General features: G+C 51.2%; 38 protein-coding genes across 38 annotated transcripts; 20 read left to right on the forward strand and 18 right to left on the reverse strand.

The window, feature by feature from the left end:
* Nucleotides 1–1,233: 1,233 nt before the first annotated feature.
* On the reverse strand, nt 1,234–2,538 carry T310_2712 (uncharacterized protein; the record flags this gene model as incomplete). Its single annotated transcript, XM_013474377.1, has 5 exons — nt 1,234–1,298; nt 1,415–1,422; nt 1,485–1,841; nt 1,916–2,391; nt 2,428–2,538. The coding sequence occupies 5 exons, from the start codon at nt 2,536–2,538 to the stop codon at nt 1,234–1,236; spliced, it is 1,017 nt and encodes a 338-aa protein (XP_013329831.1).
* Nucleotides 2,539–2,877: 339 nt separating this feature from the next.
* T310_2713 (uncharacterized protein) lies at nt 2,878–3,254 on the forward strand (the record flags this gene model as incomplete). The annotated part of the gene is made up of 2 exons (XM_013474378.1): nt 2,878–2,969; nt 3,014–3,254. 2 exons carry the CDS (start codon nt 2,878–2,880, stop codon nt 3,252–3,254), a joined length of 333 nt encoding a protein of 110 aa, XP_013329832.1.
* A 531-nt stretch (nt 3,255–3,785) lies between these two features.
* On the forward strand, nt 3,786–5,173 carry T310_2714 (12-oxophytodienoate reductase; the record flags this gene model as incomplete). The annotated part of the gene is made up of 3 exons (XM_013474379.1): nt 3,786–4,037; nt 4,112–4,747; nt 4,811–5,173. 3 exons carry the CDS (start codon nt 3,786–3,788, stop codon nt 5,171–5,173), a joined length of 1,251 nt encoding a protein of 416 aa, XP_013329833.1.
* A 987-nt stretch (nt 5,174–6,160) lies between these two features.
* Nucleotides 6,161–7,959, forward strand: T310_2715 (uncharacterized protein; the record flags this gene model as incomplete). The annotated part of the gene is made up of 3 exons (XM_013474380.1): nt 6,161–7,404; nt 7,578–7,904; nt 7,956–7,959. 3 exons carry the CDS (start codon nt 6,161–6,163, stop codon nt 7,957–7,959), a joined length of 1,575 nt encoding a protein of 524 aa, XP_013329834.1.
* Nucleotides 7,960–8,235: 276 nt separating this feature from the next.
* On the reverse strand, nt 8,236–12,318 carry T310_2716 (MFS transporter; the record flags this gene model as incomplete). Its single annotated transcript, XM_013474381.1, has 9 exons — nt 8,236–8,804; nt 8,859–8,974; nt 9,034–9,387; nt 9,444–9,859; nt 9,912–10,145; nt 10,704–11,041; nt 11,102–11,683; nt 11,742–11,913; nt 11,971–12,318. 9 exons carry the CDS (start codon nt 12,316–12,318, stop codon nt 8,236–8,238), a joined length of 3,129 nt encoding a protein of 1,042 aa, XP_013329835.1.
* Nucleotides 12,319–12,760: 442 nt separating this feature from the next.
* On the reverse strand, nt 12,761–14,618 carry T310_2717 (uncharacterized protein; the record flags this gene model as incomplete). The annotated part of the gene is made up of 6 exons (XM_013474382.1): nt 12,761–12,964; nt 13,015–13,162; nt 13,219–13,315; nt 13,365–13,557; nt 13,606–13,650; nt 13,707–14,618. The coding sequence occupies 6 exons, from the start codon at nt 14,616–14,618 to the stop codon at nt 12,761–12,763; spliced, it is 1,599 nt and encodes a 532-aa protein (XP_013329836.1).
* Nucleotides 14,619–15,247: 629 nt separating this feature from the next.
* T310_2718 (Polyketide synthase) lies at nt 15,248–16,853 on the forward strand (the record flags this gene model as incomplete). Its single annotated transcript, XM_013474383.1, has 2 exons — nt 15,248–15,867; nt 15,914–16,853. 2 exons carry the CDS (start codon nt 15,248–15,250, stop codon nt 16,851–16,853), a joined length of 1,560 nt encoding a protein of 519 aa, XP_013329837.1.
* Nucleotides 16,854–19,104: 2,251 nt separating this feature from the next.
* On the reverse strand, nt 19,105–22,350 carry T310_2719 (uncharacterized protein; the record flags this gene model as incomplete). Its single annotated transcript, XM_013474384.1, has 4 exons — nt 19,105–20,709; nt 21,038–21,059; nt 21,211–21,306; nt 21,368–22,350. 4 exons carry the CDS (start codon nt 22,348–22,350, stop codon nt 19,105–19,107), a joined length of 2,706 nt encoding a protein of 901 aa, XP_013329838.1.
* A 755-nt stretch (nt 22,351–23,105) lies between these two features.
* Nucleotides 23,106–28,378, forward strand: T310_2720 (uncharacterized protein; the record flags this gene model as incomplete). Its single annotated transcript, XM_013474385.1, has 3 exons — nt 23,106–23,108; nt 23,160–27,835; nt 28,090–28,378. The coding sequence occupies 3 exons, from the start codon at nt 23,106–23,108 to the stop codon at nt 28,376–28,378; spliced, it is 4,968 nt and encodes a 1,655-aa protein (XP_013329839.1).
* A 1,902-nt stretch (nt 28,379–30,280) lies between these two features.
* T310_2721 (extracellular cell wall glucanase) lies at nt 30,281–31,633 on the forward strand (the record flags this gene model as incomplete). Its single annotated transcript, XM_013474386.1, has 3 exons — nt 30,281–30,374; nt 30,424–30,695; nt 30,749–31,633. 3 exons carry the CDS (start codon nt 30,281–30,283, stop codon nt 31,631–31,633), a joined length of 1,251 nt encoding a protein of 416 aa, XP_013329840.1.
* An 891-nt stretch (nt 31,634–32,524) lies between these two features.
* T310_2722 (uncharacterized protein) lies at nt 32,525–36,686 on the reverse strand (the record flags this gene model as incomplete). Its single annotated transcript, XM_013474387.1, has 9 exons — nt 32,525–32,947; nt 32,992–33,370; nt 33,417–34,411; nt 34,467–35,123; nt 35,379–35,424; nt 35,609–36,064; nt 36,125–36,376; nt 36,438–36,564; nt 36,629–36,686. 9 exons carry the CDS (start codon nt 36,684–36,686, stop codon nt 32,525–32,527), a joined length of 3,393 nt encoding a protein of 1,130 aa, XP_013329841.1.
* A 1,075-nt stretch (nt 36,687–37,761) lies between these two features.
* T310_2723 (uncharacterized protein) lies at nt 37,762–39,904 on the forward strand (the record flags this gene model as incomplete). Its single annotated transcript, XM_013474388.1, has 7 exons — nt 37,762–37,849; nt 38,016–38,055; nt 38,110–38,156; nt 38,199–38,530; nt 38,604–39,212; nt 39,291–39,673; nt 39,739–39,904. 7 exons carry the CDS (start codon nt 37,762–37,764, stop codon nt 39,902–39,904), a joined length of 1,665 nt encoding a protein of 554 aa, XP_013329842.1.
* Nucleotides 39,905–41,436: 1,532 nt separating this feature from the next.
* On the forward strand, nt 41,437–43,084 carry T310_2724 (uncharacterized protein; the record flags this gene model as incomplete). The annotated part of the gene is made up of 3 exons (XM_013474389.1): nt 41,437–41,494; nt 41,635–42,729; nt 42,789–43,084. The coding sequence occupies 3 exons, from the start codon at nt 41,437–41,439 to the stop codon at nt 43,082–43,084; spliced, it is 1,449 nt and encodes a 482-aa protein (XP_013329843.1).
* A 910-nt stretch (nt 43,085–43,994) lies between these two features.
* T310_2725 (uncharacterized protein) lies at nt 43,995–44,974 on the forward strand (the record flags this gene model as incomplete). Its single annotated transcript, XM_013474390.1, has 3 exons — nt 43,995–44,415; nt 44,482–44,663; nt 44,726–44,974. 3 exons carry the CDS (start codon nt 43,995–43,997, stop codon nt 44,972–44,974), a joined length of 852 nt encoding a protein of 283 aa, XP_013329844.1.
* Nucleotides 44,975–45,669: 695 nt separating this feature from the next.
* On the reverse strand, nt 45,670–52,384 carry T310_2726 (6-deoxyerythronolide-B synthase; the record flags this gene model as incomplete). Its single annotated transcript, XM_013474391.1, has 6 exons — nt 45,670–48,069; nt 48,135–50,371; nt 50,423–50,616; nt 50,675–51,663; nt 51,712–52,003; nt 52,050–52,384. The coding sequence occupies 6 exons, from the start codon at nt 52,382–52,384 to the stop codon at nt 45,670–45,672; spliced, it is 6,447 nt and encodes a 2,148-aa protein (XP_013329845.1).
* A 708-nt stretch (nt 52,385–53,092) lies between these two features.
* Nucleotides 53,093–53,603, reverse strand: T310_2727 (uncharacterized protein; the record flags this gene model as incomplete). The annotated part of the gene is made up of 2 exons (XM_013474392.1): nt 53,093–53,344; nt 53,427–53,603. The coding sequence occupies 2 exons, from the start codon at nt 53,601–53,603 to the stop codon at nt 53,093–53,095; spliced, it is 429 nt and encodes a 142-aa protein (XP_013329846.1).
* A 1,789-nt stretch (nt 53,604–55,392) lies between these two features.
* On the reverse strand, nt 55,393–57,093 carry T310_2728 (Monooxygenase; the record flags this gene model as incomplete). Its single annotated transcript, XM_013474393.1, has 7 exons — nt 55,393–55,724; nt 55,784–56,068; nt 56,119–56,416; nt 56,465–56,761; nt 56,811–56,848; nt 56,894–56,991; nt 57,086–57,093. The coding sequence occupies 7 exons, from the start codon at nt 57,091–57,093 to the stop codon at nt 55,393–55,395; spliced, it is 1,356 nt and encodes a 451-aa protein (XP_013329847.1).
* A 699-nt stretch (nt 57,094–57,792) lies between these two features.
* T310_2729 (Cytochrome P450) lies at nt 57,793–59,204 on the forward strand (the record flags this gene model as incomplete). Its single annotated transcript, XM_013474394.1, has 3 exons — nt 57,793–57,930; nt 57,964–58,165; nt 58,222–59,204. 3 exons carry the CDS (start codon nt 57,793–57,795, stop codon nt 59,202–59,204), a joined length of 1,323 nt encoding a protein of 440 aa, XP_013329848.1.
* A 483-nt stretch (nt 59,205–59,687) lies between these two features.
* On the reverse strand, nt 59,688–60,728 carry T310_2730 (uncharacterized protein; the record flags this gene model as incomplete). Its single annotated transcript, XM_013474395.1, has 2 exons — nt 59,688–60,069; nt 60,175–60,728. 2 exons carry the CDS (start codon nt 60,726–60,728, stop codon nt 59,688–59,690), a joined length of 936 nt encoding a protein of 311 aa, XP_013329849.1.
* A 485-nt stretch (nt 60,729–61,213) lies between these two features.
* Nucleotides 61,214–64,815, reverse strand: T310_2731 (O-methyltransferase; the record flags this gene model as incomplete). The annotated part of the gene is made up of 7 exons (XM_013474396.1): nt 61,214–61,983; nt 62,037–62,191; nt 62,819–63,023; nt 63,250–63,325; nt 63,381–63,937; nt 64,010–64,095; nt 64,304–64,815. The coding sequence occupies 7 exons, from the start codon at nt 64,813–64,815 to the stop codon at nt 61,214–61,216; spliced, it is 2,361 nt and encodes a 786-aa protein (XP_013329850.1).
* A 476-nt stretch (nt 64,816–65,291) lies between these two features.
* Nucleotides 65,292–67,953, reverse strand: T310_2732 (transcription factor Cys6; the record flags this gene model as incomplete). The annotated part of the gene is made up of 4 exons (XM_013474397.1): nt 65,292–66,674; nt 66,789–67,587; nt 67,668–67,825; nt 67,936–67,953. The coding sequence occupies 4 exons, from the start codon at nt 67,951–67,953 to the stop codon at nt 65,292–65,294; spliced, it is 2,358 nt and encodes a 785-aa protein (XP_013329851.1).
* A 4,088-nt stretch (nt 67,954–72,041) lies between these two features.
* Nucleotides 72,042–74,458, forward strand: T310_2733 (Maleylacetate reductase; the record flags this gene model as incomplete). Its single annotated transcript, XM_013474398.1, has 5 exons — nt 72,042–72,497; nt 72,832–72,917; nt 72,964–73,140; nt 73,225–74,081; nt 74,145–74,458. 5 exons carry the CDS (start codon nt 72,042–72,044, stop codon nt 74,456–74,458), a joined length of 1,890 nt encoding a protein of 629 aa, XP_013329852.1.
* A 370-nt stretch (nt 74,459–74,828) lies between these two features.
* T310_2734 (uncharacterized protein) lies at nt 74,829–76,259 on the reverse strand (the record flags this gene model as incomplete). The annotated part of the gene is made up of 1 exon (XM_013474399.1): nt 74,829–76,259. The coding sequence occupies one exon, from the start codon at nt 76,257–76,259 to the stop codon at nt 74,829–74,831; it is 1,431 nt and encodes a 476-aa protein (XP_013329853.1).
* Nucleotides 76,260–76,614: 355 nt separating this feature from the next.
* On the forward strand, nt 76,615–78,222 carry T310_2735 (Threonine--tRNA ligase; the record flags this gene model as incomplete). The annotated part of the gene is made up of 1 exon (XM_013474400.1): nt 76,615–78,222. One exon carries the CDS (start codon nt 76,615–76,617, stop codon nt 78,220–78,222), a length of 1,608 nt encoding a protein of 535 aa, XP_013329854.1.
* Nucleotides 78,223–79,623: 1,401 nt separating this feature from the next.
* Nucleotides 79,624–82,405, forward strand: T310_2736 (C6 transcription factor; the record flags this gene model as incomplete). The annotated part of the gene is made up of 5 exons (XM_013474401.1): nt 79,624–79,698; nt 79,785–79,839; nt 79,943–81,001; nt 81,054–81,366; nt 81,415–82,405. The coding sequence occupies 5 exons, from the start codon at nt 79,624–79,626 to the stop codon at nt 82,403–82,405; spliced, it is 2,493 nt and encodes an 830-aa protein (XP_013329855.1).
* A 1,000-nt stretch (nt 82,406–83,405) lies between these two features.
* On the reverse strand, nt 83,406–85,118 carry T310_2737 (MFS quinate transporter; the record flags this gene model as incomplete). Its single annotated transcript, XM_013474402.1, has 3 exons — nt 83,406–84,478; nt 84,541–84,963; nt 85,022–85,118. 3 exons carry the CDS (start codon nt 85,116–85,118, stop codon nt 83,406–83,408), a joined length of 1,593 nt encoding a protein of 530 aa, XP_013329856.1.
* A 1,215-nt stretch (nt 85,119–86,333) lies between these two features.
* Nucleotides 86,334–87,714, forward strand: T310_2738 (Amidohydrolase family protein; the record flags this gene model as incomplete). The annotated part of the gene is made up of 3 exons (XM_013474403.1): nt 86,334–87,145; nt 87,377–87,609; nt 87,653–87,714. 3 exons carry the CDS (start codon nt 86,334–86,336, stop codon nt 87,712–87,714), a joined length of 1,107 nt encoding a protein of 368 aa, XP_013329857.1.
* A 228-nt stretch (nt 87,715–87,942) lies between these two features.
* On the reverse strand, nt 87,943–88,539 carry T310_2739 (uncharacterized protein; the record flags this gene model as incomplete). Its single annotated transcript, XM_013474404.1, has 2 exons — nt 87,943–87,962; nt 88,038–88,539. 2 exons carry the CDS (start codon nt 88,537–88,539, stop codon nt 87,943–87,945), a joined length of 522 nt encoding a protein of 173 aa, XP_013329858.1.
* A 1,716-nt stretch (nt 88,540–90,255) lies between these two features.
* Nucleotides 90,256–90,747, reverse strand: T310_2740 (uncharacterized protein; the record flags this gene model as incomplete). Its single annotated transcript, XM_013474405.1, has 3 exons — nt 90,256–90,306; nt 90,395–90,462; nt 90,552–90,747. 3 exons carry the CDS (start codon nt 90,745–90,747, stop codon nt 90,256–90,258), a joined length of 315 nt encoding a protein of 104 aa, XP_013329859.1.
* A 965-nt stretch (nt 90,748–91,712) lies between these two features.
* On the reverse strand, nt 91,713–92,932 carry T310_2741 (L-arabinitol 4-dehydrogenase; the record flags this gene model as incomplete). Its single annotated transcript, XM_013474406.1, has 2 exons — nt 91,713–92,712; nt 92,766–92,932. The coding sequence occupies 2 exons, from the start codon at nt 92,930–92,932 to the stop codon at nt 91,713–91,715; spliced, it is 1,167 nt and encodes a 388-aa protein (XP_013329860.1).
* Nucleotides 92,933–98,667: 5,735 nt separating this feature from the next.
* T310_2742 (chitinase) lies at nt 98,668–99,678 on the forward strand (the record flags this gene model as incomplete). The annotated part of the gene is made up of 1 exon (XM_013474407.1): nt 98,668–99,678. The coding sequence occupies one exon, from the start codon at nt 98,668–98,670 to the stop codon at nt 99,676–99,678; it is 1,011 nt and encodes a 336-aa protein (XP_013329861.1).
* Nucleotides 99,679–100,280: 602 nt separating this feature from the next.
* T310_2743 (uncharacterized protein) lies at nt 100,281–101,630 on the forward strand (the record flags this gene model as incomplete). Its single annotated transcript, XM_013474408.1, has 4 exons — nt 100,281–100,283; nt 100,409–100,426; nt 100,552–100,783; nt 100,852–101,630. 4 exons carry the CDS (start codon nt 100,281–100,283, stop codon nt 101,628–101,630), a joined length of 1,032 nt encoding a protein of 343 aa, XP_013329862.1.
* A 453-nt stretch (nt 101,631–102,083) lies between these two features.
* T310_2744 (uncharacterized protein) lies at nt 102,084–106,542 on the forward strand (the record flags this gene model as incomplete). The annotated part of the gene is made up of 6 exons (XM_013474409.1): nt 102,084–102,508; nt 102,558–105,053; nt 105,211–105,334; nt 105,502–105,979; nt 106,148–106,232; nt 106,293–106,542. The coding sequence occupies 6 exons, from the start codon at nt 102,084–102,086 to the stop codon at nt 106,540–106,542; spliced, it is 3,858 nt and encodes a 1,285-aa protein (XP_013329863.1).
* A 773-nt stretch (nt 106,543–107,315) lies between these two features.
* Nucleotides 107,316–109,628, forward strand: T310_2745 (RNA helicase; the record flags this gene model as incomplete). The annotated part of the gene is made up of 1 exon (XM_013474410.1): nt 107,316–109,628. The coding sequence occupies one exon, from the start codon at nt 107,316–107,318 to the stop codon at nt 109,626–109,628; it is 2,313 nt and encodes a 770-aa protein (XP_013329864.1).
* A 727-nt stretch (nt 109,629–110,355) lies between these two features.
* Nucleotides 110,356–111,899, reverse strand: T310_2746 (uncharacterized protein; the record flags this gene model as incomplete). Its single annotated transcript, XM_013474411.1, has 3 exons — nt 110,356–110,676; nt 110,759–110,817; nt 111,230–111,899. The coding sequence occupies 3 exons, from the start codon at nt 111,897–111,899 to the stop codon at nt 110,356–110,358; spliced, it is 1,050 nt and encodes a 349-aa protein (XP_013329865.1).
* Nucleotides 111,900–112,807: 908 nt separating this feature from the next.
* On the reverse strand, nt 112,808–113,658 carry T310_2747 (Vacuolar protein sorting-associated protein Vps28; the record flags this gene model as incomplete). Its single annotated transcript, XM_013474412.1, has 3 exons — nt 112,808–113,215; nt 113,263–113,499; nt 113,569–113,658. 3 exons carry the CDS (start codon nt 113,656–113,658, stop codon nt 112,808–112,810), a joined length of 735 nt encoding a protein of 244 aa, XP_013329866.1.
* A 222-nt stretch (nt 113,659–113,880) lies between these two features.
* Nucleotides 113,881–116,172, forward strand: T310_2748 (Ribosome assembly protein Noc2; the record flags this gene model as incomplete). The annotated part of the gene is made up of 1 exon (XM_013474413.1): nt 113,881–116,172. The coding sequence occupies one exon, from the start codon at nt 113,881–113,883 to the stop codon at nt 116,170–116,172; it is 2,292 nt and encodes a 763-aa protein (XP_013329867.1).
* Nucleotides 116,173–117,201: 1,029 nt separating this feature from the next.
* On the forward strand, nt 117,202–119,660 carry T310_2749 (Potassium transporter; the record flags this gene model as incomplete). Its single annotated transcript, XM_013474414.1, has 8 exons — nt 117,202–117,321; nt 117,393–118,276; nt 118,330–118,495; nt 118,557–118,722; nt 118,777–118,845; nt 118,905–118,915; nt 118,970–119,013; nt 119,072–119,660. Coding segments are annotated over 8 exons (2,049 nt in total), but the record flags the coding sequence as incomplete, so codon positions are not given.

The raw sequence follows: 119,660 nt of genomic DNA on the forward strand, positions 1-119,660 counted from the left end.
AACTACATAAGCAGGCTTCGTCAGTCAAGAAGCTACTCAAAAAGGGTTCTCAAAGTCCTTCAACACCTTCAAAACGGGCGCTACAGCAGATAATAAAGGGTTGTGAGATAGCTCTATACAACGCTGCTATTCTAGCACAGGAAAACCACGATCTCCGTATGGCAAACGAGAAAGAGAAGCAGAAACGAGGGCGATCAAGGCGCCAGATGTCTCCTAATCAAGGCCTTTCTGTACAGGAAGCGAGAGATCTCATACACCAGAGAAACGAGCAAGGAGATGAGATACAGGAGATAGCTATGGGTTCTGCATCTCTACCTTCCAACGCGCCAAGACGTGCTCCACCAACATGTTCTAATTGCCATATTCAGGGACATATTAGAACTGGTTGTCCTACACGTCTAAATATATAGAACTCAATGAAATACACGTGTTTTGGTTGTTGTGTATAGCTTCAAGTTTTCGACCGCGGTCAGAATTCGATGTTGGTGTCCGGTTCGGTCGGGTGTCCGGTTCGGTTGGGAATTACGTTAGGTGCTTATAGGCTGACTAAGGCTCCAAGCGAGGGCGCCAGGCTAACCCGAAATGGTAACCTTCCAACATGTCTGTGTATATATTCTTGCCGAGTCTACCTCAACCACACTGCTTTTATAGAAGAGAGCTGATTAAATGGTCTTTTGGTCATTTCACAACTAGAGAATTTCCCCTGGTCATTGGTTTTACCTTTTCTTCATCAATTTAAACGGTGGTGTCTAAGTAAGCTAGGAATGGCGCGACCACGGTGAGAATTACCCGCGACTTAATCCTTGACTTAACTCATACAGATACCTAAACAGCAGGTGAGTGTCAGCTAGCACTGGTGGTTGACATAATCATACATAAGTAGTAATAATTTCCCTGGATATAATGTACGGATGAAAATGCATCTCCACTAAAAGTAGTAGAGAGGTTTAAAAAAAAATATTTAGTTTTCAATCGGTGCAATTCCCAGTTTATAAAATAGGAACATCGGATCCTACCTTAAGGCAATTGGCTCAATAAAGTACTGCCTTAGCTAGACTAAGGTGAAAGTACTAAGCACCTCTCATCCTATAGCCCTTGGAGCCGCTCTTTTTTTTTTTTTGAATACGGGTGATGGAATAATGAGTCGAGTGGTAGAAAACAGACACCACTATTCTTGGCTGTTTTGAAGTCATAGAAATGTTAATAGTCGAGAGATCTCTTGACTATAACCAATTACACCCTTCGAAGACTAGTAGCTCTTAAAATGAGATTCTTGCCCAGTTTAGGTTCAGTATGGTCTGAAACGTAATTTATCCAGCCAGCAGATGGAAATTAAGTCAGCCCACAACATGATATTGAAATCCAAAGAGCTCTTTGTATAATGTCTGCATATTAAGTGGTTAGACAGACGTACAGTTCTTTCTACATAAATAATAATTAATGGTGTGAACCCCCTAATAATACAGGTTGCCAACTGCCTTCACCTGTTTCCCACAATCTCTACCGACTGGGACATTGCAACCGTCTTCCGAATTCCATCCGTCTCCTCAAGGCCACGTAAGCTGGAAGAAGACCCTCCCTGAGCGGACAGACTATTTGGAAAACCCTGGGCATTGGAGATCAAACCGCTCTGGTCGGAACAAAAGTCGGGATGATTTGGCTGATTCCCCACAGCGCCGGGTTCATTCCATGTCTCATCAACGTTCCTCACTTTGCTGAGCTGATAACCGGAACCGTGGGATCGTTTCTTCGACGAGGGTCCGCTGTGGCCAACACGGCTGACCAGAACGTTCAAGGCAGGGAGGCAGGCGCAGATCAACCCGACGCCGCCTTCGGCATTGCTATGTTGATTTTGGAGTCAGTAAATGAGTTGTGCGAGGGAGCAAGGAGTTAGTTTCTGGAGAGCGTCACTTACCCCGTGAGCACGACTCGGGTGAAGACAATCGTCTGATCCGGAGAATCGCCATCTTTCACGATCATGACCAGTCGATAAAGACTGAATCCAGTCGCAAGACCTCCAGCACTCAAGAGATCAATAATCTTGAGCTTTCTCTCCATTGACATGTGGAGAGACCACGTCAAGGGCAGGGGCAGGATAAGAATCGCCAGATCGGTCACGACGCTCATCACCGAGTCTGCAGTAATAACGGCACCTTGATTGAGGCACGAGCCGCCGTGTTCAGTGCCCTCCCAGTAGGCCGAGATTGGCATACATATTCGGACCTTGATGATGAAAGCCGGAAGATAGTAACCCATCACGATCGCGAGAATGGCGTATACGACGATAACCACTTTGCGCGAGGGTGCAAAGATCCGAGCCAAGATCGCAAGTAAAGCAACTTTAACGAAGAAGGCCATGGGTGCGTAAAAAAGCGTCGCTACGTATGAGATCTGGAGGGGAAGCATCTTTGTTAATTAACTACTTACACGAAGTAGAAGAACTCGGGGGAAAGCAGCCAGAACATGATCGAATGCTAACCTTGAAAAATGTAACAAGCTCCGACTTGTAGACTTCCCATTGATGGTATCCTGCGCCATGGTGTCCCACTGTCCCCCAAAGACGTTAGAGTGAACTTCATCCAGGTTCCTCCATTAAGCAGTGAACACTCACAGAGGATTCCACAGATACAGTATCCCATAAAGAGCAGCTTACAGGCCTAAGTAAGCATCTGCCAGAAGCAACCATTCCAAGGGAAATCGGCTATACCCATCCAAAGAAACAGGCATCTGGGCAGGAATTAGCGATGAGATCGATGGTCAGAGGAAAGATTGTACTCACAATCATCAATCCCCAGTCTCTGCCGGAAATGGACCTTGACAAACAGGCGGAGAGCGGCAATAATGGAACATATCGGGATACACAGACACTGGGTCACAATGACCACTGTTCTCAAAACGTCCTTTGGATGGGCAAAATCTGGAGTCACCCCGGGAGGAGGGGGCATACCAGGTTCCGAGCCTGACATCTGGTGCTGTTGTTATATATTGACTATGGCAACAACAAAATTCACAGGATGGACCCTGAGGAAGAAATCCAAGCTCGACATCAAGGTCTGTTATCTGCATCAGAAGTCCTGCTCATGCTCACTCCCCTGAATGCGCATATCGTGCATGACGAAGCCTTCTGTGCCAACTTTTCTGACACCGGCATAGGTGCTCCCTGCCGTCGAGAAGAGATCAACACGGATACAGCCTTGTTCCAACCTTGTTCCAAAATTTTCGTAATCTTTTTGTCCACTGCTTCCGTCTCTTGACGCTTGCGTTTTCCACACTATGGAAAGCTAGCGAGTCTTCCACGCCGGCGAGGGTAAAATAAACTCGGACTAACTCGGCGACGACAGCCCTCTAGAGTTCGACGGAACGGTTAGCCTGAAGTCTCCATCTGTGTCATGACCGCCGTTGCATCGTATCAAACAGACTTGGCTTCACGAGAAGAATTTAGTTTGGCTAGTTCAGCCTGTATCTGATGATAATTGGCTCGGGTTGATACTTCCACACATCCTGAGCCGTTAGTCCGTGGGGGCTTTTCTGCTCACCCGATGCGGGTCTCAATAAATTTTACTTTGTACAGCACAACCGCGAACAACCGCGCAATCCGCGCTCTGGTCTTCCCCGACGAACAGGGTGAGACGCCATGGCGCTGGGTTGCAGGAATCAGGGATCTTGCGTGCTTGCTGCTGCATGTCCTCAGGAGTAGCACCATTCGAGCGGTATTTTCATCTATATCACGACACTCTCGTCTAGTACAGTCGCGCAACATCATCAGAGAAAAGAGCAAAAAAAAAATGGCTGCCCCGCGAGGACCCAGTTCCAAACTTTTCCAGCCCCTCGAAATTGCAAATGGGAAGATCAAACTCAAGCACCGGGTGGTTCATGCACCCTTGACCAGGAACAGAGGAGTCCCCTTGCACGCAACCAGCACGCCGGAAAATCCCAATCGTATCTGGTATCCAGGCGACCTGATCGTCGAGTATTACCGCCAGCGCGCGACTGATGGCGGTCTCATAATATCAGAGGGCATTCCGCCCTCACTGGAGGTAGGGTGCATACAAGCGCGAAGACACATTCAGCCTGCGTTAGCTTGTGCCTGACATTCATTTTCTGAACGCAGAGCAATGGAATGCCAGGAGTGCCCGGGCTCTTTACCGAAGAACAAGCTGCTGGCTGGAAGAAGGTGGTGGATGCTGTGCACGAGAAAGGCGGCTACATCTACTGCCAGCTGTGGCATGCTGGGCGAGCCACCATTCCCCAGATGACGGGTTCCCCTCCGGTGTCAGCGTCCGCCAGTGTCTGGGACTCGCCCGATGAATGTTACTCTCATATCCCCGTGGGCGCGACGGAACCTGTTCGCTACGCAGACCACCCTCCCATCGAGCTCTCGGTGCCACATATCAAACGAACCATCCAGGATTACTGCAACGCTGCAGAGACGGCGATGAAGATCGGCTTTGACGGCGTGGAGCTCCATGCAGGAAACGGCTATTTGCCCGAGCAGTTTCTGAGCTCCAATATCAACAAGAGAACCGACGACTATGGCGGTTCGCCCGAGAAGAGATGCCGGTTTGTCCTCGAGCTGATGGACGAACTGGCCAAGAGAATCGGCGAAGAGAATCTTGCTATTCGTTTGTCTCCATTTGGTCTCTTTAATCAGGCCCGCAGCGAGCAGCGAGTGGAAACGTGGACTCATCTTTGCAAATGTCTAAAGCAGCAGCATCCGTCTTTATCATATGTCAGTTTTATTGAACCGGTGAGTATGACGCTTGCTCGCACAACCAGTCAAAAGCCGAAAGGCAGCTAATGATTCTCTCAGCGCTATGAGCAAATCTTCAGCTACGAAGAGAAGGACCGTTTCCTCCAGAGCTGGGGCCTTGCCGACGTCACCCTCGACGGATTCCGCCAAATATTCGGCTCCACGCCATTCTTCTCAGCGGGAGGTTGGGACGACACGAACTCGTGGGGCGTGCTCGAGTCGGGCAAATACGATGCATTGCTCTATGGTCGGTATTTCATCAGCAACCCGGACCTGGTGGAGCGATTGAAAAACGGCCTGCCACTCGCGCCGTACGATCGCAGCCGGTTTTACGGTCCGTTCGAGGACAATGCCATTGGCTATACGGACTATCCGACTGCGAAAGAGCAGGGTCTTGATGATCGGAAAAGATGGCAAGACTGAGGAATCTTCGGCCTAGGTAGTCTCTGTCGACGGTCGCTGAATATAAGCTAGAGAACACATGCTGTGCTGCACTAAAAGAAATAGGACAAGCTATTCGTACCTTTCTGCCGAGAATCATCTCACTTGTCGAATTTGATATGCAGTGATTGGTTATACAGCTCTACAAGAAGCAACTCTAAACTAGCGTTAATGTCACTGCAATTACATTTCAAGCTAAAAAAAAATTGAAAAAAAAATTTATCCATCCCTACTTGGGCCAATCCTGCTGGATGGATCCAAGCAGCGCAGAGAAGAACAACACACACGGTCAGGCCTGAGAAGTCAAGATTTGGGGAAATGGGCAGCGGCGGGATAGACTATAGCCATTAGCAGCAAGTATAGCTGAAAACACAAAGAGGACATGTTATCCATTTAGAATATTGCAAGTATATAGGAAGATTAGGTGAATATCTAAGTATGCAGTACCGTCTCATTGACTCTCACCATAAATCCGCATGTGGCAGCGAAAATATATATATTTCTCTACTATTTTCACCACGCATATTAAATTAACATAAAAATATATAAATACTAGTAAACTAGATAATGTAACATACGAATAGTGAAATTTATAAAAAAAATTAGTTAAATTAGTATTTAGTTTGCCATCTTCTGCCTTAATCACAGCCTCGACGCGTTTTGGCATGCTGCAAATTAGTCGCTGAATAAATCATCTTCTAATGCCGCTTTAGGGTGACAGGGGTGAGGATTTCCCGCAGCAACACAACAGCCACCTCTTTGACTACTACACGTTCCCTCCATCACTAGTGACAAACCAGATGCCTGTCAGCCAGCACTGCTGGTTGACATAATTGTACATATCAGCTGGTATTTTGCCAGCAGAAGTGTACAATTGATTGACCAACCTCTTCTGTTTCTTATTGAACGCCTCTTCACAACACTCACAACCGGTGAAAAACTATGGCAGGAACTTGAATCCTAACAAGCATGTCCTTCCCCAAGCTGGCTGTAGGTACTCCAACACAAGCTCAGCTTCGCCCAGTGCAGCAAACTGACACTTCACAGTCGTCGCCAGCGCTCGATTCCATTGTCCGCGGCTACTTCTTCTGCCCCGGCTCTCGATGCTCACCAACGCGCACCCGCGTCTTTTCCACGCTTCCCCGCCGTAACCAGCACAGCCAGCACGCACAGTCGCCCTCCAGTTGGGAAAATGACCCTAATTCCAACATCACGACCTCCTCTCAAATCAATGAGGCCTTCGAGGAAGCCCTTCGTCAAATCGTCGGGCAGTTTCGGGCGCCCATCCGGTACGCCGTTGCTTATGGGAGTGGCGTCCTTGGGCAGAAAAACACCAGCAGAAAAGGTGGGCCCGGTCCGGACTGGAGTCCACACCCAGATCCCCCGAAAGCAGTAGTGGAATGGCAGAAGAGCGGCGCGAAAATGATCGACTTCATCTTTGGCGTCAGCCATACGCAGCAGTGGCATGACCTGAATCTAGCCCAACATCCGTGCCACTATAGCGGCCTGCGATACCTCCCCTACGCCAGTGCCGCCATAAGCCGCATCCAGGACTCCCTAGGCGCCGGCGTCTATTTCAACCCTTACATCACGGTCAACGGCACGATGATCAAGTACGGCGTCGTCAACTTGGACACCCTGGCCGCCGATCTGAGCGAATGGCGGACCCTCTACCTGGCCGGCCGTCTGCAGAAACCGGTTAAGATCTTGCGCGACGACCCGCGGGTGCGCCTCGCGAGTCAAGTGAACTTGGCTTCTGCCTTGCGCTTAGCGCTGCTGATGTTGCCGGAGCGTTTCACCGAACGGCAGCTGTACGAGCGCATCGCTGGACTGTCCTATATAGGCGACCCTCGAATGAATTCCTTTCTCTCGGGCGAAAACCCGAACAAGGTCTCCAACATTGTCCGGGGACAATTGCCTAGTTTCAGACAGCTCTATGCACCTCTGATGAACGAGCTGCCGAATCTGGACTTTAACGAGTCGTCCACGCAGCGCGACATCGACGGGGGGAATGAGGACGGCTTGAGTTTGCAGCAGGACATGGATCCCGTGAAGCGCGGGGATATGGTCCTGCGCCTGCCGCGCGCGTTCCGGAGGAAGCTATACGACCAGTACAAGAAGTTTGGCGTTCCTGCGAACTTGGATAATGGTGAGGCAGGCGAGTTCGAGCAGCGCATTGCCACGCACGAAGACCTCCCTGCCGTGATAGGCAAGTGTGTGCGGGCTACCGTGGCGTGGCCGAGTACGATTGAGGTCGTCAAAGGCGTGTTGACATCGGGGGTGGGGAGAAGTTGGAGGTATTTTACGGACAAGAGAAAACGGAGTCGGGAGAGATAACGGCTCTCTCACCCCGATGTTGTCTGTATAAAATCCAACGGCCTGGCAGCATTGGATGGCGTGCTTTATCTCAACCGAAGCGAGGATTGTCCAGGAGGAGGCGCTTCAGATCAAGTCTCCTCAATGTACCAGGAAGTGATGACAGAGATGACATGGCTTCAAGACAGTCGATGTTTCCATCTCATGCCATTCTCCAGACTTCCGGCTATGGCCATGGGGATCCGTCAAGAAACCACAAGCGTGAGACATGGATTTCTCGCCGGCCCGCAGATATCATTGCCTCTGCATTGATGTCCGAATCGTGTGTCTGCAGTAAAAGAGGTGTCCATGTTCCCAAACTGGCACTGCGACATCCAGAAACGGAATTTCTCGCCTTGTATGTACTCTCTTGGGCTCATATTTTGAAAACAAACCTTGCCCATGCTAGATAAAAGATCATTCTCAAGGCTCCTCCGTCGTTGTCTTTGTCCTCATGCAAATTAGTCTCGATTACGCACGCCGCAGGAGCTTTTCTGGTGCAAGGCTATTACTAAACTTGGGATTCTCAGGCAGTAACAGGTAGTCCTGTGAACCTCTATCCTCTCGCGAACCACAGATCGAATCGAGCAAGTCATGCCCTTCTGCCATACAGTATATACAAACGAGATATGAATGACTTTTTGGTCTGTTTTTTACCCCGACGAGCGAGTCTCAGCACGAATACTCTTCTACTCAGCCGCAAAGGCGACTAGGAACGACATGCCTCCCATCGCGATACTGAAAATCCACGCGTCCCTCAGACCAATCATGTACGCATTGAGGACGTCCTGGAGGATCTGCGGGTCCGGAAACGCCTCTCGAAGACCCGTAGCGCCAGCCTGAAGCACGCGTGCGCCGAGCTGTGGCGGTAGCTGCGCGACCATGCGGTTGTTCATGATGGCTTGGGATGATGAGACGCCGATGGTGCCACCGACAAATTGGGAGACTGACGTTGTCAGTAACAAAATATCTACCAAAGGGTGGTTAGGACTTGACTTGCATAGAACCGATGACACGGCGACGGCCGTATCAGCCCGTGAAGAAATCGCCTGTGCCACGATCAGCGGCACCTGCATGGCCGCGCCGACTCCTATGCCGGCAATGACCTGGTATCCGAGATAGTGCGCGGCCGGTGAGGAGATTTGCAGGGTGTAGATCATGGCCGAGCCAACGGTGGCCAGGACAGCACCGAAGAACAGGAAGGACGAATAATAGCCTACTTTGCCGATGGCTGTGGAGCTGATCAGACCTGAGATTGCTGGCATGCGCTTCTCGTTAGTAGGGTCCAAAGTCTACTGAAGACCACACGTACACATTGACAGCACTGTCGGCAGTGTGCGGAGACCGCTTTCCACCGGAGAAATCCCCTGCGATGCCTGGAAGTAAATTGGCAGATTGTACGTCCGAGCGAACTGACCGGCATTGGCACTACACCAACGTTCTGTCAGCAATGGCTACGTTCGAGAAACGGTTTCTATGCAACGTACAAGAAGCTGTACGCGGTGCAGAGAGCAATGCTTCTGCGTTTGACGATTCTCCCCACCAACAGAGCGCGTTCGCCCTGCCGCCACTCGAGAATCGCAAAGGCAATAGCCAGGACTCCAAAACCGACAAGCAAACCAATCGAAGTGCTTGAATTCCACGACGTAGTCAGACCGCTGTTCTGCAGCGTCAGACAGAAGCATATCAGTGCGCCGAGCAGCAGAACCATTCCAGGAAAATCGAACGCGAGCACACTGCGCTTGGCGGTTTCGCTGGGCGGGATGGCATGCTTCGGAGCGCGAAAGAAAGCAAGGATGATCAGGAATGTCGTGCCTCCGAGGGGGAGGTTGATCCAAAAGCTGTCAGAAGGATTAGCAATACAATATTTCTGCAGACGGGGGGCTATATAACCCACCACCACCGCCACGACACATCCTGCGTAAACGCACCACCAACAATCGGCCCCAGGACAGACGCACAGCACCAGATGAGTCCAAACGACCCCATAACAGCAGGCAACCACTTCGGTCGTATGATATACGCGCAGATCGTGTAGCAGCCAGCAGTCAGCCCCGCCCCTCCAGCACCCTGCACCGCGCGTCCCACGATGACAGTCGCGCTGTCCCTCGCGACGGCGATGATGACGCTCCCGACCTCGAACCAGAATATGCTCGCCAGGAAGACGGCCTTCAGGCTGAAAAGCTTGTACGCCTTGCCCCAGAAGGCCTGAAAGGCGGCTAGCGTCATGAAGAATGCGGAGCCGTACCACCCGACTTGGTCGACGCTGTGGAATTCGACTGTTATCGTTGGGATGGCTGTTGCGATGATGTTCTGTGGAAGTTAGTGTCTACTTATACACATGTAGCCAGAGGCGTTAACGTACCATATCGAGAGCCACAAGAAACATGGCCAAATATAACGCGAGGACCAGCAAGATCTGCAAAAATCCATTTGGATAGGATGTAGATGTCTCCGCGTTGTCACTAGGAGGTAGATTCTGGGCAGGTTCTGGTGTTTCTTTTGTTGCGTCGACTTCATGTCCAGATGATCGAACTGGTAATGATGGTTCTTCAAGCTGTGCCTTTGACTTGGAATGATCTGGAGCCATGGTCTTCATCTATTGATATGTTGTCTGGTCGGAGGATTCGTAAAAAAAAAGAATAGGATACGGAGAGTGAAATGGAGAAGGTAGTTGTGTTCAATACGTTGTCTGGTTTTTTTTATGGACATATAGTACTCTAGGTATCTGCTGCTAATTGTTCAGCTGTTAGATTAGCACCGGAGGATTTTGCGATCCGTATGCCGGCCGTCCATCTAGATATATAGGTACCCCTGTACTTCAACTCCAGGGACGTAACAGAGGGCAATTCGTCGATTCTGAGTGGATTTTGCTTATTATAAAAAGAAAGAAAAAAAAAAAGACACTTTCCCACTAGGTAAGATCATTTCACGAAACCGTGTCTATATAAGTACCGTTACTGTTTCATCTAACTGTTCCTGTGAATGCCGCACTCTCTTCCAATAAAATACTTTTCTACTCAAAACCCTCAGTTAATGATTCTATGTATGTACAGTACAGTACATAGGTACACTACAACACCACCTCCTCCCTCCTCCTCCGAATCTCCACCTTCATCACCGGATCCGCATCCAGAAACACTCCCATCCTGCGCACCTGCGGCCGCTGCCCTTGGGGAATCCTCCAGTCGTACTTGAGCAGGATATGACTCAGGGCAATCTTCAGCTCGTGCGCGGCAAAGAAGCGGCCAGGACAGGCGTGAAGGCCGTAGCCAAAGCCGAGATGGTCGGGACTGGTGCCGACGAGACTCGCGGCGGTTTCTTTAGTAGGATCTGATCGCATGCGCAGGAAGCGATATCCGTCGTACTGTTCTGGGTTTGCGTATACGGACGAGTCCCAGTGTCGGTCTGCTAGGACCATTATGGATGTCCCCTTGGGCAGTCTTGTCCCGTCTGATAGTTGGACGTGGTCGGTTGTGATGCGGCGCATACTTGCTTAAAAAAATGATCCTGTCAGTTTACCATTTATCTGGCAGATTGGGAAACATGACATACTGATGCCAATAGGCTTGAGCCGCTGCGTCTCCTTAATGACACTGTCCAGCAACTTCAGACTCTGCTGCGACGAGAAGCCCTTCCATCCTTTCTCGCCAATCTCGCTGATGACTTCCCTGCGCAACGGGTCGATCAATTCCGGGTGCTGGGCGAGTTCGAACAGGACCTGCGTCAGGAGATCGGTCGTGGTATGCGCGGAGACAAAGACCAAAACCATCTGCGCGATTGCAGGGTCGTATGGCCGGCCTTTGGCTTGATCCTCGAACCACTTGAGTGCGTCGTTGTGCTGGGCGGCTTGATGATCCGCGCGACGCTTTTCGAGAACGGCGTTCACGATTGCGCGCGCTTCTTTGACCGTCGAGCGAAGCTTGCGGCACGAGGGCAGAAACCAATGCACGATCGGTCGTGCGGCAGGACTCCAGGCGCGCATCTCGTGCACTGCTCGCATGGCGTGGACAGTGTACTCGGTGGAAATCTTCAGCCAGGAAGGATCACGGCACAGTTCAGGACCGGTGAACACGCGCGACGAAATGCGGGCGACGATTTCGAGAACCATCGCCTTCAGCGGGACGAGATGCCAGTCTGTCATCTCCTTTGGTTAGCTGATCATCTCCTGATCAAGAGAAACTTGGATCATCACCTTTTCTGTCAGTAAAAGTCTGCTCAAGCGCGAATGCAGTTTCCTCAGACAGAGGCTCGGTGACCTTCGCTAGATCCTTGTTCAAATGTAATCGAATCACTTCTTTGAGGATATCCGAGTCTTGGGCACCTTCGGAGAAGACCTCAAAACCGGGGTACCTCGACATGGTATGCTGCAACACATCAGTGTTTCAATATTAGTTCGGTGATTCTTTAGCCAGACCACAAACCTCCGCCATAAACCTCGCAAAGCTAAGACGAGGATCATTCCTAATCTCTGGAATAAACTTTGGCATGAGCACCGTCAGGCGCCCGAATTCCGAGTTGACTTGGAAATTCCTGCTTTTTCCGTTTCTCGAGTTCTGCAAAAAGTTGTCGATGATCCCTCTTGCATTGTGGACAAAGTCTTTTCTTGCGCTGGCGACGGACAGTCCGAACAGTTTCCCTGGGTTGGCGACTGAAAGATTGGGTTGGTTGGAGTGATGATTAAGGAAAAGCAACAAGGGAAGAAGGACTAGAAGAGCAGCTACGATATAGGATTGTGCTGGCAGCCAAGTGGCGTTGAAGATATTATCCATGACTGTAATGGCTTGGTGGACGGAAGATGGCTCAAGGAGAGGTAATCAGAACGAAATACGGAAGAGGGTGGAGGTCTGGCAGGTATATATACCTGTCACTGGCGGAGCTCAAATTCCAGGATATTGTGTCCAAAATATGCTGACGCATCGCATATAAAGCTTAAAGCCCATGTCAAGTGTCATGCCTAGTTCTTGACCTTCCCTTACTGGTGGGAGGAGACATGGTTCACTGTTTGCGAAACCAACCTCGATGTTCTACAGTTGCATGAGATCAAGATTTGCAGTCGTGAGCTTGCAATATATGGCTACAGACTTCTTGCCGTTTATCTACACCTACGGTGCCGCTGCATGCGTCCGGCATACAGACCTGCAATGGAAGCAACGCCTAGCCGAGCATATTCGTATTCTGCTGTCATTGGACCTGACCCAGACAGATTTGAATCTACGTCTCTCGCCTCTTGATCTCAATCATGGCGCCAAAATCCGGATTGACAAGCAGCTCATTGCTCCAGGTTTTCGGCTTCACGCCGTCCTTCAAGCGGATGTCGTAGTTGCGGAGAATCTCAATGATGATCGCCTTGATCTCGTAGACGGCGAAGAAGCGTCCGGGACAGGCTTGGTAGCCGTGGCCAAAGTTCAGGGATTCCTGGGGGTCAAGTTAGTAAGCGGTTCGCCCAGTCATGTTTTTGCTCATACCTCGTTGGTCAGGACAGCCTGGTGTTTCGCCTCGCGACCTGGAATCTCGCGTAGTCTGGCGAAGCGGAACCCGTCGAAGACTTCTGGGCCAGGATTCCCTGTTTCGGCGTTGTACTCTGGGCTCAAGAACTCCGTTGAGGTTGAGTTGCTGACGGTGGTTAATTGTATGCACAAGTACAGTACAATGGACCGGAGCAGACTCACTAGACCCCCCACAGCGGCCAGGCGACCAAAGTGCCCTTTGGCAAGGTGACGCCGTTAGAGAAAGTATAATCCGTCAGACAGGTTCGAGCGCCGGTCACTACACTGTCAGTGCAAGGCGGAACAAGGGCCTGCAGGTATCAGCCTACCAAGAATCAGCGGACTGCAGCGTTGACTCTCCTTGAGGAAACTATCAAGCTTCCTCAGCTTCTGGAAGGAGCTCTTCGTCAGGTAAGCGTGTCCTTTCGCGTCCTTCTTCAGGCCGTCTTCCTTGATGACCTGCTCCAACTCTTCTCGCAACGGCTCAATGTGCTCAGGGTATGTTGCCAGGTGGAAGAGTGCCTGCGGGACCAGTTAGACAAGCTATCAACTAAGCGCACCAGTACTCACAAATGTCACCGTCGTCGAGGTGCTGTGTATCGAAACAAAGGATAGCTGTTCCAGTCATGAGCAAGCAGCCTGTCCGCACGCCATCCACGGTCCCTACCTACCACCATCTGGTTGATACCCACGCGCTCGGCATTCTTCTGTTTTTCAGGCATATGATTCAACAACCACGAAACGAAGGCGCCTCTGCTTCCTGCTTTGATCGGTTCAGATTTCTCCGAATTATGCCTTTTCAAGACATCTGCCACTATGGGGGCCATCTTGTCGCGGGCAAATTTCAAGTCTCTCTGCGCCTTTCGCACTTCCGGCAGGAAGGGAACAACAAGCGGACGAATGAGAGCGTTCCATTTCTGAGAAGCGTAGGCTACGGCCATGCAGTCCCTCGTGTAGTTGATGGAGGCCTGGATCCACTCCTCCTCGCGAGACAGGGGCAGGCCGACAAAGATGCGCCCACTCAAGGTGGCGACGAAGCGTAGCATCTTGGCGTGGACCGGGATGGGCGTCCACTCTTTGGGCCTACCCAACTCCTTTTCGAAGGCATAGTCGCACTCATCCTGTAGTAGGGGGAGAATGTCGGCGATGCTCTTGGTCAATTCGTCCTTGATGGTAGCCACTACGGGTTCCTGGTGTACACCAAGATGGGTGTATCGCCCTTGGAACATCTCGTAGACGCTCGTCAAGAATGAGAGCTGGCTCGTTGGAGCAACCATGGCATCTTTGTACGTCGACATTGGCATTATCACGCGGGGTGGTTTGACAGGGATAATGAACGGAGTGTCAGGATACTTCACACAGCACAATCTGTCAGCGTGAAAGTCGTAGCACAGCTGCAATATCTTTACCTTCCGGTAGCCCTCGAGTATCGCATCTGAGTAGTCCGCTTTACCGGGTTCTCCCATGACGGGGAAGTCGAGCTTGGGTCTCGCTCTCCATGCGCGCAGCTTCTGGATGAGCCATGCCACGCCTAAGAGGATGGCGAGAAGCCAAGTGTGCTGCGGCAGTGTATTCAGCGACATGAGGTGTCTGTCGCTCGTCGTTCAACACCAGGTATGTACATTGAGCATGGAACGATTGAGAGGTTGGGGGCTCCAACCTCCCAAGAGACAAACATGCAAGCCATGATATATGAGTGCTACTCGAGCCATGACTCGCATCTGTCCCGCTTTTTGCGATGCCAACGTACTGGAAGTAAGCATTGCTATTGCTAATTGATAATTGATTGCGAAGTGTTGGTTGACGCCTTTCCATGTTAGGAGAGAAGGCACGGGACCCGCCAATCATGTGCTCAGATCACGCATTTCCTTGATGGATTTCATGGAAATCTAGCGTCCTGCAACTTCGTCCTTCTGCACCATTTGCCAGAAAGGGAACTGCTTCGAGAGAATGGAATGATGATATCGCTGGAGATTTCGCAACCTTTACCGATCTCACCAAAGGACTCAGGCGGGGAGTATGGATAAGACGATAGATGGAACTGATACAATTTGGATCGATGAAGATTATTCAGATTTTGGCCTCGATCGCAGGTTGTACACATGCACATAAATCTGCTGGGGCTGCCGTTCGTTTAAACAAGTCGTGCAGCTGTGCATTGTGCTGCGACCAAGCACACGATATCAACTAATTGCCTCTAAACTTCCCAAACATGGCCACGAACGGGGTTCATGTCAATGGCAGTGTGTACACAAACGGCGTCAATGGGCACTCGGGCAGCGTCAACGGCATTGGGGACGGTGGCACGAGAGCCTCAGATGCATCTCTCCTGCCTGAGCCCATGCCAGTTGCCATCTGTGGCATGGGCCTGAGACTGCCCGGCGGCATTCGCAATGACTCAGACCTCTACGATTTTCTGGTCAACAAGAAAGATGCGCGAAGGCTCGTGCCCAAGGACCGTTTTCACATTGACAGCTTCTACAGCCCACACGCAAAACCTGGAACGATCATCACCCAGTATGGATATTTCCTCGAGGATGTCGACTTTTCGAAATGTGACCTCTCCATGTTCAACATGACGCCTGCTGAGGTCGAACGCCTTGACCCGCATCAACGGATACTCTTGGAGGTCATCCGCGAGGCCTTCGAAAGTGCAGGGGAGGCAGATTTCAGAGGCAAGAAGATTGGCACATATGTGGGTAGTTTCACTGACGACTGGCTGGACCTTTTCGGCAAGGATGTTCTCGATTTCGCGCCGTATCAGCTCCACGGAAAGATGGACTTTGCGCTTGCGAATCGGGTCGCCTATGAGTATGACCTGCAAGGGCCAAGGTACGTTCAAATGCCGAAACCGGAGCAGAAGCTGACCTGTTGCAAGCATGACAATTAAAACGGCATGTTCTTCTTCTGCGCTGGCCATCCACGAGGCCGTGTATTCCATTCGTTCGGGGGAGTGCTCGGCGGCCATCGTCGCCGGATCCAATTTGAACCTGGTCCCCGGCTTGTGGGTTGGAATGAGTGCGCAGATGACGCTTGCGCCGGACGGTTCGTCCAAGACCTTCGATGCGTCTGCCGACGGATACGCAAGAGGAGACGGTGTCACGGCTCTCTATGTGAAGCGACTCGATGAGGCTATCCGAGATGGCAACCCCGTTCGGGCCATCATCAGATCCACATCCAGCAATGCCGACGGTAGGACGCCCGGCATGACCATGCCGAGCACCGATGCACAGGAAGCTCTTATTCGCCGTTGCTACGAGGCGGCATGTCTAGACTTTTCTGGGACCGCCATGGTCGAGTGTCACGGCACCGGCACTGCCGTTGGCGATCCTATGGAGGTTGCGGCCGTCGCAAGATGCTTCGGCGAAAAGGGCATTTACATTGGTTCGGTCAAGCCGAACCTGGGGCATGGTGAAGGTGCCTCTGCAATTACCAGTGTTGCAAAGGCCGTCTTGTCTCTCGAGAACAAGACGATTCTCCCAAACATCAAGTTCAACACGCCAAATCCCGCAAGTAAGTGTTATGACTGCTGGTCCAGGTCGCACGTCGATCTTGGACATGATTGGAGGGTAGCAAAGGAGAGAGATCTCAGTATCCTAGATATGTCTCAGAGTAGGAATGTAGCAGCCTGCATTCCAATACCCATCCATTGTGATCAAGACAGTCTCTATATGTGGACTTCTTGCCACATCTCGGGCGAAAGAGAAGCGGGGTCATTGCGAGTCATGCAGATGGCACAGTCTGTCCCACTACCCAATTCGGAAAACATAATTGTCACGATAGCCGAACAGCCACGAAGTGGCGTTCAGGATAAGTGACGTTCCTCAGTGAGTCAAGAAATATACAACTGGACAACTCCCACGTTTACCATCAATAAATCTTACAACCACGCCAACTAACCCATTGGTTCTCGACCACATTCTACAAGTCCTCTAATAGTTCTCAACATCCGCACTCTGTAAAAACCCCTCATTTCTCCGCATCCCCCCATAGTAACATCAATATACTATCCCACCACTTATATGCATCGCTGCCCATGACAGCCTGTCGGGGCGAATCCGCTATCTCGTGACGTGACACATGGTTCGGGCACCCTTGCTAGGGTTCCCCCCGTTGGGCTTCGTGCATTGTCGTCATGGCGGCGCTGATGTCGACGTGCGAATAATATAATAGATCGAGTTCTTCTGAGGGGGTGGACCATGGTGGAAAAGTCGGTTATGCGGATGTCGGTTAATAGGAGACCTTTGAGCAGGGAAGATATATATATCTCGCTGCGTTTAGCCGCCGGAATTCCCCCAGGCTCGATACAGGTGGACTTAATCTCCGTTTTGCAGACAATATTACAATTGATAGATCGATTGATTAATTGATTATTTCCGCATTATATAATAATAGAAAAAAAATAATAAAACAACAAAACTCCACACTCTTCGGAACTCCGAGTGTAAATGTGCTGAACTCCGACTAACGCCCTGCAGGGAATGCCGGCAACTCTCCGCATTTATTAATTAATTAATTCTAGGAAGTGAATGGGTTCCTTGTCTTGTGTCATTTCTTGAGTGTTGATCACCTGAATCGAAACCTGGGTGGATAGGAGAAAAGAAAACATATGGATAAAGGGGAGAGAGACATTGAAGAAATTAATATTAATCTAGCTGACTGCAAACAAAATATCTATATCTGCTGTTTTATATGTTCAACTAAGCTCAGAGCTGTAGCTAGATAACTTTTTGACCAGAACCTAAACAACTATCTTGTGGGAGTTAATTAATGCCAATATTACAATTTTCTACGCTAATTGCACTAATTAAGTTCCTAGATGCTAACAAGGGGCGACCATTTCAGCTCTTTGACTTTCCCCCACCTGTGGATCTTTGCGATATAGATTCTGACAATTACAGCTATAGAATTAAATGCAATGACGCCGATTTAGATCCAGATGTTGCGATACTTGTGGCGGTTGTTGTATCAGAAGGGTTGGTACTATCCTGTTACGAGGGATTAGTAGGACTCCTTTCATAGAGCACATGGCCTACGTATTCCTGGTCATTCCTAGACAAAGAGTATTGGTAGCTACCACTGCCCGCAGGAGCGACTGCGCATATGCGCCGCAGATGGTGCCCTCCAAAGCATCAGTTGGTCTGGAATGGCACGCCGGAGTCCAATGTGCAGTACCTACGAGAGTACTAGGTGTCACCACTATAAAATATGGAGTATATCACAGCCATACCGGAGTGCGCCGGGAATTTCCAAGAATGGAAACTGGCCAGGCTGGATTTAGGGCGCGGAGCGGAGCGGAAGCTAAACCCCAAGAGGCAGCGGAGTTGGCCAGAGCCTTCCCAATTGGGAGGGCGGAGAGGATTGATAGTTTTCTAGATAGGCGAGAATCCTATACCTGGATACTGCGTATCATATTGATGCCCCTAAACGGGACTTTTCTGCTCCTGACAGGGTTGATTCCCTTAATAAGATCTCTCACCATAAAAGTAATCTGTTTGAGTGGCGGATCGACAAATTGCCTGCTTCAGGGGCATCCGTTTCAACCTTTCAGGTTGGTATTGGACTGTTTGAGAAATGCCAGGGAGCGTAGTTAGTAACTAACTCGAGCCAAGAAAGGGAATTATCCATATATCCTTGTACAGATATACGGATACTAGGATCTGACTCTGCGAGGTGGGAAGTGTAGGCGCCTCGAGCTCATTCTCTAGGCCGTTCTTGCGCCGGTGATAGTGCCAAACCGAGGTCGCGTCGTCTTCGGAATGACTCTGATGTTTGCTTGAAGATCTAGAGCCAAGCAGGGCGCAAAGAGCGAGAATAATGTCCACCAAGGGGGGTGCTTGGCGGGACCACTCCATTGTTTGTTGGCGACGAGTCGGTCAATGAGCGTCAAAATGGGTCATAAGTTCACCCTCACAAAGCATCGGCAAAAGAGGGCGATATGACTGCCAGAAATAGCTGATATATTGTAACTTCTGGGCCATTGATAGCCTTATGCTGGAAGGATTCATCCCAGCTAGCATTCGACACGTCTGCAATGACTTTACACTTGACTCTCTTTAAAAGCGAAACCTAGGCAACTGCCGTGTTATCTCTCCTTGCGAGCCTCTCTGTCCTCCAATGCATTCCCTTCTTTCTGATGAGACAGACCGCAACAACTCCACAGCTACCACTCCAGATCCCTAACACTGTAAAGTACCAGCCTCTACCTGCTGCATTCAGCAGTGGCTGCAGGACAGCAACACTGACAGCAGCCATTGCACATCGAGTGATGCTTGCCGCAGCAGCCGCCGTACTCGGACTCTCCGGAAACAGATCAACAAGAAGCGTGTTGTAGGTCGTGTAGAAACACGTCCCCCAGAACCCTTGGACGAATTGCAGGATCAACGGAATCGAGACATGTGCGTGCTTGGTCACCGCCCATCCATATCCGATCAGCGTTGCGGTCGATATGGCAAGTAGTGTCAAGCTACCTCTGGATCGCGCACGCTCGATGGGGAAGCGCGAGAGATCATCGCCGGATACGCGGTCGACCGTCCAGCCTAGCTGTCTTGCGATAAAGCGGTAATTGTAGTCCATGAGTTTGCCGTTGCAGTAGCCTCCAACGATAATCCCTCCGCCGCGAGGCAGATACGATAGACCGATCTGGAGCTCGTTAAACCGGTAGATATCTTTGTAGATATCGGGGACCGCGGCAGCAAGCGAGTAGTCCACGGCATAAAAAGATCCGTGTATCCACAGACAGAGAAAGGTGTCCCAGTAGAAGATAATGCGTAAGCAAGCCAATGGATTTGGAATATGCCACCTGCGAGAGGCATCTTGTCTCCATGTTGCGCCCACCTCATCCATCCTCTGGGCTTTGAAAAACCTCATGACTAGCGTCCACCAGCTTTCTTCCCACCAGTTCTGCCTTTTGCCATTGCCCACAATACTTCTGGCTGTCTCAGGAAGCAGAGCGCCAACACTCAGTATCAAAATTCCCCCGACAATAACCAACGCCCAGAAGACCCACTGATAGCTTCCACTTTTGTACGCTACGAAACCCCCTACGATCGGTCCAACACATGTCCCCAGATTCAAGGCCATGCTGACTCTGCCAAGCATGATTCCTCTGTCACTTGGCACGCAGACGTCGGCCACAACGCCATAGCTGATCGCAAACGCGGCACTAGCCCCGAGACTCTGCAGCACTCGAAAGGCGAGTAAGACACCGTAGCTGTTCTTGTTAATTGCTAGCCCCAGGTTCCCCATCACGTAGATGGAGAGCGTCAAGAGATATAACGGCCGGCGGCCAAGGGAATCCGACAATGGCCCGAAGATCGCCGGTGACAAGGCCTGGAAGATGATATATATTGTCAAGGTGAGATTGATCGCCTGGCCGGAGACATGGAAATGCGTTCTGAGCAGAGGCAGCAATGGGAAATAGATGGTGGCCGTGAGGGGCGAGGTAATGGTGGCAAGACCAACAAGCAAAGTAAGAAGACGCTTCTCAGTGGCTGTGAAGGTGGTGTATGGAGTAGGAGGTGTCTCTGTCGGTGTCGCAGTTGCAGGTGAGCCAGCTTGACGATGTTCTTCTGCTTTCTGCGTAATTTCCTGTTTGGAAGGCTCGCTGTGAGCATTGTTTATTGGTCCCTTTTCGACAGCAGCCATGGCCGCTGTATCAGGAGTTTTCCAGTTCTAATTCCAGCGTATGAGTCAACAAGGGAAAAAAAAAGAGAGTGTGAGAGAGGAAAAGAAATTAAAACGGCAGCAAGCTATGACTCCAAGGCGTTACGGGTTAACAATGACACAGCTGGTGGCACGTGTTCACTGCGGGGGTCAAGGCGGGGGTTGAAATCCTAGACTGGAGTCCAGCTTTCTTTGTTTTCGCTGGCTCTGTTTTCCTCTCTATGCTGGGCTTTGCAGAGGGTAGATATGTTCCACACAAGTTGGTTCTTTCAAGACTTTGGCCATAATTATTTAATTGATTTATGGGAGGAGGCAGAATAGCAATGACTAGACTAACTGTTCTACCTCCGCTTGCTATACTAAACGCCATATATACTAGTGGATTCAGGTCTCACGATCTTGTCCTCGTAAATGCGTGTCTTTTGAGCCTCGCAATAGAATGTTCATACGACGGTCTCCAGCACATCGCTCTGCCATGTCTACAACTTTGTGTGATCGCGTTCTGCTGACAGAGAAGCTCTTTCAGACGGGCTCAGCCTTGCAGGTCCAGCACCTTCCGGGAAAGGAGCATATTTGTCAATCAGATAATACATATCATCATACGCCCTGCATCTCTTTAGCCACGAAGTTTCGACTTTTCCCAAAGACTTGGGGCAAGTGTACTTACGTCTGCCGAACTGCCGTCCCCTGACTTCGATGGTTGACAGAATAGATGACATTGTAGTAGATACAATACATGCGGTTCCTGTCATCCCATTCCTGGAGAGGTTCGCTGGGTGGAAGATACCGCAAGTAGGTCTTGGTATAGATCTTGTTGTGGATCTTGTTATAGTTGCATCGCCAGTCTCCAATTTCCATCTCATTGTGAGCGTAGAAGGCAGCCGCGTCGAATATGTATATGTCGCCAGTCTCATAAGAAGTCCCCGTGTTTCCCTCCCACAGATCGGTATGGATCAGACATGGTTTCACACTCCGCCCATCTCGTTCCAGGGCCCCGATTAGTCGTGGGATGACATGGGATATAATCCTCTTTGCGAGCATGTCAAATGCCTCCCAGTAGCCATTGGTCTCCGTGTCAAGATCCAAGACATGTTGCAAGAGCTTGGTAAAGAAAACAGTCCAGCTGCTCTCCCAAGACACCGCCTGAGGGATTCGGCCCTGGCATGTCGTGATATGGAAGCCAAATTTCCCTGTCGGTGACACACTATTCTGGTGCAGTTGGGCCAATTTCGAACACAGCTTGTTCGGATCCGGAACTCGGTCACTCATCTCGATAAACTGCGACAAGAAAAAGTAGGTTGGAGGATGGTCGATCTGGTATTTGCCCCACGAATGGGGCTTGGGGACGAAGTTGGGCATGGTCTTGTACAGCTCCGACATGGAATTGAACTCGCCTTCCATCATCACACGCCCTGCTTCTTCAGTTGCGCATTTCAGGAAATAGTGCGACTCAGTGCCATCAGGGAGCCTGACAACGAGATGGGCAGTGATTGTCCAGGCCGAAGTGCCAAATCGATTGGCAGAGATAATCCTTGTGCCCTCGGGGAACTTGGCTAGCACATTGGTGTCCACTGGGAAATCCCCACTAATATGGGGCCCATCTGGCACTACAACTAGGTTGTTGAGGAGGGTGTGCACTGAAGTACTCATGCTGAGATGGGTTCCAGCAGGAAACACGGTGACTCATTGACATTTATCGACACGGGAATAGATTCTGGTATCGCTCCTGGACATCAATATGCGCTCCATAGTCAAGGAGGCCATTGCTAATAAATAGATTGCCCAGCAGTCCTCCATCCATACTCAGTCATCCTGTGCGGGGCGATGCATCTCAGCCGCAGTGACAGGGTCTCCGAGATAAGCGCTTACCCGTCCCATGCCACGGGCCAAACAGAGCGTGAAGTCGTAGCTGGCGTGCACCGCGCCAATGCACATGGCCACATTTAGTTGTCCTTGCAAGGCCAGGCAGTTCCTCACGGGGCAGCTGCGCTCTCACTATGGTCTCTGTCCGCGAATAGCACTCGACGTCTGCTGCAAACGTCCGACTTGGCTCCCTCCTGTAGAACTGTCAGCTCTGGCGTCACTGGCTGTGTGAAGCATGGATTTCCAGCGACGCTTACCATACCATTGGCACATAAATAGAGGCACGTGGCCTACCTGGAGCTGCAGTCCGCCCTCCGCGCTGATGCTTTTTGGCCTTTTCTTGAGCATGGGAAACCGCCAGGCTGTCGCGGGAGGTTGCAGACACAGAAGCATTCTGGTTAGAAGGCTGCTACTGGCTCTCTGGTTTTTATTTGTCGCCCAGACTGCCATCTCACGACAGTCGTTGCTTTGCTTCGCTTTGCCCATGGGAACCCTACCCAAGGCTGGGGACTGTCGAGCTCGGTCGGCCACCCGCTTTGACGATGGTTTGTCCTCCGCTGTAGGCATCCTGGACTCGCACTGACGATGATTTCTAGTTCAAAAGGTTTCGTTCGAGTCGATCGCACAAGCATGCAACGCAAGCAGAGGGAAAAGGCCCCGCAGCCTTGGTGAACGATGATGGCAGAGCTCCTGCCTTGGGTGGTAGATCTCATAGCAGATCCCGTGGTCTGTTTCCGGGAAGTCACGCCTCGAGTCGCCGTCCGAGTCCTTCTCCGCAACCAAAAGCCACGACGCTGGGTCTCCATGTCATCCATCGACCCGCCGCTGCTGCTCCAGTCGACATTATATTCGTTCATGGTCTTGGAGGCGACAGCAGGAAGACGTGGTCGAGGAACCATGACCCGAATTTCTTCTGGCCTGAACTCTGGCTGCCTCTTGATCCCGACATAGGAAAGTGTCGGATCTTGACCTTCGGATACAATGCCAGTTTTGGCGTTGGTGCGTCGAGGAGCACCAACAATATTACTGATTTCGCCAAGGAACTGTTGTACGAAATGGGGTTTGGTAGGGATGACCGAGGAGAAGACCTCGGAATTGGGAAAGCTCCCATCGTCTTCGTTGCTCATTCCATGGGTGGCCTAGTGGTCAAAAAGGCATATCTTCAGGGTCAGAACGATCAGAGATATCAAAGCATCGTCCATGCAATATCTGGCATCGTCTTCCTTGCTACTCCTCATCGTGGAACAGACTTAGCGACGATCCTGAACAGGGTGCTTATGGCAACGTTTCAGTCACCCAAAAGCTTTATTGACGACCTCAAGAGAAGCTCGCCGATCCTGGAAGAGGTGAACGACCAATTTCGCCACGTCGCACCCAGACTATCGATTGTGTCATTTTATGAAACCCTTGCGACTCGCGTCGGTCTGACGAATCTAATGATTCTTACCAAGGACACGGCGACATTAGGATATCCACAGGAAGTCTCGAGGAATCTCAACGCAAACCACCATGATGTGTGCAAATATTCTGGTCCTGATGATCCAAATTATATTGCCGTGCTCAATATGATGAAGTCTCTTGTTGCTCAGTTTCGACTGAAAAGGGTGGACATTGTGAACGAGCTGACGCCCGACGATGCGACCGCAGTTGAGGAACTTTTGGCAATGCCTTTTGACCCGGAAGAGGATTTCAACTTTTTTCGACATCGATGGACGCCAGGTACCTGTGGCTGGATCCTCCAAGAGCCTATTATGCAAGATTGGCTGGACGAATCCCGAAGGTCGCACATTGTCTGGTTTAGTGCACCTCCTGCCAGCGGCAAGTCCATCCTGTCCTCGTATATTATTCATCACCTTCGCGAATTAGGCGTCTCATGCCAATACTTCTTCTTCCGCTTCGGGGACCAGAGGAAACGGTCCACAAGTAGTCTCTTGAGATCAATTGCGAGCCAGTTGGCAAAAGCCAACCCAGACTTTAGGCGAAGTTTGATTGACCTTTGGAAGGCAGGACTTAGGCTCGAGAAGGCCGACGTTACCCTCATATGGCAGAAATTATACGAGTCCGTCCTGTTTAAGATGCAGCTTTCGCATCCTCTCTACTGGGTTATTGACGCTTTGGATGAATCAGAATCACCAAAGCCGCTACTTGGTCTGTTTCGCTGTCTGGAAGGATCGTCCCCGACGGTGCGTCTACTTCTCACCAGCCGAAAAACAGAGGTTTTGACTCGTGCGTTTGATCAACTCTCTCGCGTTGTTGCGGTGAATTCGATCGAAAAGGGCATTCTGAACAACAGTTCAAATGACATCCGCGCATTCGTGGAACAAGAAATCACAGAGATGCGTGGCAGTGAGAAGCTGAAACGAAAAGTTGCTCAGAAAATTATGAACCGTGCAGATGGAAACTTTTTATGGGTTCGACTTGTTCTGGAGGAAATTCTCCACTGTCACACAGAGGAAGCCATCGAGGAGACTCTGGATGCAATCCCAAGTAACATGAACAGATTTTACGAGCGCATGGAATTGGCTATATTGAATAGTGGCAGAAAGAGCGACCAGCTTCTGGCAAAGGAGTTTCTTCTGTGGACAATCTGCGCACGTCGTGCATTGACGATAAAAGAGCTTGCTCAAGCACTAAAGCCTAAATTCCCAGAATTTCTCGATCTTAGAAGAACAATCCATGAGGTTTGTGGGCAGTTCGTCGTGGTTGACCAAACAGGGCAAATCGGAATGGTGCATCAGACTGCCCGTGATTATCTGATAAAAATATCCAAATCCGAGGTCTCGATAGACCCGATCAAGGCTCACAAGAGGCTTTTTATGAGCGCTATTTCAGCCCTGCTGGACCCGGGACTGCGTATGAAAGTTACACAAGGACAATCTGCACTCCGAACAACGGAGCCATTCTTGCTTTACGCTGCCACTTCGTGGGCGTATCACCTCCAGCATACTGACGCAACCTCGAACAGTGTTTTTGATATGCTCCTTCAATTTTTCAGAGGCCCCTCCGTGCTTGTATGGATCCACTTACTAGCGCTTGTCCATCAACTAGAAACGTTGGTGAAAGCGGCCAGAGCACTTTCATCTTTTGTGAACGCAAACCGCAAAATGAATGTCACCAAGAATCCCATGCTTCATAGACTTTCGGATCTGGAATTCCTTGATCAGTGGATTATCGATCTCGTCAAAGTGGTTGGCAAATTTAGCAGGCACCTGCTATCCAACCCAGAAGCACTCTACAAGCTTGTGCCCCCGTTTTGTCCGGAGAAGTCGATTCTCCACCGGCAATTCCACGAGGTCGGATCAGCAGAGGTGTTTGTTTCTGGAATTTCGAATGAGGACTGGCACGATAACTTGGTCAGGATCACTCTCCCGAATGGCGATCAAGGCTGGAAAATTGAATGCGCAGGCCAGTATGTGGCCGTCCTGGGTTCATCTGGGACCGTGTATATCTGGCGATCTGACAACTTCTCCGATGCGTGCACCTTGTGCCATCATGAAGCAGTAACAGCGATGTGCTTCAACAAAGGTGGCAGTAAACTTATTACCTACGGCTTGCGGAGTACCAAGCTTTGGTCGATTCCTTCAGGACAGCTGTTGTCTTGCACATCCAATCCAGTTGGCAGCAGAGCTATGACGATTACATTCTCAGAGAACGACAAAAAGGTCTTGATCGGATCGAATGATCGGGTGATAAGATATCTTCTCGTTGATGATTTCGACGCAGGATGGTATGTTCTAAATCCGAATTTACTCCGTGAAACCGCCCAGATTGAAGGCGCGTTCGTGAATTCCCCCGTCTGTATTGCTTTCAATGGAGACGCATCTCAAGTTGGTGTTTCCTATCGGGGATACCCTCTTTCAGTCTGGGCATTAAACGAGGCACGATGCATTGGCCGATGCAGGAGAGTCAAAGGGCCACGAATCGATGGCGTCAACGCTTCGTCTGGCTGGTTTGCGGTCGATCGGTTCACTTGGAATCCCATTTCTGGGCATATCATCGGTCTTTACAAGGACGGCAATATATTCAAGTGGCATCCAGTAACAGACGAGACTCAAGAGGTCCAGTCGGTTGCCGATGAAATCGCAGCCAGCTCTGATGGCAAGCTCTTCGTTACTAGCAGTAGCAACGGAACTGTCAGAGTCTGGAACTTTGCTTATTTTAGCGTCATTTATCAGCTCTCTTCCTCTGATCTGGTGACCGAGTTAGCATTCAGTCCTGACTGTCGGCGATTCTACGACCTGCGAGGCCGTTCCGTCAACGCCTGGGAGTCCAACAGCCTCATTCGCTTCTCCGAGTCCGACGAAGCATTCAGTGACACATCTAGTGAAGACCAAACGTTACACTCGGTATCGCAAGCCTCAGAAGCATACCTGACGCAATATGAAGCCGTTTCGGTGCTGGCTATCGCACCTAGCAGCTCACTGTATTGTGTCGGCAACGAGGAAGGTACAGTGGATCTGTTCGATGCTCGTGCAGGAAAGGTCACTGAGCTTGCAAGTTTCATGAATATGCTCAGTGTAAGCCACCTTGTTTGGAGCGAGGATGCCAAGAACATTGCTTGTGCCGATCTTGGGGGAGACATTATTGTCAAACGCTTGGTCAGTGAAGCTGGCACTCTGAGAAGTTCTACAAAAATAGAATCCATGCCCAGCCCCAAGATCGCCCTGGAAGGACGCAGTATACACCAGCTGCTCTTCAGTCAGGACGCAAGATTGCTGCTGATCATTACTGATGACCATGGGTATGTCTGGGCAATTTATGAAGGCGTGTTGAGAGTTTCTACGTCGCTCAAAAATGGAGCGTCTCGCAGATGGCTCCCGCATCCCTTACAGAAGCATCTCTTTCTGGGGTTTGGGGCACATGACGTGAAGGTTTATCAGTGGCGTGACTTTGTAGAGCAGCCCAGCCTTCGTTACCAAGTCGATGGCCTAGACAGATCTAGGTTGTCTGCAGAAGGCAATTCAGTTCCTGATTTGGCAACACTGTCAATCAACCGCACCAGCGAGAATGGATCAGCTTCGCTGGTTAATAGGGCGATGGCAACACAGGACGGCCGACACGTACTCATTCAGATCAAAGACGGCGGCTCGGGAAAGGGACAACTGACGAAACGCTTACTGATCCTCGACAACTCGACGCCGGATTCTGCGACCGCAGAGAAGTCGACAGGACTACTAACGTTCCGTCAGATTCCGCCAGATATCGTGGCACGAGTCGAAATTCCCCTTGGCATCCTAGCGGGATCAAGACTTGTTTTCTTGGACCAAGACCTGTGGGTTTGTACGTTCCAACTGGGATCTTACATCGCCGGAGCGATCAGACGCCACTACTTCATACCCCGAGACTGGGCCAACACAGAGGCGCTGGAGCAATGTTGTATGATGGAGGATGGCACCTTGCTCTGTCCTCGGGAGGACCGAGTTGCAGTCATTACGAGCAGTTTGGTTTCCGGATTTTGAGCGGGTTAAAGGTCGACAGTATTGGATTGTGTACCACTTAAAACTAATGTTACTGTCAAGAGGCTAGATTTGGGATATTTACGGAGATTGTTAGAGAACTATCTACCATCTCACCAATCCCTCAAGTCGGTGAACGCATGCACATACATGGTACTTCCACCACCTTGTTGGAAGGATCCGGGCTTGCCAAGCTCATGGCAGCATCGCATACTAAAACGACACTATCGATCGATCGATCGATCGAGATCGGTATCCTTGCAGGCCAGATATCCCTGGTCAACCTGAAGAATGCTATTATCGGAGCCGCCCTTGGCGATCTAAACTCTGACTCTGACTGTCAATGCTTAATGCCGTAATGCATTGCTCTAAAGGGCAAGCCATGAGATGATGGAGGAAAAATCCTCCAACTACGTGCAAGGAATGGTATAACCATACCCGAGTCACGGGCATCCCATGTGACTAGGGATGGAACGTCCATGCTTCCCGTCGAGGGTCCTTCCATCGCAGATGCCGCATCGTACCGCAACACTGACGGCCTGAACCAGGCCTGGACGATTCTTCGGAATGACAATAAGGTTATGTGCAGTAATGATCAATCCGTAGTCCAGTGGGAAATATATATTTAAACTACATCCCTAGGGTGTAAAGGGCCCTACGTCCTTGTGCAGCGCTTAGTAATGACATTCATTCAGCCAATCAGCATGGGCTGCCTATAGGCATTGTATAGGATTTGTATAGCCTCTCCTACAGGCTTCCGTATAGGCTCTTCATATGGGCTTCATATATAAAGGTAGGATTCATTTGTGTTCGGCGTAGGTAGAAAAAAGCTCCGGGTAGGTAGAACTGGTAGAACTATCACCTATTTTAGAATAGTTCAAAATTCTCGGAGTGGGTAGATGCATTTTTCCGGTTGGCGCTAAATTTCCATCTACCTACCCGGAGCTTTTTTTCTACCTACGCCGAACTGTAAGCCCGCTTCATATAGTTACGGAGTAGGCTCCCCTGATAATGTAAGCGAAATCATATGATTGCCAATTCCTCACGTGATTTATCAGTGAACCAATCAGATGATAGAAAGTTATGATCGATCACATGAAGAATTTCAACCAATAAGACGAGAGAGAGAATTAGAGTCACGTGATTGGTTTCTACCAGTCAGATCGATCTCTGGCGTCTATCGTCGGTTCGGTACGGCAATACCCGCTGAGTCAGCACGTGATGAGCTTGAGCAGCCAAGGTTCAATAGCTGCATGCCGATTGCAGCTAGCTGCAAGTTAGCTCAGCTAGCAGCAGAATATATTTCTCTATTTGTCTTGGTGTTGTGTTGTTTTTGTTGTTGTTGATGATGTTGTTGTCTGTAACTGGCAGTTGGTGCTGACTGGAACGCAGCCACAATTCACTCAGTGAGTCAGGCAGTCATCCTCTACTAATTAATTCTTTCCACAGGACTTGCTCCTCTGGTTCTCGACTTGGGGCCGTGGACTGGGCGTCGCATTAAGCAGCGTCCTTGGGTCGTATCGATCGCCCCATTGCGACCCCACCGGCGTCTCTGGGGGCGAAGTCAGGACACGCAACCATCCAGCCGCACAACGCCAGTCACCACGGGTCAGCTGCCTCGCTGCTTATGCAATGCGCAGAGACGGTGGAAAGGTAGTATTACGGAGTATACTCCGTAGTCCTGTTGCAATGACTCTTTAAGTCAGGTGCGTTTTTTTGTCTCAGCTGCATGCGGCAACCGATAAGCCTTACGAGGAATGTCTCCACGCACCAGATCGGCTGTTGCCATGCAATGCTCCACCGGCCCACGCCATTCACCATGCGCTTTTCGGCCACTGACCAGCTCTTGATTCCCCTGAATGGGCATCGAAACAACCCGATCGCTGGGTAAACAGACGCACCCGGCCATCGCCGCCCCACTGCAGCGATTCTCCGCCCATCGCGTTCAGGAAGACGCCTCATCACTGACGCAAGCGACGAACTGACCCAGCGCGCTGCAATAAGGCGATCCATTAACGTGCGGGGGAGCAGCTGACGGCCTCGAGGCACTCATAAGTCTGACTGGGCCCCGTTTCAGGACAATTCACCTCGCAATCCCACCACCCTACGTGCAATGTGTCCAGCGGGCTGTCGCTATTAGTTAGTACTGCGTTCGCTGAACGGGTCCTCCTTCGTTGTTCATATTCTTTCCTGGAGCGCTGAATCCCAGGTCAGCGACTTCGATATCCCTCGTTAGAAATTATTCTGTCCATTCGCTCAACATGCCGTCGTACATCAAGTCGGCTGCGCTGCTCGCGGCGGCCCTGCCGTTCGCGGTCGCCCAGACGTACACCTCCTGCAACCCCTTGAAGCAGAGTAAGTTAGTCGACGGACTACCATGCGCTTCTGAGCTAACGTCCTGCAGCATGCCCTCCCGATAATGGCCTCAACAGCGCCGAACTTACCACCGACTTCACCAAAGGCGAGTCGCCCGACTGGAACATCACCGCCGGATCCATCTCGTACGGCCCCAACGGCGCCGAGTTCGTCATCAACAAGCAGGGCGATGCCCCGACCATCGAGACCGGCTTCTACTTCTTCTTCGGCACGGCCGAGGTGAAGATGCAGGCGGCTCCGGGCACGGGCATTGTCAGCAGCATCGTGCTGGAGTCGGATGATCTGGATGAAGTGGACTGGGTAGGATGACAGCAAAGAGTGAAAATAAAGGGCTTGACTGACGTTTTCTGTAGGAAGCTCTGGGCGGCGACACGACCCAGATCGAGACCAACTACTTTGGCAAAGGATATACAGGCTCCTACGACCGCGCGACGTGGGTGTCCGTGTCGTCGCCGCAGACGACCTTCCACACGTACACGGTCAACTGGACGCCCGACAGCATCCAGTGGCTGATCGACGGTAACGTGGTGCGCACGCTCACCCCGGCGGAGGCCAGCAACGGCCAGTACTACCCGCAGACGCCGATGCGCCTGAAGCTGGGCATCTGGGCTGGCGGCGACCCCAGCAACCCTCCGGGCACGATCGAATGGGCTGGTGGCCAGACGGACTACTCACAGGCGCCGTTCAAGATGTACGTGCAGTCGGTGACCATCAAGAACGCCAACCCGGCGGCCGAGTATGAGTATGGCGACAACAGCGGCTCTGCCAACAGTATCAAGAAGATCGGCGGCTCCTCGTCTGCCTCGTCTGCGTCGGCTACGTCTGCCACGTCTGCCACGTCGGCTACATCGGCCTCTGGCAGCAGCAGCACTGCCAGCGCCAGCGCCAGCAGCAGCACCAGCACGACCGGTGCCAGCGGTAGCAGCAGCGCTGACCCCTCGGCGACTGCGACTGCGACTGCGACTTCGACGGCGACGGCGTCTGCGTCCGCATCTGGAAGTTCTACTTCTGCAGGCATCAACCCAGTGTCGGGCCTGGGCGCCGGCAACTCTTCCAGCACCGGCAACTCTACTTCTAGCTCCGGATCAGGATCTTCCACGGGCACCAGCTCTGGCTCGGCAAGCAGCCCGTCGAAGAGCGTGGTGACCAGCAACGACGCTGTGCCCAGCACCGGATTCCCTGGATCACTGCTGGCTCTGTACGCGTTTTTGGTTGCCGTTGTGGGGGTTGTTTTCTAAACAGACACGAAAACCGAACTTGTAATCAATAATCAAGTCAGGCCAGTCAGCAGACTAGCCTCAAGACAAGTACAGTACGTACATACATACGACGGACGGACATATGACATAGGTTTGGTTTATGATTCATTCTCTGGACATGGCTTGGTTGATTGTCACATAACAACATATGTATGGGTTGGTTTGATTGGTATTTATTTATTTATTCGGTCATTCAGTCAGTCAGTCAGTCATTCTTTTGATCATGGTCGCATCCAGGCTAGGTTGTTGTATGTACTGTGCAGATGAAATAAAATAAAAAGTTTAATTCTTTGATTAATTGCTTGATTGATCGTTCTGTGTAGTTCAATGGGATCGCTAGGACCGTGGGATAGGATAGGGGGAATGGGGTTACCATATCTCTTTAAAAAAAATTTAGAAAATTAGTATCCTATTTTTCTCTTTTAGTATGATACCTTATTTGATAAAGCTGAGTTGGCACTTTTATACAGCCATTTTAGGAAATTATATAGAATTTTGCGTCCTTGGCAGGTACCTGTGGGCGGATGATCTTTATTTATACCAGATATCTGGGTAGAATCGAGCATGAATAGATGAATAAAATTCAGCGCAATCGTCCCTTGTTTCTCCTGGTGCAAACAAAAAAAAATGTATACAAATTGTCGCTGTACGATGCCGTACCTTCAACCTTCGGGTACATGGACGTCCCTTCCTCAGGTCACATGCGGAGTCCATGGTCCATCACGTGGATGGACTGCTTCCTCCGACCTCCCTGGAGTATCCTCGTTAATTGGCAATCTGCAATCAGCTGAAACACAAATTCTCCTTGAAGTGCTTTTGTCAATAGATATAAAGTGGTTTTGCCTCCCTATACCCAGACGACTCGAGGCTCTAGTCGATTCTGAACTTCCTCATGATGAAATATTTGGAGTCGTCTTCCGAATCCTCTTCAGATCCTCGAGAATCCTTACTGGCGACATGGTTTTCTCTCAGGCTCAGAGGCGTCAAACCATCTTTGTCCTTGGCCTCTACATCAGCCCCTTTCTCGACTAGCAGATCGAATATCCTGCGTTTCCCTTTCGCGGCGGCTTCATGCAATGCTGTCCTCCCATCATTATTCGTCACTTCCAGATTTGCACCGCCTTTTATCAGGACTCTTACGACGGCAAGGTGTCCATTGGCAGTGGCCATGGTCAACGCTGTCCACCCAGACTCATTCCTGGCGTCGAGCTTTGCCCCTTTGTCGACAAGAGTTCGAACCCGGCCTTGTACCCTTTGGCAGCCGCTACGTGTAAAGGCGTCCATCCACCCTCTCTTTCTGCGTTGACATCAAAACCCAGTTCTATTAACAAGCTTACCACCGCCTTGTTTCCCTTGCTAGATGCGGAGTAAACAAGTGGCTCTGCTGTTGCATTAACAGTGACTCCCATTTCGAGGAGCACCTGGATAGCGGTGACATTGCCCCCTACCACCGCCAAAGACAATGGTGTCATCCCGTTCTCATCAACTGCATCGATATCGGCCCCATGCTCGACGAGCAGTTGCAGAGTCATTCTCTTCTTGTGTGCGGGGGGTTCGGTCGATTCGGGCATCGCTGGTAGGAACAGACTTCGCGGCACGCCTGACCGGCCTAGCGCGGCCACGTGCAATTGCAGTCCTTCCTTTCGCATCCTCTGCCTTGGATATCCGCACCCATCTCGAGAAGGATCCTCAGAACGCCTTCGTGACCGTGTGCCGCTGCTAGATGGAGCGCTGTCGTCCTACTGTCGCTCCCCAACCTCACAACTGGCGCTCCACATCCGCCCCATTCTCAATAAGGACTCGTGCCACCTCCTCATATCCTCCCGCCACGGCCATGGCGAGTGCAGTCGCGCCCCAAGTGTCTTTCTCAAGAACTTCTGTGGCTGTGGCTCCGCTGTCAAGAAGGAAGCGCACCACTTCGACATGGCCACCGGCTGCGGCCCATGACAATGGCGTCCGGCCATCCCAGTCCTTTGCGTTCACATCCACCCCAGCATTAAGCATCAGCGCGACTAATGCCTTCTCGCCCAGGCCTGAGACCTGATGAATAGCTGAGGGGTCTTCTAAATCGAACGAGAGTTCTTCGAAATGCCCCTCATTGTCAACTGCATCGAGACAGTGGCTGAGGGCAGACCGAGTGATCGTACCGGTCTGGTCATCCGTTAGAAAGGGTGCTGCCCGGACCGATAATGCGAACGCAGATCCATGAGCTTTGTGCTGCGGCGCAATCAGCGCCTTGATAGCAGCCAAAACGATGTCCTGGTCTGCACCGCCGCATAGCGCTGTAACGTGATACCACAGATACTTGCAGGCATACAGGAGAAGACGGTACGGAGCCGATTTGGATGGTTCGGGGGTGCCGTCGTAGTGACGGATATATGCCAAGCAGTATTTGAGAATAAACCACTGGCTGGCTTTGTTCGTCAAACGGGAGTATGGTGGAGACACCGCAGCGCTTTCTAAGTATTCCCGGACCGACAAGTGGGCGAAGGAGATGGTCCCATTATGATTATTGGGGACGTCGTCCTGAACGGATGATTGATGATCGTCAATGCCCGATACGATCACTAGTCCGGACAGAATCCGCCGGACCCACGAGGGGCTGGTTATTGGGGGAGAATGACACTGACTATTCGTCATGCTGATCAGACGCTGACTCCTCTCTGGTGATCTTGAAAGCGGCAATTTCCGCCGCGTCGCGGAGGAGCAGAGGACGACCTGCATATGCGAGCAATCAAAGAACGGCAGTGGCCTCCTCTGCATAGTCTTCTTCATCTATGCGCTTCAAGATTCGCTGGTAGGTGTCTTCCACCGTCTTTGGCAGTCGTTGGAGGGCGCGATCAACGTCCTTCTCTCGGGCCTTTCCTGCCAGGTCCCGGATCTGGAGGTCCACCCAGCGAAAGACGCCATCGGCCAGTTCTGTCAGGTGGTTGACGACTTTGTTCTTGAGAGAATCGGACCACCTCCGGTAGGGTACTTTGGCCATGCGGTCCTGAAGGTGGGCTCGGATGTCGGCGTTGACTTTGGCAATTTCAAACGGGACGATGCTTTTCTGGTTCGGAATCTGACTAATGCTGAGTTCAATATCCTCTTCTCGCCGGCTGGTGATCAAGATGTGAATGCCGCTGGGGGCCGTGCGAAAGAGTTCGGCCAAAAAGGTGATGACGTCCTCTCGATCTGTTGTGGAGGGCCATTCGTCCAGGGCATCAACTACAATATATGTCTCTTTTGATTCGTTGAGAACGCCGAGGAACGTTGCGTCCAGGTCCTCCATCTTGGGATTTCGGGACGGTTGATACGCTTCGTACAGATCACAGAACGCCTTTGGCACGTAGAAATGGTCATGATGCTTTGGATCAGGCCGGACAAGATGGTGGACGATTTGGATCAGGATCGAGTACTTGAAATGCCGAAGGTCTTGACATTCCTTGCTCTGGAAGGAGAAGTAGAAGTAGGCCAGTGCTCCCAGCTGTTACTGCTCAATAGCATCGACGATGGCAGAGCTCAGGACAGTCTTGCCGGACCCGGCTGACACCAATCAGTCGAGGACATGTTCCATTTTTTTCATCGTTGAATTGGGACAAACCTTTGGCGCAGAGCCACAGAAAAAGACCGTCGTTGGGTCTTCCACCGTTCAAACTCTCCCCTCAGAAACCAATCTCCGGTCGACTTTGTCGTCCGGTACTGCCGAGCATCATTGTGATGATGCAGGGGGTCGACATACGTCAACCAAGTGAGGTAGGAATCCTTGATGTCTTTGGTGACCGGGGCTGCTTGTGAAAAGACCATGTAAGTTTATATTTCTGATTTAACCTGCTGGACTTTACATACAATTCCGCGGTGCCGCAGCGGCAAGAAATGCGCTCACCTTAACTGTCTAACACGAGGATCTCCCAGATAGGATTCCGTCGCCGCCTCGATCTTGTCAATCTTCTCATGTTCGTCCAAGCCCACCCCGCCCAGCCCTTGTCAACGTTGAACCGGAAGTAGCGGTCGCCAAGACCGAGATGCTTGTGATTCTGGAAGAATCGCCTCTCCGTCTCTTCTGTTTCAGTCGCGATGGCTTTCAGCGTGTTTATCACCTCCTTCAAGTTATCGCCAAAGTCCTTTGGATCCGGGACCCCGGTTCCAATGCTCACCAGGCACTGGATTCCCGGGATGGCATCGGGCCAGATCGATACCGCTTCCTCCAGGACGGCTTCGACCGGGTTGTTGAAGCCAGTCGCTCCGTCGACGTATTTTTGCCGGCCTATTACGATCGGGTCAAAGAAGGTGGCGGCGGCAGACGTGGCGCGGGCAGCTTCCCAGATGCGACATCCGGTGCTCGATAACGTCTCTACGGAGTCTTCTGTCATGTACGAGCGAAGCCGGACGGGGGTGTTGAGCGCTTTGGTGAATGCGCAGACGAACCTAAAAAAAAGCATAAAGATCAGCATCCAAGGCGAAAGCAGTCGCCTTCGCTGAACTCACACTCTGCAGGTTGTGTCCGGGTAAATCAATGTCGCCTGCTCATCTCCTTCGAGGGCCTCGGCCACCTTCTTGAACTCAGTTGCGAGCCAGTCAGAACGATAGGCGGCGTCAGCCTTCCAGAAGTCCTTTGCTTTCCCAAAGATATTTGCCTTGGACCGCTTTAGTTGGAACGCCGCAGAGGACAGCTCAAGGTATTTTGCGATGCAAGTATCCACATCCATGCGAAGTCGGCCCAGCATGATGGCGATGAGCCTGTAAATGAGCTTCGCATGAGCAGGCTCCAGTTGGGGTATGGATGGCACTCTACTCTTACCCTCCAGTGCTCGTCCCACCGATCAAATCGAAATATTCGCATGGCTTGGGTGGACTTTGTGGCCTGACTCTCTTCATCAGGTATTTGAGGATGATGAGAGAGGACAGGCCGCGGATGCCGCCTCCATCTATGAACGTGTTTGGTGCTAATCAGTAGGGGATCATCAAATCAGTACCAACTACATAACTGACCGAGCGAGAGAAGTTTCAAGGGAGGAGGCGTGCCGAACGATATGGTTGTCTCGGACATCTTGAGTCGGTGTCGAGTGCTATGAATACTCTCGACACCACGCTCAGAAATGTCGGGTATATATGCCTGACTAGAACTGGCTTCTATTCCGATCCCGCTCTCCTTCAGCCTTGTATGAACTCGACATGCGGCATGCTGTGTATTACTCGCAGTCAAGCGGGGAACTGTGCAGAGCCTTGCACGTGGTGAAGCAGCCCTGCTAGGCTAATAAAGTCATAGGTACAGTACAAGCGCCGTATTTCCGTATTTTCAGGAGTTGAGCGATCTTGTAGGAAGGCTGGCTGAGCTGCATCGCTGCCCGAGCAGGATAAGGGTTTGTCATGGGCTGTCTGGGAAGGTATGGTGATTCGCTGCGTTGGTATATTAAGTGATATTAATTGCCTCTAATCCAAGTACTTAAGTAGAGATCTAGCCTTGTGAATAAACGGATGGGCAAAATAACAATTCGGTGCAAAAGAAAAGATCACTTATGTCAGAATCTTTCTTGATCGTTTGTAATCACTGCCTGATGAATATAGTGGAAAAAAAAGAAAGGAATATGCATGAAACGTCCTCATCATGACCATCGTGCGATTTTTGTCGACGTAATGTACACAGTAATGACAAATTAAAGTCCTAGCTTGGCACGGACGAACAATCGCACCAAATATGAATTGAATGTATCGAATATATCAATAGTTAGATAGAAGAAGATTAATTAGAAAGAATCGCATTCATGTCTTCCCGGAAGGGCTCCGATTATAGCGAGTATGAGCCTAAATAAATATTTAAACGTTCTGGGCTGAGAGGGAGGGAGTCGATTAGATTTTTTTTTGACCTTCTTACCTTTCTTTCTCTTTTTTTGTTCTTGGATAATTTAAGTTCAGTTCAGTTACATTGCATGTACTGTACATACATACCTACCCATGAATGTAAATCACTACTGGTAATTGATTATTGATCGCCTTCCTTCCTTGGAATCTGGAGGGGTGCTGATAATGTTCAGATTCAGATTCAGATTCAGATTCATCGTACTGATGGGCAGTAAATTCGTTCAACCCATTTTCAATAGCGGGGATATTTGCTTGAGGACATGATGTCCTGTTCAGTACATACTGTAAAAGGTCTGGTCCTGGTCCTTCCTTGCTTTTCCTTCCTTTTAGGATGTCTTGCCTTTGTCTCGGGTACGTACAGTACGTACGCAGGTTGCCATTCGTTTCTCGTTTCTTGTTTCACAGGTGCGATGTGGCTTCCCTTCCACTTAGAATTCGAGGATTCAAAGATTCGAAGATTCGGAGGGGCTGTGCAGGGGACAGTAATATGTGGTAAGAAATAGTGATTGATTTATAGCTATGTATCCCTGCGTCGATCTGTTTAATTATTCAAAAATGTGAGCGGAATGCATTCTTTGTCACTGATTGATAATTTAATTATATATATATAGGTCGGACATCGGAACCCGTATTAGCCCTAACGAACTTACCTACCGGGGTTCATAGGTAATGGACTTGATATATATACATCGCTTAATAGCCAGTCTGACTCTGTACGACCGGCTTACTCCATATCATCGACAATCAGCAAACAAACTCGATTCAACTCTATCAATGGCCTCTCACAACAACACTCCTAACACAATCACCGCCCTGGCAACGCGCATCGCTGCGCAAGCAGCCATCCTCGAACGAACGATTCATACCGAGGGGTTAAAATACCCCTCCTTTGACCAGGATGCTGATGAGGAGTTTCCCAGTGTTGACGACGATAGCAGTAGTTGCGTTCTGGAAGATGCCCGCGCCCAGCTGCTAGAGGACACGCGGGCGTTGCACGATCTCATCCTTGGGCCGGCGGAGGTGCTGAGGAGGGTTTGTTGGAGTGTGAGATAATACTTACCTACCCTACTTACTCCCCTAGCTAGCTAGCTAGTTGGCTGGCTAGATGAGATTTGCTGATAACATTTCTGTTCAGTCCATCGACACCGCCGTCCAGCGCGTTATCTACCACTACAAGATCCACGAGGCCGTGCCTCTAGGTCCAGAGGGCATTTCCTACACTGACCTGGCCAGCAGGACCGGTCTGCCGGCGCAGCGTCTGCAATCCGTCATCCGACAGTCGGCGCTGAATCGTGTTTTTGAGGAAGTCGAACTCAAACCGGAACATGATAATGATCACGAAGTTGGTAATAATGATCCTGTCTATGGCGTCAGACACACCGCCTCCTCCGCCCTTCTTCTCCGCGACAGCGCCATGCAAGACTGGTACGGCCACTGCGTTGAGGAGATGTTCCCCGCCGCAGCTAAGCTGGCTGATGCGTGGGACAAATATCCCTGTCCTGCGGGAAGTAACACCGGTGAGCCGGAGCAGAGCGCGTTCGGCCTGGCGTTTGATACGCCGGACTCTGTGTTCCGGTTCTACGAGAAGCATCCGGATCGCCAGGCGAGGTTTTTCGGCGCCATGGATGCCGTGGGCAGAGATAAGGGCCATCGACTGGAGCATGTTGTTAATGGGTACGATTGGGCAGGGTTGGGGAGGAGGACTGTTGTTGATGTGTGCAAGCAACGCTATACCCGGTAATGTTATTTCTTGCTTGGGTTTTTGTTGATATGTGGATGTACTACTGTCCAGGTCGGCGGCTCCTCCGGCTTCGTCAGCATCGCCCTCGCCCGCGCGTTCTCTAACCTCAGCTTCATCGTGCAGGACTACCAGCACACCATCGAGCAGGGCCGCGCTCAGCTACCAGCAGACCTGGAAGAGCGTATCCGCTTCGTCGCGCACGATTTTTTCTCTCCGCAGCCCGTCGCCACAGAAGAGGGTGTGAATGCGGACGTCTTCCTGCTCCGCCACATCTGCCACAACTGGTCGCGGCGCAACGCCGTCAGGATCCTGCGCAATCTCGTACCTGCAATGGAGAGGAACAAGGCGACAAGCAGGATCGTGCTCGTCGAGGTCGTCGTGCTTCCTGCTGGGAGCGCGCAGCGGAAGAGCGATTTGCAGGAGCGGTATATGCGGTATGTCAGCACATGTATTTGCTACATGTGTGTATCTGAGTACATTGCTGATGTGTTATCGACAGCAACATCAACATCGCCATGCTGGCCATGCTTAATACGCAGGAGCGTAGTGCTGAGGATTGGCAAGCCGTCGTGGAAGAGGCGGATCCCAGACTGGCGGTGCTGAGTATTAACCAGCCGCGCGGGAGTTGGGATTCGATTATTGAGATTGGGTTTAGGGAGAAATGAGGTGATTGGGTTTGTTTATCAAGGAAAGAAAGATTAGCTTTGTTAGGAATATATAGTTTCTACTCTACTTACTCAAATACACTACACAACATACGTTGCATTTGCATAGCCGCGTGGTTTACCTATCTCGTTTATTCAATGGAAGATAGGTAGAGGGGGACATATTACATGATATGTTAGTGGAAATTGCGTCGTACTAAGCGAGCACTGTACAGAGAGAGGCAACAGAAAAAAGAACAGAAAAGGTGAAGAGGCATTTGATTGAGTGCAAACACGGCCGTGTAGTGAGATACTCTCTTTTTTTTTTTTGGTAACTTAGTAATATCTTTCAGCGCGTGGTCTTAGGCCCCGGGAGGAAAACTAACAGAGAAGTAGATGGAAGTTATTGATCTTGTGCCCAGGTAGGTTTTCGTTTTCATAGCCCATCATGATTCTGATCTCTTTTTTCTTTTTAACTACCGTCTTTTGTTCTTGTTGACTACAAGTTTTCTTTTTTCCCTCTCTGGTGTTGATTAAATTGACTGTCCTGTCGACTGAATGGCACTGTTTCCATTACTATTACTGCATCACCTCGAAACGAGCTGTTTGATTTTACTTTAGTATCCTCGTATATGCATTGTGGATTAACAATGTGGCAACAGTAGAACAGTGTATGTTTTCTGCACACACACAGCACCCCCTGCTCTCTGTAAATCAGGAACAGTTGCAGGACGACAACATGTGCAGATTCGCCATAATTTCATGTCATGGCACTCCTTTCTGACCGGATCTGCAACAGAAACAAAGAATCCCTTTCTTTTCTTTCTTTCCTTTTTTATTAGTAAGAAAAAGACTTTATTCCAGGTTACTCTGATGACAACTGTTTACCTCCTAGAATATCTCAGCTTGGTTACCATGTCGTTACAGATTGTGTGACAAGATCCTGTCTTCCGCCACGGCTCGAGTCAGTCGATGAACTGAAGTTTCAGTACGTGAACTTCTGCTGCTGCCGCCGCGTATGACAGACTGCTTGAAACTGACCTCAAGTCTAGCCAAGCCCGCCATCAGATTGGCCTCCGGCTGAAATGGTCTTGTTGATTTGCTGGTTAGTAGTTACATACTGGTTGATCGTTTTTATTCTTTCAGATTGTCAGGGTGTAGTGCGATCACATGGACGTATGAACGTAACCCTAGCTAATTAACCGTGATGCCTGAAGTCAAGTCGGATACTTGCCTGCTACGGAGATAGCATCTGTATAGCAGAGCTCGTTAGAGATGTACACCCCGTAGACATCCGCGACTTATATGCGGAAAGTTCAAGCGTAGATCCCCATGTGAGCAATGGAGACGACCTGACGATATAAAGTCCTCTCTCCTGTGGAAGGAATTATTGTTGCTTTGTGAGCAACTGTGTAACTTATTCTGACCTGTTGTACACTCAACAATATACCCCGAGTTTAACTACGAGTATTCGTCCTGGATCTCAGAACCTGTATGATCAAGAACCTGTATCAATCACCTGTACAGCAATATCTCATCGATTCGTTCTCAACATGCTGCACCTGATCGACTACCTCGACCGGCCAGTCCCCAGTCTGTTCTACTCAGTCAGTGTGTTTGGTCTTCTCCTCCTGTTCTTCACCTACCGTTACTATGCTTTTCGACAACGCCTCCCCCCCGGCCCTTCGGCCTGCCCTTCATCGGGAACTTCCACCAGGCGCCAAAAGAGTACCCCTGGCGCGTCTACACAGAATGGCACAAGAAGTACGGTCCCATCTTCAGCCTGCAGTATGGCCTCACCACCTACATCATGATCGGCAACCATGAGACCGCCCGCGACCTGCTCGACAGGCGGAGCAACATCTACAGCTCGCGGCCGCGACAGCCCATGGTCGGAGAGTTGGTCAGCGAGGGAAATAGGTCCCTGATTCTGCCGTACGGCGACCAGTGGCGCGCATATCGCAAGCTTCAGGGAGCCTTTCTCAGCCCTCGGATGTCGGACACCTACCGGGAGTTGCAGGACCTCGAGAGCAAGCAGCTCGTTCGCGAGTTTCTGACCCGCTCCGACTTCTCCGATCGCTTCCACCGCTACTCGTCCAGCCTGACATTCGCGTTGGCCTACGGCAAGCGCATGCCCGAGGGTGACGAGCCAGAAGTCACTGGGATTAAGAAGATCATGAATGACCTCAACATGCTTTTCATCCAGCGCTGGATTGTGGATTACCTCCCGTTTCTCAATTTCCTGCCGCACTGGCTGGCGTGGTGGAAGTACACGGCCGACAGAGTGCGCAAGGAGGAAGTCACCTTCTTCAACGGCGTCCGTGAGGCGGCTGAACGGAGACGGGCGTGGAACTGGACCAAGGAGATCATAGCCTCCAAGGACAGCCAGGGTCTCACTCATACCCAGGTGTCGTATGTGGTTGGAAACACCTACGAAGCGGGCAGTGACACGACGACAATGACGCTGCAAGTGTTTATCATGGCCGCCGTCCTGCATCCTGCCAAGATGCGCAAGGCGCAGGAACAGATCGACCGCATCGTCGGACGGAGCCGACTGCCCAGCTTCGATGATATTGATCAGCTGCCCTATATTCACGCCGTGGTCAAGGAGGTCCATCGCTGGCGACCTGTCATCCCCGGGGGCGTCCCGCATGCCGTGACCGAAGACGACCAGTACATGGGATACCACATCCCAAAGAACGCCACGGTGATTGGCAATCACTGGGCTATCTCGATGGATCCCGATGTGTACGACAAACCGGAGGAGTTTATCCCGGAGCGATGGTTGGAGAACCCGGACCTTCCACCAGTGGCCACGTTTGGCTTTGGCCGGCGAAGATGTATCGGTACGTGTGGTCTAACCACATTGCGTGATACCAAGATCACTGACTGAGAAATGCGGTAGGCCAGCACGTGGCGAACAATTCCATGTTTATCAACGTGGCTCGACTGCTATGGGCGTACGACATTGTGCACGCATACGAGATGCGAGATGGCCGCAAGGTCAAGTGCGAGGTCGACCCGATGGCGTTTGTGCACGGGTTCAACTCCCCGCCCCTGCCATTCAAGGCGGAATTTGCTGTGCGTGGGCCTGAAGTCAAAGAGGTTATCGAGAGAGAATGGAGCGAGACGGAGAAGGACGAACACGTCCTGCTGGAGCGAATCCACGAGGCCCAAATCCGGTTAAAGGAGGGAGAGTAGGCATGACATGAATCACGAATCGAGTTCAACCTTATCTGTGCAGCTGGCGTGGAGACGAGATGTCTTCAGAGGACGCATCAGGACGTCATGGATTGCTGGAGTTGGAGATAAAGGAGGCGGTGCAAGACATGTGACTAGCTTGTCATTCAACTGCAGGCTGTGCAATGGTGGCGCATGGCGTCTAGAGTTGAGGAAGTCAGTAGTCGCCTCATGATTGTTGATAGAGCCAGGAATCGATCAGATTGATCTGGAACTACCTGTATGTCCTGTCTAGGGAAGATTTTGTTGACATCGTAGGCAATGCCACGCATGTACTGTACATACGCACTGCAACTGCCATCGCCATTAAGATTTCGACATCGAGCAGACTCTTCAGTGACCAAGCCATTGTGCAACATCTGGATGACCAAAAGAACAAGAGAGATTCGTTGTTTGGACAGGATCCTGCGATGTGTCGGTGGAGAGCAGAGTCTGATATCAGTCCTCTTCGGATTCCGAAGCTGCTGCGGTGTCAATGGACAAGAATCAACAATCTCAGCTGGACACTTGCCTGAGAAAACACCAACTATCCGTATCTGGACAAGACAATCGTTCCGAAAGCACCAGAATCCCTAGATAGGTCGTCTCTCCCCTTTCGGGCTTATAGCGGCGTCCGAAAGAGGTTACACGGACTTACTGACGGACCTTCGGCCTTCATTGGTAAAGCCACCTCGCCACGAGGACGACCAGAATATATCATGCCAGAGAGGAGTCCGGAAGCAGACGATTCCTGGAATCCGTCTGAGTCACACGAGCACCGCGACCACCCCGGTTGGTGTCTCCTTCCCTATCGCCCACCAGCATCCAGCCTCTCCCATCCTTCCAGATCGTCCACGTCTCACCGCTCAGCTTATTCCACACGTGCTGCATCATGGCTGTCCTCATCACCGGCAGCTCAGGCAAGACCTCCGGGCGCCTTGCTCGCCTCATGGAGAAAGCCAACATCCCCTACCTCCTGGCCTCTCGTCGCGGCCCCGAAGCGGTCCCCCAGGGCATGCCCGCCATCCGCTTCGACTGGTCGGACGAATCGACGTTCAAGAATCCCTTTGAGTACAAGTTCCCTGGCGATGCCAAGATCTCCTCTGTCTACCTGGTCGCCCCCGCCATTCCGGATCCCGCGCCACTCATGAATGCCTTCATCGACTACGCTGTCAAGGACCATGGTGTCAAGCGTTTCGTCCTCATTGGCGGCAGCACCAATACCCTTGGAGGCCCATACATCGGCAAGGTGTGGCAGCACTTAGTGGACCAGAAGCTAGGGTACGCGGTGCTGCGTCCCACGTGGTTTATGGGTGAGTCAGACACACGTTCACTTCGTCTTTTCCTGAACTGACATCATGACCAAGAAAACTTCTCAGAGGGCGCCCACATCCATACGATCAAAGGCGAGAGCAAGATCTACTCTGCCTGTGGCGATGGCAAGATTCCCTTTGTCAGCGCTGAGGATATTGCAGCCGTTGCCTTCCATGCTCTCATGGACGAGAAACCACACAATACAGACCACTCCATCGTGGGACGGGACCTGTTGTCTTTTGACGAGGTACGAACCATGTTCTGAGTGTCTATTCGTTCAACGATCGCTGACAGTGAGATCTTCCTCAGGTTGCGGCAAAGATTGGCACTGCGATCGGTAAAGAAGTGGAGCACGTCAAGCTCACCAGCGAAGAGCGTACCAAGCAACTCCAAGGCTTTGGTCTCCCCGAATACCTGGCCCAGTTTCTGACATGGCTCGAAGTCAAAACGGCTGAGGGCCACGAGAACTTTCTTAACGAGGTCGTCAAGGAGGTGACTGGACGTGCTCCGGTGGGATTTGATGACTTTGTCGCGCAGAACAAGGCAGCCTGGCAGTAAACCATGGCAGGACGGATTAAGCAGATAGGTCTATAGGTGCTGAGATGGGTGAAAGACTTGACAAATGACCAACCTATCCTTCTTGACGCACTTCACGAGTGAACGCAGAAAGGCTGAAACAATACTTGCTCTTAATTCTGAGTGATAATTGAGAAGGAATTAATTACCATCACTTTCTACCTGCCATTTCAAGCAGATTGTAAACCGATGAAGATATTGAGATTCTGATACTGACATCTCTTCACTCGCCTCTGTAGCCAGACAAGACATTGTCAGTAAACAGGCAAAAAATCGTCAAAGCAGACAATGCTCAATGTCAACTACATAGAGATAAACCAAGGAAGATTAAGGAGAAGGAATTTTACACAGCGTTTTGCGCTCTTTAATGCCCAGAATCCAGGCAGATTCCGCGTATCTTCCATCGTTCTGATGAAAGGCCTCTTTCAGGAGGTGAGGTTGATAATGTCTCTGGATAGGCAGACAAGAGTAGCTCAGTGATGGATTCATTCTATATACTAACTCGAACTACAATGCGGTAAATATATTCTTGCAATGAAGAAAAAAAGAGGGTGCGGTGCGGCAGGCACATGCCGAAAAAGGAAGGAGCGAAACCCGGTCCTCCGCTTGTCACGAGACCAACCAGAACGCGACGACAAAACTCCAACGCGACAGCTTCTGTGGCCAGACTCAGCTTTTTATTCCATCGCCTGTCTAATGAAAGCACTCAGTTTATCGATCTTGGGTTCTGGAGCCACCATGGAGAAATGGTTAACCTCATCCATTACGCTGATTTTGAGATTTTGAGCTCCCACCAGCTGTGCCCAGCCGGAACCGCTGAAATCAGTGCGGTTGTTCAGCAGCCAGAGCATCTCTCGTGGATCGTCCGGTCGAATCTCCGGCCGGGGATCGCTGGGGTGTTTGCAGATGCCATCGCGCGCATACACAATATGCGTGTCCAGTGGACGCCCGGAAAATGGCTGGATCTTGTACTCATCCAGCAGCCTGATGAAGGCGTTGAAATGCGGTCGCAGCCAGCTGGGAGGCGCTTTTCCATTCATCCCGAAGAAGTCCAGACTCTCGAAGAAGTCGTACATCCGCTGCGGCGGATTCTCCAGCCCGATGGGATTGGGTGAGTCGATCAAGATCAGCCGTGCGGTTTCCTCTCCCTGGCGTGCCAGTTGCTGGGCAGCTTCATAGGCACAGATGCCTCCTGCTGACCATCCCCCAAAGTAGTACGGCCCGTGAGGCTGTCGACGCCGAATCTCAACCAGGTATTTGGCGGTCAGATCCTCCAAGGTACACGTCATGTCCTGTGGTGTCTTCATCCACGGGCAGTTCAGGCCATAGACAACGACGTCGGACGAGATCTTGGCTAACGACGCGTACGAAGTGGCTGACCCAGAGCCATCAGGGAATAGGAAGAGGATCTTGGTTGCAGACTTGGGATTTCCTTGCAGCAGGACAGAAGTGGAATGAGGAGGTTTATCAGGTTCAAGGCGAAGGACGCCAGGGCCCCTCGAGACGGGGTCGCTGTCCTTGGACCCCCTCGCCTTCAGTCCCAGTGCGGACTCGATCTCATCCAAAGTGTCATTTTCAGTAAGGAGAGTCGATGGGATATCCATTTCTAACTCCTCGCTCAGCTTGCCCATGATGGTCAGCCCTAAGAGAGAATCGACTCCCAGCTCGGCGAAACTGGTTGAGGGTGTGACGTCGGCGATGGCGACTCCGGTCTCTTCAGCAATCGTCGCGCGGATGATCTCAATTACATCGTTTAGTTCTGCAACAGATGTCGCCCGTGTCTCATATTCAGAAGATGTTCCTTCCAAGTCCGTGTCGTGCTCCGGCGTTTGGATGTCTTGATCATCGACAGATGACTCCGCAGGTGACAGGGGCTGCTCACTCCCCTGGAAGAAGTTTGACAACTCCTTAACAGTCGGGTAGTCCGCGAAGAGACTCGACGGTAGGCTGAGCCCTAACTCTTCTTGGAGCCTGCCACAGATAGTTAGGGACAAAAGAGAATCGATTCCGTAATCGCCAAACTCGTCATTTGGGCTTAGCTCAGAACTATCAATGCCTGCCTCTTCGGAAACAATCGCCATCACTCGTGGCACAATGCTATTGTTGGATGGCTTCGCTTGGGATACGGCAGCAGGCTTTGATGTTTGTTTAGTGGCTGCAGGGGACCTCTTTGCGACTGGTGCTGACGCTGGCTTCGTCTTTGTAGGAACCTTGGCGTCTGGAGTGGTTGTATTTGACGCTTTTTGTGCATTCTTTGGTGCTGCAGTCTTAGACGGGAGTAAATGATCCAGGACTCGGCGTGGAACACCTTGAAACTTGACGCCTTCAAAGATTGCAACGATGTTGCCTTCGTCGAGGATATAAGTATCGCCAGCGTACATTGTTCCACTGACAAGTTGCATTCTGTTATAGGTTTGATACACCTTGTCCTTTGAAAACTTTGTCGCACACCGCATCCTGTCCCAGCCATGATTAATAAACACTTGCGTTGCTGAGTTAACGTTGTCATTTCCATTCATGATGAAGCCGGCGATATGCCCGAGGCTGTCAATCCAGCACGGATTCAGGAAGAAGCCGCCATCATCCACCTGAAACGAGACCTTTGCGGTCGCCTCGAGTTCATTGCTGTCGAGAACGACTTCCTGCAGGCCATGGTATCTAGGACCGTAGTCCACAACGGCACCAAACAGCTTGTAGACGATACCACCCTTCATCTTGTGCGAGTCGCCTTCATCGACCGCCTTGTTCAGGGATGTAATTCGGCTCCTGATGAGATACGAAGTCCGCTTCCAGTCGTCAAGCCATGTCTGCTTCTCTGTGATTCTGACTTGGCATGTCGCATGGTCCGCGAGCTTCTTTCCCTCTGAAGTGACGCTATACAAGGAAATGGACACAACATTCGTTGACCAGTCCGCTGAAGCTGAGACACGAAGCAGCTGAGAGCCTTTGTCAGGCGTCGCTATGAGCGGCTTCTCCACCTTGACGTCTGCAACGTCCAGACCAGCGTTGTCGCTCCGTTTGTTTTTCGCTTTGAGCATATAGTCCGCTACTGACATGGCCATATCGGCGTAAAGAGACTAAACAGGAAACACCGTTAGCGACTGCTGAGGGTTTTTTTTCTCTCTCCAAAGACTTTACTCACTGAAGGGCAAAGCGGTACACCGTTTACTTTATGATCCTGAATTACAGGAGCAAGTCGTGGATCATGAATGTCGGACTCCACGAGAAGCGTTGAGATATCAGCTGCATGATCCTCTTCGACAACCCGCTGTGTAGAGGGGGAAATATAAACAGGCGTTTGCTGTTCATCAGGCACAGCGGCGGGGATCTGTTGCGGCTCAGGATCGTCGCCTTTGGTGAGGCAAAAGTTGTTCCGGTATTGGATCCAGTAGTTTTTCAAGTCCCAACTGTATCGCGGAAGGCCAACAACTCGGTGTGAACTTTTGAAGTCACGGTGATACTCATTCCAGTCGATCTCGATGCCGTTGAGGTACAGTGACTCCAGTCCGCTTGCGATCACCTTCCATGTATCCGTGCCTTTTCTTAGAGATGGAATGGTCAACGTCTGGGAGCCGAATGTCCCCTTCACCATTCCAGAGCAGGCAGGATGTGATCCAATCTCAAGCCAGATGGTTCGATCATCCACGATGGATGCAGCCCTGGCAGCCTCCAGTGCCCCTTGGAAATTCACTGCGTTGCGGCACGCTTTGGTCAGATACGATGCACCCAAAGTAGTACCATCTGAAATAACCTGTCCAAGCAGTGGAGATATGTACGGTATAGATGGCTTTTCATATCGAACACTCCCCGCTGCGACTTCAAAAGCTTCCAATATAGGGTCAACCTGGGCTGAGTGAAAAGCGAATGGAATGTCCAGCTTGACGCTTTCATGACCATATGACTGGCATTGCTTCGCCAGCGCATCGATTTCATATCCCGGCCCGCTAATAACATTGCTTGTCGGCTGGTTAATGCAAGCTACTTCACAGCGAGATCCAGCGAAGAGAGGCCTGACAACATCCAGTGGAGCTTTAATGACCAGCATGGAGTGAGTTCCTTTGGTACAAGAAGCCGAAAGCAATTGAGCCCTGGTCCCGACGAGGTAGATGACTTCGCTAGCTGTCAGAACCCCGGCAGCATGGAGAGCTGCGTATTCTCCGAGGCTGTGGCCGATCGTTGCACTTGGCTTGATACCCCAAGAGATCCAAAGCCGAGAAAGACCCATTTGTATGGATGTCAATGCAAGGTGAGCGATGACGGGATCTACGTCCCCGTTGATCTCAGTGCTGCCATCGATCGCTGATAAGAAACTCGGAAAGCCTTCGCGCTGTGCGATGCCGTCGAATCGAAGGATATCTGATTTGAACTGCCAAATCGACTCAAATAATTGCTTCCCAACGCCTGCATAGAAAGAACCCTGACCCGTAAAAACAAATACAATTTTTGGAATCTTTGAAAAGTTCGGTATAGGTTTAAGATCCGGAATGTTCGATTTTGCTACGAGGCTTTCCCTGAGTGTTTGGACATCTGACCCGGCACACATTATCCGGTAATTGTGCTGGATCCGCCTTGCGGTAGTTGTGTATGACAACGCCGGTACGTAAGTATCAGGATTGTCGTCGAGAAAGCGGATCAGTGCGGCAATGTTTCCACTTAGTGACTTGGGAGTCTTTGCAGTAACCGCGATGAGATGAGTGGTACGGGGATCGTTCTCATTGCCACTCTGTTGAGGCAAGGGCGCATCCTCCAAGAGCACCGCGGTATTTCCACCCGCGGCACTGAAGTTATTTAGGAAGACAGTCCGCTTTCCATTGTAACAGTCCTTTCGATGCCAAGGGACAGGTTTAAATGCGATATGAACGTTCCTCTCGTTGAGATCAAGGGGATAATTATGATTGATCTTGGTCTTGATCCCGCAGTGAGGCGGAATCTCGTTATGTTTCATCATCATCAAGACTTTGATGAGTGAAGACACTCCTGACGCGGATTCGGCGTGGCCAACATTGGCCTTCGCGGAGCCAAGGTAGAGTGGATGACGTGGTACTCGCTCGCGACCTGGTACGAAGACAGAGAGAACTGAGTTCATCTCTGTGGCATCTCCCGCTTGTGTTCCTGTCCCATGCATTTCAATGTAGCTGATGTCCAGGGGGTTCACACCGGCATTTCTCATGATGCGTTTGAACACGGATGCTTGATCACCTTCGTGAGGCCGTGTGATGGAATCAGTTTGTCCGCAATGATTGGTGTACGCTCCAACAATGACGCCGAAGATGGGATCATTGTCTGCTTCAGCGTCCTCAAGTCGTTTGAGGATGACCGATCCAACAGCGTCCGCTCTGCAGTATCCGCTGGCCCCGTCGTCAAAGGCGTTGCAGTTGCCTTGGACATGTTAGCTCAGTAGCATACCGAAATAGACAGGGGCAGTCTTACCTGTTGTCGACAAGAAGTGTCCTCGATCAAGACCGGCAAAGTTGTCGGGGTTTGTCAGCACGTTCGTGCCTCCAGCCACAGCAGTATCGCACTCTCCTCGCCATAGGTAAGCGCAGGCCGTTTGAATGGCGGCAAAGCTCGATGAGCATGCCGTGTCAATGCTGAGACTCGGTCCGCAGAAACGAAAAAAGTAACTGTTTTACGAGCAGGAAATCAGCGGAATCGGCCATTGATGCATTTTTGCTAGCTTACCTGATCCGCCCAGGAACAAAGGCCCGGTTTCCACCAGGAATGAAGTAGGTGTCCACATTCTGGCCACTGTTCACCTCTCTCCAGTCGTCGCTGGTGATGCCGAAGAAGACACCGATCCGGTCTTGTTGAGTGGACGGGGTTCGATTTGGAACCAGACCTGCCATCTCGATCGCCTCGTAAGTAGCCGTGATGGCCAATCTCTGAGCGGGGTCCGTGTTCTCGGACTCTCTTGGAGACATGTTGAAGAATCGGGTATCGAATAGGCCTGGTTCTTTGATGAAACAGCCATACTGAATCCTGCTGGTGTTCTTTTTCTTGCCAGTAGCATCAAAGTGTGCTTTCCAGTCGAAGCGGTCCTCTGGAATGGTGCGATGCACGTCGCGGCCAGCGTGAAGCAAGTCCCAAAACTCTTCATTCGATGCTGCGTCTGGGAAACGTCCCGAGTATCCGATGATGGCTATTTTTGACTGTTCAAATCTGCCGGTAGGGGCCGAGCTGCCAGAACCAACAAGATTGTTAATGCTAACTTGAACGCTGGTGTTTTTGGTCAATGTCGAGGAAAGAAGCTGGCTGCTGGTCGATGACAGCGGATAGAGAATGCAGTGTTTAAAATCCTCGTTGGAGACAGTGTCTGTGATGACCGGAAGGATCTTGTCCCATCGAAGTGGCTTGCACAGTGTGTCTGATACGATTGTTCGCAGAACAGTCTTGAAACTGTCAGCAGCGACGGGTTCGCCAGAGGCAGCGGATAATAATGTGAACCGCTGCTTGTATGATTCAAGCACCGAGTCGTGGAATTCGCCCACGATCTCATCCACGTCAGCAGCATCGAACAAGTGAGGAGCATGATAGGGCAGCTCGATAGGCAAGTGATGCGCTCTGAAGGAGTTTGCAGTTAGAAACTCCTGTAGAAGCGAAGGGGGTCCACTGATTGTCACATTCGTTGGCATCACCGAGCTGACGTAGGGCCTGCTACTGCGCGGTAGACCCTAGAACCGGTTACTAATTTCAAACATGTGTTTTCTGACAGGACCTACCTTTTCAGAGCAGAAGGATTCGATCAATGCACGGGCGTCAGCTTCCTGCGCATCAACGACTACGGACCATGAACGCGACAGGCCAGGAATCGGTCCTTCCAAGTCATTGTGCAGGACAAACGAGCGAAGAGCAGTCCTGAAGGCTACCAGGACGGCTTCGACGCCGGCTGGAATCAGCTCGGAGAGAGTTTGGGATGTGCTGATCGCAGCAGCGGCAAATGAGCCGGTACAGAGACCCAGCAAATAGCTGTTTGCTACTTGAGGATATGGCCTTGATCCTTCGCCAAAGTATCTGCATGCGTGAGTGGCTAATTTCTAGATGGGGATGAGTATTCTACCTGATGAATTGAGCAATTTCGCAGAGACACAGCAGAGCAAACTTCAGAACTGGTCTTCCTTCTGTCTCGTCGAGTTTGGATACGAGATCGATTACCGTGGTGAAGCGCGGAAACCATTCTTGTTGGCTGGAAGGGAGGTTGGAAAGCTCCCTGCGGAGGGAGAATCCGACTTTATCAAAGAACGACCGGAGGGCATTGTTGTCCTTGACATGAAGGAGTCTTTGCAGGTCTCGCTCGAAGGATACAGTCTGGTCACCGAATAGAAAGACATGGCAAGAATCCATGCTGTCTACGATGGGAGGCATGAAGGCGGTCGACTGGACGAGATCATCCATTGTTGAAATGGAATGGTCAGCGATGAGGAAACATGAAAGGTGAAGGACGGTGTCACGATCCGAGAAGAATTTTGCGTCTTCGCGAGGAACGGGCCAACATAAAGGTCTCACTCCCTGGTCTACGAAGGGGCCTTCGGTCAGACACGAGCCCGATCTGTGTCAGCAATCGTGCCGAGGATGAGAAGACCGAATTAGGTGAGATTCGGTGTTCGTGCCGGTGGAATTCTCGTTCCGGATGATATCTCGGTGTTCGGCGGCCGTCATCGTCCAGCTATGATGGTGGAGTCAGGATGGTCAAAAAAGAACGATTTCAGCTCGTTTCGGCAAGGGATTTGGCCCCAAGAGATTACAGCACAGAATGATGCTAGGTTGCGAGACAAACAGGCTGAGCGAGGGCCGGGCTCCAGACGGACTCGGGGCTCCAGGAGACCGAGGGCCGTGGCAAGTTCTTGTGGATCGGAAGATTCGAGGCAGCTGAGTCACATTCCTTGGGAGGTTAACTTTGAGTGATCTGTTAAACTATGCTAGATATTATTAATTGAAAATGGAATTATTAATTGAAAGACAAACATTTACGAGAAGTATTCGGAGGCTGGCAGGTTACGATATACAGGATTCTACATCTGACCAATTTAGGAAAAAGAAATAGATGGAGGACCATTCAATTGATTCGTTCTCTGCTGGCCCAGTTCAGTCAGGAATCCCTCTTCAGACAACCTGTCCATCAACAACAAGCGTATCCAACCACCCGGTCACCATGGTCGTCCTGGCCATATCAGCGAAGTAGGCATGGTCCGGGGCAATGATCTGCGCGTAGTGCGGATCTTCCTTGACGGCGATGTAGTCCTGGACGTCGCGGAAGACGATCTGGATGAAGCAGTCGCAGTCGGAGACGCTGCACTCGGGGAGGTCACCAAAGATCTGCGCCATCATGGCTTTTGTTGCGGTGGTGTTGTGTTGCTATTGCCATCCAGAAGGAAGGAGGTGTTTTAAAATTATATTGAATTTATTACTTTTTTTTTTCGTGGAAGGTAGAACACACCATCGTATAACCCACAATCTTCTTCCGCACCAGCAGCTCCTTCACTTGCGCCGCGTGCGTCTCGCTCGTGTACCGGTGGTAGGCGTCCTCGTCCATGCCTGGTTTGCGGTATGCGCAGATGGTCAGGGCGAAGAGTTTCTTTTGTCGCTCGTTGGATGGAGTTTGGGATGAAGCCATTTTGTGGAATTTGACTTAGTTTAGTATGAGGATTTAGGGTTATAAGGAATGTGTTAAGGGATGATTTCTGTTCTGTTCTAGTTTGGATTGGTTTGGATTGTGGAGTATGTATGTCTTGGATAGGCGTTTGAGATGGAATAGTTCAAGTAGGGTTTTAGTCGTGCTGCTCACGAACTATTCTGCTTCTGAGTTTGTTTGTTGTCTTAGAAGAAGAAGGGAGATACTCCAAGTTTTAGGTGACTAACTTGCTAGCTATCACCTTTATGCTCGTCGATCTAGACCTGGACATTGACATGGACATGGATATAGAGCTGAACTGGGATCCTGGTCGAGATGGACCTCAACCTGAACGTATGTATGTATGGACTTGCCCGACTGGACGATTCGAATTCGAATTTCTTTTCTTTTCCCTGGATGGATTCATGTAGTACATTCATGTGCTGATATGTGCTTGTTGTACTCTACTAACATTCGGACCTCTTCTTCCTTACTCTTTCTGCCTGGTTTGTATTTCTTTTTTAGGCATGTATTCTTTTCATTTTTCACGTAGCTCATTTCCCTGCTCTGCTCCTTACCTCGCTTCCCAGCCAGCCCCATTCCTTTTTTTTAACTTCCCGAATGAACTAAATATCAAGAACTTCTTAATTTAGTTATTCTAGAATGGAATTGTCTCCTTACTTCCTTTCTTTTTGTTTTTCTAAATTTCCCCCTTGGCTGGCCTCCCCTGGCCCACTTGTCCGTCCTACGTAGCAAACGAGGGAACGAGAAAAAAAAAAGAGAAATCTCTCATGAAATTCGATTTGATTTAATTCCTCACTCAGCACGTGAAAATGGAGATTAAAAAAGAAATGAAAGAAAAGAAAAAAAATCTCCGAATGGCTCGAACAAAACATCCCGACGATCTAGACTATCTATTCTAATCAGAATATCGGAATAGGCAGGTAGGCAGACGTCATTAACCCATGATTATCATGATATTATAATGATTACTATAATTATTGATATTGGACGTGATTAATTTCTCACCTCATCTCGTTCCGCCTCACCTAGGACTAAGGATAAGGGCTACTTCGGAGGTGTTGTGTCCGACTGACCGAGCGGTGATTTTTTTTTCTTTTTCTTTTTTTTTTGCTCGGAAGCCGAAGTGCATGAGTGAGTACAAGATAGGGCATGGCAGGGCGCGGCAGGGCGTGGCATGGCATGGCATGTGTGGATTATTGATTCATTTTTATTTGTGCTACCTCAATCAAATCCTCAATCAAAGCCTTACTTTCGTTCTTCCTTTCTGTCTACGTCTTAACAACACCACCCAATAACTAGCTAATTAACTACGTAACATAGGTAATTGAGTGATTGCTCAGTCCTTCTCAGCTCTTGGATGAACTGTCCTGGCCCTTTTGGAGTTCGAGTCGAGTTCGAGTTCGACTCCAGGGTTGAATTGAATCAAGAAGCTATGATTGCGGCTGACATGTCCACATACACTGTCGATATACGTATAGTATGGATTGACATTGATTACTGTTACTGATATCTGATGGCAGTGACTGATTATAATGACTGCCTTTTTCTGCTTCTATCGTAGATAAATGATTTATTTGTTCTACATTTCTTGCTCTGGCTCGATTTTTTTTTGTTACATTCATACATTTACAGATGTAGTCAGAGTAGTGATTGCGGATTTCACGGTATGTATATTGTTTGGACTGTATATAGCTCATATAGCTCATGTAACTGTATATAGCTGAGATAATCCATCTGAAACTGTTCTCGTTATGGTTGAAACAAACAGCTACTGAGCAGCTACCCTACGATCCTCTTCCTCCTGCTGCTTTCTAACTTGAGCATGCTCGCTGACAGCAGCAGCAGCATCCTCCTTGTCATGACCCGTCATCGGCCGGAAGCCATTCGTAAACACGGGACTCTGTTGCACCAGCTCCCAGTCGTGCAGCATGAAGCCGTTCTCCACCGAGCATTTGACCTCCTCCCGTCCACGAGGGACAATCTCCTCGTCGTACGCAGTGATGGCCTCGCTGAAACTGGCGTCTCCTGCGCGAACCCGCTGGATGGCGTCGATCAGGTAGGTGATGTCGCAGATGCAGTGGTTCAGGCCTTGGCCGCGATCTACGCCAAAACACACATAATCAGTAGGCAAGCTCTGGTCTGACGGCAGGTACACTCACACGGAGGCATCGGATGCGCCGCATCGCCCACCAGCGTCATTCTCCCCCCGTGGTTGTCCCACGGCTGCGGAATCCAGTAGCTGATGTCGGCCTTGTGCACCTGCGTGTCCTCGGGAATCCACTGAAAGGCAGACCGTGCTGGCTCGCCCAGCTCTTTCGCCCGCTCCTTTATCAGCGCCAGCCGCTCCTTGTAGCTGAGCTGGTTGTCGTTGTCGCCCAGCCAGGCCATGGCCAGGTGGAAGACCCATGACTCGGGGTGGTCAGGGCCGTCGGGCATGCTGGAGACTGTACATATAATCAGTTTCGTTCTTAAAAGACTATATCATCAGGCATACTCGATTGAAACGCGTGAAACGACCGCTGGCTCAGCGCCAGATAGCTGGTCGGGAAACGCTGGCGCAGGTAGCGGGCCTTGTCGGCATCGCCGTAGCACACAGTCATGTTGGTGTGGAAGATGGGGAACTTGCTGACGCGCGCCTTGTCGGCGCTGCCCATGGCAATCTCTCGCACCTTCGAGCGAGGACCGTCGGCGCCGATGAGGATCGACCCGGCCACGATGGTGCCGTCGCTGAAGCTGGCGATGACGCCGTCGCCGCTCTCGTTGAAGGCTACGTCGACGAGGTTCTTGCCGTACTGCTGATGTCAACATGAATAGACTCATATACATGATGGTGTCCCTACCTGCACCTCTATCCCCTCCGCCGACAACGCCCGCATCCTGCTCCGCGGCACGCGCAGCCCCTTCGCGTAGGGAACGCCCGCCAGCAGATCGCCCGTCTCGCCGTGGATGATGGGATAGTTGCCGCCGGCGTCGATGGGGATGGCCGGGTTGCAGGACACGTCGGCCAGTTTGGCGAAGACGTCGGCGGGGAAGAGACGCTCGAGCCGGTCGAGGGCCCAGTGGATGGCCATGGTCCATTCGTTGCTCCGGTAGTTGAGCTTGACTTCTTTCTCGAAGATGGTGTAGCGGATGCCATTCTGTGCTGTCAGCTGTGATGTGATGTGATGTGCTTTGGAGTGTACGTACCTTCTTGAGCGCCTGGGCCAGCACCAGCCCGGTGATGCCTGTTCAATCAGCACGAGTTATCAATCTTGTTCAGGTGTCCTCACCAGCTCCGATGATGAGGATGTGGAGGTCTTTCGCGGGCTTGCTGTCTGCCATGTTGTCGCTGAGATGATAATCGTATAGCAAAATCGTAATCAGCGTACTACTTGCAGAATCAAGCAGAAACAAGAACACTCTCTTTCTTAATCGCATCCAAAGTTTCTTTACTCATCCTCGTGCTGACGACTTCTTCTCACCTCGGCATTATCACAGGGCCGACAGCAGCTGCCATTCTCGCCTTTACGGCTTCCGAAAAACAGTCCAGCACAGGCCAGTTCAGCTCAGGCCACAAGGATAATTGTCCCATTTGGCCGCCTTGTCGGCGACTTCTCCGGAAGCCGTGGTCCGCAGGAGAGACCGTCAGAGAGACAGGCAGCAAACGGAGTCGGCGATGATTCTCTCCGCTGCAAGCGAACTGGTGATGTTTCACTCCGATGTTGCACAGGCTCAGACTGGTCGAGACGAGCAGTGGAATGTGCTGTGGATGGGATCTGAGAATGATACTGCCTGAGGGAGCTCTTGCTGTTGCTTTCTGCTACTCTGGCTGTCCGACTTGGCTGAGGGTCAACTGGTCTCCCTTGGAATTGCACATACATACGTCCACCAAAATTAAACATTGATAATTGATATTCTTCTATGTGAAGATATCACCATGACAGATGCTGTAGCTGCGGCTGCTGCCTGCCTGCTTCTTGTCAGCCGCCAACTCAATCAATCAATCTGACAGCACACTGACAGCTCGCAGCTCGCCTTCTGGGCCACAATCCACATCGTCTACAACGTCTTCTTCCACCCCTTGCGGCGCTTCCCGGCCCAACGCTGTGGGCGGCCTCGCGGCTGCCCTGGTGCTGGTATCAGTTCCATGGCCGGCTCAACCACCAGCTGCTGAAGCTGCATGTCCAGTATGGCCACGTCGTGCGCGTCGCGCCCAACGAGCTCTCCTTCACCTCCGACACAGCTTGGAAAACCATCTATGGGCAGCGGTCGACGGAGATGGGCAAGGACCCGGTGTTTTCGCTGCACACGCCGACGGGGGTGCCGAGTATGCTGCTTCCTTATACTATCCTGTCTGCAGGCTAATAATCAGCAAGACATTCTGACAGCCGATCGCCAGACGCATATCCGTCAGCGACGACTACTCTCTCACGCCTTTTCCGAAAAGGCCCTCCGCGAGCAGGAATCTATACTGCAGACATATGTCGACAAGCTGCTGGAGCAGGTCTCTGCGCGCTGTGCCTCGGGGGCAGTGGACCTGGTGGCATGGTACAACTTTGCCAGTGCGCCTGCACCCTCCTCGTCCCTTACCAGAGGATCAGCACACTGATTTGGGTAGCATACGACCTGATCGGCGACCTGTCATTCGGCGAACAGTTCGGCTGTCTGGACAAGGGCGAGTACGACCCGTTCGTGCGGTCCATCAAGGCCATCGCCAAGGAGCTCACCTTCATGCAGATGCTGAAATACTACGGCCTGCTGGGCGTGCGGCAGTTCTTCCTGCCCAAGGCCGTTGTGGGGGCCAGAGCGCAGAACATGCAGCGGGCCATGAACACGGTCGACCGGCGTGTGCAGCGACAGACAGATCGCAAGGATTTCCTGTACTACATCCTCGCTGCCAACGACGAGAAGGGCATGTCGCGCGCTGAGATCAACGTCAACGCCTTCTCGCTCAGCATCGCCGGGTCTGAGTCGACTGCCACTCTGCTGGCGGGCGCGACGTTCTACATCCTCACGCACCGGGACGTATACGAGAGACTGACGACGGAGATCCGAACGACGTTTGCGTCCGAAGACGACATCCGTCTGTCGAGCATCAACAACCTCGAGTATCTCGACGCTGTCCTCACCGAGACCTTGCGCATCTACCCCCCTGTGGCCGTCACGCTGCCCCGAGTAGTCCCCGACACGCCAGCCGGAGGCGAGGATATCGACGGCTCCTTTGTCCCCGTGGGGACAACCGTCGGCGTGAACCACTTCGCCTGCTTCCGACATCCAGCAAACTTCCACCAGGCAGACTCCTTTCTGCCGGAGCGATGGCTTCCAGACCGGCGAGACCAAAACCCCTTCGACCGCGACAACAGGGCCTGTCTGCAGCCGTTCTCGTACGGCCCGCGCAACTGTCTGGGGAAGAACCTCGCGCGGGCGGAGATGCGGCTCATTCTGGCAAGGATGCTGTGGCGATTCGATCTGGAGTTGGACGAGACGATGACCAGCAGTAGCAGTAGCATTAGCGCATGGCATGATTCGCAGCGCGTGTTTGGGTTTTGGCTTAAGCCGCCGTTGATGTGTAGGGTGACGCCAGTCGATAGGAAGGAATAGAAATTCAGAGGGTAGTTCCTTGATATCCTAGGAATATATATCATATAATACCAGAATGGATATAAAAAGTATTACTATTAGGAACAATATACTTCCAAAAGAAAATTAGCTAGAAATGTGCTATGAAACGAGTTTTTCACTTGCGATATTCTCTACGCAGAGAAGGTGGGAATGTTTCGATACTGTTGACAGAGGAAGAGACCATGTTATAAATAAATTCACAGAGATAGTGGTACTGGAAAGAAAATGCCTAGTTACCTTCTTTCCTCTTCACGTTATATCGTAAAAATCAAGTATACCTAATTAAATATTCTGCAAAGGCAGAGTAACTGGATAGTATTATGCTTTATTATACTAATAATTCTCAGTATATAGATCTTTACCACATCTCCAGAATTATTTCGCATTCCTATGGAAGAAAAATTATTATAATACCAATCATTACTGCCCCTGATAAGAACTACCTTTCCCCGAATTCCCTCTTCAGCTCCTCCTGCTACTCCTCTTCACCCCCACAAACCAATACAGATACCCAAACGGCGGCAAGACAAGCTTCTCGCCACTACGAAACTCCCATTCGGACAAGTCAACTTCATCATCGTCATCATCAACGCCATTGGCGTGCTGGCCGCCACTCCTCCTCCTATCGTAGATAAGAGCCCGAAGCTCCCTCTCCGTCCTGCCCCGAATGCACGACACGTACCCGTCCCAGGCGAAAAACAGTGGGATGATCGGGATGATGTACGTGAATACCATGTGCAGCGGCGAGTGCCAGAACCAGTGAAGCGTCGTAAGCAGCGTGCCGAGGACGACGAGTGTTGTGTTTAGCAGGGCGGAGATGGTGCGGTGGGTGAGTTCGAAGATACTACAGTACCCCATATTAGCTATATACTTTTGTCTAAAAAAAAGGAAATGGGATAATGACACTGATAATAGGATAACACGACAGACAGCAAGGTAATATACTCACACAAACGCATCCGCCCCTTTAACAGCGCTCCTAAGCACCTTTCTCGCACTGTCGTCATCAAAATGATGGAAGCAAAGATTAAACATCCGACACTCCTTCTTCCTCTCGCCATCAGGCAGGTACTTCACCGTGCGAGTTGCATCGACCGGCTTCTCGATATACGAAATGCACTCGCTCCGCTTGACGATCTGCCGCCAGGTGTCCAGATGAGGGTACAGATCCGCGAGGACGAACTGGACGGGCTGGCAGCCTCGAGATTGCAGTTTGCTGTTCAGCGTTCGTTCCAGGATGGGCGTGGGACCGCCCGCGCCGGCGCAGGCGTCGACGAAGACGAAGGATGAGATGTCCTCCCCCTTAGTGCTGCTGCTGCTGTCTTGCAGCTGCAGCTGCTCGAGCAGGATGTCGCAGGCTTGCGAGGCCGTTGTAGTGGATTTGCCTAGCCCTTTAGTCCGCCAGACCTGCGCGAGGAGCAGATGCGCGTATTCGCGGATCCAGGAGGGGAACCAGGGCAGGTCTTCGAGTTCGATGAGTTGGAGCCGGGGGAAGAGGATCATTTTGCTGAGCGGAGAAAATAGAGCGAGTCTTGATGCAGATGCGTGTCTTTTGTCGTGTTGATACAACAAGGTGTTTGTCTATCGTTGCATTGGCAGGCGCTGTGCCTCTCTTGAAGCAGAAGAAGCAGCAGACAGTGCAAGACACTTATTCTGGCAGGACCCTAGCAACGAAAGAGTGTCATAGACAGAAGAATATCGTAAGTCCGTCTAAGTCCGTGGTGTGACAACGGAACAACTGTCGGTAAGCAACGACCCTTGTCCATGGAATACAATCCAGATATGACCAACCAGCTGCCACCGTAAAGTGTAAATTGCTATTAAGACTGCTAACCTAGTTGTGACACAACAGCTCGGAGTCCGAGTAAAGCCGTCCTCTGTATGCACAAACTGAATCAAACCACTTCATTGATCGAAAGCTAGATCTAGGCTGGGCCTATATAATCTTAGCCCTGGTCTCAAGGATGACAATGCAGGGATTCACCCATTCAGTCCTGGACACCAACTGGCTGAGGAGTGTCTGCGTCTGCGTTTGCATCTGCATCTGCATGTCCACCCGCGTGGTCATTCGCATCTGCATTCGAAGCTTCCTTCGAAGCAGCAGCATTTCCATTCGTATTCCCAGTTAGGCCATCCTTTGGCACATCCTTTGAGCCTGCACCATCTTCATTGGCACCATCTTTCGGCGTAGCAGCATCTCCATTCGAGACGTCCTTCGAATCGTCCTTCGAAGCATCTTCCTCGGCCTCATTTCCATTTTCATTTCCATTCGTCTCAGCAAGCACCGGCTCCTCCAACTGCGTCAAGGCCGCCTTTCCCAGCGGCACCGTCGCAAACCGCAGCAGCGCCGCCCGGTTGACCTCCTCGGTGAGCTCCGTGCCCTCGCCGATCAGCTCTTCCAGATACTCAAAGTAGCGGACGAAGAATCCCGGCGTGATGGTGTTCACGAACACGGCCTCCTCATCGAACGGGTTGCTGAACCGGTGCGGCAGCCGGATCGGCACGGTCACCATGTCGCCGGCTTTGGCGTCGATGTCGGGCCGGCCCGGGGAGTGGAATCGGACGGTTCCCTTCTGTAGATAGATATCAGTAGACAGCATTATGAGGAATGCATATAGACTGACAATCACGAAGAACCCCTCATCGTGCATCTCATGGAAGTGAAAGACTGGTCCCTTGCTTCGCGGTGGGAGCAGGCTCTCGATGGCAGCGAGGCGGTATTGGGTATTGGATCCGTCCTCGACGATTCGGTAGAGGTCTGCAATCAACACTTAGTCAAGTCAGATTCCAGACTTACGTCTGGCGACTTACACTGCCCCAGCCGGCGCCACGGCACCTCGTCCGGTTTGAAATGGTGGATATGAAGCGTCTTTGCGTATTCGTAGGTAGCGGCGTCCATATTCGATTCGCAGGCAGCAGACTTAAAGAATAGACAATAAAACAAGACCTCCTCGTCGCGTTGTATACTGTGAATATATGTACAGTACAGCTATCACCAGCAGCAAAACAAACAACTCTTGTTGCCTGATCCTCCAGGATGGGAATGTCGCGTTCGTCTCTTGCTAGTTATAAAAGAATACGCGCCCGCCGCGAAATCGCACAGACAGACATATTTCTTATCTCATCCGAGCACAGACAGACAGACATTCAGACTGACTGACTGACTGACGGCCTGACTGACGACTTGATCGTCTGATCGTCCTCTCGGTCGGAATCCGGAGATGTTCAATCTTCACATGTATGTATGTCCGTTCCCTTATCATCCTTCCATCAATCGTATTGCACGACAGATCTGATCTGATCTGATCAGGCCGTCAAGAAAGACTCGACAGAGGAACTAACCACATGGGTAGATACAACGTGATTGTCGTGTGATTGTCCGCCTTGTATTGGCCGCCCGGACCATCCATCATTCAACTATCCGTTTGCAAGTGCAACATTGTCGCTCTCGTCGCTCGTCTTTGTGGTACACGCGTCCACACCGGATGCTGGTAGTACTCCATGTTGTTGTACTCCGTACTGTACTCGACACAAAAAAAAACAAGATCTGTTCGGTTCCCGGTTGAATGTGACCTGTCGATCGTATGATGTACCGCACAGACATGGCATGTGAAAGGCCGCAACTGCTCTGCTCTCCCGGTCGGATTTCGGACATACGCACTGACTCGACTGACTCGTTAGGTTGGGAGTGGATGTAGAACGACAGAAAAGGAATGTCTCGGGGACGTACAGAGGGGATGGGAGTACGAGTCAGCTGACACTCAACTCGAGCAGGGCTTAGGTCTAGGGCTAGGGCGTCTAGTTAGGGCTAGACGAGTCGCTTTATTCAATTAACAATGGATATCAATATAGACACGAGAGACGATATGGACCTGCTTTATAGAGAAGAAAGATATATGGTAATAGGGGCAGGAAAAGCTCACTCGCAGCTCTTCTCTCATTCTCGAATAAGCAGCGAATTCAGTCATATCATATCCTTTTCAGACCACTACCTAAGAATTACTCCCAGCACAGCACAACTAACCTCGATTTCCACCCGCCCAGCGCAATTCCCACAGACCGCGAGAGCTATGCGAAGTAAAGCCAGCAGTGAGATTGACCTGTAGAAGCATCAGCAACAAAAAAAATATACATTACATCCAAGGTTCTGCATACGCTAAACTCCGGACTCGCCTTCTCGAACAACGCCCTCCACTCCCCCTCCCTCCTCTGCTTGACATTGTGCATCGTCGTCAGCGTCACGTCCCGCCGTCGATAGGCCTTTTCGACGTGCGGCGCAAACGTCCCCGGCGCGGGGGACAGGAGCTCGTTGACCAGGACGACTGCGTTCTGATTGTTAGCCATCACGGGGACGAAGGTCTGGAGTAATCGGATGCATTTCTCGTCCGGTAGATTCCAGAGAATGTTCCTGATGATGTAGATCAGCGCTTTCCCTGTAGACCTTCCAGGCAGCTTCTGCTCCTGCGGCGCAAAGAGTTCGTGGTGCTGGAATTGGATCCGTCCTTGTAACTCTGAAGGGAGCGATTGCCGACCCTTGGCGAGAAGAGCTTCCGATGCGTCCTGTACTTCGAATGACAGGGCTGGGAACTCCCCTGCTAGAAATCGCGATACTGGTCCATCGCCTCCGCCAATCTCGATCACCAGAGGGCGCGCATCTCCCTTTGTATTCGTCGTGAACCAGTCATGGAAGAGGGCATTTCCGGGGTCGAGAGCTGTCAAAAAGAAAAAAAAAGGTACATATAAGCGTAAATTCAAGAAACAGAATTAGGCCACTGTCAACTCACTCTGCGAGACACCCTCCATGGCCAGCTGGAACCGCTTCGCTTTGTCTGGGTGGGCTCGATGCCAGTCGTACATTGGTTTTCCCCAGCTGATTCAACTCTAGGTCAGTAAAGTAGATGACGACTCGTCAGGAAAGTATCAACCCACGCATAGTTAAATGCCGACTGCCCAGTCCAGTAGTCGTTGGGCTTCCTCTTCAACGTGTCCGCCAGATGGGCGCTGGCCACGCGGGTCTCAAACAGTCTGCTAAGCTGTCAGAAAGATACCAAGATTGACACTTGTGATATTAAACATACTGAAACCCAATAAACGCCCTGAACTTGGGATCCCGCACCAGCTGCTCCGATATCGCTGTATGGGCAAACACACCCTCAGACACCTCCCTCACGATATCCTCGCAGGCGTTCAGACGCAGAATGCAGAGCAGCTTATCCTCCGGGATCCCAGACTTCGCCGCCAGCTCCGACACGTGCACGCCGTGCACTTCTTCGTCGAGGGGGATTTTCTCCAGCACGCCACTCTCCAGCAGCGTATACAACGCCCCCTGGTCCCAGTTGGACGACACGTACTCGTGCAGGAACCCGTGCGGCCCGTCAAGCAGCTTGGTCAGCTGCTTCGTCAGGCCCCAGATGGTGCTGCGTGCCCGCTCGATGGCTCCCGTGTGCGTTGTCCAGACCGCGCTGGTGGCGCCGACTTCGAGCGAGGGCTCCGCGATCCCGTCGCGTCTCAGCTGTTTGATCAGATTATACGTTTCGTAGAAGATCTCCCCAGCCAGGGATAGCAGGGTGACTGGTTCGGACTGTGCCATTGTCTGTCTGTTGTCTGTCTGTCTGTCTGTCTGTATTGTTGATTCGACGTGTCTTGTCTTTCTTGCTGTGAAAGGAAGTTGATGTCTCTCTTTTTTTCGATTCTTCTTTTTTTTTTCGATCTATCAGCTGCAGAGAATCACCACGGAGGATAAATATTCGACGTGGCTGACCTGCCAACACACTGACCGGCCGGTTCGGGTTCCGAGTCATGGCCTTGCATGCCTTCCCATGCAGCCTGCCGCGACACAATAGATTAAATGCCGATAGATTAAGGCCCTTTTCTTTTTCTTATATACCTGAAGCCCATCTGCCAGCAAGTTCGAACACCTGTCTCTAACAGACGTCAAGATTCTATTCCAACTCCACAGACGAAGGTCTTGTTTTCATTTCCATTATCCAAGAAAATCTTTTAATTAAACCGATCATACTGAATATACACATGGTACTCTCTACAAACCGAGCACGATTCTGCCTTCTATGACTGAATGTCAAACGACATATCTGGGTTCGATGCCAACAGATCGAACAGAAACGTCTCAGACTGACTGTCCATCGACACTACGTCCTCGTCGCTGAGATGCCGACGTTTCCTGCTTGGAGGTCCCATCGGACGCCTCGGGGCTCTGGATGGATAAGACTGCTGCCGGAGTGCGTCCGCCGGCTGGGTCAGATAGGACATGTCTACTGGAGTCAGCAAGCTGGGCGGAGTGATCGTGCCGGGTGTGTCAATCTGATTCGTATTGGTAGTGACCGTAGTGCTCTTATTCGTGAAGCCATCCCAGGACACCGTCACAGCAGGCACTGCTCCCGTTGGCGATGTCAGATCACCAAAGTCTGTAAGATTCGGCACACCAGCAACTAGACTCTGTGTGGATGGTGTTCCCTGGCTATGGAAGCTGTCTTGAGTTTCTAACGACGACGTCTGGGGATTGATTATGAGGTGGATAATTTCGAGTAATCTCTCGAACGCGCGGCCTACTCGACGGGTATAATTGTCCGCTGGGATTCGCGAATCCAGTCCTTTGAAGCAGGCGCACACCATCTGCAGCAGATTGAGGTCCCCTTCCGCTTGGGCCTGATTGTCGCCTGAGATGGACCCCACAATGTTCTTCGCCATCAGGAAGAATGCCGGCACAGGAAACGAGCTGAGCAGACGGTGGAAGTGGGATGGGCCCGGCTCATGAGCCTTTTCGTTTTTCGCAGCAGCAAAGTCTGCATGATCCTGCGTGTTTTTATCCTGCTGCTGACCCAGTTTCCTATCCACAAATTTCAGTGAATGCATCGAAAGCAACAGACCCTCCAGCCATTCAACCATAGCCGGATTGTGCTCGTCGAGGGATGTCAGCAACAGCAGGCAGCTCGCCCTCGCGTCGTTCAACGCCCGCCGGAGATGACCCGGATCGGGACTCCCATGAAAGGCCGTGATGCGAGCGGCAAAGTAATCCAGCTTCAAGTCAATATCCTGCCCCACCAGATGCGATGAGCTATATATGTCATGTGCATTCGCCCAGCGTTCCAGTCTTTGGTCCACCCGTGCAAGGGCAATCTTGTGCTCGGCGACAGACTGCTTCTGGGACTCGGCGGAGTGAAAGAGCCGATAGATCTCCTCTTGCAGCATGGCCAGTTCCATGCGTGCCGCATACGTCGGATCAGAAAATGCCGGTTGACTGAGCACGGAGGAGATGCCGCAGTCAAATGAAGGGAGCCAGCAAATCGACCCTCGTGAGATGGCACAGCTCTTATCAAGAAGGTACAACGACCGGAGGACCTTAAATCTCTCCTCCGCCTCCTCTTGACTGACCCCATTTGAAGCAGCGTGCATCTGGTGAAGACCAATGGTCCGCACCAGCACGCAGGCCTGCGCAAAGATCGACTCCGCGAAGCCTGGCGGGTAGTACTGTTGGGCAGCGACACTCTTTGGTTGCCTCTCGTCAGTCCTTCCGAACGAGCCTGGAGGCGACAATCAACTCACCAGTAGAGCCAGAGCTTGGACATTAATTAATTTCGGAGCCATTAGGATCCGGGGGTTGCTGAGAGCCATACGGACCGTGAGGAGAAATGGTCGCACAAACTGGGACCCCATGAGCGAATCATTGCTGCCATGGTTAGGGTTCTCGAAGCCAAGAACAAGCAGAATGACGACATTGAAGCAGATGGCCCACGCCTCATCCGCCGGCGCGAACGGCCGACTGTAGATCCGTTCCACGTTGGATAGGAAATTGGACTGCACGAATATATCGGTCGTGTAGTCGGACTGCTGGAAGAATTGGGTCTGAGCCATCAGGAGAAACTGCTTGGGAGGCAGTCGAACGGGGTTGTAGCCCGGCGGCAAATCGAAGGTCTCTTCGATCTGCGCTTCCAGGCACAAGCGAGTAAGCAGCCCTTTCAGCTCTTCATTGCGAGCGACGCCATCATGCATCTCGCCCTGCTGCGGCTGACTCTGTGATGAAGGTGAGCAATGGATCTGTCTTTCCGACAGGATAGTATCACAAAACTCCTTGCAGAGAGCAAACAAAGTACACGGGCCGTGGTACCGATCGATGAGGTCCCCCTGGCTGCGAACGATGTGGCGATCCGTTACGATCCGACAGGGAGTCTCGTCGGTGAACTTTGCCTCCGCTGCAGTCGTGTTCACCATCTCGTCCTCGTCGGTCGTCGGATCCAAGAAGGAGGATCCGCGGCCTCCGTTGACTCTGAGAATCGCTGTCAATCTCGAGAGCTCACCTTCGATGTTGCTCAGGCGATCCTCCAGCCCACCGAAGCTGTGGCATCTGCCAGACGTTAGTACCCGCTGGACAAACGAACAATCTACTTTTAAAAATAATTCTAGAAAACTGGAAGAACAACGTACAGCAGCTTGATATGGTTTACTCTCTTTCGCGGGGTCGAATATCCGCATTCCAACCCATCCCGCTTGCAGCTCGCACACTGAGGTCTTTCACGGCCACAACGTATCTTCTTCTCCCGGCAGTGGGTGCAGGCCAGGTCGTGGGTCGACCACGAATGTACCTAGGGCAAGGAGCCCAATTAGCTACTCTAATTTGGCAAAGAAAGATAGGTGCCGCCTGTAAGTCCGTCGACGTTGGTACCACGGGGAAGAATAACGCATTCTAGCTTACTTGTTTTTCAGAGGACATATCCGGGCGCATCCGAATAGATATCTCACAGACTTGATGCAGAGACCCAAAATTTGTCCAAGTCTTGTGGCACTTGAAAGCGTCCTGAAGAATTGGCAGGATTGAAGTAAAAAGCGCCGTACATGTAGAGGCCTGATTCCGTGGGCCAGATGGTGAGTATAAAGCTCGACAGCGTCTCCTGTAGCGATCTGATACGATCTTATTACTCGAAACAAATTCCCGCTATTGCAAAAGCAGATGACGGGGGAAGCGATCGCTAATACACGGTCCCAGAATGGACTGGAGCCTAGACAGAGGGCCAGGAATGGCCATTACAGACCCATCTGTCGACTGTGCGTAGGAATTAAGCCACTTAACACGCGACGTTTGCAATAATTGTGTGGTGGTGCACTGTAATCATCTCATCGTGTTCGAGCCGGGTGATGAAAGATCGCTTATCCATCCATGTACTCCATACAGATACTGCAAATCCTCCCCACGAGGCAGTATGCCGTCTAGCCTACAAGCACGTTATTGGATCCGTCGTGATATCGATTGATATTGGCCTGCCTGGCGAACAGCCGAGCTTCAGAACCTATGGAGAGCTCGCACATGACAGATTGCAGGACGTTCTGTTTAAGATCCGAATACGCCTCACGCTCACTGAGGCAAATTGCCAATAACATGGCTGTATATCCAGCAAAAAATCGTTCATCGAGCCATTCACATTGATCACAAGGAGGAATGTAAATCGAGACAGGGGAGAGAGGCCTGACGGGGCCGAGTATGCATTGCCCAGCTTGCTTGCAGCCTGATTCATTGCTTTTTTTTCTCGTTTCGTGATAGGCAGCGGTCGGAGGCGAATCAGTTTCGAGTCAGGGTGGACAATTTCGAGTCAGTGAGGAACTTGGCGCCAGGGTCCTTGTCCGCCTCAGTCTGTCATACATGGTCCTAATGCGGTCAGCGACGTTGTGCTTATCAACGTGCTAACGACCTGGCTGTTCCGTGGTTGGTATCTTGGCCCGTATTCTCCGTGTGACAACATCTCCTGGTCTTCTGATTGAGCAGATGACTCCCAAAATAGGCTGTGGAAGGGCGATCCTCAAGATGATCGCCGGGCCCGGGAGTCCGGGACACTACGTAATGTTTGAAAGCTGAGGCCACCAAGGAAGGAGCGATATCAGCCTCTTCCACCGCGCTCAAACGCATATTGCTATTGTATTGTGACTTTCCCAAGCTGAGATCGGAAATGGTTGATCGTCTCACTGCCTCTGTTCCTCCTCAGGGGTGTGTCGGAATCCTGCAGATCAAACACACTGTGCGATCCACCCGACAGGGCGAGACTGAAGCCAATCAGATGTAGTGGATGAGAGATCCGTTTGCTGTTCAGCCACGATGTATGCCTAGACATCATACACCGACGACCGATGAGTTCCCATTGCCGGTGGGACCGAGATATGTAGGTGGTACGGTGAGACCTCAACCTGCGCCGGGTCCGATGAACGACGGAAAGCAGCCACGGCTCGATCAGCTTCGGGCAATCTCTTGTGCGACTCAACAAGTTAGGCCACCTCTACTCTGTCTCTGGGTCACCAATTAGGACTTTGATTCACTCAGGATCATTGGTGATGCCAAGTCTGACACATTGGAATTTAAGCTGATCGGGGGTCCGAATCGTGGTCGCCCTAACTCTCCACCATGGCGGGACATTCACGAAGCGTACACCCACACGAAGACGATGAACGAGTCAGCCTTATTCGTATAACAGCTCTGTGCAACCGATTGCTCGAAAATTTCCGAAATCGCCTCGTTTGCGACGAAAACGTAACCAAGGGGAATATTTGATTGCCGTGGAAATTCGCTTCTCGATTTCCCAGACAAATAATAACTATTACTCGTTTCGGGACAGAAGGAATTTCGGAATCGTGAAATACTGGTCCTGTACAACCGCGCATTATCAGTTCAATATGTTGACGCAATGCTTCTGCAGTGGTGGACGCCCGTGTCATCATGGTTCCCAGCGACCAGGTTTGACGCCAATCACGGACGAACCAGGGTGCTTGTTCTAGGGCGATCGATAAATCCTTATCAATCAGATGGCTCATGGCTGGTTAGTGGCGCAGACCAGTTTTGAATAGGCTCAACGACTTCTGCAGATCGAGATGCGATGGCTGAAGAAATTGAAATCGTTCCTTGCTTTGGGCGGAGTTGGACCGACTGGACTTGCCAGAAATGGAAAAGATCCAGTCTTCAGCACTGTTGATTCTCGCCTGCACCATCTCGCTGGCGCAGAGCAGATTCGGGCCAAACCAGGGATCCTGCACGCTTCCCGTGACATCCGAGAGACGGAGGAGGGGATAATTCCGGTAATGGTAGCCTGAAGATCGGGGTTTCGGACATGCAGAGCGATCATTGTTTAGTAAGCGAGAATGAATTGATATCTTGCTTAGAAATGTAGGAATGACTGCCTGCAATCCCAGGCAGAATTCGCGTGACTTCGATTATGTCAGGAAGGGCAATAGAGCTTAGTAGGCGTGGAGAACACGTGTCACCGGATGCTGCCTGCCTTGTTTGGGCGCCTCTTATCACCCCGCCCTTAGCATCTCCTTCTTTCTTCCAACAAATACCCTGTTCTTTACATCCTGCGGGCAAAAGAAAAAAAAAACACCCTGTTCTTACTTCCTGTGGACTGTGATGATATTGATGTGGAAATGCACCACCGAGTCCAAGGACTTGAGAGGAGCATTCCTTCCTACGTATACCAGATGATATCTTATCTGAGTCCCATCATTCGCACCACGTATCCTTCTTGACACCCCCTGCATCCGAGTTTTTGTCTCGTTGGCATCATATTTCCTCAATAACGACACACCTTTTGATGTTGAGAGAGCAACAAACTAGTTATTGCAAGAAATAAGTTCATCCTCGACTTTTTCAATCTCTCAATGATAAGTATTTTAGATAGCAGCAGGCCGAACTGGAGATTTTGTAAGTGCTTATAAAGGATCCAACATCTGTAGCCATGGTTCCTATGCTGAATTCTGATACTGACCTTCAATGGCGACGTATCAAGATAGAGAACCTTTGCCCATTCAGATCCTTCTCTTATGTTGACAGTTGTCAACCTCGGGCGTCTGTGAAAAGACCTTCATCATCACTTTTTTTTCTTTTCTTTTTTTTTTGCGCCTGAATGGAAATAAAATTCAATAACAGATATATATAGGAACATATTCTAAGTATATAATCCTTGTCCTGGGTTATGAAATAAGTACAGAATTTCCACAGATCTGAAGGCCTAGGATAACCTGGCGAAGCGAAGAACTAAGAGCGACAAAGAAAAAAAATAGCGCATCCAAAAAGGGCGAACTCTTAAGTCTCACAGCGAAATCGAGGGAAAATAAGTAGAGAATGCTTGTACGACCGACTTACAACCCGTACAGCGTACCTAGGTAAATCCTAAGTCGGGGAGGCGCTGAGTAACTGTTGTCACTCTGGCTAGCATCTAGCATCGATTTATGGTGGCATTCACTTTGATATCTTCGTATTAACCCAGTAGAGATCTCCTGTATTTACTCTCAGCATAGATCAGCTGCGTAGCACATGACCTGGCCCAAGGTCACCTCCTACAATCTCTCCCACCCCAAGAATCCAAACTCTGTCCACACTCAAACCACTTGACGTCAATATCTACCACCAGAATGGCCAGTCTTGGAAACGACTTGATCAACAGCACCCCAGTCCTCCACAATGTCTGGCCGTCATGAAAGTCAATCGTCGCCAGAAGCGAAACCAGTCCCTGCATCGCGTGATCTGGCGCTTGCAGAGACATACCCTCCAGTCAAATTACAACAATCAGAGAAATGAAGAAGATCGTCGCCGCCCAGTAGAGCAGACTGGAACAAGGAACTGACGAGAACCAACGTCTCGCTTTCGACCATGTGACGCCTGCGCAATTTGCGAAGATCGAAAAACACAGAACGCACCTTAGGTGGCATATCCGGTTTACGTATTTCGCCGATATCGAGACCTTGATCATCAAGCTTCCAACAGAAGCTTACGAGAGGGCGCATCTGAGCTTTGGGCAGCTCATATATACTAAAGTGATAGAAATGGGTATCGGATACGAGCAATTCTGTGGCATCGGGGCGACTATGTACTTTGGCCAAAGTGCGTCAGCAAAGGAAGGCGACTCCTCCTGGAAGAATCTCCGTATGAGATCTAACAAAGGGGATTGGCCATCCCTCGTAATTCAGGCTGGGATGTCAGAATCATTGCCGCGACTCCGCTCTAACGCTAGATGGTGGATTGAACATTCGGACGGCAGAGTGAACATAGTTCTGCTCATTTGGATTCGTCCTGCTATGAAAACAGTCAAGATCGAGAAATGGGAACGAGGACAAGCGCCTACTACGAGAACAAGTGCTCGCCTCAATCCATCCAATGCTTTTCCTACGCAAACGGCAGAGATCACAGTCCAATCGAATTCGAATACCGTCACTGGCGCACCGCTGATTCTCGAATTCAGCAAGATTTTTGATCACCTTCCGACCCCTCCTGCAGAGCACGTTTGTGTAATTACTGTTGCGGATCTTGCCAACTGGGCCTCACTGTTGTGGATAGGACTCTAATAGGCCACTGGTAGCCGCCTTTTCTGTGCCCACCATCTCAATTGACATGCGCCCTTCGTGCGACTGATTCATGGATGTGGAATTGGTTGTTCTCGATCTGTTCTTCTTCCTTCCTTCCTTCCTTCCTTCCTTGCTTTCTTTCTTTTTATTTTTTATTTTTATTTTCCCCCCCTTCTTCTAGTTTTTTACAGCCTGTATCCCTTGCCTGTGTGTACGGAGTACAGCACGATACCCGAAAGTACTGGGATTGATAGAAACTATTAATAAATAGAAACTCCCATATGATTTATCTTACATATCGACATCCCTCATGCATCATTACAGTGCTGTGCATCCTATATGTGTGCTGTACTATACGTATGTAGTGACCATGCAAGATGCCAAATCTAAAATTTGAAAAAAGCTATGAAGTTCTTTCTTTGAAGAGAACCCAAACAGGAACGCTGGAGAGAAAAAAATGTGTGGTGTCACTACACTACAACAATGACTCCTTGTACGACCGACTTACTCCGTACTCCGTACATACAAGGGGGGGAGGGGAAAGAGTGGAAGGAGGAATAAATAATCACACCGACAGAGTGTATGTACAGTACAGCATAAGTAGGTAGAAAACAAACTTGTAGTCAGTCAGTCCAAGTCCATCTGACTGTTTTTTCTCTTCCAGGCACATACCTGATATCAAAATGTCCACGAAATCATCCACATCTCCCCTCTCCGGCCTCTGGCAACCCCAAGACCATCTAAAGCATCTCTACTACGGCCCAGGCTGCGTCCAGAAGCACCTCCTCGACACCCTTCCCTCCCCAGACTCGAAGGTGTTCATCCTCACGGTCACATCGATCGCCACCAAGACGCCTCTGATCCAGCAACTGGAGACCTTACTCGGCGAGCACCATCACGCAGGCACCTTCTCCCGCATCAAGCAGCATGGCCAGGTCGCAGAGGTCGACCTGGCGACGGAGGAAGTAGCTGCGGATCCATCCATCGACACGATCCTGTCTGTCGGGGGTGGGTCGTCGATCGATTCCGCGAAGACCATCTCGTACCGCATGTTTGAGCGGAGAGGCAAGTTCCTCACGCACATCGCCATTCCTACGACTCTCAGTGCGGCAGAGTGTACGGCTGCTGGGGGGTACACCAAAGCGGACGGTGTGAAGACGGGGTTTGCCGCGCCAGGCATGGGCATCAGCGCCATTTTCTACGATGCCGAGTTCGCGAGATACACGCCTGCAAAGCTGTGGCTTGCCACGGGGATGCGCGCTGTAGACCATGCCGTCGAGTCGTATTATCACCCGTATGCGGCCGAGATGCCGTGGAAGGCGCTGTCGAATTGGGCGCTGGCGACTTTCTTTGAGTGTCTGCCCAAAGCTCGCGAATCGCACCCAAAGGACGAGGATCTGATCACTAGATTGCAGCTCGCTGCGTTTGCTAGCTCGGGCTTGCGTGGGAAGAATGTCAAGGGTGGGATGGGCCTGTCGCATAGTTTGGGACATGCCTTGGGTAGTCCGTACGGGATTCCACGTGAGTATAACAACGTTTAAACAGTGATAGAAAATGATGTGCAGACGTAACTAACTCTGCCAGACGGCGAAACCAGCTGCATCACCCTCGGCCCAGTCGTCAAGTTCAAAGCCGCGAACAACCCAGAGGACGCGAGACAGATCGCCAGACTCCTGCCCGCAACCGGCGGAGCGCCCACGGGAGACGATTACCGCGATGCCCTTGAGGTGGGCGACCGTATTCTCGGACTGGTTGATCGCCTGGGACTGCGACAGAGTCTGACAGAAAGGGGTGTCTCGCGCGATGAGATCCCCAGGATCGTGCAGCGAGCGAGTGGTGCATTGAGCAAGGGAGAGACGTATGATGAAGTGTTGAAGCTCGTGGAGGGATTCTTCTGAAGCATGGCAGTAAACAGGCATGTTGAAGGCCAGTCAGGCAGAAAGATAATAATCACATAAGCACTGTCTTTGTTTTCTTTTTACCTTTCTAGAACTCCACGTAGCTATTGTAGCGCGTGAATCAGTCAGAGAATACAGTACAATCTAGTATCAAGTCGTAAGAAGAATGGATTGCAACAACACAGCCAGCCGTCATCTGCCCATGCTAACGATACAGGGTATAAGAAGTATGAGAAACCATAGGTAGCATCTTCCATAACTCGTAACGGGCATAAGCGTTCCGAGAGTCATCACCGCCATAAGTTCAGACTGACCTGCAGGCTTCTCTACTAGAAGAAAACGTGATTCATTACAGACTTCCTCAGAGTCATCACACTCGCATCGCTCGAATCTTTTGCAGGGCCTTGAGCTCCTTGTCCAATTTGCCAATAATGCTCGCCATCGGATGGTGGTGAGCTGAGATGCGACGAAGCTGGCCGGAAAGAGCCGCATTGGAAGAGTTGTCGTGCGACCTCGACACCAAAACGTTTGATGGGAGGAAAGAAAACCTCTCGCTGAGGGCCGACCACATCGGTTCAAGGAATGCCGCAATCGCATTGCGAGCATCTGAAGAAGAACCGTGTTCTCGTTCCTCCTCGCGCATGATAACCTGTTGAATAGATTCGAGATGGTCGTCTAGAGTGGCGAGGTGAGTGAGTAGGGAATCCGTCTCAGAACTAAGCCTCGAGACAGCCGTATCCAGAAACTGCTCAAGACGACTCAGTTGACTTGCGAGCAGAGTGCCCTTTTCAGACCCCCTCTGCGATGAACCATACGACAGAAAACGGCCCCAAAAACTCTCATCATTCGAGCTCTTTCCTTGTAAAAGGCCCGGGTGATTCTGTGCGTCCCGGCTCCTCCGTGCTTCTTGCGAGACCAAGTTGTCAGAAATCGATTTCAAGCCGACTCGGAGAGTGTCAAGCTCTCGAGAAGCGCTTCGAAGCGCTGTCCAGGCGCCTTCGAATTCAAGATCCAGTTCATGTCTGGCTCCAGGATAAGTGTCACGTATGGTGTTGTATATTTGTCGAAATTCCCGGTCACTGAGCTTCAGCGGGTTGTCGAGCGGTGTCAATGCCTGTACAGTCTGGTTTAAGAAATCTTGCAGCTGAATTCTGGTTTTGACAGCATGCTGATAACTTGCCGGCAAACCGGCAAGTTTGGGGGAAGTGCCGTTGTGGACGACACAGGTCTTTGGGTAAAGAGTTGAAGCAGAAGGCAGTTGACAGAGCTGTGGGAACTGATACAGCAGCTCTGGAAGGATGAGGAGGTGCAACATAGGGATCAGAAGGATCGTATTGACAGCCATCCAAACGACCTTGCTCTGTCCTAATCTTTGAGCCAGGTAAGAGATCTTGTGAAGGACAAACTCCATGCCACTTGCAGCTGGTGCAGGGGTATCTGCAGGCGTCTTGTGCCGATCCGTCGCGCATCCTTGGTCCCGCTGGCTTGCAGAAGAGGCCATGCCTTGATCTCGAGGCGAAATCTGCTTGCTCCGTCTTCTGGGTACGACCCAAGAGCCGTCGGAGGTCATGTCGATGGATATCGATGGCATAATGAGCTCTGGTCCGGAGGTGGAAGAGGTGGACGTGATTTGCGATTCTGAAGGAGACTTTCCATCAGATCTGTACGATCTGGGTTCTGAGCTGCCTTTATTGTGCACACATTCGGCATCGCCATCGTCGCGTGTTTGCCCAGGAGGTAGGTCAGGAACAACCCACGACTCCCCTAAGACTGAGCTGTTCTGAGCTGCGTTGGAGGACATAATCACGACGACCTCTGCATAATTTCAGCGAGAATCTCTTAGAGTAGATCATGACGATGTGGCTGGTTTCATGCTCTGTACCTTAGTAGAACGCTTCGAATGCAATATTCGGTATGCAGACAGTCTCGCATGCCCCATGCCAGGTGACCATGACAGATATCAAAGGCAGAGGCACGATCACATCGATCGGATGAAAGGTGATGGTTGATGATGCTCTTGCGTGGGGTTGATCGTTGTTGACAGGACACGAAAGCTGCTCTGTGGTTGGTCAGCGCGTCCGTCCGTCTGTCGGCGGGGAAAGCTGGACAGAAAAGAAATCGAAACAGCAAGGCTGTTGCACTCATCCCATCGCGCAATGCGCCGATTCAACACGCTCTGCTACAGACAGTACCGCTTCGCAGGGCCACCTGCTGTCTCCATCGACCGACAATGGCCCAGAGCCAGTTCCCAGGTTCGACACTGCTCGTGTTCCGCGGCGCCCGTTGACCGGCCCAGAGCTGCTCCCGCCAGACACGCCAGCAACAGCGCCTCGAACATCCAGCCAGGCACGCCAGCTGCAGACCATCGAGTGCTGGGAACCGCCCAGGAGCTTTTCACCTCGTCCCCCTACAGCCCCGGCTCGCCGCTCTTCCTCCCCAATGGGACCCATGTGATCAACAAGCTGATCGCGTTCCTCCGCGCGCAGTACCGCCAGTACGGTTTCCGCGAAGTCCTCACGCCGAACATCTACAAGAAGTCCCTGTGGGAGGTGTCGGGCCATTGGCAGAATTACAAGGATGACATGTACGAGGTCCGGGGCCGAGGCGCCATGGGGGAGAAGGACGGAGAGCTGGGCGAAGACGAGTCGTACGGTCTCAAGCCGATGAACTGCCCCGGCCACTGCCTGCTGTTCAAGGCACAGAATCATTCCTACCGAGAGCTCCCCATCCGCTACGCCGATTTCAGTCCCTTGCACCGCAACGAGATCTCTGGCTCCCTCAGCGGCCTCACCCGGGTGCGGCGATTCCACCAGGATGATGGGCATATTTTCTGCCGGCCGCAACAGATCAAGCGGGAGATCGCCTTGGCCTTGGGTTTTGTGGACATGGTGATGAAGACGTTTGGTCTGGGACAATACCGTCTCGTTCTGTCTACCCGGCCGGAGAAGGACTTCATCGGCAGCTTGGAGCTGTGGGACAGCGCCGAAGCACAGCTGCGGGATGCGCTGAACAATACGGGCCGCCCATGGGAGCTGAATGAGGGGGACGGCGCGTTCTACGGGCCCAAGATCGATATCCAACTGCAGGACTCAGATGGCAAGTACCACCAACTGTCCACGATCCAGCTGGATCTGAACCTGCCCCAACGGTTTGGGCTGGAATACCAGGTTGCGCCCGGCGAAGAGGATTACAACCCAGACACTCCCGGAAAGGCCACGCCGGTGCTGATTCATCGGGCCATTTTTGGATCATTGGAACGATTCCTGGCCCTTCTGATCGAGCACTACGCGGGTCGGTGGCCGTTCTGGTTGTCTCCCCGCCAGGGCATCATCCTCACCGTGCAGCAGGACGACGCCGTGCTGCGCCAGGCCCAGGAGGCCGTCGCCAAGTTCTCAGGGTTCCGCACCCTGTTGTCCGGTCCGGAGGAGGGTTCTCAGCCTCCTGCGCCCCTTTCTTCGACCGACCCGACGTTCCTCATCGACCTCGACACCAGCAGCCAGCCGCTGGGCAAGAAGATCCAGCGAGCCAAGCAGATGAAATACAATCTGATCTTTGTGCTGGGGTCACGGAATCTCGACGATGGCAGCATCGAACTCGATGTGTCGGGTCAGATGCAGGGCAGCCGCGACGACGGGGCCGCCACGCTGCGTCGTCTGCTGGAAGATCGCGTTGGAGCAGACTCTCTGCAGAACCTCCGCGCGGTGAAGATGAAGATCGACGACGTGCATCCTCTCTTGCTGCAGCTCGAGAAGAATTTCTTGTGATGACTGTCCCGATCCTCTCCTCACGAAGACATGTCTGTATTATTAGATCCACATGTATGTACAGTAGTTACCTCTAGAGAGATATCCCACAACGTTTTTCCAGCTAGCATGAATAATATCAGGAGTCCAAGAGGAGATTGTGTCCACTGTCCACCCGCACAAACCCCATGAAGATCTACGACAGGATGATCTCGTCAATCAGCGGATCGAGAGTGGTCTACTCCGTAGTGCTAGAGTGGCCCGAAGTCCCCGAACAGGCCGGTTAGTAACTTAGTAATAGTACAGAGTACTCCGTACTCTACCAGTCTACCTACTGCCCTAAGCACGGCCGATAGGCACTCGGCACGTTAGGAACCGATGAACGGGGCTCTGCAGACGACCGGTGCCAATCATTCGCCGCGTTGGCTGCTGTGATCGTCAGTTGGTGGCTGAAGGCGGCGTGCCACGCGCAGTCTCCAGGTCTTCGACAGACCTTCTAGACTGAATCCACGCTACCAGCGAGCTAGTGGAGGCTGCGTGTTCCGTTCCACGCTTGCCATGCACTGCGTTAGGTTAGTTTTAGTTGGGCAGCATTAAGTCGGTGCTCTGGCAGAAAGGGAGTCTGAACGTCGCAACGGTGAGTCGATTTTTGAAAAAAAAAAAGAGAGAGGGAGAGAGAACGCTCTTCCTGTTCTAATGGCCAATGACAGCTTGTCGTAATTTTCTATTCCGTATTTTATTTCTTATTTTATTTCTTTTTGTGCGTGTCGACATGGCCTCCTCGCTGCAGTCATCTGTGGAGCGAATCACGATACGGAATGGCGGCAGGCTCGAGAGTCAAGGCCATGGCCGCGGTGTCCACTAGACTCTGGTATCGCAGCACACTGGATCACCAGCCTGCCAGGTGGGTCGGGCAGATCGTCTTCCAGACTCCAGCGAGTCCGGCCGTCCTGGCCGATAATCGCTCGCGCGTCTCTATGCCTCGTCTTCTTCGGAGTCGGTTAGCGAGTACGGAGTAGACAATCGGGGATGCTACATACCAGACAGGCAATCGCCATCCGTTCCAGACAGGAGAAACGAGGAGTTGCGCGAGGTCGAGAACGAACTGGTGCATCCAGAAGTTAAACGCGAGGGGGACCCCTTTTCTTGCAAAGCTTGGATGAACGAGACGGATGGGATGCCCTACGGACGGCTTACTCAGTTCCCCGCGCTCCCGGTCGACGCCCCACGGAACGAGCCTCGCATCTCTCCTCTCCCTGAAATTTAGTATCGAGCCAATCCATTATCCACCGCATCGTTGCTGCCATTGCTCTGCGAACGCCATCCGCGAAACCTGCCAGCCCGTATGGCAAGTAATGTCGCGCCGACGGCGAGCTGACTGACCGTGGCCATCGTCCTGACTGCTGCCTCTTCCCCGCCGCCATGGCGGAGGCGTCGGTCAAGAGCAGTCTTCCCAGGAAGAGCGCGTTCTCCTGCGAGGCCTGCCGGAAAAGAAAGGTATTTTTGGCTATTGTCCTTCTGTTATCTCCTGCGACCAGTGCAAGCGCTGATTAATCCGTCTCGCCAGGTAAAATGTAACGGAGCGAGTCCGTCGTGTGCGCGATGCGCTGCTCGTGGCGAAGTCTGCGTCTACAGTTTGTAAGCAGCTCGTGGTCCATGTCCCGGAGACGAACCAGCCTGTTGTTCGCCCTCGATGGTCGATTGGTTGCTGACTGGTAGGGGCATCGCTGAACCGGCAGAGCGCCGACATTATCCTACACCAAAACCCTCGAGGCCAAGATCGCGCAACTCGAGGAGGCCCTCGCGAAACTCCAGGGTGAACGAGCCCGTGAATCGGAAAACGCGTCCAAGTCGAGTCCCCATGGTTCGTCAGGAGACTTCAAGACCGAACCGGACGAGGGAGGAGAAGGCCTGGCGGACTTGACGGGAGACTTTGAGGGCTTGAAGGTGGAAGATGACGGCCGGATCTCGTTTCATGGCGCGACGAGTCTCTTTCACCTCCCCAGCGGCATGGTCAACGAGACTGCGACGTCGCCCCATACGGCTCTGGAACTCGAGGCGCGGAAAGAGCGACTGATCAACAATGCTTGGCGGGAAAGGGCATTCGAGCAGCTGGCTGCCATCCCTGTACGTCGTCGCAGCATCTTCTCGATCAGGTCTGGCGTTGCTGATGGCATTCTCAGGAACCGTTTCAATATCTCCTTGATTTCCACTGGTGTTGGATCCAACCACTGTTTAATTTTGTCTATCGACCGGCATTCACTCGTAAGTCATTTCCTCTTCATAAGAACTCTTCCAAGGTCGCTAACTTTGGGGGCATTTGCAGGCGATATGAAGGTGGCCGGTCCGTACTACTCCGATATTCTACTGAATGCGATCCTGTCCCATTCGGTACGATGGTGCAAGGGCGAGCCCAAAGTTGGTCCTCTGCTAGAGTCGTACGATGGTGGCGCCAAATTCTACCAATCGGCCGTTTCGGGGGTCTTTGACGCTCTCCGGGTCGGCTACCCCAAGATTCCTACGGTCCAGACGCTCCTCCTGCTCAGCGCCCAGGAGTGTGGGCGCGGAAATCGGACGCAGGCGTGGCTGTACAGTGGCATGGCGTTCCGGCTGGTGGAAGACCTGGGCATCTCGGTAGACAGCCGCAAGTATTCGCGATCCATCCCGTTCAGTGATGAGGACATTGAGATTCGGAACCGGCTCTTCTGGAGCTGTTACTTCTGGGACAAGCTCATCTCGCTCTACTTTGGCCGGTCTCCGGCCATCAAGAACTCCCGCGTCAGTCCTCCTCGGATGATCTGTAAGTCTGGTCCTTGCGTCTCGTCATGGATGCCACTGATTCACAAACACAGTGGACGACACGTCCGAGATTGAGCCCTGGGTTCCCCACGGCGTGGTCTTCCCGGAGGGCACGCATTACCCGCCCACGCAGGCTCACTCCACGTCCTGTTTCATGAAGATGTGTGGCCTGGCCGAAATTCTGAACCAGATCATCATCCACATCTATGACCCGCTTCGGCAGACGGGCGAAAACGAGTTCCTCGCCTGCGTCAAGGAGCAGGAAAAGAACCTGGCACGGTGGTGGGACGAGCTTCCGGACTATTTGCGACTCGTGGCCACAAATCTGCCCCCGTATTGTCCTCCCAGTCACATTGTCACCTTGAAGTAAGTGAGCCATCTCCAGCGGATGATATACCTACTAACATTTCTCAGCTGTCTCTACCATACTATCAACATCCTTCTTCATCGTCCCATCCTCTGTGGCCGACCGCGCACGTCCAAACAAGAGAGGCCGGACATGAACCATCTGATCCAGTGCATGACGTCGGCAACGTCGATTCTGGCCCTGTTCGATCTCTACCGCCGCACATTTGGCGACAGCTACGTCGTGCTCTCGCTTGCGTATAGCGTGTATACGGCCGCCTCGATTTTCCTGCTGGAGATTCAGGCGTTCAAGTACCCTGCTCCCGTGACGCTCGACAAGGTGAAGTTCTGCATCATCGCGTTGGAGCGGGTGAAGACGGCCAATCCGGTGATCAATACCGGTCTGGGTCTGATATACCAGGAGCTGCGGAAGCTCCAAATTGATATCCACGTGTCGACGACAGCAGGGCAGCCGACTGTCAGTCTGCATCCGCATCAATCTCAATCTCAACCTCAATCTCAGTCTCAACTGCAACAACCACAGCCGCAGCCTCCTCCGCCGCCTCAGCCTCAGCCTCAGGTCCAGACGCGGACCCCACCTCAGCACTCGCAACCTCCCCAACAGTCGCAGCAACCCAGCCGGCACATCTCACCATCGCAGCAATCTGCCGCCGCCGGGTCGACACCCTGCTCCCTTGGCCCTGGGTTAACGACAGCCTCGTCCACCGGCTCCGCGAGCCCTCCTGCTGCTGTACTACCTGGATACCAGCAGCAGTATCATCAGCAGCAGCCCATAACGAGCTTTGACCTGACGCAATCAACCGCCCCGTCGTCCTTCGCGGCCGGCGCACATCTTCAAGGCAGCGACGGCAGCGCCGGCAGCGCAGGCATGCCAGCCGTAATGCTAAACCCAGACGGCACGACAATGACATACGAAATCACGCCCGAAGTCTTCGAGGCGTTTTCGTACGTCGAGCCCATCACGACGAACATGACACCCGCACCGGGCTATGATCCGTCGTCGTCGTGGGGGATGATGGGTGCGGGAATTAGTAGTTAGGTAGCCTCTCAATTCTCCGCTCTCTTGAATTTAATTATTTCACGAACGAAAGAACGACATGACGAACCTCTGACTTTACACTGTGAACGGTTCGGCGCGATGTGTTGCTTTTTTTTATACCAGCAGTAGCACCAGCAATGGAGGCGTTTGTTTCTTCTCTTGTTTTCTGATCATTCTTCTTTTTTAATTTGTCGTTCATCTCCCTCTCCATCTCCATCTCCTCATTTATGGGACAGAGATATACATATATATACACATAGCAGAATTTGGGCGTCCTTGGAGGAAATCGTTTCGTTTTGCTTTTGCTCTTGCTCTTCAACAGCTCGATGTATGTATTGTATTACTGTTCTTGTTTGTCTGTTAGGTATGTATGTATGTACGTACTTAAGTCAGTCAGATGGTTCCAGCTAGGAGGGAGGAGGGTCAGAAATAAATAAATAAAATAATACATTACATAGGATCCTGGATCTGGGCGTGTCTGTGGCTGCATGTCAGTTGGTAGTGTCGCTGGCCGGCGAGGACGATAGCTTGATAATATAACAGCGCCGGGTCCTAGGAAGTCGGGTGGGCGTATCTATATATCTAACTATCGACAAAAAAAAAAAGAAAAAAGAAAAAAGGAAAAAACCATAGGACTGACTGACTCGTCAATTAGTTTACTGTATGGAGTGTATGTGTAAACGTTAGCTGGACATAATGAAGTTTAATTATTTAGTAGCACGAAAAATGAAGGGAAAAAGTCTCAATTCATTTGATTTCGATTTTGATTTCCTCTGCTGTCCAATGAGCATAGATAGATAAGACAAATATATTTGCATAAATGGATAATATAAGCGCAAAAAAAAAAGAGTAATTATATATATTGCTGCAAATTTGTCCAAAACATAAAAATAATGACACTCGCTTTTTGGGGAAATCTGTGGTATGTTAGATATTTCCAAATATGTGTGAGTATATGAATATATATATGGATAGATGTATAGATGTATAGATGTAGAGCTCAGACAGCATTGTCTTGCGGGATAGGCTGCTTTGATTCAGAGGTTTTCTCTTCCTTGCGAGAAGCTTCGTAGTCGCTGATGTTGTCGTCACGCAGCGTGGCGCGCCAGCGGAGGTACCACGGTCCCTCGAAGAGCTCGCCCATGCGCTCCATCGGAACACCTTTCGTCTCCGGGGCTAGGATGCCCAGGATGACGATGCCGAGGAAGCAGATGCACGCCCAGAACACGTACGCGCCCCACACGTCCAGCGAGACGAACATGTTGGGCGTGACGCGCACGACGGCGAACTGGAAGAACCAGTGCAGCGACATGCTGATGGCGTAGGCGACGCTGCGGATACGCGTCGGGAACAGCTCCGAGCCGTAGATGTAGGGGATCGTGCACAGCCCGACGGACCAGCCGACGGCGTACACGAAGATGGACGCGATGGCCGCGTCCGACGCCGACTTGTTGTTGCCCGCGCCCGGGATCGCCATGTACACGGCCATGTAGATGTGCGCCGCCAGCTGGAGGGCCAGACCGACCAGCGAGCACCGTCGGCGGCCGAACAGGTCGATCAGCCCCCAGGTGAAGGCCATGGTGAAGACGAACTTGACGATGCCGTACGCGCCGGACGAGATGAGCGACTGGGCGTTGCCCGTCACGCCCGCGTAGGTGAAGATCTGCGGCACGTAGTAGGTGATGCCGTTGCCGCCGGTCCACTGGGCGATGGTCTGCATCGCCATGACGAGCCAGAAGCGGCTGCGGTAGTTGGGGTTGAGCTGGATCTCCTTGAAGATGCTCCACATGGACACGCCCTCCAGATCGGCGACGTGCGCGCGCACCTGGGCATCGATCTCGTCGAATTCCTTTTCCACGGCGGGGTCAGACGTGGTCGAGCCTCGCAGGCGGGCCAGCACCTGCCGGGCTTCCTCGTGGCGTTCCTTGGACGCCAGGTAGCGCGGGGTTTCGGGCAGGAAAAAGGAGCCGATGAAGCAGAAGCCGACAGGGATCAGCGGGATGGCCTGGACGAGGCGGTACTGGGTCCGGGTGGGCGCCATTTCCACGCTGGCAGCATAGTTGATGAAGAAGCCTGTGTATATCCGGTCAGTCGGAGAATCATTCCTCGCGTGTCTCGTCCGGTTTTCGTCGTACCCAATGCCAGGATGAACAGCAGAGTGACCATCGTCATGCTGACTGCCACTCCGCGAGTTCGAGCCGGGGCAATCTCGGACAGATACAGCGGCGAGATGACGGTGAGGGCGCCGGCGCCCAGACCGGCGAAGATGCGCGCGAACAGGAGGAGGCCGTAGATGCCGGACGAGAAGACCTGGATAAAGGTGCCGATGACATAGACGACGGTGGCCAGCTGCCAGGCGCGCAGGCGGCCGATGCGGTCGTTGAAGAAGATGGCCAGGAGGGCGCCAATGGCGGCGCCCAGCACCAAGAAGGAGGAGATGTTGGCCTTGCGGTTGGCCAGGCCAGTGGCATTTCCTTTCCAGTGGGAGGCAGAGAGGTTGAAGTCGTCGACGAAGGAGGGCAGGGTGACGCTGGCGCTGAAGCCGCCTTCATCGTAGCCTGGCGAAGAAGGCATCAATCAGCACGACGCAAGGCAGTGATCTGCGGCATCGCATACCTTTGGGGAGACATCCACAGGCGATCAGGAAGACAATGGACGCGTAGTAGGCGTTGGTCGTCCATCTGGACTGGCCAGCCGGCTGCTTGGGCTCCATGGCCGACGACGAGTCGAGGAAGAGACGATGTCTGCACAGTGAGGAGAGAATCGAGAGAGCATGGGCCTCGAAGGTTAGTTAAATAGAGGCAAGTAAGGTTAATAAATTCCGGCGATGCAGATGCCGGCGTCTGCTGCCGTCACGCTCTAGACAAGGGTGTGCAGACCCCTCGTCCTCAGCGCATCATTCGACGGCAGGATTTCTCCGATCGTTGTGCTTGCAGCAGGAGAAGAGATTCGCGATCAAGTTCTGCAACGATTAAGTTCTGCAACGCGGCCGCTAAGATGACGATTAATTAAGCGCGGCTCCACGGCGTGGCGGCCCCAAGGAGCAGTAAGCCTGCCCCAGATCATCCTTCTGTCCTCTGCTGCCATCTCAATTGACATCTGCGATCGAATCTCAGGTATTTTTTCCGGAGGACGACGCCGTTGTTCACTGTCTTGTGTCGCTTTTTCGCTAGGCGATCGCACGATGGGGCTGCCAGGAGGGGCTCGGTCAACTTCCGACGCTGCGTGGAGAGAGCCGACGCATGGCTGAGCGATGAGGAACAGCACAGCTGGCTGTGCAGGAGACGATGAAGAAAAGAAAAAGAAAGCATGGCTCATGGCTCTTATATCTCTGTCAGGCATTTTTCCGCACGTTGCAGGGACAGCTGGTGCTGCTGTGTCACCCAGACGGCATCCTTCCGAGCCGCCCGCCAGTCAGTCGCCATGTGGATGGCCTGGTTTTTTTTCCCTATTCTTTCTTTTTCATATAATTTTTTTCTTTCCTCCAGCCAGGTGAATGTCGCTTGCCATCTGTCCTGGCTGGCATCGCATCCTGCTGTACAGTTCAGTACATGAGCAGCTGTCAGCGTCGGAGATTTCCCGTTTCGACCCGTCGACTATCTCGACGACTATCAAATCCACAGATCGTGTCAGCTCAGGATGCTGCTCAACGGATCTAATCTAGAGAATCGCTAGTGGGGCTGGCCTGTCACTGAGATCGCCTTCTTTCCTCCTTGCACGCCGTCGGTCATTCACCGGTGGTGGCTCTTTCTTTATCCTCCATGCTTCCCTCGCTTGTTCTGCAGCCGTGCGTGGCTGTCCGGCGAGTTCCACCGGTGAGTGCCTGCTATGCTGTCTGAAAAAGTCCTCTATTCTCCTGTCTCTGTGAGACGATGTTGTATCGCTACCACCTATTCCATTGCGTGGATTGTCCGGTGTTCTTGCGGCCATGCTGACCAAGCTCAAGCTCAAGGTCCGCCTTTTCACAGCCCGTTTCCTCGCCAGCAAGAGCCAGACGCAGACGCAGACTGCTGCGTCGGTCAAGCCATCGCCTCTTGCGCAGAGGATTCCTCCTGAATCATGGGACAGCCACATGCATGTCGTTGACCCTCAGCGCTATCCCATGGCCCCGGGTGCGTTGTATACGCCCCGTCCGCACACGCTGGCCCACGCGCAGACCTTTGAGGCGTCTGTCGGCATGCGCAATGTCGTCCTGGTCCAGCCGTCCATCTACGCTTTCGACAATTCGTGTCTGCTCGACGCGCTGAAAGAGATGGGCCCGTCGCGGGCGCGCGGAGTGGTCGTCATCGATCCGGACTCAATCCAGCCCGAGACCCTGGCCCAGTGGCATGCGTTGGGCGTTCGCGGCGTTCGCGTGAACCTGAAATCGGTAGGCAAGGTCATGACGGGCGACGAACTGGCCGAGACGCTGGCAAAGCACGCCCAGGTCATCCGCCCGCTCGGCTGGGCGCTGCAGGTGTACGTCCCCCTCGACATGATGCCCGCGCTGGAGCGGTGTGTGCCGCAGCTGGGGGTCAAAGTCTGCGTCGACCACTATGGATCGCCGGATCTCTCTGCCGTCAAGGCCGACTCGTTCGACCCGTACGCCCTGCCGGGGTTCGCCTCGCTCGTCGCCCTTCTTCGCGCGGGACAGACGTATGTCAAGCTGTCAGCGCCGTATCGGCTGTCTCCGGATCCGCAGATGCGCGTCATTCGCGTTTTGACGCAAGAGCTGCTGCGAGTGGCGCGGGACCGGGTGGTGTATGCGACGGACTGGCCGCACACGCGGTTTGAGGGGGTCGACATTCGACCGTTTACCGAGATGTGTCTGCAGTTGTGCGGGGGGGATGCGGAGCTGGCGGAGCGTCTTTTTCAACGAAATGCAGAGGAGTTGTGGGATGTCTCACCTTGACTGTTCTTATTTCTTTGTTCGGTTGGACGCCGTAGTGGTTGCATGGGTGTGGTTGGCATCATTACGACTGTAGATTTTAGATTACAGCATAATATCATCTATGATACCCACGAAGTGCTCTCGATGTTAAGACTGCGTGTAAGATGCAATGTAAAACACCGCGTCATTCAGCGTGATCCACCTGAAGTCAGAATCAAGAAATATTCCATCATCCTAGCATTCACAAATTCTTTATCTAGCTCCAACCACGAGTCGACGAATACTTGGCCAACTTCCAATCCGGCTGTTCATACCTACCTACGCACTTACCTAGGTATGTAATCTTCTCGACGAATCTAAATACCTAATCTAAGTAGTAAATAATCTTAGTCCAATGAAGTTCCCAGCAGGTGATCCTTTTTCCTTAGACTTCTTTTGATAAACTTTTCTACTATAAATCTTAGATATTATTACTGAGATTGAGTTTGATCCGAAGTCAATATTATATTTATTCCTACACATGTACTGTACTGTACTGTACATATCTGTCATTCAACCGTTCTAAGTAAGTGAGACCGGATTGCAACGTCAAACCTACTTTCTCTACTCTCACTTACGTCCATAAATATGCTTGAGCAAGGTAAGAAGATCATCGACAGTATCATTCTCAGTTAGTCAGATAGTCAGCTAGTCAGTCAGTTAGGTACCTAAGTAGTCAGTAGTCTGGGCTGGTGAGCTTGTCAGTCAGTCAAGAAAACCAACCCATCTCGTGATCCTCGACATAGATCTTGGGAGGGAACGGACACCCACGACGACCATCAATAAAGACCGTTCCCTCAGCGCCATAATTCGGGCTCGGAACCACCTCGTAACCCGCGACGCGGACACGCGAGACCCCAGCATACCGCACCAGCATGTCGCACATGAGATCGACCTGCCCGGGCAGAGCGACCTGGCCGTCGTCGACCGTAGCGCACACGACGGCCGCCAAGCGGCTGGTCGCGGAAAACAGTCGCGGTACTCGTACTCCATCAGGTCGAAGCATGCGGTGCATCAGGGCGTGGACATGGCGCTCGCCAGCATGCGGGTCGAGAGTCCTGTACGGCATGGGAGGAATGTGCGCCATCAGCGCGCCGTGAGTAGACACGATCATCGCCACGCTGCATCCCTTCAGGTCCTGTGTGCCGATCGCTGCCACGGGGCTATCGCGCTCGAACGAGACGAACTTGATTCCGTCCATGGGCACGTCGCGCGCTTCGCCCATGAGGAGGGCTTGGTGGAAGGTGGAAGCGGCTGGGCGCGACGGAGTGGGCGGAGATGTAGGCCGAGGAGTAGTACTGCATGGTGCTGCTGAAGTCGGTTAAGTCGTGACTGTTGGTGTTGCTGCTGTTCCTGAGGATGACGCTTGTCGTTGATCGGACCTGATCTGATCTGTCTGATCTGATCTGATGGATCGATCGATCTGATCAAGGATACAATGATTCCAGACTGAAGAGTTTTTTATATCCATGGTCATAACAATAACTACAGTATATACGGCAAACAGCGACAAGGAAAGCATTACAAGTCAGTATTCTACGACCCATCCCGGCAGGAGTTGGATATCGAGTCGGTCTGGGCCGGAGTAAAGGATAACTACAGAACAGAAAACGGAATATAATGCAATGAAATGCTATTGTTTGCGAGGGTATATGATTCTTTCTTTATGACTCTTTGTCTGGAATCATCCAAAATGGACGACGACGATGAAAGGAAAATGATTATTATAAAAGCACGCTTTGTTCCGTCCGTCAGTCCCTTATAATGATACTGATGATAATATCTAGAGAAGAGTATCTGCAGATAGTAGAGCAATGCCTGTTAGAACAAAGGATTGTTTCTGCTACAATGGATTGTTTTTTCCGTCTTTGTCTTCTACAATATGTAGGTAGATAGCTGGCTAGGTAGATAGGGCATTATTCTCCAGCAGCGGCGGTGATATTCTCCATAATTAGATATTTGGCTAGATATTTTTTTAAAAAAAAAATCAAAATTCAAAAGTCGACTCCCTGACGTGATAGTATAATACCATACTACGATATGATATGGAAACATGGATAATTACGACCGTAGGAAACAAATTCTAAAAATTCCAGTCTTTTACTTCCATTATAAACTAAATATCTTTTTTTCTTTAGTTGTTGACCTATCTCTCCAATCCACGATTTTATTTTATTTTATTTTTATTTTTTTTTCCCAGTGAATAAATATGTAGTGTATCTATCTGCAGCATCGAACAAAGAACATTATCCTACCTGATGTATGTACTGTTGTACAGTACGTATGAGCAGTACAGTAACCCTAACCCTTGAGTTAGTTGACTTCCCGCTTCCTGCTGAATGCCTGCTAACCAGCCAGCCAGACTTGATAACTGGGTTTGAAAAGATCGATCTATATATGATAATATATGTAATCTCCATTTGTGTTCTGGTCGTTGGATTCTGATTAATTTAATCTCCACCACGTTACTCGATTGGATCCACGGGACTCTCCTGTGAAGCTTAGCTGGTGCTCTAGGAAACATGCACTATCTATTATGTCTGGAAGAATCAAGGACTGGTACCAGTATGAGTCTGTCACTCAAGAGGCTTGAGAAGGTCTGACGATACCTCATAATGGAAGCCAGACCTTATACTCGTCGAGCAAGCCGGCAGTTACGGGAAAAGAATATCTCGTCAATTCATCTGACGTATTTGCCGGAATTGTATTCAGTCATGATTGGTTATTTCTTGGTTATTTCTTGTCTATCAGACACGAACAGCAGCGTAAACTAATTAATCTCGATGATCAAACCACCAACAGAACAAGCTGACTCTTTCCGACAGAAGGACAGTTGGGTATATTCGATTGTATTCTATTTGACTTGGTTCGACTAAAGTCAATTGATCCTAATCCTAATCAAAGCGAACTGACTACCATTATCATCGTCATCATCATCAAATCAAGTCTTCCACTCAGCCACAGACGTGCATCCCCATTTATTGTTGTCGTCCTGTAAGCATAACACAGAAACAGCGCATTAGTATGCATCCATTCATCAATGTCCAAAGAAATGACGTGGAGAATAAGAGTGCACAAACCAAAACATAACAACACCACACATCATTAGCCTGCGGACAGGGTTGCTTCGCTTCTGGAGCGGGGGTACCTGCACCAACAACACCACAGAAAATCAATCAGCAGGGTATTCAACTCAACAGCATCAACAAGATTATGTTCAGGGTAGGGTCTTCGCACAGCTATCAGCAACAGTCATCCCATTGGGCCACTGCTCCACTCGCGAATCGTCGCAGCAGTACGGCTTCTGTGGGAATCCTTCGTCTTTGGCGAGGCTGCACCACCAGTTGCCGTTTCCGGCATTATTTGTAGTAGTACTGGCAAGGGAGACGCTGGCTAGAGAGGTGAGGAGAAGGAGAAGAGTAGTGGTATGCATTGTTGGTTGATTTTCGGACTGGTAGGGAGGTAGAAAATCGTATATCGCCTCAACCGGTAGTGGGCTAGGAAGAAAGAAGAGAAGAGATACAGAGTACAGATAGGAAGAAAAGAAGGGTTGATTGCATGCATTGCGTCTCGTGCTGCCAGGTACATGATTCTCGTCAGCCCCTTGCATGCATGCATTGCATGTTGTGTCGAGATATTTCCCAAGGGAGGGGGGAATGGAATGCTCCTACTTGCGCCTACTTGCCTGTTTTGGTAAACCTACATAAGCTAAGCTATGACTTATTTAATATTATTTCCAACCCCTTGGAAGATGGTGCATGTACTGTATATCGTCACGTGGAGCATGACAATAGGGGAAGAAATCAATGAATAAAATAGGGTATGGTCGCCAACCGTTTTTTTTTTGTTTTGAGAAAAAGGTGATTGATTATCAAATGTATATTCTAGAATTAAGCATCACTTTCATACATGTTTGTAATATACTGTACTCTTGAATCTCGCGTGTAGTGGTATCTATCAATCATCGATCTACTCTGGTATCAAGAATTTCTGTATCATTACCCATCCAGCGAATACTAGTATAGGCAGAAAGTTAAAAAAAATCCCCAGAACATCAATATCATCATATACTTTTGTTCTAGCCATACGCATTAATCCATGTAAAGCCTGCCTGTGGCGATTCCGTCCAGACGAGTGCATTGCGGGAAGACTTGTCAGATGTTATATTTGTAGAGCGTCTGGACCCTCGCCGTCGAGGTACATTTCTTGTAAACAAAAAGATGAAACAGACGTTAGTAATACTCCGTAGAAGATGAAGACACGAGCAGAAACAAAGCAAATTAATTGTTCTCGTTAATAATCTATCAACGTCTATACAGAAAACGTTCCCAAACAGCAAATGCAATTAGTCGTAAAATAGACATTGCACAAGTTTTACCAGTTTACCAGTTTACCAACTCAACTGCTCGCACCATTCACCCCGTTGGCAGCCTTGATATCCTCCTCCGAGCTCATGATCTGCACCTTGATCGCTCCCGTCTTGGGGTTGGCCGCCGTCTCAAACGCCTTGACCGCATCCTCCAGCGGGAACCGGTGGGTGACCAGCTTCTTCAGGTTGATCACCCCGTTCTTGACCAGACGGATCGCCTTGGGCCAGGTGTTGCAGTAGCGGTACTGGTACTGCAGGTCGATTTCCCACGTGCTCAACCGCATAAAAGGCACCTTCATCTCGTTCTTGCCCACGCCGATCACAAAGACTTTACCTCCGAACTTGACGCTCCAGATCGCGGACGCAACGCTGCTCTCCACTCCGGTGCATTCCATGGCCACACGGGGTCGAATCGCGTCGGGAGCACTGCCATTCCCGTCATTCAATGCGTCCAGAATCCCCGCTGCGTTCTCCTCGGGAGAAAGTCCCGGCTGGACCTTGTAGGTGCGAACCTCAGGCACCAGTTCCTTGGCGAAGCGCAAACGACCCTCGTCGATATCGGTGATCACGATAGGGGTGGCGCCTGCAGCGCGGACGCAAAGCAAAGTCACCAAGCCGATGGGGCCGGCTCCGGCGACCAGAACGGGATCTCCCAGACGAACTCCAGCGCGGTCCATACCGGCGAGGGCGACACTGAGAGGCTCGAGCAGGGCGCCATCCTCAAAACTCATATCGCCAATCTTATGACACCAGATGGCCGGGTGGTTGACATAGCGTCGGAGCAGACCGTCGACCGGGGGCGTCGACAGGAACTCGACATTCTCACAGCCGTTGTAGCGACCGGTCAGACAGGGCTCGCACTTGTTGCAGATGATGTTGGGCTCAATCGCAACGCGGTCGCCGGGCTTCAGTGTCTTCACGTCAGGGGCAACGGCAATGACAACGCCCGCAGACTCATGACCCAGGATGTGGTCCCCCGTCACGATCATGGGACCGATGCAGCCAGCATGCCAGAAGTGAACGTCTGATCTGTGAGAATCCATCAGTCACTGAGGATAATATTCGGTTCCACTCAGTCTTACCCGCAAATGCCCGTGCTGCGGACTTCGACCGTCACCTGGCCGGGTTTGAGGTCGCTGCCGCTCTTCACCTCTTCCAGAGTGGGCTTTGCGTCTGCGACCCACAGGTCATGGTTGGGATTCGTGTAGACGCCAATGTTGGGCTTCGTAAGGTTGATTTCGGCGGCCATATCGTACTCTTCCCTTTGACAACGTAAACCGTCCAGCGAGAGTATCTAAGGGGCGAACGACGAGAGGTGTGTAGAAAGAGGGGGTACGGCAGAGTAGGACAAGGGGTCTAATAAAGATGGGACACGCCTGCGCGGCGGTCCAGCAGCCTGTGGAGGCAGCATCGACGTGTCTCAAGCTAGGATCTCCTGTCAGACCGGAGAAGAAGGTATTATCCGGGCGCCGACAGCAGATGCGCGGGGGAGGAATTGCCGTGATTGGAGTTGGAGGGGAAGGTGAGCCGGTGCGAGCCCCTCCACCCCGCTGGAGAACCATCTCTGGCTGTGCGGATAAATTTGGATACCTTGTCGATACTATCACCATTGCTGCCTGACATTTTTCTAGACAGTCTCCTAACGAGTACTGCTGTCGGTGAAAGTAATCGCCTAGAGTTTCCCCAAGAGTGTGTCAGCAGAGGAATTGTGCATTCTATCTACCTGTCCACGAGACCCGCTGCATACTTGCTGAACTCGAGCATCGCGATAACCGTCTCTTCGGCAAAAAAAAAAAAGGACACACTCACCGGCCTGACATGGCCCCAAACGCTCCACACGTGGCCAGGCATCAGATCTAGACTGGTCAGGTGACAATAAAGATTGTTTAGTCTGGAAAACGTGAACTGATCCATCTCGAATTTGCCGACAAAAGCACGGAGACGGAGTGCCGTGTCTGGTAATTCTCCGGCGGAGATTCCTCTACCCCGGAGTACTGTCCACCATCCACTCACATCTTCTGGATTAGTATTATCTCTAGACATGCCTTCTCTGGCGATAATATTACATCTCAGATGTTATACTCCAACATAGAACGATATCTATTGTCAGCTATTGACAATTGAGATGCTTCCCACGTCTCGTCGGGTATTGAAGAGACACTGCGGAGAATCATCTTTTACACCCGCTCTCTCTAAACTGATCCAATAGCCTCTACACCTAGTTTGTCATTATATCCTGCGACAGCGCAGATTCTTTGCTACTGTTCACGCCATCTTTCGACCTGTTACTTAAGGACCTCTCTTGACGCGCCATCCCTCATAAACATTCCCTGTTCGCACTGATATTTGGTCAAGGATTTCTTCGCAACTTTCGTGAAACCACTTCCTCTACCAAGCCCATAATAGTGCCTGGATCCCGATCTCGAGGACTGCGACAGCCAATTTCAAGCTGATCAAACAGGAAACAAAACAGTGCTCTTTAGGCGAAGAATTTCTTGACCTGGACTGTCACCTAGATTGCTGTTCATGATAGCATCGGGGCTAGAATCCTCGAAACTGACAGGAAGTGGGCAATCCGCTAGGGAATCCTCCGGTACGTCGATGAGCGAAGATTAGCAATTTCGTCCAAGGCATCCCAAGACGTGGCCTTTCCAGCAATCCATTCTGCTTCTGCCCGACGATCTCGTCAGGAAACGTTTTCAGTTACCACAGTAAAGTTAACCGCCTTCAAGAAGTAATTCGATATATATAGCTGGGAGAAATTCCAAGTATTATTGTTTCTAGTTCTAATAAATAGTAGTATATCAATCTAATAATTTAATAGCTACAATAGAGCTTACTTAGAGCTTATAGCCTTTTCAAGGCAAAGGCTGGCGGTCAAAAGTTTGACTTAATTTTGCCTCATCTATCCTATCTGTAGCGACTAAATTGAGATACCATTAAAAATATCGAGGAAACTTATGAAGGATCCAGGAGGGACGCACCAACTACGTACATGATACCTATGGATGATCCTTACACGTGATGACTATGGATCAACCATGTGATCTGAGGATGGACCATTCATGCTCCCCATCCGTCAAGGTACAACCTTGTACCGCAACACTATCTCTCTTCATGGAGTCCTTGTGGTATACTGCCAAGTCACTTTTAAATAAGCTATGACCATTTACTTTATTAACCAAGGCATGCCAACAGATGTAGATATAGATGTGGCATAATAATGAAACAATCAAGAAGTAGAGACAGCTATATAAAGGTAAGCTAAAAAAAAAAGAGTCGAAAGAGGAGGGCAATCTAGAAACAAGTTCTATTTTTCTCGAAAAATAAAATAGATCGATAGCGTCGTCTAATGATCATTCTCTGTTTTATTTTTACATGAAAATTAATCTACCGAAAAAAAATCGTGAGAGTCAATTTAGAGACAGACTTTGGAACTAAGCCAAGGAAATTCCTGCAAAAGGACTGGAAGCCGTCAGAGGAGCAAGATATCTCCCATTTATGATATCCACCACAATCTACTCCAGCAATATATATTGGGATATCCATACCATAGATATCTCCAAGCTATATACAGCTCTATTTGCTTGAGCACCCTCCAGTAGCGTAGCGACTAAATGCGGTATGCCATTGCTATCGAGGATAATCCATGAGATAGATGATCGAGGAAGGATCCTCCGACTACGTACTGTACAGTACAGGGAATGGGATATCCCTACCCAAGTCACGGGTATCACATGTGACCAGAGATGGAACCTCTATATTTTGCGTCAAGGTACAACATTGTACCGCGACAAGTGGTCATAACAGAAACTGTTATTCTACACCATGCAATTCATGGCCATTTGCTAATTAGATCCAATATGTACTGTTAGAATATAATGGCATGATTCTAGATGGAGACGACCCTCATTGCTGAAGATGTCATCTAGTTTATCTATGCAATTGTCATCTATTATTCAAACTCTGGGAAGAATCTCGTTTTTAGTTATTGGAGTAGGATTTGGTGAGCTAGAGAGAATACAACAGGCTGTGTCGCATGACAACAAGGCAAGCCCATTGTCAGGACACATGGGTACTCCATTGTCGCTAGATGGTCACATGTTGTATAGACTGTCCATGTATGTAGTATGCATACAAGCTTCCTTAACTGTATTCTCATCAAGCTTCTTCCATGGTTACACTAAGCACATTTCCATGTTGCAGCCTGCATGACAATATATGCAAATGGGGTTTATGCCAGTTCCAGTGATCAAATCATACAGAGCTCCAAGATATGCCTCAATGAACTATCAAGAGACAAGCAGGTCATCTGATTCCTTTCCTATTCTAGGGCTGGTGGCATGCCACCTTTTAACACCCTTATGCTACTGCAGGAGATGAGGCAGAGTGATCAGCACAACTATGAGTTTATATTCTGATGACAAGGCCTTGGTATTATAGCATATTTGTGATAATGGCAATGCGTAAGGTACAACCGTGGAAGATGCTTAAAGATCTAAGATCAAGGACACTCTTCATCTACATACGTGGCCGATCCACACACATGACCGTCTAATGACAATGGACTGCCCATGTGATCCGACGATGGAGTTAGCGTGTCATCACACGACAATACTATCTCTCTACTTATATATATATCTGTATCTTGATATTTAATAAAATATAACAATGCAATGTAACTCAGCACTTTACTATCTTTTTACCCTATCTATTTGACACTGTCGAGTCACTTGATAAAACCGTTCATTCAACCCAGCACCCGCCCGTAGCGTTGCCTTAAGTTCCTGTTCTTTCCTGCGTCGTCCGTTACTCGTCCGCCGTCTTCTCGGACCGCGGTCGCTACCCCGCAAACACTACTGCAATAACCTCAGGTACTGTGGCAGCAGCTGTAGGTATTTCATAAATACAGATCAGGAGGTGACGACGACACTTATGAGGAGTTCAAGTTAGATTTACTCCAAATCTAAGACACATCTCCTTGTCTCTGGCAGAAAGACAACATTAGACACCAACTATCTTACGGTCTTCTCAACTAATATATTGTTAGGCAATGCCTATTTACCTCTTAAAAAAAAGCTGCCATGACAATATAGCATTGCAAAAATGGAATGAAGCAAGAAAAAAAAATCTACAAAGCAGGGACGATTGAAGAAAGGCGAAAAACCACAATATACCTGTAACATGCGAATGTGCTAAGGTGTAACTGTAGAATATGCTCAATAAATCTAAGATCAAGATACTCTATACTACATACGTGGACAGTTCATGCAATATGTGACTATGTAGTAACAATGGGTTATCCATGTATCCTAATAATGGCCTTACTTTGTTGTCACATGACAATATCTGCATTTGAAGGAGTCGATACGTTTCCTCACAAAGAGTGTGCTGGTCAAGGTAACAGATTGAGAAAGCAACTACTTATCGCAAGATAAGGCATGACATAAAGTCCTCCGTAGACCTGGTGCAAAGCCGGTACCAGCCCTGCTCTGTCACTCTGGACGCCCCGCCCCTTCTTCACCTTTACAGCAAATCTCCAACCAGAGGAGATCACCGGAACACATGAAGGGTGACCAGGATAGTATGTACCTTGCAGACAGGATGTCACCGCCCAGGCTCAGTCTTACGTGTCCTCCATATGAAACTGTTGGAGTTCCTCTTCGACATACGCGTACGAGGGCGTTCGGCCCCCATTGTTGGTGATGCTTTTCGTGATAACTCGAGTACCAGAAACGTGGTCCCCCACTTCCTTATATGGCTGGAGGGTAATGAACAGTTCGACAGATTATACTCCGGTATAGCAGGTCCTAAATGCTCCGGACTTTTGGCCCTCTGCATGAAAGCGTACAGCCTACAGCAAAATGCCTGTAGAATCCGTGTAGAAGCCGAGATGCTTACATAACAGGCACAGACGGGTGCTGAATAAGCATAACATGTTATCAACCAATCACATTCACGTGCGGATACTTGATACGCAGATCTGGCCAATCACACACGTTCCCGTGCCCATGGTCACATTATGCTCGAGAGAGAAGATTAACTTATTAAGCGTCTCCAGCAGACTGTGGGGAGGAAAGCTTATTGCTAGCCATTCGTGAACCATAATCCTTCGTTCTGTAAACCGCCCGAGCGAAACGACGGATCCAAGGCTTGTTGAAGCCACAAACGGCGTCTTTCCATTCGAGCAGAGGAGACGAGAGCGTAACAGTCCAGTCGGCGATTAGAGGGTCACAATCCAGTGGAAGGAGGGGGCGGACGGGTGGGTCAGTCACATCTTCATCGTTCCCATGCATGAGCTTAATCTGATGTTGCATTCACCCCCCACAAACTGAAACGAAGGCGGATCACCTGTTTCCCTACCTGGCTATCTCGCTGGCTGACGCTGTCTGCTGCTCCTAGGGTCTATTGCAATCACAAAATGTTTGTCCAAGGGTCAAGAGACAAATATTCGGTATCGCAATATCAGAATGAAGGTGTTGAGGAGCTAAACCGATCGATGCGGGGATGGCCGATCATGGTACGCTACATCCAAGGGACGGCAGGACCCTGCGCAGTCAACCGCGCGGCCAGGAGACTAGCCCAGGAACGTTGCATCTGAGGTCAGGAGCCTCCCTCGATAGCCTCATCCTGGTTCGTTATCGCAACCCTGGTACGCGTTTTGGCTGCAACCCTCCGTGATGGTTCCTTGATCCCTTTACCCTGGCTGCTACCTTACACGGATGCTGGTTATCACTCATCATGTGTGCGTCCACGTCACGTCTCTTGAGTCAGCCGCCTCTGCTCCAGGGGGGAAGCATAAGTATATCAGGGCATCCTCTTCTGCCGGTCGTTCTCTTCATTCTCACTACAACAAGCCTCTCGAGAGCCTGCGTCACATTCCCTACCTTACCTAAAGGTCCTTGACGGATCCGTCCATTCCCTCTAGTGCCTCAACTTTATCGTTCCTTCATTGTACATACGTTCTTATCGATCCCTATCACCATGCATTTCTCCAAGGTGCTCGCCAGCCTTGGCCTCATGGCCACTGCTGCCTCGGCTGCCCCCCACATGCTCAAGACGCGCAATGCGACAGGCACTGGCGCCCAGAACGTCGTCTACTGGGGCCAGAACGGCGGCGGCATCGTCGAGAACAACGACCTGGCCACCTACTGCACCTCCACCTCCGGCATCGACATCATCGTGCTGGCCTTCTTGTACGAGTGGGGTAACGGCGTTACCATCCCGTCTGGCACGATCGGGCAGTCGTGCTACATCTCGACCTCCGGCGAGGGCCAGAACTGCGACGACCTGGCCAAGGCCATCGACACGTGCAAGGCCAACGGCGTCAAGGTGATCCTGTCGCTGGGCGGCGCGTCGGGCTCGTACTCGCTGCAGTCGCAGGAACAGGCCGAGACCATCGGCCAGAACCTGTGGGAGGCGTACGGCAACGCGGGCAACGGCAGCGTGCCGCGGCCCTTCGGCAGCACCTTCGTCAACGGCTGGGACTTTGACATCGAGGCCAACAGTGGCAACCAGTACTACCAGTACCTGATCGCCAAGCTGCGCTCCAACTTCGCCTCCGACCCCAGCAACACCTACTACATCACCGGCGCGCCGCAGTGCCCCATCCCGGAGCCCAACATGAACGTGATCGTCACCAACGCCCAGTTCGACTACCTCTGGATCCAGTTCTACAACAACCCCGGCTGCTCCGTCAACGGCAACATCAACTTCGACCAGTGGAAGACCAACATCGCCAACACCCCCTCCGCCAACGCCAAGCTCTTCATCGGCGTGCCTGCCTCGCCGCTGGGCGCCACCGGCACCGAGAGCGGCGCCCAGTACTACCTCCAGCCCAGCGCCCTCGCCTCGCTCGTCGGCCAGTACCAGAGCGACCCCGCGTTCGGCGGCGTGATGATGTGGAACGCCGGCTTCTCCGACTCCAACGTCAACAACGGCTGCACCTACGCCCAGGAGGCGAAGCACATCCTGACGACTGGCTCCCCTTGCTGAGCAAGCAAGCAAGCAAGCAAGCAAGCAAGCAAGCAACATCTCTCGAGAGATCGCTTTTTGAGACTCGGACACGGACATGGACATGAGATCGTGGATTGATTCCGCGAGTTAGTCCCCTGTACAGTCCAGGAGGTCTATCTAGCTAGATATAGGGCCTTTTGCGCAAGTCGTATATAGGCCTTTTTTTTTTGGCTTCTCTGTATCTAGGACCCAATTCATCTTTCTCTTTGGAGACTTTCTTCTTGGACATAGAATTTTGAATTGAATAAAATCTGTGACAAACATCTTCTATTGTAAAGCAGGAAACAGTTCCATCCAAAGCAATCTACCTAGAATCTTCATAGCAAAGCAAACAGTTGTAAAAACTACCTGAAGCAGAGTAACAATATATATACGGGCTCAGGGTGTTGTGGGACTGCCAGGCGACATCATGGTCCTTAATTTTCCTACTTTAGTTAAAGGTTCTACTACTCCGTAGTCAGTACATCCTCCCACCCCTAGACTATACCTAATTTGGTAGTAATATATGCATGAGATCGGAATCTCATGCACAGTGGACTTTTGAGATACCCCACTGTTCAGCCAGCCTTATTATTGTGAAAATGGTTAGCTGCAGCATACCCCGCTCGCGGAGCTGCAGATGAACAACATGGTACCTATGTATGAGGTCCTGATGTTTTTAGGCTTTTTCAGCTTTGATTGGTGTGTATCGGTAACAAATTGTTGACAGACACGTCACTCTTGGAAGGTTAGACACCTTACTGTCCAGTGACGCCGTAATCCAGTACTGCGGAGTACAGTGATCATTTTTCTCGGCGATTCTGTAGCTGAATTCGTTGAATCCCAACATTCCTGAATTTCTGAATTCTTAAGATTAGAAGAAGTTGGTCGTCATCTGGAGCATTGAGATTACAGTTCAGAACGGTAAATATTTCGACAAGTGGTCTATCGCCCTTTTCGATTTCCAGAATGTTGGCACAGAAGCCACGACGTCGACACCGCTTTCGAATCCACTGGCATAGACGAGGTGATCAGGGAGATAGTCATGGGGCTCCGCAGACAACAATCCCTAGAAACAAGACAGATGATGCGACGGCATGGACAGGTAAGCACTAGTTGTCCAGAATCCTCACCACAGTGGCCAGAAACATGCCACAATTGACATGTACACAGGTAATATTGGCTTTGAGTCGTTTTTTGAGAATAGATCTGGGGATGAGAGACTGTCCAAAGCGCAACAACGGTTGCGTGATGCAACCTTGGAACTCAAGGATGCCCTTCAGGACTACGCAAAACAGCACCCGGACAGATCACATGAAATTTCAGTCATTGATAACAAGGATTTGGCAACAGCTATGGAGGAGGCTGGAAAGAAACCACAGCCTGAAGAAACGTTCGGACGACTGATAGAACAGGTAGTGGAGAGCCGTGTTCAGAGAAGACAAAGGAGGTCTGGCAAACTGGCTTCTTGCATGACCAGGGTATACCCTATCGCGACTCTTGTATTAGGACTCGTCTCGTTCAGCGCGGATGCAGCAGGTTTTATACCATTGAAGTTCGCCGTCAATGGTCTGAACATAGTTCTCTCCAATGCTGTGGACACGCATAATCGAGCAGACGACATTGTCAAAGAATTAGAGGTGATCAACAATTACGGACCATATCTGAGAAAGCTGCGTGAGCTGGACGCTAGCCATCACGTCTTGGTGCAAGCAACGGACCTGCTCACCGCGATGACAAGGTTCTTGCGAACGAGTATTTCGTATCTCGAGTCGCACTATTTGCAGAGAGTAATTGCTGACACAATTGGGCAGAAAATGGCGGAGAGCCGACAGGCCCTAGTGGATGCCCGGAACCAGCTAGACCAAGCGATGATCAACGAGATGGGGACGACCTTGCTCAAACGGAGAGGAGAAGAACAAATTGACACTCGCGTTCATATCGAAGCTTAAGTTCAGGGAGAAGCAGGATGGATACTGGAACCGACGGATGCCAGGTGCTGGGCAGTGGATCTTGAATGACGCAAGATTCAAGAGCTGGGAAGACGGAAGTTGCGACCCTGAGATCCTCTGGTGTCATGGACTGCGTGAGTTAAAAGTCTTCTTTGGAGGCAGCATTTCTCGCCCGCTGACATAGCAGTCAAGCCGGAGCTGGTAAGACCTTCATAACGTAAGTCTACCCCGGTATTATCGTTGCAGGCTTTTTTGACTCTTTCCAGATCCGTGGTCGTGAGGCACCTTGAAGACCGCATAAAGCGCGAGAGTATCCAAAACGAGATCAAGAGTGGCCTCGCGTATCTATACTGCGACTTTACCAACCAAAGAGAGCATACTATCGTTGGTCTCATCTCGAGTCTTGCTCGACAGCTGGTCGAATCACGGGGCCATTTGTCACCAAATCCCCTCATGCGGGAGGCCAATGCGTTCTACCAAAAATTCCAAGGAAGATTACCAGGGCTTATGGATTTTAAGCAACTCCTGAAGGACCTTGTTGGACATCTCGACAAGACCTTCGTTGTGATCGATGCGTTAGACGAATGCGCCGAATTCGACGAAGATGGAGGCTCAAATCGCGAGACCCTTATCAACGTCTTGCTCTCTCTGCCCGTGCGACTTTTGGTCACATCGCGTCATTATTCCACTATTGAGATTCTCTTCAAAGACGCAAAAACACTGGAAATTTCGCCGGACCCGGATGACATCAAATCTTATGTCCACTGGCGGATTTTTGATAGGCATTACGGGAGCCCTATGCTGGCCAGTCTAATACAGGACAGCCCATCTCTTCAAGATACCATCACTGAGACCGTGTTCGACAAGTGTTCTAAAATGTAAGTTTGCGAGAGCTTCCGAGATGCACTCTAGCTTACTGTCATATAGTTTCAACCTGGCCCGTTTACAGATGGATCACATCCAGCGATGTCACAGTGTAGGAGCGGTTCATGATGCATTAGCAACGCTGCGGACAACCCAACGGGAGTTTTATGACATGTCATGGGATCGCATCGAGAAAAGCCGTGGATATGGCGAGCAATACCACCTTGGTTTCAGGGTCCTCGCCTGGATTCTCCGCGCCAAACGGCCCTTGAAAGTCGACGAGATCCAAGATGCTTTAGCGGTCAGACCAGACCGTTACTCCGCCTCGGAGCATCCATTGTACAAGACCGCAGAGCATGTGTTGGTAGATGCATGTGCTGGTCTCGTGATCATCGAGCCAGGGAGCAGGAATATGACCTTTGCACATCCAACAATCAGGGAATACCTTGACGATGTATGCTCGAGTGGAAAGTTCCCCTTCGACGTCGAAGTAGAGCTTGCCCGGACATGCCTCACCTATCTCTCCTACGACGTTTTCTGCGAAGAAGGAGCCTGTAGCGATGATGAAACGTTGACCGCACGGTTTAAGAAATATGAATTTCTTCCCTATGCGTCGCGACATTGGGCAGAGCATCTGCGTGGCGCGCCGGAGATGTCACTCCGTCCCTTGGTCATGGCCTTTCTCAAGGATGAGCGCCTGCTTTCATCTGCCGTCCAAGCCAAGGAAACAAAACAAAGTCGCTTCACCTATGTTGGATATAGCCAGAATTTCAGCAAAGGGATAAAAACTTTAGGCGCTGCCGCCTTATTTGGCTTAAAGAACGTAACCGAAGTACTGATCAATGGGGGGTTCAGTGTCGAGGAAAAGGACGACAAAGAGAGAACTCCACTGATTCTGGCCGCGAAGGAGGGACATGACGGGATTGTCAAGTTGCTGCTTGACCACAGCGAAGCTGATGCCAAGGCTACGGATGAAGATGGGTGGACGGCGCTGCATTCGGCCGTGACGGGAGGACACGACAAGGTAGTAGATGTGCTACTCGAATCTATCTCCAAGATCGACATCAACGCACGAGATAGCAGTGGGTTTACAGCATTGCATCAGGCGGCTATGCAGGGAAACAAGGAAATGGTGGAGAAATTACTTAACAAACAGGCGGATCCTAAGATAAAGGACAACCACGGATGGACCCCGTTAGATTCGGCAGTGCCAGCAGGATACGAGTCGATCGTCCAGCTCCTTCTAGCGCATGGGGCCGACGTCAATTCTAGGGACGAAGAAGGATGGACCGCGCTGCATTGGGCCGCACCGCAGAACCACATAGGAACAGTACAGTTACTTCTCCAAAATAATGCCGATGTTAACGTGCAAAGCCACGAGGGACGGACGGCACTCCACTGCTGTGCTCAAGATGGATCCGAAACAATCATGGAGATGTTACTTCGCAAGGGGGCTGACCCTAATATACCAGATGAAAATGGATGTACGGCGCTCCATGGAGCCGCTGCGAAAGGACGTGAAAGAATGGTGCGGTTGTTGTTGCAATACGGTGCCAACCCCAAGGCTGAGGATAAAGACGAATGGACACCATTGCACGCAGCTGCTGTGAGAGAGCAGGAGGCAGTCGTCCAAGTGCTGCTTGACCTAGTGGACAATGGAAGGCAGGTCGTCGATTCCATATATCTGGATCTGAGCGATATCCGCCAGCGAGTGGCACTAGAGGAACTTGCTGAAGAGAAAGAGATTTATTCTGGTCCGCTTAGTGGTGTGCGCGAGGCTGCCGCTGAGAAGCGTGTTGATAGGATGCAGACGTTGCTGGGCAGGGGAGTTGATATTAATGAAATGAGCGATAGAGGATGGACGGCTTTATCTGTGGCGGCCAGTGACGGGAACGAAAAGATGGTGCGACTGTTACTCGACAACGGAGCCCACGTCAACGCAGTTGGAATACGAAAACTGACACCGCTACATTGGGCAGCGCAGAATGGCAATAAAGAGGTAGTGCAGATGTTGCTTGAGAGAGGTGCAGATATCGATGCAAAAGATGAAGGAGGACGGACAGCACTTTACATGGCAGCTGTGCAAGGATATAACGCAGCCATGCGACTGTTGCTGAAGCATGGGGCCGATGTCAACGCGAAAACAAAGAAAAGCCGGACACCTCTCATCAACGCCACCTACAAAGGCGAGGCGACCACGGTCCGGCTGTTGCTAGAAGCGGAAGCCGACACTGAGATCAGGGATAGTGAAGGGTTGACGGCGCTGCTGTTGGCAGCGGAAGGAGGACATGATGCCGTAGTCAGTCTCCTACTTGATCACAAGGCAGATATAGAAGCCAAGGGCCCCGACGGATCAACAGCATTGCTGCGGGCCACTCGAGAAGGATATTACACCATCGTAAAGCGGCTGCTCAAGCATGGGGCGAACATCGAAGCCCAGGATAACAACGGATTGACTGCGCTTATGATAGCCATGCAACAAAAGGATGAACGCATTGAGCGGTTGCTCATTGAAAAGGGTGCGGATCCACCTCCGGACTATTATGGGTTCATGAAATTGTTCGAATGCTGCGGTGAAGCAACCCCTAACCAGAGTCAATGTCATTATCCTGATGTATTTTCGGAGGAAATACAAGCCTCTCTGCGAGACTAGCGGTGTTCTCCACAAGCACTGAAGCATGAGTGGCTGTAGATCAACTATGTAAACCCATACCAGGACTTTGGGTTGGGGCTTGATGATTCCTGCTTCCTCTGAGGGTTGTGTTCTTCACAAAGAGGGCTTGATTAATCAATCAATGACACAAGCTTTGCAATATATGTCAGTGTCAATGCTTAATGCAGTATGGCATTGCTATGAAGGATGGACGATGAGATGATGATGCCTTTGTCCATGAGCCATTGAAAAGATCGTGTTTAATCAAGAGGAACATCCTATCTCTGGTTTCACTTACATTATATCAGCAAACGTAGTACTTCCTAATTAGGTTTAGGTTCATACTCGTGACAGATACATCACGTGACAAGCCGACGCCGGACCAAGTTTTTCCCTAGACTTTCCGAGCGTCAACTCCCAGCCTGGCCCTTGGGATCCGTCCTGACCAGACGATCCATCTGTCCCACCACTACGCCCGGTCGGCCATTGGACTTCGTCGCCTGCACCAGCGACGCGCATCGTTGTCTGTCGTTCTTGCCCTCGCATCCTTTTCCTCCGGTGGCCAGTTGGAAAATGCCCGTCACGGCGTCCCGTGCCGTGCTGCGGCGGCAGTCGCAGTTTCTGTTCCGCAGGACCGCCGTCCGACACAACTCTTCCCAGGCGGCCTCCAAGGCCAAGGAGACTGCCTCGTCTGCCGCCTCCAAGGCGTCCGAAGGCCTGTCCAAGGTCTCGGCGACCGCCGGCCCGGCAATTGCGAACGCTGCGCAGAATGTCGGCAGCGCCCTCAGGAAGATCGGCGGGAGAACCGGCCGAGTCATCGCCTTCATTGACTGTAAGCATGTCCTTGCCATCTCCTCGCCCTCGTGGCGGTCTCTCGATGGGTGAATTTTGCAGACAGGTCCGGAAGTTGAGAAGGATCCTTGTTTCTGCATCTTCCTCCTAGCGGATCGCTCGCTGATTAATGCAACCCTTTACTGACACTATGACCTTTTTTTTCTAGCATTAATACCTCCCACCATCTACTACTCGAAGGTCGGCCTTGAGCTTGCCAAGCTCGTTGTCCGCGGTCAGAACATGGCGCCTCCGTAAGCGACGTCTTGCTCTGGAACCTCATCAGGTTCCCGTCAGCTGACATTCCTGTGCAGAAGCCTCTCCGCCTTCCAGGCGTACTTCCAGCCTCTGATCAACGGCATCCGCAACCCTTCGACTCTGAAGAACCTCTACATTTCCCCGCAGGACATCCTGATCCGGATACGCAACATGGACAAGAAGGAGCTGGCTTTCGTTGGCGTGACTGCTGCCGAGGTCCTGGGATTCTTCACAGTCGGTGAGATGATCGGTCGACGCAAGATTGTTGGATACCGGGGCAAGCCCGCCCACGCAGATGCGCACTAGATAGAGTCTGAAGAAGCGCGAAAAAACAAACTCGCATCCGCCTGACACTGCCGTTTCCTATCCTTTCCTTTTTCCTTTTTCTTTTTTTCGTCACAGCGTCTTGTACTACTGTATGATAGACGATGGAATATAGCTGCATTCTGTCCTGAATATGTTCCCTGCATTTGGCACGGAGGTTGCCATTTACAACAGCTTGTCCCTGATTTATGCCGACTGTGTTGAGTATGGCATGCCCGTGCATGGTTACGATATGTTGGGATAGATGACATTTCCCTTCCGGGTCATTAATTTCCCAGCAATATTACAGTCAATTGGGCACAGCAATGGCGATGCTTCAATCAGTCCTTGGATAACAAGGCAATCAATGTTGGTCAGCGGTCGAGCATCGATTAGCGGCATGCTCTGCGTATATATCCTGAATAAGACATGTTGGTGAAATTAGGTAGTTATGATTTTTATTTCTAAGAAATAAATAATTTTCAATCTCTCAAGCAGAATGGAATACGTAAATGCATAATCTTTGCCTGTCTGGATGTGTTCCTGAGGAAACTGTGCAGGGTGCTTTGGCGGCATCTGATTGGTCCGGAGCGGAAGTGGGAAGAGTGTTCCTCCGCGAAACTTTTTTCTTAGCAAGTTGATTGATGCGCAACATCACATAAAAATAAACGTCGCAAGCACAACAGCTTCTTGAAAGAAAGAAAGAAAAGAAAAGAAAAAGAAAAAGATAGCATACAGATATCCAGTCCTGGTTCTGTATAGATGTTCTTCTCAGGATGGACGCATTCAGGCTGCTGACGCGGTCGACGAAACTAAAGTCGATATCCGGGAGGCAGAGCACCGCGACCCCATTACAAGGAGGCCGCCTGCCTTCAGCCGGCAAGGCGGAGAACCCGCAGCTGTTTCGCGGCTCGTCAGCAGCGGAGGAACAGCAGCAGTCGAAGAAGAGGAAGCGAGAGGAGGATGGCGACGCGAATGAGAATTCTGACGCAGAGGACGATGTCAATTTGGATTTCTTTAGCTCCGCAAAGGGCCTGTTGTCGGGCAATGCGAAGGACTCCAAAAAGAGGCCCAGAAAGGAACATGCTGACGGGCAGAGTGTCTCTGATTCGGATTCAGAGGGCGAAGATGCACAGGTGATGGATGAATCTCAACGACGGTCCATCCTCAAAACGCACAAGATCAAAGTCACCGATCTGAGGGACCTCGAAGAGATCCTGCCCGTCGCCAAGTCTGAAGACGCGACAAAGGAAAAGGAGAAAAAGAAGAAGAAGAAAGAGAAGAAAGAAAAGAAAGAAAAGTCGGCTGTTCCTGCGCTGACGAAAAAGCAGCAGAAGGAACTCCGTCGCTTGTATCCTGAACCGCTGGTTTCCTTTCAGCAGCTGCGGAAGAAGTATCGCATCTCGAGACGACTGGCCGAAAACATCGCCGAGCAGGGCTTCTCTGTGCCGACGGAGGTGCAGATGGGAAGTCTGCCTCTGCTGCTGGGCCATTCGCCGTACTCTGGCGAGACTCGGCCTGCGGAAACTCCAGAGCCAGATCTGGCGGTCGTGGCTCCGACTGGCAGTGGAAAGACGCTCGCCTTCATGATACCATTGATCACGAAGATTGTTCGCCATCACCATGAGCATCCAGGGAAGCGTGAGATATTTGCTGTCATCGTCGCGCCGACCAAGGAGCTTGTTTGGCAGATTGTGAACGAAGGGCGCAAGCTGGCTCTTGGAACGGGAGTGAAGATCACTGGCATGAAGAAGGGGATGCAAGTTCTCGAGCGTACGGACGACGATGATGAACCATTAGAAGAAGAGAGGGAAGAAGACAATCGGGAATCTTCCGAATCAGAAGATGAGAGCGACGATGACGCCGATGCCAACGCTAACGGAACGACGCGATCTGAGAAAAAGAAAAAGCCCCGACGAAAGAGCACGATAACCAAGAGCGATATCCTCGTGACGACGCCGCTGCTTCTGGTCAACGCTCTGTCCGCAAACCAGACGAAGAGCGTCGCGCCAATGCCTTCGATCAGAAACCTGGTCTTGGACGAAGCCGATGTGCTCCTGGACCCTCTCTTCCGCGAGCAGACAACCAGCATATGGAGTGCTTGCACCAATCCCCAGTTGCGTGTCTCCATGTGGTCGGCGACGATGGGCTCCAGCATCGAGCAGCTCATCAAATCGATCATCCAGGATCGACGGACGTCTCTTGGCCTGACTGATAAAACACCCCTGATCCGGGTTGTCATCGGGCTGAAAGATACCGCCGTCCCGAATATCACCCACAAGCTCATCTATGCGGCCACCGAGCACGGCAAGCTGCTTGGTCTCCGACAGTTGATTCATCCCACTGCGACGATTGCTCCGCCGGAGACTCGGCTGAGACCGCCCTTCCTCATCTTCACCCAGACAATTCCACGTGCTGTGGCACTGCATTCTGAACTGCTCTACGATATCCCCCCCGAGGCAGGCGGCTCCTCGCGCATTGCCGTGCTCCATTCAGAGATGTCGGAAACCCGACGGTCCGAGATCATGAAAGGGTTCCGCAAGGGCGAAATCTGGGTGATAGTCACGACGGACCTCCTGGCCCGGGGCGTCGACTTCCGGGGCATCAACGGGGTGGTCAACTACGACATCCCGACGTCGGCCGCGGCGTACGTCCACCGCGTAGGGCGAACAGGGCGCGCAGGACGCGAGGGCGGCATCGCGGTGACGTTCTACACGAAGGAAGACATCCCCTACGTCAAGCCGATCGCGAACATGATCGACATGAGCGAGAAGCTGCAGGGCAAGCCGGACAGCGAGAGATCGGTGCAGAAGTGGCTGCTGGACGCGCTGCCGGACCTCAGCAAGAAGGACAAGAAGGAGCTGAAGCGCCACGGCGTCAAGGCCCGACAGGCATCCGCCAAGCTCGTCGACGCCAAGGAGCGCGCAAAGACGCGGATCAGCACGAAGAGCGGCTTCGATCGCCGGAGGGAGAACAAGAGGAAGGCGGCGATTGCGAGCAGTCGCCAGAAGAAGCTCCGGGCGATGGAGGGGTCTAATAATAACGATAATAACAGCGGCGATGAGGAATGGGAGGGGTTTGACGAGTGAGGATGGTACAGTACATACAACTGTGTCAGAAAATGTATGCATCTATGTTTGTACTGTATGTATATACACAACACCAAAATGCAGCAGATAATTGAATTAATTAACACATAATCTGGCATACGTATGTATGTACAGTACATACATGTTGTTAGTCGCGATTAGACCATGAGATGATGCTCTCTCTCGCACTACCACACTCTGCCGCCGTCCAGTGAACTAACTCATTATGAAATGTGAAATGTGAAATTATGGTCCTCCCCAACGGCAGAAAGCACTTAAGTGCCAGTCGACTCAAAAAGGAGGGAGGGAACACGGCTGAAGTTGGCAGATAATGATAATCTCAAAGATTAATTATATTGTTCATTCCCTGACCAATGCCAATGTCCTATGTATGATGGCAAAGCAAAGAGGAAAGACATGACTACATACCTCTAATATAGTCTGTCTGTAAGTAGGAGGAAATGACGTCCTTTTTTTTGTTTTGTTTTTTCAGCGACATTTGTTGAGATACACCGAGTTTGATGATGTGGCAAAGCGTTTCTAAGTGGAATTGAAACCCACGAAAACTGCAGCGCCTACTAACTAAATGAGGACGTCGTTGATAATACCCCCCTACGTATATACATACATGTACATGTACGTATTGGATTAATAATTAGCAATGAATTGAATTAGGTATGTACTGTACAATGTACACTGTTATGGATAATTATAGCCATACACATCTCTATTTCGCCCAGCCACTAACTTCTCTCAAACCAAACTCCTTAAAGCCCTTCTTGTGCATAATCTCCAGAATTTCATTCAAGTCCTGAGACCTCGTAATCTCCTCAACATCGTCACCCATCTGATCCCAGATGTAGAAATTGCTGCCGGACTGGAACATATACAGCCCCTCGCCAGTCTCCGGAGCGCTGCACATGATCGGTTTGGGTGACTCCAGGCCACGTTCTCTGGCCATTTGCGAGCCAATGCCCTTGTCGTCGGCCCAGTAGAAGTCAAAGTCGAGCTCGTCGGGGTCTGTTGTCCAACCTTTTTGGGGTGTGATCTTGGATCATAGATAGATAGGTCAGCGCAATGGGGCTCACTGAGCTCTACTGTACATACATACAGGGTGGGTGGGCACGTACATTTTCTGATGAAGCCATGGAGCTCCCGGTAAGTATTAATCTGTCCAGGGTGGACTTGTCTATAGAAGCGCCGAAAGACAGAAAGAGAATAAGGCCAAGTTCTCAAACTGAGATGGGTGGCGGTCAGTCAAATTAGATAGTATTTGATAGCGAGTGGATGGAGAAAGAGAACATGAATGAGTCAATGTGCTCAGCTCCATGTACCACACCTAGGTAGTTGCCTGACCAAGCAATCGTGGATCCGGAGAGTTACTGTCAAGTGCCATGATCACACGTGACTAACTACCCTTATTCTTATCGAAACTTTCATATCAATATCGCTCTCTGACGTCTACTCTATAGTCTAATCTCTAGTCTATCATCTATCGTCGTGACTTCGTCTCTCATGCAATCAACATCCACTCTAAAGCTTCTCGCTCCATCCCCAAACAGACCACCAGCAACGGACTTCAATTGAATTGCCGTCGGCACCTTCCCAATCGTCGTATCCGACTTCTTCTCCCTGGTCGACTATAGCCAGGCCAATTTCCTCCATCCGACGTCGGAATTCCTGTACCTGCGGTAGGTAGGCGTCCCTCAATGGCATTTCCATCACCACTCGCGCGCCCAAACCTCGGCTGAGCCAGCGCTCGATCGTCTGGACGAGCCATCGGGGATGTTCTGGGGAATACACTGGATCCGCAGCCAGGATGATATCATAACGCTCATCTTTCGTGGGAAGTCGATCTGGAGTTATGGACCAGTCGAGAACGCCGGTTGTGACAGTTGTATTTGCCTTGCTTAGCAGTTCGGAGTTCAGGCTGACATTATGGGCGAGGTTAGGAACGATAGAGGGCAGATCTGTCAGATGAACGGTAGCGGAAGCGCCACGAAGAACAGCAAAAGACAGCCCGACCAGCCCGGTCCCCGCACCTAGTTCCAAGGCTCTGACCGTCTTGTTTTCTCGCTGTAAGGTAGACCCCGATGGGACAAGTTCCGGAACGGACTCGAGGATGTTATGCAGCCGTTGGGATAAGAGATACGATGAAACCCATGTCTTCAAACCCAAGTTATCGGAGGTAAGAGACGGCTCATGCAGAGTCAGAGTGATTTCTTCGTTCGAGGATGTGGGGATGTTGAAGACGCGAGATAATGCCGGCATGGCTGAGACAACAGGATGTCAGCACCAATTTCCCCCAAGGACGCAAGGCTAAACACCTACCAGCTCGACCAGAGCGCTCGCTGAGTCGTGCTGCCGCCGCATCCCAGACCGCTTCTCGCTGCTCATCCGATTCCAACCATGTTAAAGGGCTGGAGATAATGGAAGTCAGATATCGCGAAACTCCTGCTGGTAGAACCGTCCGCTGCTTTGCCGCATCGCGAGCCTTGCTCCCGAAACTTCGTGGCTGGATTGCCAGCAATTCTAGGGTTTTGAGAAGGTCATCTGCGGACGGCTTGGTATAGAGCTGAGGTAGGTCAAGCACTGTAGTTCTTCAACACAGCATCCACACTTATCAGCTTATCAATCCATAGCACATCCTCGTCGGTGGAAATGAAAGGAGGGGGAGTGGGGAAAAATGGATTATACTGTACCATGAAGAGGCTCGTCACTGTCGGCGCTGATCATAATGCCAAGGTCCAGAAAATAGCGTAGCGAGCTTGACGAGACATAGCCGATTATTCGCAAGATCTTTCCCCGCCTGGAGACGCCAGAGAAGGATTTTATCGGCCTGGGAAAGGGCGGAATCAATTCACGATGGAGAAAAAAAGGTCTCCGTTTCCCAAAATGGAAAGGCCGGCGCCATCCCGTGGGTCTCTTTCGGGATCGGATTCGTCCCGATATCTGGCTATCGATCGGTAAACCGCAGCGCGGAAGCGATGACAAAATGGGAAATAAGTGAATAGTGACACAAAAAAAGATCTCCATTTCAGACGGAAAGAAGACAATGACACAGACTGGTATATAAGAATATAAGAACCAAAAAACGCATAACACCCCCCAAATTCGTGAATTCCTAGACGCCGCATCAAAACGCCAACTGGAAAACTCCCGTCGTATCGGCAATACCCTCAACTTAGTGTCGCTTTGAACCCCTGATATGCTTGCTCAATATCGAATGCCAGCTCTCGCGCCTGCTCCTCGCTCAGTTCTTCTGTGGCCCGCATCTGGTTCAGCGTGATGAGCCACTGGATGATCTTGCCCCGATTCTCAAAGTCTCGATCCGTCACCTTGTTGACTGACTGGATCACCTCCGACAGCAGCGGGTGAAGGGCATCCTTCGACACCATGTTCAATTTAAGCGCATCCAGGAAGGTAATGAAATTCTCAGTGGCTGTCAGGATAAGACTGCCAGAGGCACCGCCGGAGGGAGCCGCGCCGGACGCGCCGTTGCTTGGTGTATGAGTGCCATGGGGAGCTTGCTCGACAGTTGCCGGTAAGCCGATCCGGAGACGTTCAGTGGCTCTGGGACATTCCAACTGCGCATGTTAGTGTGAGACGTGACGACGGGACCAGAGAGGCCTACTCCCCAAGTGCGCTTGAAAGTGTCGAGGTCGACAAACTCACGTGCGACCGCTTCATCGCTCAAAGTGGACTTGTACTGCTTGAGAAGACGGGCGCACGTCTCCGTGTACTCTGATTCGGAGATGGCATCTCTGATATAAGCCTTTTCTAGCCCATCCAGCGTCACGATAATGCTGTAGATTTCGGCCAGCGATTCATACAGGTCCCGCTCCGCAGAGCTGGACGCAAGCTTCACTTCCTGCCGCAAAGCATCTGTCAATCAAGCTGCAGGGACAAAGAAAAAAGTATTACATTGAAATGAACTCACTTCATCAAGATTAATTGACGCTGACAGAGCCGGATTGGGCGTAAAGCTGTATGGCGTAGGCGCATAGGACAGAGGGCGCTGGGAATACATGGCGCCTGGTGACGGCAGCGACTGTCGAGGCGGGCAGCGCGGGTTACGCCCACGAGGAAGGCGGGGAGCGGCCGGTGGTCCGTGCGGCCGTTTTCTGCCGGGCACTTTTTTGCTAAAATTTCATGCGCAGAACACCAACTTTTCTGCACAGCACACGACCCAGCAGTCGACAGCCCCAATTCTACAGCACCTTTCGCTGTAGAGCGACTGTGTTTAGCCACAATGGGCAGCAAACTGAAGAAGTCGACCAAGAAATTCGAGAAGAAACATCTGCACGATGTGCTCGAGCGGCGCAAGGAAATCGCCAAAATCAAGCAGCGGCAGCAGCTGAGAGAGAAGAAAAAGGCGAAAAATGCCGAACTGCGGGAGAAGGCTGCTGCGGAGCGCCAGGAAGACCCCAAGGAGCAGGAGAGGGAGAAGGCCTTTGCGGAAATGAACGTCGACGACTTTTTCGCCGGCGGGTTCGATATCCCTACGGAAAACGGCAAGAAGGCGCAGAAGAAGGACGTGACGCCGAAAACCGGAAAGCGGAAGCGGACGGAAGATCAGGAGGATGAGGCCTCGCAGTCAGGAAGCGCAGAGAGTGAGGGCTCAGCAGTGGAGAGTGACGATGACGACGATGCGTCCTCTCAGGCCAGCAGTGTGGGCGACATCGAGGAACACAAGGGACAGCTGGCAGCGTTGAAGGAGAAGGACCCGGAGTTCTACAAGTATCTTCAGGAAAATGATGCCGAACTACTGGACTTCGGCGATCATGGTGATCTGGCGGAGGTTGATGAACTCAGCGATGCAGAGGAAGAGGGCCCCGCCAAGAAGAAAAAGAAGAAAGACGAAGACGAATCGGAGGACAACAAGCTCACCCTTGCGATGGTGAAGAAGTGGCAGAATTCCATGCAAGAACAGCATTCGATGCGGGCAATGCGGCAGGCAGTGCTAGCTTTCCGCTCCGCAGCCTATATGCACGACGCGGACACCCAGAACACCAGATACTCCATCTCTGATCCCGATGTGTACCATCAGGTGCTGGTCACTGGTTTGGAAATGGTGCCCAAGGTCCTGGCACACCATTTGCCGGTGAAGGAGACCGCATCGGGCAAAGTCAGAGTATCGCTCGATTCGAAGAAGTTCAAGACCCTGTCACCGCTCATCAAGTCCCATACCTATTCCATCCACCAGCTCCTTACTAGCCTGTCTGACGCGCCCACCCTGAAGTTGACTCTCTCGTCGATCGAGCCCATGCTGCCATACCTCCTACAGTTCCGGAAGCTACTCAAGGTGCTAGTCAAGACCGTGGTCGGCATTTGGTCGGATTATTCCAACACGGAAGCCACCCGGATTACGGCATTTCTCCTCCTACGTCGCCTGATGGTGATTGGAGATGCTGGGATCCGGGAAGCGGTCTTGAAAGCCACATACGAGGGTGTTGTCAAGGGAAGCCGCAACACGACGGTCCACACGCTTCCGGGAGTCAATCTGACGAAAAACTCGGCTGCAGAGATCTGGGGAATTGATCAGAATATTTCTTACACGACGGGCTTCACTTTCATCCGCCAACTGGCGATTCATCTCCGGGGAAGCATTACAAACCCGACTAAAGATTCTTACAAGACCATCTACAACTGGCAATATGTGCACTCGCTTGACTTCTGGTCCCGGGTGCTCTCGCAACATTGTGATGCCCTGACGGAGGCCAAGGCTGGGAAGCAATCTGCACTGCGACCACTTATCTATCCTGTGGTTCAGATTACCCTCGGTGCGATGCGCCTAATTCCCACGCCGCAGTATTTCCCACTCCGCTTCCAACTCACCCGTGCTCTACTGCGGATCTCTCGTACGACGGGCACCTACATCCCACTGGCTCCTGCGCTCTTGGAAGTGCTCAATTCGGCTGAGATGCGCAAGAAACCCAAGTCCAGCACCCTCAAGCCCCTCGATTTCAATACGAACATTCGTGCACCGAAATCATACCTCCGCACCCGCGTCTACCAAGATGGTGTCGGCGAGCAGGTCGCGGAACTGCTATCCGAATTCTTCGTCCTCTGGAGCAAGCACATTGCTTTCCCAGAATTGTCCCTCCCCGTCGTGGTGATGCTGAAGCGCTGGCTCAAGGAGGTGGTATCTCGTACGAGCGGGAACAAAAACGGCAAAGTCAATCAGATGATCCTGGTGCTCGTGCAAAAGATCGAGCTCAACTCGCGATGGATCGAGGAGCGGCGCTCCAAGGTTACGTTCGCGCCAAAAGATCGGGCTGAGGTGGAGTCTTTCCTGAAGGACACCGACTGGGAGACGACCCCACTCGGTGCGTTTGTCAAGACGCAGCGGAAGTTGCGTGAAGAGAGGGCGGCACTTATGGAAAAGGGTAGACAGGAGGAAGAGAAGCGGAGGAGGGAGAATGGAGACGAGGACGAACTGATGGAGGATGTGGTAAGTGACGACGAGGATGGCGAAGATGAGGTGGAGGAGGATTCTGACGATGACGACGAGGAGGACGAGGAGGAAGAGGACGATGAATAGTTCTGCCATGTGGCAGATTTAACTTAGGGTCGATATGTGCGGGCTTTCTACGTACTGCACATCTCATCTTTCGTACATTCCCTTTTTTTTTTAGATCATTTCTTGTATTGTATATGGTCCAAGGACTTGACTACTCTGGGGCACATAAAATTGATTTGACGTCCGTTTGTTTTCCTGAATTATCAACCACTGTACTCGGTAACACACCGGCTGTGCGTAGTAAACAAAAATGTTGTGCGACGATTTCATAGACTAGTACCTCTTTGGTCTAGAGTCTCTGCAGACAAGGGACATGTGATAATAATAGCATTTAATAGATTAATTAATATATCAACGGGGGAATATTGATAATTGTCATCGGCGAGACGATCATGCTTGGCCGGCGGGGCCGGATCCTGCCTCCCCAGCTAGGAAGCAGACTACACACCGCTTTCTTTTTTCATTCTTTCACAAAAAGGACCCAGCGCCCTGCTGTAAGAAGCTGCTGCGTCGAAACTCCTCTTCTCCTCCCTCCTATCACTTCATGAAATCCATTGACTCCATTCATCTCTGATTCTTCCTCTCTAACAATGTCTTGGATCTCTTGCGTGTGGGACCCTGAGACAATCGGGTCTTACGGGTAGATCTTGAGCGCGCGCCGTTGCCGAGAACGAAACAGTCGAGAGAGCAATTCGCAGCTTGCTCATCTGAACAGTCAAAGGGGACTGCTACTCTGGCTTTTTGTTGAATTATATTCTTTTTTTCTTTTTGCCTTTCGACAGGAAAGGGTGTAAGGATAATTCGATCTAAAAAAAAATTCATACAGTCCCCCACCACCTATCAGTATGGCTGGTAAGTTCCCATTTATTCAGTGATAAATCGCCCAAGTTATTAAACGCCTTCTGCACACTTGTATCTTATTATATATGATACTGTGTATATCCACCTGCTAATGTGATATGAGAAGGGTGGCGAACCTCTCTCTTCCGCAGCATGCGGAACGTGCTGCCTCCTCTCAACTTTCTCACCTTGCACTATATCTACTTCATCATGATGAGCCTCGTCTGGAGTGTAGTCTTCTGGGGCGCAGCAGAACCCTTTCGGAGCGTCAGCTACACGGACTCGTTGTTCCTGTGTATGAGTGCCATGACTGGAGCCGGATTAAATACGGTATGTCTTCTTTCCTTTCTGATTTGCGTTCGAGTCCTGCTTTTGATGGATCAATTACTCATATATGTTAGATAAATCTTTCCACTTTGACATCCTTTCAGCAGGCGATGCTCTTCGCCCTCATCCTCCTGGGATCCCCAATTCTGATATCGAGCACTGTGCTCTTTGTACGAAAGCGGGCTTTCGAGTCCAAATTCAAGGGCATTGTTGAGGAACATGTTGCCCGGAACAGTTCAACTCATGGTCACCAGCATAGTCTAAACTTGCCTCTCACAAGGCTCAGGAGGAAGTCACATTCTGTGACGACCAAAAGAGATGTCGAAGATGCACCTGGTGGCGCCGTTGCCTCAGGCTCACAGTCTGCCCCTTTCGAAATTCAACGGTCAACTCGTGATGGTGCAGAGAACACACAGTCGTCTCCCACGAGCCTTCCTCACGATGTTGATCAGATCAGATCTCTGGACGACGACCAGCTCACATTAAGTGTCTCTTTCCGAGAAAGAGCAAGACACCATCGAGTTTTCCCGATGGCGGGCGTTGGGGCTCATCCTGATCTGCATCATCCGAAGGATGCAGTCCCTAACTTGATGGTCGACAACAGGAGACCGTCACTCATCAAAAGCGCCATCAAAGGCACCCAGAAGTACTTTTCTTCAAAAGGATTCATCTCTCGAAATTCGCAGTTTGTTGGCCTGACCCCTGCCGAGCGTGAGAAGCTCGGCGGAGTGGAATACAAGGCGATCTCATTCTTGTCCGTTATTGTCCCATTGTACTTCATCTTGTTTAACATCCTCGGCATCATCGGTTGTGGGAGCTGGCTCGCCGTGAATCGCCCAAGTGTTGCACGAGTCAATGGCCTGGCGCCATTCTGGACGGGGGCATTCTTTGCTGTTTCGGCTTTCGGCAACAACGGCATGTCTCTTCTTGATCAGAACATGACTGTTTTACAGACCAGGTTTGCATGACTTCTACGCAAGACATGTAGAGATGGCTAACAGGGTATAACAGTTCCTATATGTTGATCACGATGGGGATGCTGATCCTCGCGGGAAACACGCTCTATCCATGTTTTCTTCGGTTTATCATTTGGACCATGCGATGTCTTTTGCCGAAGGGCCAGTCATGGCAGGAGTGGAAGACTGTCCTTGATTTTATCTTGGACCATCCTAGAAGGGTGTGTTGGGATTTTAGTCAGAAATATACCAACTAATATGAATATTCTAACTGGGTGATAGGTTTATACGCATCTCTTTCCGGCGCATCACACCTGGTATCTGTTAGGCACGATCATTATTTTGAATGGAATTGATTGGCTTGGCTTTGAGATCCTGTCTATCGGAAACAAAAGTCTCGAAAGTCTGGGATCTTATCGAGTTCTTGACGGACTGTTTCAGGCCCTAGGTTAGTTGATGATCTCTAAATCTTATAACAAACATCTTGCTGACGCAACTCAAGCCGTCCGCTCGGGAGGCTTCTATGTTGTTACGATTGCCGACCTGAAGCAGGGGTTGCTTGTTCTTTATGGTAAGTTTGCCTTGCCATCGCCAGGTTTTACATAGATCATTCAAACTGATTTTCGACAGTTCTTATGATGGTCAGTTGTTGCCTGATATGATATATGACCAAGTGAAAAGAATACTGACATCAGGACGACCAGTATGTGTCAGCATATCCCGTCCTAGTGACGATCAGGTTAGTTATTCTTTTTTCTGGCGCATTAAAAGCCGCGTTACTTACTATACCGTCCCAGAAACACAAACGTCTACGAAGAACGCTCTCTGGGCATCTACGCCAACGACAATCTGGCCGACGACCAAAGACGGCATGCGTCCCTAGGCAGCATATTCGACCATATCAAAGTCCTGCTCTTCCATTCATCTAAGACTCCGGCGGACAACGGGGGGCCCGTGCTGGGCTTTGACGAGAACAACCCCTCGCGCAGCTACTTTGTCCGGCAGCAGCTCCGCTCCCAACTCAGCCACGACATCTGGTGGATCTGCCTGGCGATCCTGGTCATCACGATCGCGGAGTCGTCGAATTATGAGCGCGACCCGGTCGCCTTCTCGACGTTCAACATCATCTTCGAGGTCGTGTCCGCCTACGGCTGCGTGGGCATCAGCGTCGGGCTGCCGGACCAGAACTACTCGTTTTCTGGCGGGTGGCACACCATCAGCAAGTTGGTTCTTGTAGCGGTCATGCTGAGGGGCCGACATCGCGGTCTGCCCGTCGCCATCGACAAGGCAGTCATGCTCCCGGATGAGGCGCTGGCGTGGGCTGAGGAGGAAGATGCCGCCCTGCGGCTGGAGCGGTCTATGACACGGGCTGCTGCTGTCAGATCT

Source organism: Rasamsonia emersonii, assembly GCF_000968595.1.
Source record: "Rasamsonia emersonii CBS 393.64 chromosome Unknown ctg1118621760037, whole genome shotgun sequence".
Classification (NCBI taxonomy): Eukaryota; Fungi; Ascomycota; class Eurotiomycetes; order Eurotiales; family Trichocomaceae; genus Rasamsonia; species Rasamsonia emersonii.